The sequence below is a fragment of the Lineus longissimus genome, chromosome 15, assembly GCF_910592395.1.
Source record: "Lineus longissimus chromosome 15, tnLinLong1.2, whole genome shotgun sequence".
Classification (NCBI taxonomy): domain Eukaryota; kingdom Metazoa; phylum Nemertea; class Pilidiophora; order Heteronemertea; family Lineidae; genus Lineus; species Lineus longissimus.
The window spans coordinates 7,101,957-7,246,135 of NC_088322.1; the positions used below are offsets into that span (position 1 = coordinate 7,101,957).

Sequence of the window (144,179 nt, forward strand, 5' to 3'; positions counted from 1 at the left end):
TTTACAAGAGGAAATCCGCGTCGGTAGTGAGGTCAAGAGCATATATCCCATCAGAGATAAAAATGACCTTTTCGATGTCATGGCATACACCAGCAGTTCAGCACCGGAACCCTTAAACATAAACAGACAAGCTTCGAGTATTGTTTACACGGATGCCAAGGAATAACTTAAGTTGATGTACATGTACGATGACTGTGTCGGTAGTGTTGACAGACTCGCATGCATACGAATTCTTCAGAAAGTGATTTTGGCATAGATGCCCTAAATTTGCCTTTTTCAAAAGTTGCACGTGACCGGAACGAACCCCAAATGTAGAGTACTGCCATCGGATTGTCTGGTTGCAAATGAGCACGCTGGAGAGGCAGACACGACGAAATCTTTGATTGCACAATCCATCGGAATTTCCCTGAATGAAAGCCGGATGGCTCAGTGAGGCGCACAGGAAACAAACATGTAGCGGTACATGGCAAGGCATGCATTCAGATGGAGCCCTCCAGGAAGGCAAATAGACTGAACTGGAAGACACAATCACAATAATGGCAACTATCCTGATCAGTTGTAAAATATATTTTACAACAGTCGAGTACAAATGTTTGAATATTGCTTCCATTGCTATATTAAAAGTACATCGATAAATTTCGTTGATGAGATGAAATGCAATATATATATATCCTATAAAATGCATATCGTTTAGAATCACAGGGCTCTGAGATCGCCATGTCAATTGATCAACGATGCATGTAAGGTGGTATTTTGTACTTGATGTCGCAAGATACGGTACCTGGAATGAGGGTAAATCACCGGCCTCCTACAAAAGCTGTGTTGGTCTCCCTTTCTGTAGCTTTACGGACAGAAGACAAGTTGGCACGGGCAGATTTCGTCGATGAAAGCAACAGTTGTGTAACACTTTCAAAATTTGCTTTGACAACTAAACGAATGTGGCATTCTGAAACAACACTTCAGTCTTCTTCATCTTCTCCGTTCTAATGTGGACAGTCCTATTGTCTATTGGTGCAGATCTCTGTCCTCCTCTGTCTTCTGAATAACTATGTTTTATCGGTACGCATCTTCATCATTTTCTGCCTGCTTTGTTGGTTTGTAATTTCAGGTTTGCTTAAAAGCAATCGATTTTTATCAATGTTCGATCATCGATCGATGCTTTTTTGGCTCTGTATACTGTGAAATAATCAATAACTCTAACATTACATACTTTGTTAATGAGCGTTCGATTGTGACACAATGGTGATACGACTACCATTGTGTGCCATCTGAATTGCCTTCCCGGTGGTAAGTTGATGTAAACTAACTTCATGTAGTCCTATGTTTTATTCCGGGCGCCTCCTCTTCTACATAAGTAGTTTCCATCAACATAGTTCACAAAAAGAGGAAAAATTATAAATCTGGCTGAATTATCACTCTTTTCTGATGTTGACTCTGATTTGACCAAAGTTAGCTCTCCATGGGTCGATTCTTTCTATGTGGAACGATGCACTGTTAAGGCGCTTCCTGGGGCCATGGATCTACCCTGTGACGGCTTGGTGTATAATGTAGATATCGATTTTTCCTATATCTCGACGGACATAATCATATGGACCTCAATATATACACCAGTCTACTTTTAGTTTTAAAATACAATTTAATTTTTACTAAATGTACGAAGCATACACCTTAATAAAGGCTACATTGGAATTTGATCGGCAACTCTAAATTCAGCAAACCCTACGATTAGCACTACAAATACATCGATAGTCAGTGGAATATACCAAATCCTAGAAACCTACACTGAAGCCTGTATTGAAATCTTTAAAACACACCCTAAGAATCCTGAACCCTGGATCAACGCCTACATCTTATTGACACCATTATTTTAAATGTTTTAATCTAAATGGACACATTTAGTAATGCAGAATATTGTACATGTAGGTTGATCTATATAATATTACTGGAAGGGGGACGAATAAACTCACACTTGCCGATGTTGTTTTGCCTCGAAATTCGGCATGGTTGTTTGGAATATACTCTCCTGATGCAACGTATAGTTCAAATCGCTAATCATACATGAAAAGTATTAAAATTTAAAGATTTTATATAGATTTTTTCCCGTCTCAGTCTTCTTTTTAAGCCCTCGATTCGACTTCCTCGGCACCATTTGTCAAAGTCAGCGGCCAATTTATTCTTGCATTTGTCAGGAAAACGCAAGAACTCACTTGCTAAAGCACTCATTTGCGATTTCGCTGGAAGTTTCTCTACGCGTTGCTAATGACGTCATCACAGAGAGAATCACACCGTTCGTGCGAATTTGCGAGATTGTCCACGTTGAATTTGTCGACTGCATGTTGAGCAATTTTGTCGTTCTAAAAAGGAAATTTCCCACAAATAATGACTGCATGCCGGAATATCTGATCGACCCACCGCCGCGCCGACAAGTTGAGTCGCGACGGCGCGGTGTAGGCCTAGCATACCGCCTGGCCCAATAGATCGCGCGCCCTACACCACCAATGCCAACGGCCAAGCACCAATCCATCAGCAATGATCAGCGTGTCATTGTCAACCAACGCCAGTCGCCCAGCAACTTACATGTACAAAGGTTGCACTCATTTACGTTCGTATGTTCGTTCAGTGATATTGTCCGGAAATAGGTAGGCCTAGCCGAGGGTGGTGGTAGGCTGGGTCCTATCATAATCATATTCATAGGCCTAGCCGAGGGTGGTGGTAGCCGGCTGGGTCCTATCATGCAAAAGACAAAAGTCAATAAAGAAATAAATGCGTGTCCGGCAACGCCCCCACACCTGGCCTTTTGGGTGACTCCAGAAACTACCGGGCCGATTTCTTCAAAGTTTGGTTTTTATATTTCAGTAACCATGGTTACGATATAGGGGCCATTTTGCGTACTCTAATACATTAATTTGCTGTACATTACTTTGTATCACCTATGCGTACACGGGGGGGGGGGTATCTAACAAATTGGAAAAATGTGTGTACATACTGAGCGGATGACAAACAAAACACGGTCAGTGGCACAACCTATGATAATATAGGCCTGCCTTTCAACTCTAGCTACCACCCGCATTATGCCCACTACACGGGTTATGCTAGTTAGTCATAATCTGACAATGAGGAACCTGCAGAACTAAAAATCCAGATGGCAGCACCAGTACTAAAAGGTACACTTCCAGTGCATATTCCATTAAAATTAAGTTTTATTGATTTTCTCCTCCCTAAAACTCATTGAAATAGAATTAAGGACCAATAAAACAACATTTTTGGTGCCATTTCCCCATGTAAAGTAATTAAGGGATGAAATATTCAATAATCATTGACCCGGGAAATGGCTTTCTCATTACAACCATGGTCCACTTGCCCGCGGGGCCCCCTATTGGCAGGTTTTGTTGCGCAGGTTCCTCATTATAGTGATAAGGACCAATATACGTTTCATCTTCTTTATATTATGGCTTGATTGGAAAGAACAAAGTCAAAACCTGATCAAGTATCATCATAATGTTTTAATCAAACTTGGTAAGGACATGATCAGGCCATCATATTCAACCTAGTGAGAAAAATAGTCACAATCTGATGGTGATAAAGACTGCTAAATGTTGTTTTCTTCGTACGATTTGATATGAGAAAGAGATATAGTCACAGACTTCATTTTCTGGGGCCAATATCAGATTGTCTTCATTTTATGGCTATGTCACAACCTGAGATCACGATCAAGGATCATATGATACTGTCACAACTCACAAATAGAAAATACTTAGAGCCTGATGATTGTGATAATAGGGACCAAAGCATGACAGGATACTAGATTCATTCGTATCACTGTGTTATACTGACGAATATAAAGCAATTATTATTAGAAATTACATGCGGTAGTATAACACATGATACATCACGTTATCGTGCCATGCAATAGGATAGAATCTTGAAGAATGCTGCGTCAGTATTTCATAGAAAATGTAAGTATATCCTCCCCCTTTTAATGTGCATTCTGGGATTGAGTTTCAATCTGTTATTTTCAGTTTTACCCCAGGATATGCTGCTTAAGTTGTTGTTGGATGAGAGCATACGCGATATACATGTACTGTAAAACTGCTGTCTAAGTGTTACAAAGGGAACTTTCTCACCGTGTTTAAGTACCTTGATGGTATGCTATTATGTTAGACGGACATACAAAACTCGAAAATGCCAGTGCGATCGCCAAGAGCGTGAAAACGAGACAGTCGCTCACAAAGGCGCAACCTGTCCTCAGTTGTGGACGTACTAAAATGCTGAGGCGGATGGGTCAAGGGCTAACTACAAACAATATGGCTATGCCAAAACTGTTGGCTCGTGATTGAGGACTTATATATAAAACCCCAAATCTGAGGGAATAAAATTGTTTGGTGTCCCTCTAAAGAGATAGTCCCAAGACTCAGCAAAGCAAAGAAGGACGCTTTATTGCCCGAAAGATTATTGAAAATATTAATTCTATTCTTCAAATTTGCCTAATTTTGGTCAACTTTTAAAATTATGTTTGCCCAAACCCAATGACAAGGTTGATAACACGTTAATACTGGTAAAGGTGGATTCATAATATTACAAGATGAAACAATTGCAATAGTTTCATGCATTCATTTCCGCTGTAAATATTATGTGCTGCAAATCTTTACACATGATTAAATGCCTTCAGTTAACCTGATCTGCAAGTCGCTCGGTTTCCGCCATATCGCAGACGCTAGTTCCTTGCAGCATTCGGTTGAAGACGAACAATCTTCAAAACGTCCACGGCAACTTTTGCTCCTGGAAGCAGAAAATGTTTCGATAACATTTGTATGCTAACTTTAGTTAGGCCTGGTCTTGTTGATTACCGCAGTATACAGTGTTGGTAAATCGTCCAGATCGTCACGTTGCATCCGCAAGATGTCGGCCAGTTATTGAACAGCTTATATGCAAAACGCACCATATGGCAATTTTGGCAAAATAAAGTTGCAAGTCCCGACGTTCAGCCGAGAAAGGTATTATAAGTACCGTAAGTCCGACATCTCATGAGTCCGACAATAAGGCACTATCCTTGGGATTTATTTGAAATCAATGTTCTCAGCAAACACCACCAAATACATCATCAAATCTCATAAAAATAAAAGGCGGGAAAATGGCAATGCAGTGTGTGGCTGCCCTTCAATTGACTTAAAAAGAAATGGAAAGTTGTTCGTGATTACCAGTGATGTTGAGATGGAGAAGAATAAAAAGTGTTATCTTGATTCATGGATACAATCTAATGTTAACTTAGCTCCTTTGGTAGTTGCCATTATCTTTGCTTTTAGAGCACATTTTAATTGCCTCGTCAGAGCCGTGATATTTGAACAGATAACTGCCAAGTTTTGTGATAACACCCACACATAGAACCTTCCGACAGGGACGTATGGAACCCGGAGCACATAAAACCCGGGATACAAAGGGTAAAAAAACCATGCCCGAATTATGGAGCATGATTTCTTCAACTTGGCGACGATTACACCAGACAATGCAAACCTGTCATCCTGTTGACGAAATGTCAAGATAAAGCAATTCTTGCAAAAACTCCTCAGATAGCTGGTACCAAACTAAACTAAATGTGTTCCTTAAGCATGATAACTTTACTCGGTCTTCAATACCTTGTTCGACCAATCATATGCCAATTGGAGAACTAGAAATATCAGCCTTTATTTTTTAAACTTAAAAAAAAATGTGTTCATACAATACATATCTTTCTGACTTGTGGTACTTCGGACTTATGGGACGTCGGACTTGCGGGACGTCGGACTTGTGGGATGTCGTACTTGTGAGAGGAGGGGGGATCTTCTTATCATCGGTATACGAAGACTTGGAACACGGACGGAATGATGAAATATGTTCAAAATGGCATATTCCTATATGTACGCAAAATTGTCGAGGTAAGGAAATTCTCAGTGTTAAACTTGATGTCGAACTAAACTCGCAAGAACAGCCAATGAATAATATCACAACGATTTAGAGTTCCTACACTGATGGGAAAACCTTTATTAAATGAATATACTACCAGTACATTAAGAATTTCAAAAGTTACTGCTTCGTCGAGAAAAATAGAATAATAAATATATAGCAATGATCTAAACCATGTAAAGTGCTACCAAATATAATTGCAGTTACCGAAACTATCACCTCAGGGACAATCATGTAGAATTAGGACACAAAGCGATTTTAATACAGCTGCCTGCTCACGGAGTTACATGTAGTTGACATTTGTGTAATACAACATTCATCAGGATGTTCAGGCAATTCAGTCTGCCAACTACTTCATTCAATGAATGATGTGTCTCATACCTATTTCTTCTTTTATTACAAGCAAAACTTGGCAATGTATGAAAAATATCATGAAAATATCACAATATCAAAATATTATGAAAAGTCTGTCTTTTTAAGTCCTGCAGTCCTCAATATTCAGAACGAAAAGAATCATTATCTGGTCCATTCTTCGACTTCCTGTAAAGAAATTCGAAAAAAATCCTGTCTATTATGATAATGATAATTCTACGGCAACTCTAAAATTGAAAATATTATATAAGCTTGATATTTTGCAATAACAAGGAAGCGGACAGATTTTTGTTTCGATCTTTCTTCATAGAAAGTCGGAGAATAGACCAGAGTATGACTCCGTTCTATTTCAATATTTATAATTAACTGCAGGATTTGAAAAGATAGGTATTTCGTGATATTTTGACATTGATATTTTGCACGCAATTCAATTTTTTGCATATATTCATAGAAAGAATAGATAAGGCATGCAACGTTTATTAAATTATTACTTTTGGTAAGAAATAGACTTTATTCAAAACATTTTAAGTGTATTTAAACCTTCAGCCACGAAGGGCGTCCCTATCAGAAACATAGTTCAAGCAACAGTACAAAGAAACATGATCTAGTGAAAATTAGTTCCTTCTTGTTGACTCCCTACCGTCACTATCAATAGTCTCATTTGACATGCTTGGCGTGTTGCGGCTAACGACTAACACTACATAAAATGTTGCCAACAGTAAGATAGTGGTTAATTTTGGCTAATGATTATGATAATGATTATGATCTATTGAATCCTCCAAATCGAGGAATACAACTACACACACTAACACATGTTAAAATGAGTCGCATACCGTAAAAGAATATATAGATATAATATATATACAACATACAGTCTTGAATAATTTTGCTATTATAAAGGTCATGAACTGAAACAAAATCGTATGAACATTTTGACATGCTTGGCGTGTTGCGGCTGACGACTAACACTACATAAAATGCTGCCAACAGTAAGATAGTGGTTAATTTTTGCTAATGATAATGATTATGATCTATTGAAATTTCCAAATCGAGGAATACAACTACACACACTAATACATGTTAAAATGAGTCACATACTGTAAAAGGGGTATACGGTAAAAAAGGTACAGGAAAAAAATGTACAGGAAAAAGGTACGGAAATAAAGGTACAGGAAATAAAAGTACAGGAAATAAAAGTACTGGAAATAAAGGTACCGGAAAAAAAGGTACCGGAAAAAAAGGTACAAAAATTGGCATAAATAGGTAAAAAGGTACACAATTTTTTTTAGAATATTATTCTCTTCAACTGGTTCAGACTCGGCCTATGTCTTAATCTTTTCTTGCCCATTTTCTTCTTCTGTGACTAAGGTGGTGCCTTAAAATAGTTTAATACATTGCGGACAATTTTGTTACGGAATGAATTTGAGGAAAATTCTTTGAAGAAATTGCCCAACAGGGAGGCTGACTTTTTTTTGGTAATAACTACATTCATGTTCTTTTAAATTTAAAAATACTCGAGTCGTATTCTTATTAGGGACAGATCTAGGATCTTGGGAAGGGGAGGCGCACCTGGCATCCTACCTGGCATTTCACATTAAGATTCTCGCCAATTTCCCTAAATAGCTTGTGTTTGGTCTTAAAATCTAGTAATTTGTCTGTTAAGACCTAATTGGCCAGGCACATTGTTAATTTGATCCAGCTCTATGAAGAGTGTTATTGATTAATTGCAATTTAACTTGAACATTGATACATTTATCAGTTAACGCTTTTGCAGAGGGAATTGTCCTAGAATCTTTACAATCATCATGATCTTGATAGCCTTGTTTTCACTATTGAAAACCATAACGGTATACTGGAAATTTGATATACCTATTTCTAAGGCCTATGCAATGCCTATGCAACAAATAAAGTTAAAGTTATGAATAGAAAAAGAGAGAATTCAAATTATATTTTTTTAAAATATTGTGTACCTTTTTTACCTATTCATGCCATTTTGTGTACCTATTTTTCCAGTACCTTTTTTCCGGTACCTTTATTTCCGGTACTTTTATTTCCTGTACCTTTATTTACTGTACCTTTTTTCCTGTACCTTTATAACCTAGATTCTGTAAAAGGATATAAAGATATAATATATTGTATACTACTACACGCAGGCTTAAATAAAGTTACAATACATAGGATATCAGGAAGGGAATACCAGTCATCACAACAAGCTTACTTTAGTGCCTATTTTGTTAAAATACAGTATATTAAACATCGAATAAATTGGACCTGTAGTTTTTGCACAGCAGCCTAAAAGGACAGCGACAGTTTACTTAATGAGATACCTAATATTGCCTTTGAAGCAATGTGTTTTTTATTACTCACGTCAAGAATTCTTGCTTACATGTATAGAATAAGTTACGGTAGACGTAGATTTTGGACGGATGCATTTCGTAATATGACTACATGTGCATCAATTAAAAGTATATGCGTGCAGTGCTCGCTTGTAAAAAGCAGACCACATGCTGTAGAAATGGCTGTATCACAGTTACAGGTTCCATGCTGCCTTACTGCATTATATATCCAGGTGAGTTTACACACAAATTTCGTCAATTTATCTTGGCTTTAACTGCCACTTTAAAAAGTTTCGGTCGATCAACGAAATTTGTTTTTACTGGCAATAGCCACTTACTACATGAAATCAAAACCTTGTAAAAAAAAACAGCATATTTTCCAGCTTAATTTTCAATTGTGTTATCGTGACATTGGTCTCACATGACAATGAAATATACAAATAAAAGTTCTGAAAGATAACAATGAAAACAGATAAGTATATGATGTATATCTATACTATAATGCGCGTTGTGGCCGCTAAATAGGAGGCGATTTTTGTTTCAAAATTGGGCCTCGGAAATGCGTCGAATTCTTGCAACCTTTGGCTTCGTAGGTCTGGATCATACGTAAGAGTGTCACTGAGGGTGTCATACGTCGAATATCTTCGTGGTTTTAGAATAAATAACAACTTTTCAGAGAGCACGTCGACTGGAGAGCTCCGCTCATTCTCAAAAGCATACACAAACTTCACGCATATTCTCCCTGCCACATCAGTATTAGCTTCCAGCACGTATGTAGTGCTATACAACCTGGTCCATGGTGCAGGGTATTAGCAGGGAGATTAATGATTAGCCTATTCTATTTTAGTTCTATTCGAGAAACACTGACCTGAGTGATGAGGCAAATTCTGCAGAGTGGCCTACCGGAACATGCAGTCAGGGTATCAATAAACAGTTATGCCAGGATGGACAAAATATGTACAGTGGCCAGCGCTTGCTCTTTGTTTTATTCTTTACTGACTGATGTTGTCAGTTTGAATTGCGTTCTGCATCTCTCCATGCGCCTGGCTTTGGTCCGACAGTGGCATTGGGTACGGGAGTGGGTAGGTAATATGCCTGACATGTGAGGGCCTTATTTGGAACAGGACCTACTGTCACTTGTCTCAATGCATTGTGCAAAATAGCATACTCCAATCAATCTATTGGGGGTTGCATGTAGATAGCAGCAATAAGTCCCTAAATGCAGTTCATTTCGTGTTTAACCTTTAATAAAACTTCAGTAACGTTAGAAATTTAATGTAGCTCAATCATCGTGCCCATTTAACTAATGTATATTACATTTCAACTTTGCCCGCTCCATGGGTATATGCTAGTATACATAATGCGAACCGTAAAACCCATTAGATAACAGGATGCGAATTGAAACCGAATTCCGTAGAGCGCTCTCCGGAATACGAATTGGTTAATCCAGTTTCAGAACGGTCGCGTCACACTGGCCCGAATACGCATTCAAATCGGTTTAAAACGCGCCACACTCAATGCATACTAACGACGCGCCATCTATTATTATTATTATTATTATTTATTAACCTCCCTTAAGGGAGAATAAAATTTACAAGTACAAAACATATAAGTATAATATCACAGTATCACACAGTCATTATTAACAAGTTAAAATCGCGTAAGGTGCTTGACCATTTCCATCTCCTGGCCATGCCTATTGCCAAAGTTCGGGTCAAAGAGGAGTGTCCTCAGCGAGTCAACACCACCGTCGCTAAATGCGGAGAATCCCGGCCTCGCCCTCGAAAACGAGGCCAAAACCGGGGAAAACCCCGCCGCGACAATGTTGCTGACCAGCGTACCTTTGACCAACGAACCGGCGGCAACATACCTTGCCAGGAAATGGCAATGCAAGTCACGTGCAAGGGAGTTGATATTTCCCTATTCTATGGCATAACGAAAAACGATTTGAGTTAATGAGATCATTTAAATACATCAGTTAAATAGTTCGGATCACTAGTTCCCGCGGTCAAAGGTCACTTTCCATGCGCCGGGCGCATGCGCAGTGCGATCGAAAACCTTAATTCGTATCAAGCGCGTCACACTTGAAATCTCAATACGGTTTCGTTGATTCGGATTAACTGATTCGCATTCAATTCGGTTTGAGAACCGTGTTGGTTAAAGCGGATTGAGATCGGTATGAACCGAATTGAGTGTGACGCCCCAATACGTATCAACGTTTTAATTCGAATTCAATTCGTGTTAAAACCCCAGTGTGACCACGGCATTAAAGGTACAATACATAGGCTACATTGTAAAATTGTAGTAAAAAATCCACAAGTTCAATTTAACATTAGTCCGCTGGCCTAGTGTACTGTGTCTACTAAGAGCGACATGTCTAGCGAAGTGTTAAAGGAGGGCTATAGGCAGCAGCTAGGTTGGAAAGAAAAAGTTACGCTGTGTTGCCAATAGGGGTCTATCGCATCTCACAACACGTCGAAACTATCCGCGCTTGTACCAGGAACAAATTTAGTGCTGAATCTAACATGACCAAAATGCCCTTTCTGTGTGTATCAGTCACCTGAAAATGGCCAATTTAACCCCCTGCTCCTGCCTATAGTACCCCTTTAATGGGCTCTGTACACGGTCAAACCAGCCGTACATTTACTATACAACGACTGTACATAGATTTTCATAAACTTTTTTAGGAGAATCTCAGACAACCCAAGCTTTAAGTAGGCTAGCTGTCGTACCTTTTAACATTAACATAGCAAATTTTCATCCAATTCCAATGGTTCTAATTACTCGTTTTGTAGTTAATCAATTCAACTATGGTCAAATATGACGAAGAATGGATACCGGTTTACTCAATCATAACAAATATACTTACACCCCTACCAAGAACAGAAAATGGGGCATAAATCAAATCCTGGTATGAGATATGTTAGACATATCTAACCTGAATCAAAATCACCAGATTGCAAACCTCCAGCTGAAATAATTATTAAACACGCCATCACGGAATGTATGCACTACCAGTTTCTTCCATGACATCACCAAACAGTTAATCCTACACAGAGCCCTATTATTCATCCTCTCAATGCAAGTTAAACATATCTTTATCTCGGAAGCGAAGAATGCACAAATGCATTATAGGTTTAGGTCTCACTCCACAGTTTCATCAAATTCATCTATCAGAATGTAACGTCCAACCCGCGCCGAGCCCCGAGGAAGATTTCTAAGGCTATTTCATTGCATTTTGTTAGTTTCAGTGACGCTAGGTGGCGCCACATTTGATACCACTCGGATCTAGTCGAAAATTTGGCAAAAATAGCCTCAAATGGATAGAATTCCGTCTCTTTTTCCTCCGATTCACTGCTGTGCCTGTGTCGGGAAAAAAATATAGTTGATAAGTGCATAACAAATAAATTCCGTAATCGTTTTATTGTTTTCGTTACCTTGTATTCAAACAAAGACACTGCACTGGATAATGCTTTCAAAGGGAGTGAAGTCACGTTTGTTGAGTGTGATGCAACATATGCACACTGGTTGATCAAGCTGAATACATACACAGGTTCTGGGCAACAGTAATCATATGGCTCAATACATGCATGGACATTTCTATTTGGTTTTGATATTTTCAGATCAATCTTTCGTGAAGATCGATTATTGACATCGTGTTCATTCTGAGATTTGCGGTAACGTCAATCATTTCCCCAAGCAAAAATACAAAATTGATGTTTTTCGTGATATTTTGACATCAATCCCTGAAAACTAAAGGTTGCATCATACCCGTTTCCCTCAAAGCAGGACTCTGACATGGAGGAAGCGTGGGTAAGACGAGGTACGGACAATCCGCTTCAAATGAGAATGCATTGAAATAACTGGTATAAATAACTAATGCACTGTACTGGAGGCAATATTGTAAAACTATTTTTCAAATATCCGTCTGAAAAAGATATCAAACTTGTAACAGAAACATGAATACATCGTGCGCCGACCGCCAGTTCCCGGGATCACCGCTTTTCAAATGTGCTGACTTGGTCAGACTTTTAATTTCAATGTAAGTGTAAGTAAGTGTAATCGGAGCGGTTTCAACATGTTAACGGTGTAATCAGCAAAATAATGATATGAAAAGGCATTGCGCAACCAACGTGTGTGCTATATATCCACTGTGTTTTGGGGGATGGGTGAGCACTGTAATCGAAAACGGCCTAGTCTGCTTACCTGCTGCTGGTGGTGGTGGTGTTGGCGGTCAACATCTAACTCTGTGATGCTGTTATGGTACTGGCTGATATCAACGAGGCATATCAATGGGTGGTTGTTTTTGCTCCGCCGTATTTGAAATTGTATAGCATGTGCCGATGTAGGTAATGCTCGCAGAACACTTGCTGGGATAGTCTAAACAGGACGAAAATGTGTTCTTAATCAGTATAATAACCTGTCAAATGCAATATCTTATTATATCTGAACGGTTTATTCGAGGTAATAATGTATGGCTTGAATGCATGAATAAAAGATTCTTTTAAAGAACTTATTCCGGATATTCTTACCGAGGAATGAGTGCCAGTTTTATAATTTCTGTTAAATCTGGAGCAGAAGCGTATCTTTTTACACCGTGACAAAATGCTCATGTGATTAATTTTTCGCTAACGGTATTTCTGGTTGTATAAAAATGTCAAAGGAGTCTTATTGATCGAACGAACTTGAAGAATGTTCAAGATGAACCTCATAGTCTCTGGTGGTTAATACTGCTGGCTGCCACAAAAAGGGCCCGGGGAGAATCCAGGATTGTATTTCTTGATGAACCGGCGTGGCTTCTAAGGAACTAAAAGTCCTGGCGATTCACAACGCGTACAACGTATATATAGATAATCGAGAGTCTGTCAGATGGGACGAAAAGCCGTGGTTCCTTGTCCCTTAGTGTCTATGCCAGGGCAAGTAAAATGTCCCACATCTGTGGTCATGGGCTCCATATCCCGGCAAACACCCAATTGGGTTTACGACGCCGGTAGCGAAATTTTTTTCTGCAGGATACTTCTGCCATAGTGTACATCTGACAGCCAATCAGAATTCAAGGCAAGCACGTGTCTTTGTTGACATCATCTTTCCACATGGCGCAATAATGTCAACAATGCCACGTGTTCTGATAATCTTGGAAAGAACAAGTTAGCAAATGGTTAGAGGAGTATATTAGCTAAAATATATTCATTTGCAGTATCTTAACATGTATTTTCATTGTCGAGTGGACTGTATTTATTGGACTTGTCTGTTAAAGGCGCACTGTGCTCGGCAAAATAGCCGAGGTTGAATGTTTATCTGTCAACCGTGTAACTAGTTCTGCTGTATATGCATAGGAGGCGCCACCATTCAATTTATTTTGTTTGCTTGTCAAAATGTGTTTTATACAATGGCCCTTCAACAATGTTCAAACTACCAAAATAGGCCTGATACCTTCAACAGCAGACATCGGATACACTGTCCCTTTAATAATTATCAACATTGGCAACACTGTCAGTGTCACTGCCCCTTAAAATTTCACAAATCGCGAGACATCGGATACACTGTCCCTTTAATAATTATCAACATTGGCAACACTGTCAGTGTCACTGCCCCTTAAAATTTCACAAATCAATGCATGCACTGCAATGTAGCGATCAGATCAGCTGATGCCTCTTTTGTACGCATAATATCATCAATTTTAAAATGAATCTGTGCAATTCATTCCTAAACACTACGACACAAACCTTGAGTTGAGCATAATTGGGGTCAGACAATGAACTATTGTCACATTCACAGTTGAAGTGGCACTCGGCATGCGACTCGGTATCGTCCATTGTATTTGCATTATCATGCATAAATAAACAGTGTGACGTCAAAGATCGCGCCAATTGTGATTGGCTGTCAGATGTACACTGTGGCAGAAGTATCCTGCAGAAAAAAATTTCGCACGCCGGTAATACTACGATGTGATATGATTGATGATTGTGATGATTGAGTAAGTGGTCCATACCAACTGTTGAGTGACGCCATTCACCACGTAGGCCTTTCCGATTATCGTTGAGATAAGCGTCTGGTCTTGAATATTTGACAATCGTTCCCATCTCTCTGTATCAAGCTCGAATACTTCGACACTCCTCGAACTCAGACTTGAACGCACTTCAAAGAGGAATTGCTTGTGTTCAAAAGAAGTAAAAGGTTTCTCTGATTATATAATGAATTCATAGATATATTCATGTATGTTGCTTAAATCTACACTTTGACTAGAATTCAAGGACTTGGACGAACTCTTACAGAGGGTGGCCAAGCTCTTCAAGCATTGAAGCCAGTCCCAGTCAGATATATAGGTTATCACTTTCACGATCAATATTGGACATGGGGACACAGATCTGACTAATAATCAGTCATTTCAAGTTTGGTCAATGTTCAATTTACATTTGGGCGGGCGGATGGGGATGGCGTTGGAAGCAAGCGAATGAGTTCGGGCATACGTACATGCATCTGGTTGCGATTGGAGCTCGCAAAGAAAATGTGGAGATTCAACTTGTTCTCTTCGTTACCATGTCTTGTAGTGATGGCGGTGGAGACCAATATGTCTCTTCTTGGCAGGTCCACTTGCCGACCTTCCCGGGCTCCTATGGTGAATTCACTGAAATGGTTCGTCGTCAAAATCGCCCATTCACCTTCTACCCGAAAGCTACCAGCTGCATCCTTTTCCCACTCTAGTTGAGACTTGCTCCGAGTGAAAATATCCAGCCCGTTCATCTTGTCGGGCTCATCTGCGGAGATGTGGTGCTTGACTCTAAGGGTTACATCCTTGTCGAATTTGGTACCGTGTGGGCCACAGGTGATGCTTGGAGCGTAGCTAACAAATCTATCGTTACTCTCTTTTCCCCCTGTTTCTGTACGTGGCCGGCAGCAGTGTATGACTTCTGGTTCCCTAAGGGCCCCCTGCGGGATATCCATTGTGACAGAACCATCCAAGAATGCAAGACAGCCTCCTTAAATGATAACATTGACTATAGGCGGCTATCGGGTTATTCAGAGAGAGAAAAAACGTCTTCTTTAATGTTGCATATGGCTTAGACGTATTTATGCCCAGGAAGTATTCCTAGTTCGTGTGCCTCTCGAAGATACAGTGACATACGTCATATATATTTCTGCACAGTGACAATGTAACTTTATATGACACAGTGTAAACTTTTGCAGTGCGCGTCATTATGTCAGTATGAATCTGACTCTATACGTCTCCAATAAACGCAAAGCAAGGGAAATAGTCATTTAGCCTGACCAAAAGCTACACGTCCTACACGTCCTACACGTCCTACACCCCCCCCCCCCCCCCCGGGTCGAGGGATTTATTTCTGCGGAGACTTCTTGCAAACAAGCATACCTTTTGGTCCTATCACTGATACTGAATAGTTGCTCCCTTTCAGCACTTTTCCAAGTAACTCATTTGGGCCGTCACGCCGAAGCAGGCTCTTCGTTACTCCAAGGCTTACGTCTATATCAAATAGACTCGTATCATGAGGCTTAAGTAACAATTAATACTATGATGTATTATCGGAGGATCATCATGTAAGTCACACGTTTCGGTTGCCGAAGTCATGAAATATAGCAGCCGCCACAAGAATAAGGCCTCCACTAGCGTATAGCTGTCCAGGCATTAGAGTTAATATTCTGTTGCGTGACATGCTACAAAGACTGACATATTATATCGCAGCATAGTACAGACTTTTCCCCCATGAGATATCCGAGGACGAAAACCAATAAGGATTAGTTTTAAACTGGTTAAAGAGCTAATTGCCCTTCTGATGAATATTCCACGAATTCTCCAGTAAAAAAATGTATGAAGTAGGCCTAGTGATCGTAAAGCCCAATCTTACAAAATTATGTGCTGAATAAGATCTGAAACCTGATTAGCAAACAATAGCGTGATTTTTGTCTTCGGGTTTCACGAGACTACCTACCTGTACTTGCATGACGGGGAGAGTACTTGTGAGATAATTGATCAACTGCTCGATGGGCCCTACTAATGGTGCCGGTAGCCTGTTGAAATCGGGTAGAACCATGGCACAACCTGCATCAACGACACACCGACCTTTATCCTCTGCGTCCCTTGACATCTCTGTACGACGGGCAAGTGTGAAGTCGCTGAAGTGCTTCGTTTTCAGAACCACCCACTCTCCATCTGTTTCGAAGCTTGCATCGGTGTCTTCTCTCCACTTTGGGTTGATACCATCGCGCGTAAAGACATTAAGCATTTCCGTTTTTTGGCGGTCCATCTCGGTTATGCAGTGCTTAGTCTTCAAGGTGATAAACTTCGAAAACGTTGTGCCATCGGGACCGCAGTCGATGGTAGGAGCGAAAAAGGCCAGATCGGCTTCCGGCCTTTTTCTGTCCGCGTTTGTTATCGGCCAGAAACAATAGATGATAGTCGCCTCTTCTAGTGCGCCTGGTGGTATTTCCATGGTGACATCTTTATCAACGAACGAGAGTATCCCACCTAGAATGATTAGACATATAAAAACACAACCAAATAAACTCTTTATTTTGGTTTGGAATTTTCTTCTTTGTTTAAGCATATTCAATAATTTTATGTCCGAGTCGCGTTTCCTCACGAGCCTTTGGGTCTTCTTTAGTAATATGTTACTTTATAACAGTCACAAACAAGCACGTTACAACAGTGAGCTGATAAGGTTGTCAATCGAACAAGTGATATTTGTTTAACAGATCTGTTATAACACGAACTTGATAGGAAAATTTTGGCAGACCGTATTTTGCAGCAAATTATTTCTTAACATGATTTGCTGCAAAATACGGTTTGATCAGACGACTTGTGTCAGGTACTATACAAGTGGCTGAGAGACTGTTAACCCTTACCATCTTTTCCTATCACACCCATCGCCAGGTTCTTCCTCACCACGGTCTTCCCCACAGCGTTCGGTCCATCTCGTTTCAAAATTTCTTCAAGAGATCTTTCAATAATTTCCCTCTCTGCTTTGGTATGAAAAGTAGGTTGCGGTTCGCAGATGCTAGGTTCAACTGCTGGTGTCTGTGGAAAAATGGCAATCTACGTAATTCATAAAAACATAAAGTACTTTAGGCCAACTTGATTAAAAGTATACTGCAGGTTATTGATATTTTGCCTCCAAGAACTATCGAGCTGTCGACTTTAGTGTGAATACAAATTGAATTCTCCGTTTCGGCTCATTGTCCATGAAAGTTGTCAGTGAAGTCGAAAAGATGATTTTACGGCGCACAGCATATAATGGGGAAAAAAGGGTGGTGCTCCTGAATATATAATTTTACAAGATTCTAAAAAATTTAACCAGGAACTTGTAAAAAATGTAAAGATTGCAAATGTATAAATGCACCTGAAGCATAAAATCTTAAAGGAATGGGCGGTTTTTTACTGCATTATGTTTGTTCCCGCCACATAAGTGCACACCGAGATCAGAGTTCACATCAGCCCGCTATTACGATGCAACGCCATTTCCATTATCGTCGCAGTAGCGGGGTATTTAATGACCAATTCATGGCTCCAGGAAGCGCCTTACTAGTGCATCGTTTCACATGGAAAGGATCGACGCATGGAGAGCTAACTCGGGTCAAATTGAAGTCAACATCGGAAAAGCGTGATAATTCAAACAGGTTTTGATTTTTTTCCCCTTTTTTGTGCAATTTGTTGATGGAACCTGGGTCGAAAAATGGTATATTTGGGTACATTCGCTTCCTTACCGGTGCATCAGACATGTCAGATAAGAAGCCATCGTCACCAATCTCACCAATCTCATCATCTTTGAAAAGCTTTTGTAGGAACTGTAGCAGGGTTTGATGCATGCTCTCGTCCGTACATGTATAGGTAGTTATTCGTTTTCCAACAATTAGCTGTAATTTGGTTGGTGGCATAGTTGCCATTTTGAACGTTGAACATATGTCCTCTACATATACCTAGAAAAGAAACCAGTCAGAGAAGCTTTAACTACTGGATCCACTCACTAATAAGATCACAAGCCCGACAATACCCGAGTTTTCCCACCGCCTCGATGGGTAGAATCATTGTTTTTTTAGAAACTTATAGCAATGAGTGCATCGTAATATTTCTTCCAGAACAGTCACACTTCAACTTAATGACGCGCGGCACTAATGATTAAAACGATAATGAGACAAGACCACCATTGAATATTTATAGGTTAGACCTATCAATTATAGACGCGTGTGTTTTTAACTGTCAAGTGCATATTTGGAGAGGTATTGAAAATACTAGCATTGTACCCGTGGCGCAGGCAGGTTCAAATGGGCTATACCTTGAATAGATTGAATTGCAATAAACATCTAATGCAATATCAAAGGAGCCATATCGAAGAGACAAATTAAACCAACCATTTGTCCACAGACTCGAACCTAGCTGTGGCGTGCTGTATGCGTGCATATAAAAGTATATCAGTTGGTCCGATAGAGATGATGAGGCAATGCCTCGTTCCTTAGTCAGCAATATGCGCCTTTTTATACGGAGAAGAAGGAGTACCCAGATAGGCCTTCACATGTCGGCCTATAACTTTAAAATGCGTGCTCCTCCTACATGTAGCCAGGTCTCGGGCAAGGCACTTACTGGACAGGCAAGCTAGAAGTTCAGCACCGTGAGCAGCTCCCTGATAAGGCCATTTCAGGTTCAGCGCGCCTCTTCAGATCAAGTATTGAGAGCTGTGGTGAGCACATAAACATACCATGGTAACCTTCATTATCACGGGTTAGCTCTGGCTAACACAGCACCCATAAACAATAGACCACCAATTTGACCCCAGCTCCTTACTGCGGGAAAACCCAAGTCCAGCAACCGAAAGTACCAAAAATACATTTTTGTTTACATTTGAACTGCACACATACGTTTGTTTACAATTTCTTTCCCCGCGAAATCTCGAAGATCAGGTGACCTACAATCGTGGATTTAAAATAACATTAACCTTGGTTCAGCAGGTCAACGCGTGTACAGGCTGTTCCAATCACCCCCCTACAGCCAGCCGTTCAACAGGTAGTGTTAGTCACCCCACAGGGAGTGCAGGTGATTCATTAATCCCCTGCATAACTAAACAGCAATGACTTGGCTTCCGCGAGTGGTAAGGAGAATTGACTGTGTCCGATTAAAAATCCCTCATTACTGCTCCGCTGAAGTAAATTTCCGAAAATAAACATGACGTTGCATCAGGATAACATATCACCTGCAAACGTGCAAAATTTCGAGACGAAACACGACCCCCAAATGGCACTTTAGCGAGCCGCCTTATAGTATTATGATATAGATACTCTGTTTCCTCACGTTTTCCGTCTTTGGGCGCCATATTTAGGAGGCCCGAAGGGATGAATACCTCGCATACCTAATACAAAGGTTCGGCCTAGTGGAGTGGACTGATTGGCTCAGATCGTTGGCGGAGACCTATGGCCAGATACATCCACTACTTGCAGTCCACTACCATTAGCCGATGGGATTAATTGAATGCGTTGTATGAGCGGGCAATCGTGTTTGGGCTTTATTCATGGCGTGACCGGAGCGGAACAAATGGACAACAGAGTATTTGGTGTGGCAAGTCTACAGATATGAAGAAATTATTTGATGAACAATTAATTGTGATTTTTGCTAATTTGGCAAAAAGGGGCGTTTTTTGAGATTTTTCTGCCTGTTGGCTGAAAAGAGTGGAAATATCAACGTCTCTCCAATTTGTCCGATTATCAAAAAATACCGTGGTCAACTACCACTTTACATTTCACCATTTACTTGCCCGACTGTCCGGAATATCATATCAAAATTTCAGATTCACAACCCCACGCAGTATTTGATCCATCCGACGCGGTCAAACATTGACAATTTTACTGCTAAAAGGCTTAAAAAATCAATGGTGGTCTTATATGGCATGATATATGTTGCAATATTCAATAATCAAAAAATCAAAATAGCCATGTTTTGTATTACGTAATGTTCTAATAATACTGAAAAAACGGAGTCTTTCAATTTTTTTCGCTGAATCAAAATGGTGCCTCTGAGTGAGATAAGCACGTTTTTATTTGTTTTTAAGTGGCAGTGTGGTTGGAAATGGCTGGGCTTCATCATGGCTTCTCGTTAATTGCCCAAGAGAGCAGTGGGATCAAAGGAAACTTGCCTTGACCTGACTCTTTATTTGAAAGACTCTGAAAAAAACTACCATTGGCAAATTATAACTTTGCGAACAATCTAGATTGGCAAAAATGACAAATGTGAAATAATATTTTTGAATAATTTTTGCGATTCGCAAAAACTACAATGCCGAAAAGATGTCAATTTACAGTATTCTGGTAGGGGAGTAGAAGAATTATTAGTGTAAGGTCTTACCTGCTCCTGAATCCTGTTGAAATAGGACAGTATATTTTGACTGGGTATCAGTATCCTTCAAGTTGCTGCTACGAAATGGCGAAGTGTCGCACGTAATACCGATTTAAACATGACCCGTTGGGGGAAATTGCAGAATTTTTATTGTGTTATGAATAATGAATTTCGACGATATACGCATTCGTTCGAAAAGTCATTACTTGTGTTTTTGGAAATTGACTTCTAATATGGCGCAACTCAATGGATGTTATTTGAACCAGAATTGAGTGAATCGAGCTATTACCTGACTCAAGCCATGAAAACCATGCCTGATTGATTAACGATGATAATATGGTCTGCACGTTATGAATAAAGAATTAAGCTCCAGTGGCAACCGCAGGATGTAAATATTTAACAACATTGGGGGACTAATGGGTATTCGTAGTCAATCCTTTTAAGCTTAGGATTGACTATCATGAAACAATTGTCTCATTTAATCATGTCCAGTCATCCAGTCTGAAAAGAGCCCACATGACTACGCAAACTAAATCAATTGTATGTGCCCAGGTGTCTGTGATGGTTTAATTTGAAGTCATTATATATTCAATTTACTGGATTCACTGACCAATAAGATCCCAAGCCCGATTTCTACTACCGCCTCGATGGGTAGGGCCTAAACAGCCGGGCATAATAGTAGGCAAAGGGGGTGAGATACTGTAGTTTCATGAAAATAACACCACTTCGGGATATTCAAGGCCCGGCCTCTTCTCTCGAGTCTATTCACCAGAGGTAACCAATGAGTGACTTCGCTGGCCCTTGTGATGGCTCAGCCGAGCTGTCACGGTTACGCTAAACCACTTATTACCGCAGCCCTATTGATTCGAAGTGTTGTGGGCCTACTGGTCGATGAGTGCGCATGTGGTAAGGCCACTCGCCGACCGTTTATACAGGTTGTCTCATAAAACTGAAGCACCTTTTAGATTGATCCAAATCCCCCAAAACAAAAAAGTCCTTATTGAAACTCTGAAGAAAAATCTACGAATGCTTGCATTAGTAAAGCAAAGTAAGATTCAGGCAATGATAGTAGTCACGAAATTCCGAAGAAAAACGAGGAGCTCATCCTCTGTTTTTCTACAACCCTCTGTTTTGATTTAGACTCCCTAGGCCTACGTGGGAGAAAAAAGAATCGAAGTTTCTAGGATTTGTGGTTTTCTTGAGTAATTCTAGGGCCTCTTAGGCCTATAAATGAAGCCCCACTGAGGGTACCCACATTGCAGACAACCTGTGCGACAATGGATGCTGTAGAGCTGCTGAGAAAACGACGCCGGCGCTACACCGTGACAGAAAAACTTGCCTACCTGAGAGACCAGACGGAGGCACTGGTGAACGGTACGGTGCGCAGTATGAGAGAGTTCGCCGCCCACTATAACATCCCCTGGGAGACGATAAGAAGGTGGAATCTCGAGGACCTCGAGCAGAAGCAAGAACAAGGGCATGGCCGGAAGAAGACGGTGATGGAGCCCCGTGATCCGTTATGACCACAGGTTGAGGACCAGCTTTACCAATGGCTGCAGCAGATGAGAGAGCGTCGCCTCGCAGTCTCCGTTTTCGACATTCAAGATAAGGCGTTGGTAGTGTGGCAAAGCTGGTGGAATGAGTTAGCCCAAGATGTCAGAGAAGGGATTCAGCATTGTCGCCCTCAGCTATGGGATTTCAACGCATCCATAGGCTGGGTGGAGTGCTTGATGAAGAGACGCCACGTGTCCCTACGGAAGGTGACTAAGAATACAACGACCGTCCCCGCTGATGCTGCTGCAAGGATCCAGACCTTCCGAGATGTGGTTACTGGGAGCATCGATCGTCTTGATATACAGATGCGGTTCTTCTTTAACATGGACCAAACCTTTGTCCTGTTTAATATGAGAACCATGTACACGGCCAACACCACGGGGGAGAAGGACATAGACGTCCGATCATCCAGGTCTACCAAGCTTGGATACACCGTCACCCTCTGCATCGCAGCCTCTGGAGCAAAGTTGCCGGCGCACATCGTTCTTTTTTATTCCTTCACTGATCACTTCGGACAAGACTGTACATTCAGAGGGATGTTCGGTTTTGTCTCCAGATATGTGACGGACAACTTCTCATTCTTACCAATTTCGCACTGCAAAGTATCTTTGAAAGCCCGAAGGGATGATAAGACCCGAAGACTTGCTCCATTACCTCCCTGAGCAGTGCCTCACTTTGAAAGGGCAGGTCAGTCCCTAAAACCAGCAGAAGCCAATATGTCAGTTGGACTTTTTTCATGGACACCCTGGACACTATCAGCCATTAGCACTGAAACACCCTTTACACTACCAATGACGATTAGTTGAAAATGTTCTGGGACACTCAGTACAATGGCCGAAGGCCCGATCCCATTATCCCATTCATAGGAGACCTACGAATCGGTTTCAACAACCCAAACAATAAGGATTGGACTCGAAACTGAAGTATATTGGATATGAGGCCTGGACAACCCTCTCTGGAATCCCAGCCAATGATCGGCCTTCTCAACAGCTCTGTTCGCCACCCTATGAGTCAGGGGCGGCGACACCGGCTGTTAATGAAGTGGTGTTATTTTCATGAAACTACAGTATCTTGTCTTCGTTTCATCCAATTGGTCTTTAATTGTAATATGAAAAATTCCGCTATAGAGAGTAATGGACTATTCATGACGATTACGTTGTTAACTCTTGAATAGATATTCAACCCCTTTTATGGCTGCGAAAGGCCTACTATTGTGTTCAGCTGTTTAGACTCTACCCATCGAGGCGGTGGTACAAATCGGGTATTGTCGGGCTTAAAATCTTATTGGTGAGTGGATCCAGTATGTTTTACATGTATTGATTTCATACAATCTCTTTTTTGTGTAAAATTTATAACAACTGAAGCGCTTATGGCAAGCGGAGTGTCCAGTGAATAAAAAAAACCTAGATTTATTAAAAAAACCTGGTTTTTTACCTAATAAACTAAGTTTATTTGGAAAAAAGATAGGTTTTTTTAAAACAACCTTGTTTTTTTCCTAAAAAAACGAGTTTCTTTAATAAAACCAAGTTTTTTTTACCTAATAAACCTTGTTTCTATCCACAAATGTCAAGTTTAACAAATAAACTTGGTTTTATTCCCTAAAATATAAGTTTTTCATCCAGTGGTAATAAACTTAGTTTTATAGAAAAGAATCTTGGTTTATTAACAATAACTGGACAAATGGCTAATAAACCTACCTTTTTACGTAAAAAACTTAGTATTATACAAAACAACTTAGTTTTTTGCAATAAAACATGGTTTTATTGTAAAAATGTAGGTTGTTTTGAATAACTGGACAAACGGCGTGCAAAAACCTACTTTCTATCGAGAAACTTGTATTTTCTACCTCGCCCCATGTACACAAATCCGCGACGTTATCGGGACGAGGATGGGCAACCTCGGCACCACGTGGTACTAATGCTGCACTGCACTGCACTCTGTAAACTAGTTAGTGAGACCCTAATCTCATCCCAGATAACTCAATGTAGGTAGGATCGAGGTTTAAAAATGTAAGTTTTCTGATAAACCAGGTTTTTAAAAAAAAAGGTTTATTAGTTATAAACTTAGTTTTTTTAAATAAACTAGGTTGTTTTGGTAATAAACCTTGTTTTATTGAATAAATGGACATTTCTGTACAGAAACTTATATTTCATACGATTATGTGGTAAAAAACCAAGTTTTTTAGGTAAAAAAACAGGTTTTTTAGCATAAAATGTTAGTTTCTGTTAAAAAACCTACTTTATTAGGAAAGAAAGTAAAAAAACTTGGTTTTATTAAAGAAACTCGGTTTATTAGCAAATAAACAAGGTTGTTTTAAAAAACCTATATTTTTTCCAAATAAACTTAGTTTATTAATAAAAAACCCAGGTTTTTGAATAAATCTAAGATTTTTTAATTACTGGACACTCCGCTTGCCATAAGCGCTGACCTCATTAGATATCAAGATTCTCAAGTACCGTGCTGTTGCTTCTATAGATTGGAGTAATGACATGAGTAATGTTGTGGTTGGTGATATGAATGTATAGCTAGAACTACCCACTCTATCGCCGAAGTCTAGTCGAGTCGAATTCACTGCCCACCGAGCTAATATTATGAATGATTAGAACACATCGAATATCGGATATTACATGTATTTACAATTCTGAACCTGGCGCAAATGTCATTAAGATTTTTTTAAGGGTCCATTATGGTGCGTGATGGAGCGATTTAAGTATAATGGTAAGCTCTATTTATTGTGTCCTTCCTTCAAATTAAAAGCTTGGAAAATTATGAATTCAATATGCCACAGAAATGTGTTGTAAAATGTGAGGTGGGGCTTTGTTGTACCGCAATTAGCGCGTCTGGATGAAGGAAAACGAAATTAACTATTGTTGGTAACATGCCAGAGCTTGATACCAGAAGAATGATTACCCGATATTAAAACGAGTGGTAGTGGTATGAGGCCGTTCCTAAAATTAAAACTTGAACCTTTCTCTGGCTAAATCAGCATGTAAACAATAGAGGGGCGGTGGGGGGGGGGGCAGAGGTGTTCTCGCAGAAAGTTCCTCTAATTACGCATCATGAAAATGTATCCGCCAATCTGTTTGTACTTTCACTTGCAAACGTATCATATAAGTCGTTTCACTTTCCCATACCTCTACCTATATCAACCGACCATATTTCACAACATCACTGCTGCGTCATTAACATCACCATCCATCAACTCATAAAAGAAAATGTTGACATGAATAGAATTTCCACTATTTGTCTCAACAGTTTTCACGTTCCACAACGATAACCATTTCAACCTAACTCATGGCGATAGTGTTCACTATTATCGCTGGTATTTCTTTCACCATGTCAGAGTGTGCAATACATTTGGACTCGGTCCATAAAATGGATTCAACCACCGTTCCGTTGAAAGTTTATTGAACGCACGTATCAATATAGGGTTTACTCTAGCGGTACGAGATGGCAGCATAAAGCGTGACGGAGTAAAATATTGATACTGCGTCAAAACATGGTGATTTATGTTTTACGGAATATGAACAAGAGGAAGCACAAAGCATACCTGAAACGCCTTAAAGACAACAGCGAGCTAAACCAGCGCCTGCACAACAAACTCAACGTCACCAGGGTGACAGCACCATACGCCTGTGCCACAATAAAGATAGGCTACACAAGAACCCAATCAAAGCCAGACTACTCGCATGTAGCAAAGGAAGTGTCCACTACAACACAGCCCAACGTCGCTGGCAGTGTCTAAAACCACCTACCCACCTACCCACCACCCCACCTACCACTTTTTTCCAGGTGGGGACTCAACCGATGTAGACCAATACTTCGTCCCCAAAAGGCACGAAGTGTGAGGTGCCTATTGCGAAAATAATTGGTTAACTAAACAATGGCCTGATCGGTTGGCTACTGCAATAAAAAGCCGCCTATTCCTTTAAAAACCAAGAAACTGGGCTTCAAAATAATTTATTAAATAACAGTGACATTAAATCAGAAATATTTTAATAAAACAAAAATGAGATTTCTAAACATGTGAACGTTTGGCCACAAAAGTCGAGACATTTAGCACTTGTTCATACTTTTTTCGTTTTTTACCTCGAACGCGAAATTATACCTGCTGTAAAACTCGTTGTTGTCGGTAAAATTTTTAAGCACCGACAACATACTTAACAGCTGACCACAAAAATGTATGATTATGTGGTGTAGAAAAAACACATTTCGAAAATTATTCTCGTCGAAAATTAAAAGACGATACATAAATCACTTTTCATGCCAATGTTATCTTTGACACTTTAATATCTAAATAGTTTTATAGAAATCAGTGAATTTGAAGCTGGCGTTTGCTTTAAGACGGAGCATTTGTAATAGCTAAGTTCAGCTGATCGAAGAATTATTCAAGTTCCAGTTGTGCGGAATTGACTTGGGTCAACCCGAGACCCGAGAGAGCTCTGTCCTAACGCGCGTCTTTCAGAACGGGCGCTGGCTCTGTTGTTGAAACCACACGTTCCCTACATATAGGGAACGTGTTGCCTGACTCCTTGAAAGACCCTGGTTACATGAACAATGATATGCTGACACATAACATTGACAAATTAGCCATCACAGGGACTAGGATGAGCCAAGCTTACGTCCTGCCGCTGTGCCTGTCTCGATCTGCCTGGATGACCGGATTCATTCCGTACCACTGATCTCCAACGATGTCATAGATTTTAGCAGCCGGTCGGACTTCCGTTAAACCATACGATTCAAAAACATGGGCTGCAGAACTACATGACAGGAAAGTGGAATCTGAGATTCTGCAACTGGGCCTACACGCCAAGTTTTGGCGGGTTCGATTCATTCGTTGACTATATACTACGTTTGGTATTGAGCAAAATTTCAGTCACATGCTTCAGTTCCGGGCGAGACTTCAAGTAACGGTCTTGATTTTCGTTATAATGAAAGGCCGTACCTTAAGAAAAAGGTGACTACTCGACACATGTATTCGGAAACAGAGCTGTCAGTACAGGTAGTGAAAGAGCATGTGTCAGAACCGTTGTTTCTTTATCTTTCGTTCCAAGCAGTGCATTGGCCGCCTGAAGTTCCTGAGAAGTATGAAAACATTTTTAAACATGTGTCCAATATTCCAGTGTCCAATGTAGCGGTCTTGATGGAGAGAGGGGGATGCTAGACGAGACACTTATTTTCTTTACAACTGCTAACAGGGGTTAGCCAGTTTACGCTGGTAACAAAATGGCCCTTGAGGTGCGCGAAAACACCTCTCTATGGGAAGGAGAAACTCGCGGTCTAGCTTTCGTGAACGGACCGGGTGTCAAGAAGGGCGGTACGTACCTGAGATTCTTTCACGCTGTGGATTGTTATCCGACAATTCTTGGAGCGCTCGGTGCAACGGCTGGCTGGTATCGACGGAATTAACCAATGGGACAACATCAGGAACAACTCAGGCTCATACCTGAGACAGGACGTAGTCTATTAGGTCGATAGGATGTCTCGACACGGGGCATACCGCTTCGCAGCTTATTAATTTAAAATCTTGGGTTCCCCAGGGAAACTAAACGATTGATATCCTCTCACAACTCTCGAACACGGGACTGGATTCGCATAATATATATCACTGAGCTCTTTCTGGTATCGCAGATGGAAACTGAAGCCAACAACTCGCATATGATCCCGGATCGATTGTTTGATATTCGTAAGGACCCGCAGGAACGCGTGGCTCTGTCTACTGTCTGTCCAGATATTCTCCGGCCGGCGGAGAGTTGCTCGCCAGGTAGGAGAGGTACTCCGCCACCGAAGTATACCAGCAAGCTTTCCCTCGAACGAGGAAAGAGCGGGTCTCAAATATTTTGGTGGAGTGTGGAGCCCAGGGTGTTGTTAGGGAAAAGCTTTTTATTGATAGCTCTTTGATGTTCTGTGAAACTCTGCATAGCAACCGTGCCAATATTTTTGATAGGGCCTATAGTGCCCGATCGAGTCGCTCATCGTGTGTTTGCGGCAACGTTCGAGAGGATTAATGGTAATGGGCCACACAATACTTGGTTCTCCTGGGGATTTACCCTGGCCCTATTTATACAGTTCCAGCCTCCAGTGGTGAAGAAGGACCAATATAACATTGTCTTCATCGTATGAATTCAATTGCAACAGATAGCCCGGCTTAGATCATGATCAAGGATCATCATATTCAAATACTTCTGGGAACATTGTCACAACCTGAGATCATGATCAAGAACCATCATATTCAAATACTTCAGGGAACATTGTCACAACCTGAGATCATGATCAAGAACCATCATATTCAAATACTTCAAGGAACATTGTCACAACCTGAGATCATGATCAAGAACCATCATATTCAAATAATTCAGGAACATTGTCAAAACCTGAGATCATGATCAAGGATCATCATATTCAAATGCTTCAGGGACATCGTCACAACCTGAGATCATGATCAAGAACCATCATATTCAAATACTTCAGGGACATTGTCACAACCTGAGATCATGATCAAGAACCATCATATTCAAATACTTCAGGAACATCGTCACAACCTAAGATCATGATCAAGGATCATCATATTCAAATACTTCAGGAACATCGTCACAACCTAAGATCATGATCAAGAATCATCATATTCAAATGCTTCACTGAGGGACATCGTCACAACCTGAGATCATGATCAAGAACCATCATATTCAAATACTTCAGGGAACATTGTCACAACCTGAGATCATGATCAAGAACCATCATATTCAAATACTTCAGGGAACATTGTCACAACATGAGATGATTATCAAGAACCATCATATTCAAATACTTCAGGGAACATCGTCACAACCTGAGATCATGATCAAGAACCATCATATTCAAATACTTCAGGGAACATTGTCACAACATGAGATGATTATCAAGAACCATATCATTCAAATACTTCAGGAACATTGTCACAACCTGAGATCATGATCAAGAACCATCATATTCAAATACTTCAGGGAACATTGTCACAACCTGAGATCATGATCAAGAACCATCATATCCAAATACTTCAAGGAACATTGTCACAACCTGAGATCATGATCAAGAACCATCATATTCAAATAATTCAGGAACATTGTCAAAACCTGAGATCATGATCAAGGATCATCATATTCAAATGCTTCAGGGACATCGTCACAACCTGCGATCATGATCAAGAACCATCATATTCAAATACTTCAGGGACATTGTCACAACCTGAGATCATGATCAAGAACCATCATATTCAAATACTTCAGGAACATCGTCACAACCTAAGATCATGATCAAGGATCATCATATTCAAATACTTCAGGAACATCGTCACAACCTAAGATCATGATCAAGAATCATCATATTCAAATGCTTCACTGAGGGACATCGTCACAACCTGAGATCATGATCAAGAACCATCATATTCAAATACTTCAGGGAACATTGTCACAACCTGAGATCATGATCAAGAACCATCATATTCAAATACTTCAGGGAACATTGTCACAACATGAGATGATTATCAAGAACCATCATATTCAAATACTTCAGGGAACATCGTCACAACCTGAGATCATGATCAAGAACCATCATATTCAAATACTTCAGGGAACATTGTCACAACATGAGATGATTATCAAGAACCATATCATTCAAATACTTCAGGAACATTGTCACAACCTGAGATCATGATCAAGAACCATCATATTCAAATACTTCAGGGAACATTGTCACAACCTGAGATCATGATCAAGAACCATCATATCCAAATACTTCAAGGAACATTGTCACAACCTGAGATCATGATCAAGAACCATCATATTCAAATAATTCAGGAACATTGTCAAAACCTGAGATCATGATCAAGGATCATCATATTCAAATACTTCAGGGACATCGTCACAACCTGAGATCATGATCAAGAACCATCATATTCAAATACTTCAGGGACATTGTCACAACCTGAGATCATGATCAAGAACCATCATATTCAAATACTTCAGGAACATCGTCACAACCTAAGATCATGATCAAGGATCATCATATTCAAATACTTCAGGAACATCGTCACAACCTACGATCATGATCAAGAATCATCATTTTCAAATGCTTCACTGAGGGACATCGTCACAACCTGAGATCATGATCAAGAACCATCATATTCAAATACTTCAGGGAACATTGTCACAATCTGAGATCATGATCAAGAACCATCATATTCAAATACTTCAGGGAACATTGTCACAACATGAGATGATTATCAAGAACCATCATATTCAAATACTTCAGGGAACATCGTCACAACCTGAGATCATGATCAAGAACCATCATATTCAAATACTTCAGGGAACATTGTCACAACATGAGATGATTATCAAGAACCATATCATTCAAATACTTCAGGAACATTGTCACAACCTGAGATCATGATCAAGAACCATCATATTCAAATACTTCAGGAACATCGTCACAACATGAGACCATGATCAAGAACCATCCTATCCTCTTTCTGACAAGCGTGCGACCGAAAACGCGAATGTGATCTGGATAATGCTTGGCCAGTGAGCACTGGGTATGTTGTTGGGGTTTTCGAGGGACATACCCCCCCCCTCCCCCGACACCATGTTTAGGTTGGCCATTTGTATTTTGTGCGTCGGGACCAGGGACCTTTTTTGAGGGTCAAAAACATTAGCCCATTATATAGCCTCGATCCACTACACTGTACATCGTCCTTTTGGGGACGAAGTATTGGTCTTCGACCCCCCCAAGTGTCGCCTACACGGGTTAGCCACGGCCGCCATGTAACTGATGTGTGATGGTTTACAAAGAAAAAGCATTTCCGGTCAAAGCTATGAATTTTCGCTTATTTGTGGCCTCCAAAAGAAACATTTTGAAGTCCAACTTCAGATTTTTATGCGCTGATTTAACTTTATAAATAAAGTTAGATCTTTTTAATATGTTTTGATATAGCTTTATGACTGATTTCAGCCGGTAAATCGTAAAGCAATTTGTGCAAGATTTTCCGATTTTTCTTTGCATATGGCATGGCATGATATATGATATTGAATAGACGTGCATGCCTGCATACATTGTCACGTGTATAGGCCTACTTTGTGTATACCTGAGATTCAATCAATGGGTGCGAATCTATGCCACATGTTTAAAAGCATATTTAAAGTCATCACAATAAAATCTAATTTCCAAATTTCCAGAACGCTTCATTCATGACATTTGTGTTGAACTTGAAGATAGGCGAGTTGTCTAAAATTTACCAGCGTCCAACACCCAGTCGGTGGCAATGGTGGATTCGACGGCTTGTGGTATTCGACGCGATGGCTCGATGACGCGATCGTTGCTATGGATTTTGCTAAAATACGGAATCCCATGATCCTGGACTCCGGGCTCCTGCTTCAATAGCAGAGGTTTTAGCTCGGCCTTCCCATACCCAGCTACGGTATGTGGAAGGATGTGCCCCCCCCCCCCCCAGCCATGGCCACTGAAGATTGGTCCCCGCAGTTGATTTTGATATTTATAGGATTCGCGGAAGTTTCAAAGCATGCAAAATGACCGGAGATTTAATTGACACACAAGCTTCTACATCCTGAGCTTCAGGTTTTTGATACTCCTACGTCCCATACAAAACCCTGAGAAAATCCATTAGAATCGACAGCGAAGGGTGGCTGTTCTGATAACCTGATACACTGTGCGTAATGTATGTATATATAGTGTTTTATATGACAATAAAATGTATATGAATAAAGTTTAAGATAATCCTATTGTTAAATCGTTTTATACCTTATCGATTCTATGCTGTTAAACATTGTGTAGACGTGTAATTGTGTTTTAATTAAGTAATGAAATAAATTTGCAGCGGGGTGCGCGCAATACGAAGGAACAGCACTGAAAAATTCAGAATTTTCATAAATACCCGGATGTTCTAAAAATAGCAGCTAATGAAAATACGCGTTTCTCGGCGCCGATTGAAATTTAACTAACCTACCTCGGACCCGAGCCCTATGGCGCAAAAGACTATACAATTGATAGTGCATCTGAGAGCATTAATTCCTGGGTCCGTGGTTTACGAATTTCCGAGACTCAAATACAACCGACGCTCTGATTGGGCGCTTTTTTTTCTGCCGCTACAATCCGTCTGAAGGGCATGGATTTCCCCAGGGGTTTGTAATAGCGAGAGCTGGAGCATATGGAAAACCACTGGGTGCCGAGGATGAAGCTTCTAGTGGCCAATGTCAGATGTCATGTGGTAGTCTGTCAACAATCGGAATTTTGCACATGTGCAGTTTTTTAGACTCAGTCACTCAGTCCCTTTTCCGTCCCTTGACATCTCCCCCCCCCCCCCAGACATCAGCCCCTATAGGACATTTAATATTGCCCCCTATGGCATATCCCCAGATATGGACATGTCCTGGTTGGAGATGCCCTAGGGGAAAGATGTCATACGAGGATTTATAATTCCCAAATTAAACATTTTCCAGGAGATGTGCCCGTTCAATACATCTAGACCCAGCTAATTTTTCTTCAACCTTACCTTCAATATTTTGTTCGTTAACGAGGAATAAAAATTTGATGTCACTCGCACATGTCGAACATGTTGTGTTTTCTCATTTGGTGATGCCGGTTTGGACATTTCCACTTCTGCCGTGCTGAACGGATATTCAGAGCCAACCTTGTCTCCAGGAACCAGCTATATTTAGGTGTATTTAGCTGTATTCACGGTAAGACACCAGTGGCTTGCATAGCAACATGGCGCATGGTTTTATCAAAAATGCGAACTTGTGGGAAACGAAAAATGGTCGGATTTGATACGGTGAAAACAGCTGGAAAGGGGTTGGTAATGATCGGTTCTTTTTTATTTTCCTCCACTTATGATTCTATGTATAAATTACAGTCCAAGCAGTGATATACTTTAAAAAAATTCCAACTTGATCGCGTCATCGAGTCATCGCGTCGTCGAGTCATCGAGTCGAATACCACAAGCGGGATTCGACCAGGAGGAAATGAAAGGGCTTCCCAATATCACAGAAGCCTTGTGATTTTAGACAACATCTCCCTTATCTTAGACACACTCACCCAGTGTCCTGAAATTTTCAGGAAATGTGTCTGTGTACTTTTTTCGTTTATGGCTACCTAATTCTATTTTGATGACTTTATACCTGGAATTAAACTTGGTGGACGCTGCGCTGGTGGAAGCTGTTTAGGATGACCGATCTGTTGCAACCTAAAAACTCGTTACACTAGAATAAGTTTCCCTGTATTATTACTATCGGTGTATTGAGGTATTTTAAAAGGCATTTTTTGTCATTTCAGAATGCACAATTTAGGCTAGGGTGACTTTGACTCGTCTGTATTTTGGCATCGAAATTGATTTACAATTTTGTTTATTGTCATTGCAGGTTGACTGTGTTGTTATTAGCGGGAAGTCGTTGGTGTGCACTACAACTCCATCATGCCAGCGACGTGAATACATAATCGACTGGGTGCCGTATGGCAGGTGACTTGCAATGGATGACAACAACAAAAATGTTGGGAACGACCCGATCGAAATGGAACACGATGTAGGACTAAGAATGGAGTGTTCCGAAGAGACGGATGATCGAACATTTGTCCAGGTTAAGCGTGAACCCATCGAGAATGAAGAAGAGGGTTCCGCTGATGAGGTCGGGTTGGATTCAGGGTATCATATCAAAGCTAAACCGCCTCAAGATGACAATTTCACTGTGATACGACATCATGGCCTTGTAAAACCCACTACTTATGATGAGGGGTGTGAGGAACGGTGTGTTCGTGTTAAGAATGAGCGGTATGAGTCGATAGAATCTCGTGATGATCAGATCAAGTTTGAAGCAAGTGGGCCTGATAACATGGTGACATTTCAATATGAAACGTTTTCCACCAGTTCTCCAGATCAAATAATGACATATCCTGATGGTAACATTCCATTTGTAGCGGATAGACAAACAGAATCGCATGATTTCAAGTCAAAACGAGTTTGTTTCAAAACAGAAGAGTCGGTTGAAGATGCAGAGAATGTCAAATATGAAGAGTATTCTGGTAGTACTGGTGGCACTGAAGCTTCATCAAATGTCTATGACTTCCCTCAAGCTGCTGCTGAGAAAGACTCGACGCATTTACAACATGACTGGCAGGGTCTGGCTGGTCCAGAGGATGCTGGTGACGAGGAGAGTGCAGGGTCTCCGTCTTATTGCCAACCAAACTTTTCTGCTGCTCGGCCAGGACAGCTTCCGATTCATGTTGTTGATCCGTTACACGGTGATGAGATGAAAATGGAGGAGGAGGAGGAAGAGGAGGCCAGTTTAAGTGTGACAGGAGTTATACCTAATTTGCATACACAGGTTAGTATTCAACTCTAATTTGCGAGGGCATGCGTGTCTGTTTTTAACAGAAAATGTCAAAACTTGTCTTGTTTTAGATCTATTGAAAAGTTTGGGCGATTTTATGCCCTGGTAATATGTAATGATAAAGTAGGAAATATATAGGAAACTGGGGAGCCTTGAAGGCTTGATTGATGAGTCTTGTAGCATCATAGCCTTGTGGTAAATGCTGCTGGCTATCATGCAACACGAACAAACATGATCGTTCCATTATCATGCTTTATCCTGATTGCTTATATCACATTAAAGTGTGATATTAGAAGTCACACAAAAACATGATTGTGGAGTTAAATAAAAGCATGGTTACGTTGCAATCACTGTTTAGCCTGAATAAACCAAATCACAGAAAAGTCTGATTGTATTGCAATCATAAAAAAATGTGATGATACCAATCACTGTTTAATAGCCATATCTAAGAGGAATCACGCTTTCACTGGAATTTGGCTTTTTGGCTCATGACTCCCTACGACGACATCATATAACCTCGGACACAGAATGAATTTCGATCTGATCTGATTCTCGACTTGGCCACCAGGAGGCCAAAACTAAAAAAGGTAAAAAGTGCAATATTTCGCTCATTAGTGACTTGTTTTCGATGATATTTTTATGGTACATGTAGGTACTCCAATCACCAATACATCACATGCCATACCGACTTTGGTTTGACCGATATACTTTACATGTAGCATGTTTCTTAACCAGGATGAATTCCTAATCACCAAATATCTATAGGGTGAGTACAAATGGCCCCTGGCCGTTTCATTTAGTTGACCAAGGAGTGGTAGTTATCCTCACACTTTGAGAGGTAGGCCTATTATTTATCCTTGAGATAGAATAAATGGTTGGGGAACGGGATCATCTTAAGAAATCTATGTCATGTCAAAAGGACATGTACGGCACTCTTGGGGAGGGTTTAGACACTTTGATTCAGCTATAGTCTAATAATAAAACTATCGGGACAGCGTGGTCATTTTAGGCCATTTGACAGAAAATATATTTGATGCATGTGCATTTATCTTAGTATGTATTTTGAGATTATCCCTTATGTTAAACAGATGGTTGATGTAACAAAGTTTAAAATTTATACAATGTGGTTTTATTTGCAATGATGTAAAAAAAATTAAACATACATTGTACATGAGCAAGAAATAGAAAATACACCATATATACACCAAACACACCACAAGCAGCAAGATGCCTCAGTGTAAAGGAAGCCATCTGCAAAACATGGAATTGAAACTGAATTTCTTTTTAAACATGTTAACAATTTTTTTTGTATTTTCAGATGTCTGATTCTCTCGTCAGTGAAGATAAAATTTCAGGGTCAGGGTCATCCGACCCTGCGCATGGGCAGGAGCAGGCGGTACAAGCTGCTTTGCCTTACAACACGCAACATGTCCAACAGAAAAAAACATATAAAAAGTCCAAGGAGGAATTAGCCAGGCATGCTGCTTTCAACTCGAAAAAGCAAACGTACAAAAGGTATTTGCAAGAAGGTGTGTCAGCTGATCAATTCTGATTGGCTAATTTCACAGGATTCGTGGTTCTTTACGATATCGACATGAACAAGTACACAGTTCATGGGAGCGAGGAGTTTATGACGAACTTTAACCCTTAAAAGGCCAAGATAATAATACGGCCGTCTCCCCCACCGCCAAATTAATAATAGTAATTTTCTCTGAGACAATCAGAAATTTCGATCTCAAAACACACCAAAAAGTTCTGCACCATTGTATAGCAAATACGCTGTGTAATTGCGGCCCCACACGCAAACAACACGCTGAGATCGTCAGTTTGTGATAGTGTTGCAGTATGGTGTTAGAATATTGAACTAAACTGGGCATGGTGAAAATTCGATGATCGTCGAAGTTGGTGTCTTTGCCAAGAGTCGACGATCGTCGCAGTTGGCCCTTTAAGGGTTAAGAACAACTCAGCGCTGGTCAAATATGATGCTGCTAGGACGTACTCGTATAGTCTTAAACAGCTCGACATAAAACCCAAGACTGCAGTGGCGCCCTCGCCAACTAAAATGCGAAAACAGATGGCTTCATTTACACCAAGGAAGAGAAGACTCCACAACGCTGCACGTGAAATGCTCGGAAAAAGTAAGGGGCCGGGTAGGAAGACATGCCATGCAACTGCTGAGGAGACCATTAACCCTGACAAAGGTCCTGCCCGCCCTAAAAGGAAATGCATCATGAGAGCATCACCAGCAAGCAACGACTGTAAGCACATGTGATATCCTTTTCTGTTTCGTTGAAGAGATTCATCCATCATGTAGGAATCAAGTCAGAATAGAGATTCTTCAGTCAATGAATTCAATCAATCAAAATTCGTTCCCCGAACAAGACTAGGTCACTCCGTGATCAAGAAGGGATGGAAAATGAAGTTGTTCCATTAGGTCCGTTGAGTAAAATGGTGTGGTCATTGTGTAGTGATTAAAAACTGTTGCAGATTGAAACAGTGTGTATTATTGTAATATTTTCAGAGGCAGGATCACAAAATTCCTATGAAGTGGGTTGCCGTAAATTATAATGCAGACTTCTGGCTAGGAGAGGTGGAGAGCTTCACAGAAGGAAAGTAAACGAATAGGTTTTTAAGCCAGTGGCGAGTTCAACCAATAAGTATATTGAAAAAGATGACAGAGCAGTGCTGTCATACGGTGAAATTCTGTGCAAACTTCCAAATGCACTAGAGCCAATCAGCAGCAGACACTGGCCTCTGCCACTGGCTGACTATATCATGACAAATACTTTGATGATGGATGTTCATGGTACAAAAATTTTAATTCTATTACCAATAACTTCCATCATCAAAGTTTACACCTTCAAAGTTTTCTATTTGTTCATTTCACTTAGGCCTACTTGTTCATTATTTTCAAATTCATCAACTTCTTCCCAAATTGATTTGAGAGTTCCTCAAGAAGGCTGGAAAGCTCAAAATAAAGAGACAGAAGTTTTACCTTTGTCTTTGCAGCTTTTAAAGGCCTACGTCGTTCGTTACAAATTTGAATTTGTAAATTGAATCAAAAATTTCCAGTTGCGAAAATACATACGAAATACAAATTTCAACATTGCCGTTGTGTTGACTGATACACAAATACCTTGAATACCAAGTTCAAGCAAATTTCAACATTGCCGTTGTGAAGACTGATACACAAATACCTTGAATACCAAGTTTAAACAAATTTCAACATTGCCGTTGTGTAGACTGATACACAAATACCTTGAATACCAAGTTCAAGCAAATTTCAACATTGCCGTTGTGTAGACTGATACACAAATACCTTGAATACCAAGTTCAAGCAAATTTCAACATTGCCGTTGTGTAGACTGATATACAAATACTATGAATACCAAGTTTAAACAAATTTCAACATTGGCGTTGTGTAGGCTGATATACAAATACTATGAATACCAAGTTTGAACAAATTTCAACATTGCCGTTGTGTAGACTGATATACAAATACAGTAGAACCTCTCTATTAAGGACACCAATGGGACTGACTAGTGCTATCCTTAATAGAGAGGTGTCCAGATTAGAGAGGTCAAATCGAATGGAAACAACCAACTTGGGACCAAAGCTAGTGCCCTAATAGAGAGGTTGTCCTTAATAGGGAGGTGTCCGCTAAGGGAGGTTCTGCTGTACTATGAATACCACGTGTGAGTCTACAAACCAGGACTCATTCCCCACAAATTCCTTTCAAGAAGGACAGAGTAAAACTGTCCATATATGACACGTAACGTTCCAAATTTAATCCGGAGAGGTAGTCAATGTCCTTTTAGAGTAACTGAACATCCTTGCCTGCAGAATAAATAGTCTGGCTCTGAGACATTCCGAGCCCTAAAGCCAAATCTGTCTGGTCAGAATTATCAAGGGAACCAGGAAGAGAGATGAAAAAATCTTTCCTCTCTTCCTCACTGAGGGATGCAACACAATTTGCAACAAAGTCAACAGGACGTGCCTTCTTTGTGATGGGAGCCTCCAAGTCATCCAATGTCTCCACTACCACGCCCTTGTTCTCCTTTCCTTCCCTTTGGCTTTCTGCCAGGGCTGGGTGTTGATAGTTTTGCACAGATTGTACAGCTGTCCTGGCATTCTACAAAATCAACAAAAGCAGTACCTGTGGTATTAAAGCCAATTTTTTCCCTTTTTTTCTCGGTGCAGATTGAACATTCGGCAAAGATTATCACAAACAGATGGCGGATGCATATTCAGTGAATCGTTGCCAATGTCCACTTCATAGACGTCCAAAAATTCGGCTTGAAATTTGTCCTTTGGCTGCAACCTGCAACATATGTAGCTCTCTCTCCACACACACACGACATAACGTTTGTAGAATTGTCTGATGTTGCCATTCTTGACTGCAGAATAATAAAAAAAGTTACGAAGTGGCCATGTACATAGGAGACTGCTGTGTACGCAGGAACAAGTTGGTTGCATGCACAGCAGAGGCGAATTAACATAACCGTGTCATCAATGACCTCAGTTGGAGAAAAGACTTTGTGGAATTCTCAGACTGGTCAAGAAGTAAAAATCCTGTGCTATTCTATTCAACATTTGGAGCGTAAAGACCTACTAAATTGTTGTTTGCTGAATCTATCTCCTTGATTCTTGAAACCTTGGGTGACAATGGTCCCGTTGTGATTTTACTGACCCCATTCTACATCTGGCTATGACCCCAAGTAAATCTTATGACGTATGGTGCCCCGGTTTTTGGATGGCATGTGTGCCATATGACCAAAACAGTTTTCTCCAGCCAGCGATGTCTGCTGTGTAGGCTACTCTAGACAATGCGTGTGCCTGTACATTGTATACACAGCATGTTGTGTATTCAAGAGAAAATGTTCCTGGGATTCACAGCAGGTAGCATAAAATCGGAGACGTGGCTTTATAATGAGCCTAATGAATATTAATATAAAATGCTGTGAACATAACACTACTGTCTGTTGCATACACAGCATGCTGTACACATATCCTCTTCCAAAAAGTTACAAGAAACTAGACATTACAGTTATCATGACTGCACCAGTATCACTACATTTAGGGGTAGTCCTGAATGTTAAAGTTCTCTGAATGCAAGTGAAAAGTGCAGAAGGAATAGTCCTACTACAACCACACGATGGAGCTATGATAAAACACTAATTTAATAATTGTTTGCCAGAAGGTATATAAACTTCAAAGATTGGTAAACAATCGATTTCCAGTTACCAGACTAGAGTGCCAGCTTCAAACTACTGGTAATATTCTTGATAAGGCAGCTATTCCTCATAGGGCGTGGCCCCATTCACTTATTCACACCATAAAGTTCTCTGAACCATTCATCCTCAATTTCAGCGACCAGCCACCCAACTCGGGCTGACAAGACCTGGAACTGAAGCTTTGGATCTCAGACAGGCTGTTGGCCAGTCCACTGGTGGTGAGTATTTCATACTTTTCGAACCTCTCATCCTATGGTGTCAGCAGTACCCTCTTCGCGAATCTCCCACTTCTCCGGGTCACTGCCATTGTTGCTGTCTACCTACTCCAAGGAAATCCTGCCTCGTACTAATGGCTACCTCTGCACCAAGGCCCTTGTATGGATCCTACATCCAGCTGTCCAGACTCATATATTACATTTGTGAGTCTGCCTCAAGATTGGCCAATTGTGGCTACACACTGGCCTCCTTTTGGGACCTTATACGCAGGGACAATGTATATGACATATGTATAGTCGTCGATTTTTTAACATGAAATTGAAATTTTTTATTGAATCAAATCTGCTAGTGCATAATAACAATCAAATTTGTGTAGTAATAGTACCCCGGTATATGATACGCACAGGAGTTACATGTAGCAATTATTTCGTGTCGTAGGCTATACATGTAGAACATTTCAACCCTTTCAGTGCGTAGGTACGACGGTGGTGGTACCAATATCGTGTCATTAAAATGCGCGGGTACCCATGTCAATTCCAGCAAAATGGCACGTCCGATAAAACGCTTCTCACTGGATCGGGTTATTAAACCTTGTATTGCCAAAGATGATAGTGACGATGATAATTTTGATTTGGGTGATGAATGTAGAGACTCTGAAGGTGAGAGAGAGGCAGATTCTGACTGGGAATATGACTGTCCACTGCGTGTTGATGCGGGTTCGAGTCCGCAGGTCGGGGATGATCCGGTAGCAAGTACAAGTTTTGTACGGCCTGCAGGTAGGAAACGTCCACGACCTACATCTACATCTAGCTCAGAAAGTGATTTTATGTCGTTCATACTCTACCCAGGTCAGACTTTTGCATATGTACTCATATCGGATCTACCCGAGGAATTATTTAACTAATTACATTAGAAAAATAACCAGCCAGTTCACAAGGCTACGTCCAGGCGGCGCCCCTGTACAGCCCATCAACCGTGCAAGCCGCCATATTGCCAGTACTTTTTCCTTGGCGCCTTGTATCACAAGCCCCGAGTTTCTGTTGCTGTTTGCGTTGATTCCCCCGCGACAGTATTGAGAAGGATCCTCCCCCGGACGTCCGTTTGGAGCTGCCGATTTCAGGAAGCGGGTGAGACCATTCCTTTACCCATCTTTCCCTGATTTCGTCACTTAGAACGCTTTTTCTTCGCCGTTCTCCCAAAAAATTTTCTCGCTCCAGGCTCCGGTCACGTGACCAAATAAATCCAAGTTTTTCTTATCGCTCACTTTCTTTGTGTGGCCTCTCAAGATGCTGGCTCTGCCGCTCTTGTTAGCGTCCTTCTTGTCATTATTGGGCTTTCCAGCCCTCTTATTGGGCCTGTTACCCTTCTGGGTATTCAGGTGCCCGGGTGCCGGTGTATCGGGGATTATTAGTCCCCGTCCCGGTTCGTCCCCGGCTCGCCAGTCCGCCCCGTCGGACTCTGCGACTGCGGTTTCGTCCGCTGCCGGGACGCTGCCTTCTGCTTCTCCGGCCCCTCGGCCGTCGAAGAAGCAGAAGCCGACCCGGAGAGGCCCCAGAAAGTCTGGTGTGGCCTCTTCTAAGTCCCCCTCCGCTGTTTCTTCTCAGCGGGGGCGAGGCCCCCGGAGCTCTGGCGCTGTTTCGGCGCCCGACTCCGGGGCTCGGGCCGGGCACCCTCCATTCGGAGGTGTGCTCCCCGAGTTCTCTCCTAGGTTGAGCGCCGGTGACCCCCTCATCGGGGCGCCCCCTAGGGAGATTGGCTCCTCCCCCCTTTCACAGGGGGTCGAAGTGAGCGGGACTCTGGACGCTTTGCGTCCCGATCCCCTGGGCGTTGAGCATACCCCGCTGGAGGCAGACCTCCTGATTCAGGAACTCCTCCGGCTACCGGCCGTGGAGTCCTTAGTTACGTCTAAGCCCCCACCTGGCCGGGTTTCCTCCGCCCTCCCCCGTCGGGACCCCCCTGCTGCGGCATTGGGTCGTCCCCCGTCCTCCTCCGGGTTGGATGTGCCTCCGGCAGTGTCTTCGGTTGTGACTATCTCTTCAGATTACACCGTCACATCTGACCGCTCTGAGGCGACGGGGCGTATCCCATCGGGTTATGAGGCCTGGCAGGCGGCTCACCCCAATTTCCGTCCCCTTCTGAGGACGTCGACCGCCTCCCCGTGGGTTACTGCAGACTCGGGCGTCACCCCCCCTGTTCTGCCGCCCCCTCTTGTCTCGCACGGAGGTGACCTACCCCCCTGGGGTAGGGGTGCGACAATGGGGCATTACTTCCGGTCTAGAGACCCTAGGGTCCATCCGGACGTCGGGAGGGTTCGCCCCACGATTTCGCCGGTGCGACCCCGTCCCTCCCTGTCTGGCTCTGCGGGTCTGAGCTCCACCCCCTTTGTGGTGAGTAGCCCCCCGCCATCCCTGCCTGCCCCAGGTATGTCCAGACAGGATCCCCGGCCTATCGCACCGGGCCTTACGGCCCAGCAGCGTCAGGTCCTGCAGAGTTTGGCTGCCCATCTGGAGACCAAAAATCTCTCAGATAGGGCCCCTCAGCAGCAGGCCGGGAGACCAGTGGCCTTTGAGCTGCCCCAAGTCCCCATGGAGGTCGACTATCAATTCGATGAGTCGCAATCTTCCATCGGGCAGGCCCCTCAGGCTGACTGCCCCTCTGGAACAGAGGACCCCACCATTGTGGCTGGGATGCGCGATCTTCGCGCGCTCGTCCGGCAGTTCGTGCCGACCGAGCATTGTCCTCTCCCGCCGGTCAACCCCGCGCTCGGCCGTGCTCCCTTCGATCTTTTCGGGGATGCCGACGAGCCGGACTTGGCTGCCGTGCCGGACCGGGCACTCGATGAGTTGCCCCCCTCCCCTGCCTTGATCAGAGCCTCTCATTGGCTCGATTCAACGCTTAGGGACACGGCGCCGTCCTGCGGGGGCCACCAGCGCTCCCTGGTCTCGACTTTGCCGTCGACTGGACCGGGAGCCTGGACGAAGGCGGGGAAGCGCTTCACGGCCACTTCCCCTCACAGTCCTTCGTATAGGCCAGAATACTATAGAGTATCGCCGTCGGGGACTGACCCGGTCTCACTCATCCCCTTGAGGGATGATGTGCAGCTCGCCGGGTTGGTCGTTCCGAAAGTCCTCACGTCTGCTCCTATGAGGGATGCCAAGAACGATGAGGCCCTGGCCAAGGAGACGCAGTCGGTGTTATCGTACGCCGACTTGACGCTCTGTGCCCTGTCCAGGTCGTTGGCTGCGGACGCCACGGATGAGCAACGCATCCTGGCTATGTCCTTACAGCAGTCACTGCAACATGCCAGTGACTTAGCTGCCAAACAAGCAGCCAACGCGGTGCTGAAGCGCCGGGACCTCCTCATCGAGGGGCTGAGTGTGGTCCGCGCCCAGTTTCTGCGCGGGGCCTTGCGGACCGCCCCTTTGGGCGGTCCCTTCTTATTCCACGATTCGCTGCCTGATACCTTAGGGGCTCAGCGCGAGTCGGATAAGAGTCGTGAGGGGGACCCTCCTCCCCCCAGACAGGCCCCCCGCCCGCGTTCCTCTTCATGGTCCGCGGGCCGGGGACGTCAGCCGGAGTTTAGACGCCCCCGGGGTGCGTCGGCCTCTCGTGGGCCCTCGGCCTCGCAGGGCTCCTCCGGGTCTTTTCGTCCCCGAGGGCAGACAGAAGCTGCGGCTCCAGCCCGCCCCTCCAATAAGCGCCACCGCTCCTCAGGTCAGGGCGGAGGTGGCGGGCAGCCCAAGCGCCCCTTCCGGCCACAACAGCGGAAGGGTCGCGGGGGCAGGCGTCGGTGACTTGTCACCTTCTCCTCGGGCGCTAATAGGCGACACTCCCTCGGACTCTGTCGTTGGGGGCCGACTGCGCCATTTCGCAGCCTTTTGGGTCGGATGGTGTCAAAAAGGCTCCCCAGTCCCGGACATGCTCCGGCACGGGGTTCGCCTCGATTTTGCCCATTCTCCCCCAACGACATCGACTCCCCACCCGGTAATACCCCCCGTGGACCTGGCCAGGGCCGAAGCCCTTCGGTCCGAGGTCAACTCCCTCCTCCAGAAGGAGGCTGTCACGGTGGTGGAAGACCACTCCTCCCCGGGCTTTTACAGCCACATCTTCTTGGTTCCGGAGAAGTCGGGAAAATGGAGATTGGTCATAGACCTGTCCAGCCTGAACCGGTTCCTCAGGGTACCCAGTTTCAGGATGGAAACAACAAGGTCAGTGGCAACAGCGGTGCAGCCCGACGATTGGGCCGTCTCCATGGACTTGCAGGATGCGTATTTTCACATCCCAGTCCATCCAGACTTTCAACATTTCCTTCGCTTTTACTTCGAAGGCAAAATTTATCAGTTTCAGGCCTTGCCTTTCGGCCTGGCTTCCGCCCCGCTTATTTTCACAACCGTCGTCAGGGCGTTCGCCGCCCCGTTTCACGCTTTGGGCTTCAAGCTCCATTGCTACTTAGACGACTGGCTGCTACGTTGCCAATCCCGTCCCCGTCTTCTCAAGCAGACTCGGTTCTTGCTCAAGACGGCGACCCAGGCCGGGTGGATAACAAACTTAGAAAAATCCGAGCTAGACCCGTCTCAGGATTTTGTCTTCGTGGGAGTACGTTTCCGTACCAGAGAGGGCCTCATGTCCCCACCTCAGGACCGGGTCACCAAGATCCGGTCTCTGATTCGGGCTTTCCGTCGTCGAGACAGCGCCACAGCCAGACAGTTCCTGTCCCTGCTGGGCCTGCTCAATTCGGCGGCGGACCAGGTTCCTCTCGGTCGCCTGTATATGCGCCCCCTCCAGCTCCTCCTACTCTCGAGTTGGCGCCCCTTCTCGGACCCACTCGATCGAGCAGTAGCACTCCCTTCCATGCTACTGGAGGACGTTTGGAGGTTCTGGGGGACGGGGACGGAGCTCCTCCGCGGGGTGCAGCTCCGTCCGTTACCCCCCCAGATGTTCCTCTTCACGGACGCCTCCCTCTTCGGATGGGGGGCTCACCTGAACGAGGGCGACCTGACCACCAAGGGCACGTGGTCAGGGGAGGAGTCTCGCCTTTCGATCAATATTCTCGAAATGCAGGCTGTCATCCTAGCCGTGAAGGCCTTTTCGTCCCGGTTACGGGGTCACAGGGTATCTCTGTTCTCCGACAACTCGACTGTCGTCGCCTATATTCGGAGACAAGGGGGAACGAGGTCCGACACTCTGTGTCGTCTGACATGGGACCTCCTACAATTTTGTCGTCGGCTGGACATCCAGCTCTTCCCCCGTCACATCCCCGGCAAGAGGAACATCCTGGCGGATGCTCTCTCCAGAGCCGATCGCTTAGTCCAGACCGAGTGGACCCTCCATCAGGAGATTGTGTCCCGGCTGGCCGGGATGTGGGATGCGCCGATTGTGGACCTTTTCGCCACTCGCCTCAACAAGAGATTCACCCTGTATTACTCCCCTCTCCCGGACGACGAGGCCTTGGGAGTAGACAGCCTGTCGGCCTCCTGGGACGGCCTCAAGGCTTATGCATTCCCGCCAACCCCTCTGTTGCTGCCGGTTCTGAACAAAGTGGCCTCATCGCGCGTCAGGCTTTGCCTGATCGCCCCTTGTTGGCCGAACCAAGCTTGGTTCCCGGTGTTGCTGGAGCTCCTGACGGACCACCCCCGCAGATTGCCGGAGTGGGACCGCCTGCTATATCACCCGATAGGCCGGGTCTACCATCAGGACCCTTCTTTCTACAGGCTTCACGCCTGGAGACTATCGGGCATTTCCTCCGAGAGAGAGGCTTTTCGGAGGACGTTATCCGAAAAGTCGCTCAGCCTCAAAGACAGTCTACCCTTACATCATACGACAGTAAGTGGCTCGTCTTTCGAGACTGGTGCGGGGAGCACGGAGTTTCTCCGATCGCTCCCACTCTTCCCAACTTCCTCGATTTCCTAAACTTTTTGTTTACGGTTCGGAAGTTTTCGGTCCAGGGGGTTAAGGGCTATCGCTCTGCCATTGCCGTCACCCTTAGACTGACAGGCTCCTGGCAACCGGCTTGGGATGACGCCTTGTCATCGTTGCTTCGCAACATGTCTCTGGAGCGTCCCCGCTCCTTACATTGCGTCCCCAAGTGGGATCTCTCGGTGGTGTTACGGGCTCTTATGAGATTTCCATTCGAGCCCTTGCACCTAGCAGATAGGAAGCATCTTACCTTTAAGACCGTCTTCTTGGTGGCCTTAGCTACGGCCCAGAGACGGTCCGAGCTCCATGCCCTAGCTTTTGACAAGCTAGCCTTCAATGAGAGGGGCGCGGTCCTAGAATTTGTCCCAGGCTTTATTGCGAAGAACCAGGCGCCTTCCACCTCCAGGCGCCCGGTTCTTATTCCATCCCTTTCCAGGGTGGTCTCTCGAGACCTCCCGGATAGAACTCTCTGCCCCGTCCGGGCCTTGAGGTTCTATGTCGATAAGACCAAAGACCCTGCCGTCCGTCTCGGCAGAAAGCGTCTTTTTCTGTCTTATCGCGAGGGATTCACACGGGAGATTGCGCCCGCCACGGTCGCCGGATGGTTGGTGGCCACCATCCGGCAGGCCTACTCCATGACTCTTCAGTCTCCGGAGCTTCGCCGCCTGGGTTCCGTGACGGCCCACGAGATTCGTGCCATCTCGACTTCATGGGCCGAATATAGGGGAGTCGCCTTGAACGAGGTCTTGGAGGCGGCGACGTGGAGTTCTCACTCCACTTTCTCCCAACATTATATGCGCGATTGTTCCGTGATGACTGACGGTATGCTGTCTCTCGGTCCAATCGTCGCTGCTCAGCACGTAGTCTAGGTTCTCCCTGCCTAGCCTACCCGCCGGACTCCTCACTCCGGATTCTCCGTCCTTCCCTCTAAAGATGGGGGGGAGGTGCGGACATTCATGCCGGGACGTGGTTCCCCTGTGCATGTGCCCCGTCCGGATGTCTTAGGTTGAGCCGCCTAGACTTTGTGGGTTGTCCCCGCACGCAGAGGGTGGTTACCCTCTTAAGTCCACACATTCTTTTGGCGAGGTGTGTGCTGAGCAAGTACCATGCGATGTGCTACCTTACTCTAGGGGGTAGTTGATAACCTTAAGGCCCTTTCCATTATTCTTTTATATGGTGGCCTGACCGTTGAGCCATGAGCATCCCCATTTCTCTTTGGTCTGGTTATCCCGGTCTCACCCGTTGGGTTCTGCTATGCGGCTTGGAGACAGTTCACGTCGCTACATGGTAAGTCACGTTTACCCACCTTCCTTAGGTTGTTGGTATTCGATGCAAAAGTCTGACCTGGGTAGAGTATGAACGACATAAAATTCCCATTTCCTGTGGAAATGTGATTTTATTAGTTCATACCTACCCAGGTCAGACTGCCCACCCGTCCGTCCCCACAGCAACGGGACTTACTTGAGTTGCTTGAGTAAAAAGTACTGGCAATATGGCGGCTTGCACGGTTGATGGGCTGTACAGGGGCGCCGCCTGGACGTAGCCTTGTGAACTGGCTGGTTATTTTTCTAATGTAATTAGTTAAATAATTCCTCGGGTAGATCCGATATGAGTACATATGCAAAAATCTGACCTGGGTAGGTATGAACTAATAAAATCACATTTCCACAGGAAATGGGAATGTCGAACTACACAATAGTGATACTGATGATTATCAGGCTCCTATTTTGTCAGACTATGTCGGCAGTGGAGACGATTCTGATGTCGGGGAAAGTGGCAATGCTGCTCCCGCCCCTGCCTGGGTGTGGAAAAAGTGTAATGGAGATGACTTTGACCCAGTTGACATTCCTTATACGGTCAGGAGGGCCTAAAAATATGCATGGGGGGCAATCTGGATCCAATTGACTTTTTGGCTCACCGTAAGGGGAGTCTATATGATAGCGCTGTGTCCGTCGTCGTCGTCGTCGTCGTCGTCGTCGTCGTCGTCGTATCCTAACAGTGGCACGTTTCTTAACTGCTAGGGCTATGAACTTGAAACTTTGTACACAGAATGCCCTAGGTCAGCTGACCTCTGACACTGATTTTCGGTCCGATCTGATTCTCTGTTTGGCCACCAGGGGGCCAAATGTCGATATCTAAAAAGTGTGATATCTCGCTTATTAGTGACTTGTTTTCGATAAAACTTTTGTTGTAGGTACTCATAGCAAATATACATTTTATATTATACGGGTTTTTAATTTGACCTTGTTTTCAAGGTCGCAGAGGTCATATGGCGTAAATTGGCCATTAGAGTGTAAACTATGGCACGTTTCTTAACCACTAAAGCTATGAACTTGAAACTTGGTACATATAACCCCCTATATCACATAGCCTCTGGTGCTGAATTGTGGTTCGATCTGATTCCTAACTTTGCCACCAGGGGGCCAAAAGTGGAAATCTAAAAAGTGTGATATCTCGCTTATAAGTGACTTGTTTTCGATAAAACTTTTGTTGTAGGTACTCATAGCAAATATACATTTTATATTATACGGGTTTTCAATTTGACCTACTTTTCAAGGTCACAGAGGTCATATGGCGTAAATTGGCCATTAGAGTGTAAACTATGGCACGTTTCTTAACCACTAAAGCTATGAACTTGAAACTTGGTACATATAACCCCCTATATCACATAGCCTCTGGCGTTGAATTTTGGTTCGATCTGATTCCTAACTTTGCCACCAGGGGGCCAAAAGTGGAAATCTAAAAAGTGTGATATCTCGCTTATAAGTGACTTGTTTTCGATAAAATTCTTATGGTAGGTACTGTTTTGAAGAATACATCACATATTATACGGGTTTTCAATTTGACCTACTTTTCAAGGTCACAGAAGTCATATGGCGTAAATTGGCTGTTAGAGTGTAAACTATTGCACGTTTCTTAACCAGTAAAGCTATGAACTTGAAACTTGGTGCATATAACCCCCTACATCAGATAACGTCTGATGTCGAATTTTGGCCTGATCTGATTCTTTATTCGGCCACCAGGGGGCCATAACGGAAAAAGGAAGAAGTGCAATATCTTGCCTATTTGAGTGAATTGTTTTCGATAAAATTTTATGGCAGGGACTCCTAGCAAGGATACATCACATTTCTTATGATTTTTGGATTTGACCTCCTTTTCTAGGTCACAGAGGTCAAATGGCGTAAATTGACCGTTCGAGTGTAACTATGGCACGTTTCTTAACTGCTAAAGCTATGAACTTGAAAGTTGGTACATGTAACCCCCTACATCAGATAATCTCTGACACCGAATTTTGGCCTGATCTGATTCTTGATTTGGCCACCAGGGGGTCAAAACTGAAAAAGTAGGACGTGCAATATCTCGCTTATAAATGACTTTTTTTCGATGAATTTTTTATTGCAGGGACTCTTAGCAATCACACGATATTGATCTTGTTGATGTCATAGACAATTATTGGTTGGATCATAAACTTATATATACTGCCCTGTCTTATTACTTGACATCAATACACATCTAAAAAAAGTCTTCATGCCTGATTGTGTTCACCATATTCTCCTCTAAACTAAGCATGATCCTGCCTAATAAAAGATGTATACGGTGAGCACAATGGCCCCTGGCCGTTTCATTCAATCTCTATATCACGGATGAACTGGTTACACACATTGTTACTGAGGCTAATAGATTTGCACAACAGTATACATGGCGGCTAAAGGTGATCAACTCAAGGATAACTCACGTGCAGAAGTATGGAAACCGGCTAACCCTGAAGAAATGATGACTTTTCTAGGGTTGATTCTTCTCATAGGCGTCGTTTTCAAACCACGTATCCACATGTATTGGGCCACTGACGAACTGTTGTCCACCCCAATATTCGTCCAAGTAATGACGAGGGACAGATTTCAGTTGATTATGAATTTTTTCCACTTTGTTCCATGTTGTATACTTCCACAGGGCTCTCATTGAGAACGCTGGAAAAAAGGATAGGAATGGTACTGATATCAGGAAACCATCTTGCATCCTGTCGTACAATAAACAGATGGGGGGAGTTGATATGGTTGATCAACAGCTGCATGAAATTCACACCTTACCCAAGATGTACAAATGGTACAGAAGGCTGGTTCTTCGCCTTGTTATGCAATGTACACTGAATGCACACTGAATGCACACAGGGTCTATCAGTTTCATACTGGGAATGAAATGTAGATTTTTTGGTTTTTGCACCTTGTCATTGGCTCCCTTCTCACATCAAGTCCTCGCCTAAATCAGGAGTTAGTAGCTCATGGGGCAGTAGCAAGGCTTTCTGGTAGGCACTGGCCGGCAAAGAAGAAGGCAGGGGAAGGAGCAGCTCAGACGAGGCCATGCAAGATGTGCAGAGTTTGTTACGCAAAGGGCCTGTAGTGGCTTAATCTTGTGAGGACTCTTCTTGCAATGAACTTCAACACGTGCTTTACAAAACTTCTCTTTAATGGTCAAACACGGTAAACTGAAATACACAAATTGAACCCAAACTAAATATTATGACATGTATGAAAGGCTCAGACTGGGTTCCCGAGACGGGGAACCAAAGAGGGAATAATATTATACAAGTGAGTGAAAAAAGGCCTATAAAAACTTACATAACATTTTCCACTTTGTCCTCTATAAACACTACGATATGATTTAAGGATTATGCGTAAGAGAGAGAGAGAGGGAGAGTGCATCCGTGCGGAAACGACAACAATCATCACCGGAGAATCCCGTGACGTCACCCAACACTCCCTGTGGCATTGCAACGTAGCCGAGGAGGGTGACGTCACAGGAAATGTAAAGAAGAAAAAACCCGCGAAAAACCCACATGGTGAAGCGCCGACAGGGCCTGAGGACCGAAACAGGTGGGAAACTAAAAACCATCTGGGTTTGCAAAACCTGCCCATCAGGACCAGGTCTGCATTAAAAGAAAGTTGTTTTGAAGCCTTCCACACAAAACTTGACTATTCAAAATAAATAAGGCCAGCATAAGATGACATAATATCTTCAAGATGACCCACATAATTACAAACATTCTGACATTTCACGCCAATGTGATTATAAACTTTTTATAATGAGTAAGACATTCATGGTAATTGACATTATCAAGCTGAGGAGTATAAAATCAAAACTGTGTTCATTTCAGGTACTTCATAGTGAATTGGAGTTTTTCAAATAAAATCACTTTTCAAAAACAAAAATTGAAATTTCTCAAATTTTTTCAGGGTTGTGGAGGAGACATACCAGTCAATTAAAATATAAAAAACAGAAAGAAAAACTAACAAGAAATACAATTTCAGTAATGTTTTATTGAACAATTTCAAATAAAAGTGAAATTCAAGATGTGGGTGTCTGCAATAAAGTGATTCCATTTAGTACGTTTTGTGAATAGAAATTAAATGGTTAGAAAAAAAAGGTGGATAAATCCCAACATGTTTTGTGTCGTTTCTCAAAATTATAAACAAATTCTACATTTTTGTACGTGTTGTGTTTTTAATTTTTGATGCACAGGGGATTCATTGGTTCTCTTTTTTCATTGCAGAACCAACCCCAACCCATCTTGAATTTGGAGTCCAAACCAAACTTCACCAAATATGCGCTAAACTACATGTAGGAAAAGCCGAAAACCCATCATCATTTGGAAATTTGCCAGTTGGAGTGCCATCATATCAAGACACACACGGTGAAAAATTGTTCCAAGTCTCTCCAGTAGAATTTGCAGACGATTTTCATGTTGATCTGTATAAGCCCTGTCTTTGTAAACAATGTGGAAAGGCGTTCTCTGGGAAATCTGCTCTGGAAATTCATGAGCGTTTCTGTGTCGATAAAAAATCCGTGCTCTTCCAGTGCCAGTTGTGTGACAAAGTATTCGAGCGGAAATGTAACTACACGCGGCATAAATGTTCCCTTGTCGAGGAACGGCCACATAAGTGTAAACTCTGTGAGAAGACCTTTGTGCGACCGAGTCACCTCGCTTGTCATGAGTTAATCCACACGGGGAAAAAGCCATTCAAGTGTAAATATTGTGAGAAAGGTTTCACCGAGAAGCCAAACCTTGCACGACATGAACTCATCCACACTGGAGAGAAACCTTTTGAGTGCAAATCGTGTTGCAAGGTGTTCACACAGAAGTGTCACCTGATCAGACACGAGCGTATTCACACCATGGAGCGGCCGTTTGAGTGTACGCACTGCGGGAAAGCGTTCATCCAGGAGAGTCATCTGGTACGTCACGAATTGATTCACACAGGCGAGAAGCGGTACCAATGTAAATACTGCCAGAAAAGATTTACGCAGAACAGTAGCCTCACGAGACATGAGCAGATTCATTTACCGAACACTGAAACAAGCCCAGCTAATGTCAATACCAGACAGACGGAAATCGATTCTAAAAATGTTTGTGGTCCAGTGGGACCAGTAGATCTTCAGAAAAGTCAGGCGGGGCCAGTCAATCTTCAAGGTAGTCTGAAAGTACCAACTGATTTAACAAATAGTTCAGGAGGACCTGCTGGCTTTCAGAAAAGTCTGCTGTGACTGGTGGATTTTTACAATAGTCGAGCTTGACCCTGTTGATCTTCAAAGTAGTTTTAAAATTGATTTTACAGACAGTTCAGGAACACATGTTGTTTTTCTGTAGAAGTCCGATGGGACCAGTGGATTGAATAAAAAGTTGAGCTTGACCAGTCAATTCTCAGAAAAGTTCGCAAGAATGAGCTGATTTAACCAGACCAGACAGTGAAATAGCAATTAAAAACAGTCCAGCAGGAGTTGACCAGTTGATTTTGCAAGTCGTGTTTTTAAATGATCAAAATACATTTTTGTAATCCAACATGACTTACGAATTTGACCAAACCTGACATAGTCCAGCTGGACAGCTTGATTTTACAGCCCTTCGAGGAAGTCCATTTGTATGTGACATTGTATGATGAATATTACTTGTAAAGATCTTTTTATCAATATTAACGTATGCAAATAGTGTGAACTGAGGTTTCCTCGAAAGAGTATACTTACACAACGTGAACATATTTACACACACCGGAGAAAAGCTCTGAATACGAATGGTCTGAGATGAGGTTCACTCCAACAAGTGGTCTTTAATACAAAACTTAAACAGGTAACATCCGTTCCATGGGAACGAGTGAATGGGTACTGCCCAAAAGGAGATCACCTGTACATGTAGTACTAATGCAATGCACTACATGCACTACTAGTACTCCCCTGTCTGGCCAATGGTTTTGCCTGTCTGATGTTACACCTTTAAGCTGTGTATTCATATTGGTGAGAAAAAAAATTGATGCGAGCATTTTTCAAAATCTAATGGATAAAATGATTGAAGTGCATTTCATATCATTGGTACGGTTCATGACCATTCATGAATGTCATCCGGTGTCCCATCCTGACTTGCACGCGTTTGCGTCACCACTATCGGGCGAGTGATTTAGCGATCTCAAAACATTGCGGGTCAAGATGCCGTCGTCCATTCTCCAAAGCAGACATAATATTGATTCAGGCATATCCTAAAGGGTTAAAAAGGGTAATTTTCTGATTGGTGTTTGTGCTCAGAAGCTCACACGTAGCTACACTTGTAGTATACGTGTTTGTGGAATGGTTTAAAGATACCTAATGGATGCGCAAAAAACGTGTAGAATGACTACATATGTGTATAAATTAAATAAAATGGATGGATTTTTGTTTTAGCGATAAAGCACAAGCAGTCTTTCTATTCAAAATGTGTTGTTCACTTAATTTCATTGTTGGTCATGTAAAAACATACTGGGGTGTATAAGTTGGTTCTTTCTCTCATTGCAGAACCTTTCCTAGTATGTTTCATGGCCAGCAGCATTCAGCGTGATTGTAAACCAGCAGCCATGACCATTAGCAGAGTGCCAGTACAATGTTCCCTGGTAAGTTCAGCAGCACAGCAACGTCTGTTGACCCAGAGGGGAGATGGCGAGGAACTAGTAAAGGAGCAACTTGGAAAAAATAAACAATTATGTATTCAGCTCAAGCTTAAGCCATTCATCTGCGAATTTTGTGAAATGCAGTTTAAAAGGAAGAGCCATCTTACAGAACATGGACGCATTCACACTGGTGAAAAGCCATTCAGATGTCAACAATGTGATATGACATTTACACGTAAAAGTAATCTTGTACAACATGAATATCTTCACACTGGGGAAAAACTATTCAAGTGTGAATATTGTGAGAAGAGATTCACGAGAAAACGAGATGTTACACAACATGGATATATTCATACTGGTGAAAAGCCGTTCAAGTGTAAACATTGTGATAAAAAGTTTCCTAGAAAACAGCATCTTGCTCAACATGAGCGTCTGCACACTGGCGAAAGGCCCTTCAGCTGTGAACACTGTGAGAAGAGGTTTCATCAAAAGACCGCTTTAAAACATCACATACTTCTTCACGCTGGAGAAAAGCTGTACGCGTGTTTACATTGCGACATGAAGTTCACGCAGAAGTCTGCTCTGACAGTGCATGAGCGTATTCACACTGGAGAACGACCATTTAAGTGTTGCCACTGCGAGCTGAAGTTTGCGCGTAAAAGTGATCTTAAACAACATGGACGTATTCACACGGGAGAAAAGCCGTTCGGGTGTGAATGTTGTGGAAGGAGGTTTGCTCGAAAACCGTCACTTACACGTCATGAATATACACATTCTGGACAAAAACCATTCAGATGTGACACATGTGAGATGAGGTTCACTCAAAAGTATTTTCTCACAGAACACGTACGAATTCACACTGGAGAAAAACCGTTTAAGTGTGGTCATTGTGAGATGAGGTTTACTCAGAAAGCTCAACTCAAACGGCATCAGCATGTTCACACTGGTGAAAATCTTTTCATGTGCCAGCATTGTGAGATGATGTTTACCAAAAAATCTCATCTTACACAGCATGAGCGTACGCATAGTAGGGAAAATCGAGTTCAGTCGTGATGAAGTTCACTGGAAAAGGTGATGTCACACAACATTGGGATATTTTTACCGGTGACAATTATTCAAGTGTGGGAAGGACGAAAATCTTTATACACAGCATGAAAAACACTGGTGAAATATTCACGTATGAAAAATGTGAGATCACACGGCGAATATGTTTTTTTGTTCTTCATTTAGGACCTTGAAATGTGTTTACCATCATTCAGAATGCCCTTTATTTACATATGTTGCTAAAAGGGGACAGTTTTCTTGGCTGCTTTCTGTTAGCTTACAGGGGTACGCCATTCATCCTCTAAAACCTCGAATACAGGGAATGAGTCTCTGCCCCCAATCATTGCAATGGTTTTGAATGGGGATGGGCCAATAAGTCCGGTATTATTCTTTTTATCAATGGCATAGGCCAATGGAGTCGCATGTGTTATAATCTTGCTCTGATCTTGGCTGACATTGACAGTGAAACGAAATCAACATCACTGGTTATAGTAGGCCCATTTCTTCTGATAAAAGAGACCCATTGTGTGGTTTCTTTAAAATTGATATTGAGATTTTAGAATCCCTCCTCCATTGTAATGATTGGGGGCGGAGCCTCATTCCTTGTATTCAAGGTTTTAGAGTATTTACTGGTGGATCAGGAAAACACAGTTATACACAATGCCAATGCAATTATCATGTATGCAAATTTGCTGAAACTTGGCATGGGTACATGTGTCTACACAGTGACACTTTTGAAATTTGTATTTAGTTTCAAATTCGATTACAGATGTACTTTGTTTATAGAAGGGTGTACATGTATGCCTTTAATCAATTTGTATTTTAGTTTCATATCTTTATCTGCATTTTAGCTTTCGGTTGAAACTTGTTGGTTTTTCTTTTAGCGTTCATACTTGTATTGAAATGGGATGCCACAATTTCAAGGAAGTAGAGTCTGCAATCTAAACTTGAAAAAATATCTACTGGGGTAATCATACTACAGGTCCCTTCTCTCATTGCAGAACCTTTCCCAGTGAATTTCATCACCAGCGACATTCATGACACTCATAGTAAATCAGGCACAACAACTCCTCTCGCTACAGCTTTGCCTGATTGTGAGGCAAATTCATTTGTTGGACTACAGTCTTCAAATTTCCCTAGTCACAATAGTGGAATTATGACATTTTCTATGATGGCCAAAGAGGGTGTTAAATGTAAGTGCGGTGTGTGTGATATGTCTTTTACTAGTGTGGCTGCCCTTAAATGCCATGAGCGTCTCCACGTAAGTGGAGGAAATGTCTTCAGTTGCGAATATTGTGGAATGATATTTATGCGGAAAAGTCATCTTACCCAACATGAGCGTATTCACACTGGAGAAAGACCATTCAAGTGTAGTCATTGTGCGATGAGTTTTGCACAAAAAGGTAATCTTCGACAACATGAACTGATTCACACTGGAGAAAAACCGCATGTCTGTGAGCACTGTGGCAAGAAATTCACGCAGAAATCTGCTCATGCTCGGCACGAACGCATTCACACTGGAGAGAAACCATTCAGATGTGAGGTATGCGAAATGAAGTTTGCACAAAAAGGGAATCTCAGGCAACATGAACAAATTCACACGGGAGAAAAGCGATTCAAGTGTGAGCATTGTGGGAAAGGGTTCATTCAAAAGAGTTTTCTTGAAGCGCATGAAAGTGTGCACAGAGGATTAAAACCTTTCAAATGTGAGCATTGTGAGAAGAGTTTCACTTCTAAAAGTAATGTTACACAACACAAACGCATTCACACTGGTGAGAAGCGGTTCAAGTGTGGACATTGCGAGATGAGGTTTACGCGCAGAAGTATTCTTACACAACATGAGCGAATTCACACTGGTGAAAAACCGTTCAGATGTGATCATTGTGAGATGAGTTTCCCTCAGAAGAGCGGTTTAAATCAACATGAACTTGTTCACACTGGCGAAAAACCGTTTCGGTGTAAACATTGTGATATGAGGTTTAGTCGAAAGGAGCATTGCGCAAAACATGAACGCATTCACACTGGAGAAAAATTCCAGTGTGTACACTGCGAGATGGCGTTTACGCAAAAAGGCAACCTGAACCAACATATCCATCGTATTCACTCTGGAGTAAGACCATTCAAGTGTAAATATTGCCATAAGGGATTTGCTTCTCAGGCGGATCTTAAACGTCATGGGTTTGTTCACCTTGATGTAAAACCATTGAAATCTTAGCATTCTTAGATGAGATTGCCAAATAAAAGGTTGTCTTACCAAACGCCGCAATGGTGGAGCTCAAATGTTGGCCAAAACCGAGGTGGCAGGCGGGGTTTTGGGCAAAATAACAATTCCACCCTCGCGGTTTTTGGTGCAACAACCTGTACCGACTGTGATGTATCAATTTCTATTCTAAAACATCTGAAACTAAACGATGAAGTGTGATTTTGACTGGTTTTTTAGTGCTTCCATATTCTGCATCAACCCAAGCTGTTAAAGTTGCCTTACTGTAATTGTTATGGTTACCTAATTGTAACGACTGCCATCGAAATGAGGCAAAGTTGGCAAATATTGCAAAATACATTTACCATTGTTTACACTCTAAAAATCAAGGTTTTGTAGAATTACACATACTCGTAAAAGTATACTTGCATGTCACGAACGCATTCACACTTGTAGTCTGACGCAATCCAAGGGTCCAAGACCATCATTATTGTATCAAGCACTTATTATTGCAAAAACATGTACACGCATGTGTCACAAAAAGAAGACTTTTTTCTTGGCTTGTTGTTGTTATGGTCTCAATAGCATTTAAGATGCTTGATGGACCAAAAACTGGCCAGGATTTTGGGATATAAACCCATATTTCAGTAGGATTTGGGAAGATTGCATCGGGATTTGCCAAAATTGCCTGTTGGGATGGGGATGGGGCATAGCCACAGGCACTTGGGTGCAGGATGCAAATTACCTCCCATTTCAGGGTGGTTTCTGTTTTAGAATATAAATTGATACCTTTAGCAAGGGCGGAGCGAAGACTTAGAGAAAAGTGGCAAGTCAGCTCACACTTTTCCGAATTTCATTGTTGAATTCAAAGGGTTGCCCACCCTTGGATTTCATCTGTGCCTAGTAAGTGTTGGCATTGGTTGTCATACCAAACACTGCTTCAGGTGGAGAGCTGTCATTTTGTCCAAAACCTCTGCAAAGCACCGTGGATTTGCTTTACATTTTAGCTCCATCTCTCACGATTGATGGGTATCATTACCATACTGCTACACAGCAGCATTTGATCACCTTGTATCTACCAGTCATTATAACCATTGTTTCAACCTTGTTACTGTTTTGAATTTCTCTAATAATAAATAAAAGTTGAGAAACTTGTCTTCTCTTGTTCCTTCTCCCTTACATTGCCCCTGTACTCTTCTCCTGGACATTGATATGTGGTCTTTGGCTTTCATTACCATGGAATTGCCGTTCTCCTGTGACGACTTTGACCAAGTCGCATGAATGATCCTGCTTGTTGCATCTTGACCAGTCGAGGGCTGTAATCACTACTCCTTACAGGTCCATTCATTAATAGGAATAAGACCAAGAGGTGAATGGGAGTGGACACCTTGATAAATATGATAATACGAAATGGCTGGTCTTGACCTCATGAGGACCCCACAGGGCCAGGCTCATAACTATGACACTTGAGTTGCAAGGCATCGATTTTCCTGTTTCTCCAGGGAAAAGTTTATGCTGAAGAAGATTGACTCTGGATATAAACAGATTGATGTCCGAAACGACCCATCCATGAATCAAATAAGAACACCACACGAGTCCATTACTTCGTTGAAATATATCACAAGTAGTTGTGTCTTGGCCCGAAAACCCACGAGACCCAAGGTCGAAAAGGTTAACAGGGGCAAAGATATTGTGATATTTTCTATTCAAAACAGACGCCCTTATTATAAGTTCCTTCACATGGGGCGACTTTGAACAGTGGGGTCACGTTGAACACCATCCTCTAGGCGTTTCTTCTGGAGGGTTTTCAATGTGATGATGGCCTAATTTTTTAACGCGAATCGTTGTCAATTTCATTCCAAACTCCATGACGAAAGTGGGCCTTGCATTTAAATATTGAGTTGAGAGCTGAGCCTCAACAAGGACATCATTAGCTCTATAAACGATATTGGACGATTGTAATGTTTATAGGAGGAAATGCTGTCGAAGAGAGTCGCTTGCTCTATCACATGAGTTTACCGGGACTGCCAGGAATCAAACCCGGGACCTCGGAGGCAACAGTCGCTGGTGTTACCACTGCGTGGGCCTTGCATCATGATGACGTGACGCAAGGACACCACGATACAACAAGGGCTAAGACATCAATCAATCCAGCAGCTATTGTGAAAGAAATGGCCTTAACATCACAGAGAGGTTCCACAACAGGAGCGACGAATGCAGGCAATACAACAATTTGATACGGAAAAAGTACTGCCTTACTAGAATGCAGCTTGACAATGGCAAAAATCAGATAGAACTGTTCTAAAGAAGTTGTTTTGCTGTGAGTCTGAAATCCATTTTAATGATGTTTATCTGATAGATCAACAAATATTGTGATTTGGATATGGTTGTTTGCTAAACCTGGCAGTCTTACTCTTTTACATCATTGTCCGAACAGTGGGATTTTTTAGTAAAACCGAAATGAAAAACATGACAATCAAGTAAAAAATAATTAAAAATATTTATTGCATATGATAGGAATATTTACATACATCGTGAGAAAAATTCATTTACAATTATGGTCAATGCCCTATATAAAAATTCATTGTGATCAAATGTAGAGCGTAACTGTACACGCATAAAATCATTGCTGATAAATCTGTACAGCGGATGAGGCGAAGCCTTGCCTACTGACATTTAAAGCGTCACTGCATCGAACATCTTAAACCCATATTCTGCATCGGCACTGAATTGGCAAAATTATCCAAAGACAAAATCTTACAATTACCGGTGAACCCTCAATTCCAAATAACCAGTGAAATCAATTTTGATAAAAATTCGCCACATTCAAGGTGTCAACTTAACAGCCTTTTGTACAAAAACGTCATCTTGTCATTATTCTTAAAATTTCATGCATGAAGAATTGACAATTATTCATTTCCACTGGCAAGCGGAATGCATGTAGGTGTTCATGAGTGGCCTTGAAAATTCTCTGGCAGCAGGCAAATCAAGGCAAGTGACAAGAAGACTAATTTCTGACCGTTACAGACCCGCCTAAATGTCCGATGTAGGTTATTAAGATGACATCTGAATTGCCGAGATATCATAAATGCCTGATGTAAATTATCAAGCTCATGTACATGTAATACAGTATAATATAAACATTGTGAAAGTGTCCCAAATATATACCTGTAGAAAGAATGCCCAGAGCCATGATATGTAATAAAACACTTGAACTCAAGGTCTGGAATTGATAGCAAACTTGAGGTACAGGTTGTCTCACAAAACACTGCAAGAGTGGAGCTACATGTAAAATGTAGGCCAAAACCGAGGTGTTGGACAAAGTGACAGCTTCACCCAAGTGATGCATGGCGAGATAACCAATATCGGCAGTGTTTGATCAGTTAAACACCTCAAACTAAATATCACAATGTGACTTGGTCTGATTTCATATTTTGCACCCACCGAAGCAATGCTTGCCTTACAATACATGTATTACTGCTGCCGCAATACATAGGCATGCACATCATATACATGTATGGTAAACAGTGCAGTGGTGCACTGTATAAACCAAGCTGTTTAGACAGTACATTGTACACCCAAGACCGTACACAGTAGTACATTAGAAAACGTTCCCCCTTCTGGAATGAATAAAATATCCTAACATCCACCCTTCTAAAAGTAAAATGAGCTTATGACCTTCATTTGATATCAAACTGAAGGAAAAAGCACCCTCTAATCTAGCAACTTAGCTTGTTTCAAACAACCAGGGCCCCATCTAGAAGTTAAATGAGCTTATGACCTTCATTTGATATCAAACTGAAGGAAAAAGCACCCTCTATTCTAGCAACTTAGCTTGTTTCAAACAACCAGGGCCCCATCTAGAAGTAAAATGAGCTTATGACCTTCATTTGATATCAAACTGAAGGAAAAAGCACCCTCTAATCTAGCAACTTAGCTTGTTTCAAACAACCAGGGCCCCATCTAGAAGTAAAATGAGCTTATGACATCATTTGATATCAAACTGAAGGAAAAAGCACCCTCTATTCTAGCAACTTAACTTGTTTCAAACAACCAGGGCCCCATCTAGAAGTAAAATGAGCTTATGACCTTCATTTGATATCAAACTGAAGGAAAAAGCACCCTCTAATCTAGCAACTTAACTTGTTTCAAACAACCAGGCCCTGCGTTATACAAGGAGGTAATCTTATTCATTTCCTCTACAAACGTCGCCAGTAACTTTCACCACTGTCACCCTGTGGAAACAGCTGCAACCTCTTCGAGCATCGCCCACTACCTCGCAATGGCCAGCCACCTCTTTGAGAAAATGTGAACAAAGTCCTTGTATGGACCATTCATCCAACTTTTAGCTTCCTCACTGTGGCAAGGCCATGCCAGGATACCCACTGATTCCACAGGGTGATTGGAGCATGTTTATCTAGTATGACAGTTTCTTCAGCAAGGGCATGGAAGAATACGGCCCTATAATAATACAAGTCTTAGTTCTTTATGCAACCACATTAATCTCTTTACAGCTTTACCCTCTTTAGATGTATCATGTAGGAGCCAGTTTTCGCGGGTCTTATCACTAAGTGCAGATTTACTAGCTTCCAGCGATTCCATACACGCAAAAGCTTATTTATTACGAAATTTGAGATCAATAACGAAATATCTGGGGTGCTGCGTGGATGTTTTAAGCGTGAATTAATCTTGAAATCGCTCACTGAAAGATCGATGCAGACCAAAACAAATCCGAAGCGGCTCCCCCATTTTCGCGGGTATTGCGCATGCGCGACTGATTGTTGTGTTTCTGTGTCGTGTGCATGATCCTAGGTATTGACCCAGTGTTTTGAACGTAATTAGAGAATTGCTTGCCTGTTTAGGACGCATTTTGGGCGCTTTCTTTGCGGAACGAAATGAAAATCAAAAATCAGAAAATTTCTTCTCTGGAAACGAAGTGACGCGCGAGAAAACGGGAAAAAACGGGTTTTCGCGAAATTGGGGATGACTCGAAATTGGGGAGCAGCACCATACAATGTTTTTGGCAGAAATTACAAGTCCAGAATAATATGGCTTGGACCTGATTCTTTAGACTGTTCCATAGTAAAATGACATCTGTCAGCGAGTCCATGATTTGCCAAGTTTTGCTTGAGAAACAGTTTTAAAACATCTCGAGACCAAGCATTCAACACCATTTCATCACATAGATACATGCCCGCTGCCATAAATTACAATAAATTACTGTACAAAAATTCATCATTTAAATGAAATGGCCAGGGCCATTGTGCTCACCTCATGTGGAGGAAAGATGGATAAAGAGCATGGTATTGTGTCATGTAGTGTTAGGTTTGATGTAGGTCCAAGCAATTACAATTTCCCCAAAATGGCCAATTTACAGTACATTCGACCTATGTGACCTTGAAAAGTAGGTCAAATCAAAGAAGACCCGGGTGACACATTGAATGGTTGTTAGAATTAGATGTACCTATGATATAAAATTGGTGCCAATCGGGCAAGTCATTACTAGAAATAATGGCATTTTGAAGAATTTAGGATTTGGCCCCCTCCCTGGAGGCCAAACGGCAAATCAGATCGCACCAAACTTCGGTACCTGAGATCACCTGACCAAGGGGTACATGTGTACTTAATTTGTGATCAATGGTCATTGCAGTTAAGAAACGTGTTATAGTTACGGCATGACGGCGAATTTACTCCATTTGACCTCTGTGACCTTGACAAGAAGGTCAAATTAAAAACCTGTGTGACATATACTGTATGGTGGTTAGATGTACCCATGATATCAAATTGGTGGCAATCGGGCAAGAAGTTAAGGAATAATCACATTTTTAAGGTTTTTGGATTTTGCCACCTGGTGGTCAAGTGGTGAATCATATTGGACCAAACTTCGGTCCCTGAGATCACCTGACTAAGGGGTAAATGTGTACCAAATTTGGTATCAATAGTCATTGCAGTTTAGAAACGTGCCATCGTTACATCCTATTGGCCAATTTATACCATTTGACCTCTGTGACCTTGAAAAGGAGGTCAAATCAAAAACCCGGAGGATATATGATGCACCTTTGCTAGAAGTACCTACCATATTTGTTTCAAAATTTCCCGACTACTATTAAGGGAGATATTGCATATTTTCACTTTTAACGTTTGGCCCCCTGGTGGCCAAACCATGAAACGAATCGGACCGAAACTTACATTGTACACCCAAGACCGTACACAGTAGTACATTAGAAAACGTTCCCCCTTCTGGAATGAATAAAATATCCTAACATCCACCCTTCTAAAAGTAAAATGAGCTGATGACCTTCATTTGATATCAAACTGAAGGAAAAAGCACCCTCTATTCTAGCAACTTAACTTGTTTCAAACAACCAGGGCCCCATCTAGAAGTAAAATGAGCTTATGACCTTCATTTTATATTAAACTGAAGGAAAAAGCACCCTCTATTCTAGCAACTTAACTTGTTTCAAACAACCAGGCCCTGCGTTATACAAGGAGGTAATCTTATTCATTTCCTCTACAAACGTCGCCAGTAACTTTCACCACTGTCACCCTGTGGAAACAGCTGCAACCTCTTCGAGCATCGTCCACTACCTCACAATGGCCAGCCACCTCTTTGAGAAAATGTGAACAAAGTCCTTGTATGGACCATTCATCCAAACTTTAGCTTCCTCACTGTGGCAAGGCCATGCCAGGATACCCACTGATTCCACAGGGTGACTGGACCATGTTTATCTAGTATGACAGTTTCTTCAGCAAGGGCATGGAAGAATACGGCCCTATAATAATACAAGTCTTAGTTTTTTATGCAACCACATTAATCTCTTTACAGCTTTACCATCTTTAGATGTACAATGTTTTTGGTAGAAATTACAAGTCCAGAATAATATGGCTTGGGCCTGATTCTTTAGACTGTTCCATAGTAAAATGACATTTGTCAGCGAGTCCATGATTTGCCAAGTTTTGCATGAGAAACAGTTTTAAAACATCACGAGACCAAGCATTCAACACCATTTCATCACATAAATACATGCCTGCTACCATAAATTACAATAAATTACTGTGCAAAAATTCATCATTTAAAAAATGAAGTGGCCATGTACACAGGAGACTGCTGTGTACGCAGGAACAAGTTGGTTGCATGCACAGCAGAGGTGAATTAACATAACCGTGTCATCAGTGACGTCAGCTGGAGAAAAAATGGTCCTGTTGTGATTTTACTGACCCCATTCTACATCTGGCTATGACCCCCCAAGTAAATCTAAGGCGTATGGAGCCCCAGTTTTTGTATGGCATGTGTGCCATATGACCAAAACAGTTTTCTCCAGCCAGCGATGTCTGCTGTGTTCTCTAGACAATGCACGTGCCTGTACATTGTATACACATCATGTTGTGTATTCAAGTGAAAATGTTGCTAGGATTCACAGCAGGTAGCATAAAATCGAAGGCGGGGCTTTATAATGAACCTAATGAATATTAATATAAAACGCTGTGAACATAAAACTACTGTCTGTTACATACACAGCATGCTGTGTATGCAACAATAATTTTTCTGTTGCATACACAGCATGCTGTGTACATATCCTCTTCCATTTTTTAACAAACCTTTAAAGGTCTTTGTCTCCTTGTCACATATCACAGAAAAACTTTTGGGCGGAATGTACAATCTACCTTACATTGCAACCCTCCTACAACTTTGCTGTTGCTCCCTTTAACCTGTTAACTGCGTGAGACGCCATATGACATCCCGGCCTAAAGGACGTGCATTGCGTTAGACGTTTTATGGAGTCCTATGTTTGTGACTCATCTTAGCCCAGGCAACACTCAGAAACTCGATGGGAATCCCCTTAGATCGTCAGCACAGTGCAGTTTAGTGCCACTGGCACCAGTTTTTGATCTGAATCGTGGCTACAGCATGCAAGACGAAGCGGCCAAAATGCCACTTTACTAAAAGCAAAGATATAATGTATCACTCACCTAATATATTTTGGTGTCAGACAGGCATGATTCATATCGTTAAGTGTTTTTAACATTGATTCATTGTCTCTTTTTAAAAGATATTTTGAATACAGAATATGGACAGTATTTACAAAAGCCTACAATCTATTGCGATTCATCACATCAAATCAGGCATTAAGCCGCAAGGCCTTTTAATGAATAATCACTGACAGAAAATTCTGTAATTTTTGGTCCGCTTCCAGATTCTCTTAACACCTTACCTAAGGTTTTATAATTCCTTACTTTTGGAACCGCCGTCTCAGTGTCAAGCGCCCAGTTACTGAAACAGCGCTAGACTGAGCGAGGCACCAATTAGGACATAGTGCCATACAATGAAACAGCGTTTGCTTTGCACCGCTTTGGGAACTGGCCAAGGTTGATAGCAACTATAAAAATTAATAATCCTCAAATTTTTTTCGTCAAGCAAAGGAAATTTCATCATGAATTGTCTTATAAAACGCCATTTTGGTTTACGTTTTCAACGTTTTTCCTTTTAGATTTCTCCAAATCACCACCATGAACACAAATGAGAGTATCAAACAATAAAATTTAGCAACAACACTAAATCAAACGTGTTGCCGCGCAACCTTAAATGAAAAAATACCACTGTTTGGCCTGAACGAACTATGGCACTTGCAGGCGGACAAAAATCCTAAACGCATTTTTTCAAAGTCCTTCACCTGTTTTATCACAGGAAGAAGTCGTTCCATATTTCTGCTGGACCATCCCGACTCAGTTCTGCTTTTGATGCTGGACATTCAAAGTGGACGATATGCAGATACTGAAGTGGAAAAAGAATGAAATTTGGATGACATGTTCATATGCTGCGGATATGGACTAACAGGATAAGTGAGGTGCAGCAGGAGCCCAAGTGAAACATAATTCCACTTAACTCTTTACATACGCTAGACCCGCGTGCGTCATAGCGTCAAAGTCCTGAATACACAGCGTCATTATTCTGATATAGTTTCCCGGGAGCGCGTCACTGAAGCGGCCGTATTTCAGGTAGTGTTTACATAAGTGATATTATCTCCGTTGCTGTTCATAGTACAGGACTAAAATTTTGGGGAGTAACTAAGAATTAAATTCCGCATAAACTCATGTAATTTATTTTGAATTCTAACGAAAAGTAACCGAGAACAAGGCCTGCAAACTTGGAGAGAAAAACATTTCTACAAATCGCCGTAAACACAAAATGTTTATAATAAAAATCTAAGTCCCAGTCACTATCATCACTTCCTACCGAAACATTGATATCTGAATCTGCAAAACCTTCAAATTCTGATCCGGAGCTCGAATCAAATAAATCTATCATAAATAAACCCAGCTGGTCCCGAACAATGCGGCACGTCAATCAAAAAAAAGATTAAAGAAACGTTTAAAAATGGCCGACGAGGTCAACTTCCTGGGGAATCCCGCCAATACATCGTTATTATTCATGCCTCATGAATACTAAATTAGAACGGAGTGACCTGAATAGAAAATAGAAGCTTATCTCTTATTGGCCATTCAAATAGGGTCACCATGGAGCCAGCCAATAAGAAATTACGATACATTAAAGTTGGAGTAGCTTGTAGTCGGCTTGCCGGAGTTTTGCACTGTTTGAATGGAGCCGAGTAATGGCGGCTCCTGGGAGAACAGCGTAAGTTCTTTGCGCCGACCAGCGGCGGCTAGCGTATGTAAAGAGTTAAGTCGGACAACATTACATTTACAGGGCCCTTAGAACCAAATTCGAACAATTCAGTTCCTCCGAGATTGGGCCTATTGTTCTGTGAGCCTATCTAATCCCTGAACAGATAGTTGAGCACTACAATGGGGTATCAGTTGAACTTTTGTTTCATCCTTAAAGTTGGAATAAGTGCCCCGCTACATGTACATGTATTAGTGTGCGATTCTGTCCATTGCGTGCATGGTGCTGTATCCTTACCCCATCAAGGCTGCTGCGGGTCCCAGTGATCCTGATAAATGTCACTGGCTGCTCACGGAATCGGATCACCTGTAGTGACCTGAAAGGAGAACACAGAGTTGATCACATAATTAAAGGGGTAGGCCATTCGTAATTACTTGTGGTCCAGTTAGATAGAAACCCACCAATACACAATGCCGTAGTGTAGTTATTGTGAATACAAATTTGTTTAAATTTGGTATTCATAGTATTTGTATATCAGCCTACACAACGGCAATGTTGAAATTTGTTTAAACTTGGTATTCATAGTATTTGTATATCAGCCTACACAACGGCAATGTTGAAATTTGTTTAAACTTGGTATTCATAGTACGTATTTGTATATCAGCCTACACAACGGCAATGTTGAAATTTGTTTAAACCTGGTATTCATAGTATTTGTATATCAGCCTACACAACGGCAATGTTGAAATTTGTTTAAACTTGGTATTCATAGTATTTGTATATCAGCCTACACAACGGCAATGTTGAAATTTATATTTGGTGCGTATTTCTGCAATTGAACATTTTAAAATTCAATTACAAATTCAACACTTTTAACGAACGGCGGCTCAAGTAGAACGATGTTTTGATTCAGCACTTTCACGGCAGCTGTCATCCATGGGCCTTTGGAGGGCTCGAGGGTTAATAAACTTACTTCATCATTCTGTCGCCAGTATCCGCAACAAGCTCCCAGTCCTTTAAATTTTTGGACACCTCGACCTTGTACGCGTACGTTCGGTTAAGGGTATCAAGAAGCAAGAAACTCATTGAGTCGACCATGTATGGCTGGGACAGCTGGATTTTGATGCTGTGGTCAATCTTTGCAGTCGTGCAGTATTCGGGGCCGTTGTAGCCCTCGTACTCGGGACTCAAAAGCTTGTCCATGTTCTTTCCAGATATCACCCATGCACCTTTTTCAACTATAGCTACGTTTTCAGTTGGCACTGAAATAAAGAGTCATTAGAAGACAAAGTTGTCACCGAGGGCCGGGGAAAAAAAGGAAAACGGGAAGGAATCGTAATTTCTTTGGAAACGTTGCTCCCAATTGAAGATATGGGTCTACACTGCTAGTGCAGGGCGGTCACTGAAAGACAAAGTTACTTTAGGCTTCAGTAAATTAGCTTGGAAAATGACCCAGAGAATCACCCAAAAGCTGGACACACTCCAAACAAAGTGTCTGAGAAGAATTAGAGGCATCTACTGGCAAAGGATCATCAGTAACCAACACCTACTACTTATATGCAAAACTGAAACCAATCTCACAAAGTTGTAAGGGAAAGAACAGCATTGACATGGCCTCCGCAAGGAAGGTGAAAGAGGGACAGACCGAAGGAAAGTTGGAGATGATCCATCGAGAAGGAACTCTGAGAGAACGGCCACACATGGGAGTCAGCCAGGCAGAAAGCTGCCAACCGACTTGAGTGGAACACCCTGATGGAAGCCCCAAGTGCCACCTAAGGCACTAAGGGTCCTAGGTAGTCAGTAAATAACCTACCAATAAAGTTCAGCTTCATCTTTGAGGGGGGCGGATTGGCATGCATGAAATAGCACTCAAATTTGGATAGGCGGAGCTCGGTGCCAACCGATGCTCTTGAACCATGAACATTGATGATGCTGAAATATTAAAACGTTAAGAAATTATTTCATGTTTGAACTGAATTATCTGGCAGTTGGTGCAATACAATTATGGTAAAACCTGTATACTCAAATCAGAAAAATTCTTTTTAAAACCACATATAAATACATGTAATACAATGTTCGGGTTAATTGGTAGCACTCCAAGTCGACGGTTCTAAAATTTGCTGGTATATGGCGCTTGATGGCCGTCAGAAATCTTAAGATATCTTCTGAGTCCAAACGTCGAGCTAGAGAGTAGGGGACAATATCAGATCAATGCGGGGAAAAATATTTGGTATGAAAAAGTTTTTATTTTGGCATGGCAAGTGTCATTTTATGAAAAAATCCCAACACAGCCATGTGTGATCAATATCAAACCCATAATTATCGGTTTTACAAGCAGATGAGATCTTTTATTGCACATTCAGCGATTATAATTGCACGACACAGCGACAAAAATTGCTTGCCTGTGTGGTGCTGAAGTGTCAAGCGCTACCTACCCTGTGAACACCGGTGTGAAATGTAACGTCTGCCATGACCGACACGTCTCGCTGATGTAGCTGACAAGGTTGACATAGCCGCGTCTCTCAAAGTCATACGCTTCCACTCGGTATGAAAAGAACCTGAAAATAGACATTTGTGTACAGAGTATGAAACAGTTGAGCTTCTTATTCAGTTCGATATCCTCACCCCGGAGAATGAATTCCCCAGATTGTCGAGCATCTTATCAGGCCTTATGCAAGCAAACCAAATCAGGTCACAGCTGAACATTCAAAAATTTCCCCCAGAGAAAAAGGTTTGAGCACTAACCTTCCATCATCATCATACAGCTTAATGCGAATCGTGTTGATGATTGCAGCTCTGACCAGGCACACTGCGATCCCTCCGCGGCCCTGCACCCCGTTGCCTGGGATGGGCACGCACACGTAACCAGGAGGGTCCGGGCAGCCGTGAAGCAATGGAAGATGCTCCTGCTTGAATGGCTCAGCCTCCAGCTTTACGTCGGCGAGGTTCACGTCGGGAACTAAAATAGACGGTCACGAAAAAGTTAGTTGTAGTCATTTTGTTTGTGATGTGGTCTTAATACTGTGTCTTCATCGACAGTTTTGAACATTTCAAGTCGTCACATTTTAATGAAAAGGCCATGTACCATCAAGTTCAGTCTTCTCATTTGAAGAATTATTTTGTAATCTAAGATCACTTATATAAATTGGATATGCTAACGTTTATTCAATTGTTTAATGGAACATTTTTCTGACAAATTGTCAAGAAACTGTGACTTTTTCTCCTGGACTGAGCCCCAAATGACTTTCTGAAATCTTTTTGGTTCAAAACAAAGACCCCCCCCCGGTATCTTCTCACTCGACTTACCCACAAATCCACGATAGAACGGCTTACACCAACCGGTATGAAGTATATCGCCGGCTCCCCGGTTCTTGACTTTGAACAACCGGATCGCTTGGTCGATAGCATTTTTCGCCTCCACACGAATCCGCATCGCCTCGACGATCATATCCGAATTGACACCCAACTTCCGACAGTTGTTGAGAAGGTGCTCATCGCTGACAAGGTGCAGGCGCAGATTGTTCCGGACTTTTGTGTCCTTCCGCTTTTCGAGGTCGACATTCACCCAGCTGTTAATGGCCGCGATAAGGCGAATTTCTGGCACTTCTAACGTTTTACTGCCAATAATTTCGTTGAGGATTTCCTATTGGGACAAATTATTTTCTTAAAATATTGTCTGAAAGTTTTGGAACTCTTGTTACAGAAGCCTTCATGACAAATTACCAACAAGGGTGATGGCATGCTATCAACTTGATTGAAGGAAACCTTTAGCAAAACGCTTATAAAAATGGGGAGTTTTGAACGGCTGGTTAAAAAAGCTTCCATTGATTAATATTAGCAGTTTTGAGTTCCCCCAGGTAGTTGATTATGTGAGCTGGGCATCTGGGTTGCATTGCTTAACGTCGTTGCATAACATTACTGACTCCGGTCAATGAACTGCATAAGAGATAATCACCAATTTATTTATTTTTACTATGTTCAGCTGGTCTAAATAAAGACTGGCGTCACGACAGCCATTTTATTTTGTGGTTTTGTGAAATTGCAACTGTTGGATACTTTCCATTTAGCGCTTTTGACTATAACCCTATATTAGTAATTTTAATCAGATTTTCTTCTTCGCGACCACATATTTTAGCAATTATCTGTCAAATAGCGGAAAATGCTAACATTTTCTGGTTTACAGTAGTTAAAGTAAAAACATACCTCCGGAAGGCTTTCAAATTGCTCCACAATACGCGGAGTCCGTGGAAAGTTGTTGATAATCTCACAGAAGTGCGTGTCGACGTACTTCAAGCAGTGCTGGCACATCGACTGCAGGCCATTAGCCTTGGAGAACTCGTAGACTGGAAACACATTATCGTTCGTGATGGCGTCGGTGATGTGGTTTTCGAGTTCTTGTCGCAGTTCGACGAAGCCATAGAGGTCGGCGAGTAAGAGGATACTCTGGATGGTCTCCGCCTGAAATTTGAATGAACTCCAAAACTTGGCAAAAGCAATTTTCTTCTTCTTCAGCATTCGCTCTGCACTTGGAGGGGTCATTCTCCTAGGAGTAATCCTCCTCCAAGGCGGGATGAGCGTATCCTGCGTGCCACTACGGTTAGGCGCTAATTGGGTTTATTGGCCTAGTGGTCCGACTTCGGCGAGAGAGATAGAGTCCATGCAAGCTACTCACTTGGTGGAGTCTTAGCTTGCCCTGGCATAGACACCAGGTACAAGGAACCTCGGTTTTGAGTCTCATTCGAAGGACTGTGAAGAGCCAGGAATTTTAGTTCCTTGAAAGCCACGCCGGTTCATCCAGACATACGATCCTGGGTTCTCCCCGGGCCCTATTGCGTGGTGGCCAGCAGTGTAAACCACTCGGCCATGAGGCTCCTTGGCAAAAGCAATGAATGTACACATGTACAGTAGAACCTCTCTATTAAGGATACCCTCGGGACTGACAAGTGCTGCCATTGATACAGAGGTGCCCTGATTAGAGAGGTCAAACTGAATGGAAACAATCAATTTGGGACCAAAACTTGTGTCCCTAATAGAGAGGTTGTCCTTAATAGAGCGGTGTCCGCTAAGGGAGGTTTCACTGTATTTGCATGAATATTCCACACGTTTCTTAATTAACCGTACGGAATTGTCCAAATTTTCCCAGTATGGCATTAGTTGACTTAGTCGATGACTGACCAGAACACATAATACACAGTGCATCTTCATATAATTTTAGACTTGAAAAATTGATAACAAGTATTGGCTAATGCCCAGGTCATTCAATGTTCAACTATAAATAATCCAGTCTTAGATGAGTCGTATATGTACGGTCTTGGGAAGCTTGTCCAACCTACCTCCACAACGGTCATATCAAACTTGCCACAATATATGTAACCCAACAAATGTTTGAATGCCATGGCCGCAGCATCATCTGGTAAGCAAGTGTGTAGAACCACTTCATTGTTCTGTGGGTTGGACTCACGGAAGTTTCCACCAAACATTGCCCTGAAACAAAGAGGGAAAGAGTTTATTTCAATCATTTAACTTTTTAAGCAGCATGCACCATCAGGAGCCTTGTGATTTTAGACAACATCTCTCATATCTTACACCCAAATGTCATGAAATTTTCAGGAAATGTGTTTCATGGTGTACTATTTTGTTTATGGCTACTAAATTTTACTTTGATGACTTTATACCCGACTTAAAACCTGGTGGACGCTGTTTAGGATGACCAGAAACCAACAAACCTGAAGTACTCCGATCTTGTCATGAGAACAAGACGATGAGCGAAAAACTTGTGTCCGCCAACGACCAGATTAATGTCGCTGAACTCATTACTCTCGAACAGCATCTTGTAACTGTTGGACAAGCCGTTGGCATGGTTGATCACGGGTGGCGGTTCCTCATGCTCTTCTTCGACTTCATGTTCGTCTTCAAGCTGCATGCCGACGCTGCCGTCCACTTGCTGAGGGTCTCCATCTGCCATTCTACGTTGGGGAGATTTTATATTTGTGAACCGTATGTGAAGTCGATTTTCTGGAATGAAAGAAAAATCTAAACAATCGAGTGATTAAAATTTTAATGATAGGCCTCACCTGGAAACAAAAGTCTGTCCTGTCCAAGACAGCCATGTCAACAGGCACACTCCTTGTCTGAAGTCCGTTGAGGCCTTCTTACGTGTTCTGAGTGTATGCATTTGATTTGGTTTGACGCTGATTCATCTTTTTCGAAAAGGCCTATATGGTGATGGCAAATGGTATAAGGACTACGTCGTTCATCCCCAAATATCGTCCCCAGTAGACCATCTTGAGTCTACTGATAAAATGCCAAGTTCTATGCCTAATGCCTAAGACGGGTAGAGGACAACAGTCAAACAGACGAGAACTTCAACACTTTCTAACTTTTCGTCTTTTTCGATTTTACAGACACCCTGCGAAAATACATTTCGCCAATTTTACCGTGAAGATCTATAGTAAGGGTGATTTGTTGGTCCAACCCTAGGTGGTACCGGCGTATCTGGCAAAGGGCCTATTGATTTTCGTCAATATCATTATAATCAATAATCGACAACAATCTTACTTTCATTTACCAACGTTTTCTATACTTTATTGACTTGTAAACTATCATGTTAGATTTCCACGTATAGGGGGCCTATTTCCTATTAGGCCCTACTTAACAGAAACTTACAAATTGCAAATATTGGTCATTTAGATGTAGAAATCGGGGAAAAACAGATATTTATTCGTCGCATAAACAAAATTTGTTGACGGAAGTTGTGGCCAGCTCTGCGAAGTTGTGGATTTACCTCGATGCGCATCGTAAATAAATTAAACAAAATTGACTCAAGCTCTAAAGAAGACATTAAAATACATGAAATCATTAAATTCTTCATACTGCATCGTCGTTTTATTTTTTAATGATATGCAGAAGCCACATTTATGGAGAAAAAAAATCGAATCGTTGGCCATGGAGGGTAAACAAGGAAATGAAAATCACATGAATTTGACAGCTAGAGAAACTCGACTAAAGTCATGTTTTCTGTGTTTTTTGTGCATGGATCGATTAGATTCATATCCCTGGTCAATCTTTAGATATTGCTGGTAGGTTTCCACCATAATTTTTGTATTTTCTGTTGCTGACATGCTTTATAGGTCATATCAAGCACTGTACATTAAAAAAAAAAATTGGATCATCATGAATGGATGTTGACCTGACCTGGGTACAAGAATTTGATTATCAACAAGGGTATGGCTTGAACTTGGGGATTGAGCACAACGCAGTGTTTTCCTTGAAGGAGATACTAGGTCATATCCGGTACGCGCTTGACTATATTCGAAACGTACCAACGCACCTTCCGGGCCAACTTCTTAAGTGTTGCATAGATAGATGAATCGAAGAAGTTTGTTTTTGCGCTGACCAGTCATACGTTTCACCTGTCCTTGAACAAAGGATCACTGTGTCTCTAGGTATTCTCCGAAGTCCGCTCGGGCCTTCTGATGTGTTCCGAGTGTGCGCATTTGATTAGTTTGGGCGCTGGCTCGTCTTCTTCGAAAAGGCCTCTTGTGCACACTCGGAACTCGTCAGAAGGCCTAAAGCTTTTAAGTAAGGAATATTCGGACAATGCCGGCGTATTTAGTACATGATAAGCCACACATGTGAACAATTTGTTCCAGGTGAAACGCATGACTGGTTGTCGCCAAAATAAACTTCTGCAAAAAGGTCAATTGCAACGCCCGTAGAGTCGTAATCAGGGCGCCCAGTCCCAATCGGGCCCAATGGTTGATTTCTATTTTGGTTGGGCGCTGACCAGTCCTATTGTTAGGCCTACACATATTCAGTCCTGAAAGGGTTAAGCCTTGTTTTGTCTTTGTCGTAAAGGTCCATTAGACTCTAGTGGACCTTTACGACAAAGACAAAATTTAGAATTTAGAGCAGTGGGTCACAAGCAGATCTGATTGTGGTAATTTCCATCAACCAACAACCACTGAAAGTGCGTGTTTGCATAATGTTGTTACAAGATTATCCAAACTTTTTTGTGTAACTGTGTAAATTTATAGGTTCTAAATTCTACAGGCCTATAAAATACGAATCCAAAGCGTTAAAAAGTTGTAAAATATATTGTCTATAATAATGAACTTATTTCAAATCTTTTTTCAAAGTACCATTCAACACATTAGGGGTGTGCCAAATACATGTAATCAAAACAGCCGTTCTTCACACTCACAGTGGACATTGAGGATTTTATTTTTAGTGCTTTTTCTCAGGATTTTGTTTGACCCACTGTCATTGACTGTGTGATGTTGGAGTGAAAAAAAGATACTCTCAGGATGAGGAAATCCTGCGATCAATTGGCATGTCATGACATGATTATCATGGTATTGGTAGCCCTAGGCCTTCATATAGTCAGCAGGTATTATGTCATGTTGTCAGTGTGGGTGATCTCATGTGCTCTGTCAGTCTGTGACTGTTCCAGTTGATGGTACAGCGTGATTGACCAATCTAAAAATTGTCATGACTGACATAGACACTAGACAGAACAAGACATAAGGCCTATGCACATGATCATGACAGAAGAAAACTTCAAAAACATGACTTCGCCAAGATATGAGTAGGCCTACTTGCCCAGCCAAGCAATCTCCAGTAAACAGTTGGTTGTGGAGGCAGTTATTTTGGTCTCATCACAATTACACTTACAGTCACTCGTAACAAACTACCATACCACTGCACTTGGTTTCCCAGCTTAGTAAGTCAAATTACTCATTTTTTACTTGATGATATTTGAGGAGTGTTGGTGAAAGTCCTCTTTTTGCAAATATTTCACATATTGCCATAGTGAGAAAAGTTTTCTGCCGGATTAGTGAAAGTGTTGAACTGCTATAAAGAATGGGAGGTAGGATTTTCTTCAGACATAGAATATTTCAGAAGGAGCATTACCGACCAAGGCCACAGAAGCCAATTGTGGCTTCTGTCCCGACGACCGAACCGAGGCCGACACAGAGAAAGCATAGTGCAGTTAATATTGCATGTTACGATGTATGTCTTTGACTCTGAGAAATCACCAGACTTGGAGACGGAGAGAGAACATCTTACATGCACATACGTAGGCCAGCACTGACATCCTTGGACTGTGACATGGAGTGTGACATCATTCACGCTCATCTCGCCTATGACTGTGACGTCTAAGTAAGAGATGCTGGTAATGCATGCACTGTAGCTTGTTACATGAATACTTTCAGATTTTCTGCCTTGCGGCCCACTTCAAATCCTAAATGTCTGAAGGACTGGCGAGAAGTCCGAGCAAGGCCAAGCATGAGAATGATCAGCAACGACTCACTGAGTTTCAACCCCTGAGTTCTGAGGTTAAGCCATCCGGGGGATTCCTCTCTCGCCTATTGAAGAGAAGCAAAGGTATCAGCCTTATTCTAACACTTTTATCGCTAGAGTTTCAGCCCCCATTCCCTGCCACCCTAAAAAATACTCCTGAGGTCAGAATCGCTATACAACTGGTTTCAAAGCAGAAAATGATTCAGTTCCTTCATTACCCTGAAGATGGCATTCATGTTTTGTTATTAGGAGACCTAATAAGCGACTGGAAGGCGGATATTTTCAGCTGAAAAGAAAGATCTTCGTCAGATGGTGCTGAGACTATAAATGCTGGTACTTACCTCTCTGGGCAAAAGGTGGCTTGGACAGTCTTGCCTGATCACTTCATCGTGGATGTCTGTGTGTTTCCCAAACAAACCCCTTTCTAGGCTATCGAAGAGAAGAGAGGTGGTGTAGCACCTGGTCTTGATGAAGACTGTTCAGGTGGAAGCTGTCAGTGACAGGAGACAATGCCAATGGCGACGATTGCTCACGTTTTTGATGGCTTTTAAAAAATTATCATCATTTAAAAAAATCATCATCTTGCACTTTTAAAGGGGGACTATAGGCAGGACCAGGGGAGCTAATTCGGCCATCTTCTGGTGACTAATATACACAGTACCCGGCTGGGTCTTGTCAGATTCAGCACTAAATATATTCCTCGTACAAGCATGATTCATTTTGAACGTACTGTGAGATGTGAGAGACCCCTATTGGCGACTTTGTGTAACTTGATCTTGCCTGCCTAACTGCTGCCTATATTGTCCCTTTAAGTAAGCTACAATATAATGTAGTCTTGTCTTGGTCATGAAGTCCTTCCCACATGACACAATTATGCTGTTGTTTTATACAGATGAGAGAAAGAGTCCAAAAAGCTCACCGTCGAAGGCATCACCGAAAAGAAGCCCAAGTCCAGGCGTCACTTTCCGAGTCGAATACAAGGATGTGGACACAGACGTGTTTGAGGCTGATGACTCGCCCAGCAGGACACCAAAGAGTGAGGGTGAGTCGTTAGGGTAGAATTTCCATTTTCAAAAAGTCTATAAAATGCAACTCGATTTTTCCCAGTGAAAACGAGCAAGAGGCCTTTGAGTTTGAGAGAGTCGTTATTTTCAAAGAAGGTCACTTCCATAATTTTTTGTTTGAATTTTGAGCTATTGTATCTTACATATCTTAACCGTTAATAAAGTTTTATACTCTCAACTTTTTTTCATGCAATATCCTGATGATCCTCCATACTTACTAGCTGAACATTTGGACTAAGCAGATTTCTGGTCGATCACATTTTATCTCCAAGCTAAAGCACTCTTAGGTCTACAAATTAACCACAACCTTGTCCAAATCTTTATTTTTCAGATTCTGGAAGTGATGTCTCCAAGGATTCTACCCCATCAGTGGAGAGTGCGGGGTCGACTGTGCCTCAGATTAGAACCCTTTCAAATGTCCTCAGGAGGTTAGGCAGTATTCTCGACCGGAAAGGACAGGTATGTGGCTTCAAACTTTCAAAAATAATGAACCGTAGAAGATTTTTCCATGAAATATTTTGATTGAGATTTTGATCACCAATACTTTATTAAAAAAATAACTCCAAGGCACAAAAAATTTACCGTGGGAATGCTGATCCACTGTGATTATAATTTCGTTACCTTGAATTTTTCAGACTTTGCAAGCGTACCGCGACAGTGACTTCAAACAGTATTGGATGCCGGACGACACCTGCAAAGACTGCTACGAATGCGGAGATAAATTTACGACGTTTCGACGTCGACATCACTGTCGGATATGCGGCCAGATTTTTTGCAGCCGGTGCTGCAACCAGGAGGTCCCCGGCAGGATATTCGGGTACACGGGTAAGTTGGTGATAGGAGGAAACTGAGCCGTGGTGGTGTAGTGGATCAGATCTCCTACTAGCGGTGAAGAGGTCCCTGGTTCGATCCCCACTGAGACTTGTGTGAGAATCTAGGCAGGTCTCTTTGCCTCACATGCCTTACTCCACCCAGGTCTTTAAATGGGTACCAGTCCGAAATGCTCAGGTTGTAATGCTGATTGAGCAGCTCATCTGGGTTCTACTGAAAGGTGGGAAAAGGTAGAAAGTGCTTTGAGAATGTTGTACATGATATTTGATAAAGCGCTGCATAAGAACTTGGTTTTATTTTATTTTTTTATTTTTAATTCATCAAACCTTAAGCCTGGTCTACACTTGCAAACTTCTCTGAACATACACAGCATTTTTTATTGTATTGTTTATTGTTATGGTATCAAATTACAAAACGTTGAAAATGTCTGTTCATCTTTAACTCCGAATCCTCATTTTTCCAGGTGACCTGCGCGTCTGTACTTATTGTTGCAAAGTCGTACTAAATTACGCCCAGCAGACGGACTCGTCTGGTGACCTTCGAGCATTAAGGGAAGATCTCAAATCCCTAGCGAACATCGAGAGTGAAGGTGGGGCTTACCAGGAATTCGGACGATGGACGCCAAGTAGAAAAAGAAACACGGGACCAGATGAGGAGTGTTTAGGACCAACAAGGTATGTTCCTCTTAATACAGTAGAGCCTATCTATTGGGGACACTCTCGGGACTGACAAGTGCTGTCCTTGATAGAAAGTTGTCCTGATTAGGGTGGTCAAATTGAAAGGACACAACCAATTTGGGGACAAAGCCAGTGTCCTTTTGAGAAGGGTGTACTTCAAAATAGAGAGGTGTCCGCTAACATAGATTCCACCATCTATTCTGTTCCAGTAATTTTAAAAATGTTGGAAATTTCCTAAGACGATGCGAAATGGCCATTTGGTCAGAGTCGGACGCAGCACGGGAACTTTGTAAAGCAAACAATGCATTGCATGCATTGAGGGTTGTGCGAGGATTTTTGCAATGCGATTGGCATAAATCGGGTTGACTGTGTTCACTGGTTCGTGGTGTTAATATCGAAGGGCGTATTCTATCTGTCCAGGTCTGGTAGCCTCAGCGAGCCCCTGACAAGACAGGTGACTCCGTTTGACATCACCCCCCAGTCTGAGTACAGGTCGATGGAAACCATGAATATAGAGAGGAGAATACTCACTAAGGTAGGTCAACTATTCATACTAGCGTTACATTTATTGTTTGCTCCAAGATCAGCGTTTTCTCAAGGGACATGTAGGGTGGTACCCTTGGTATTCAGGGTAGGGTGGCTGCCTTCAAGGGACATGTAGGGTGGGGCACCCTTGGTATTCAAGGTAGGGTGGCTGCCTTCAAGGGACATGTAGGATGGGGCACCCTTGGTATTCAGGGTAGGGTGGCTGCCTTCAAGGGACATGTAGGATGGGGCACCCTTGGTATTCAAGGTAGGGTGGCTGCCTTCAAGGGACATGTAGGATGGGCACCCTTGATATTCAAGGTAGGGTGGCTGCCTTCAAGGGACATGTAGGATGGGGCACCCTTGGTATTCAAGGTAGGGTGGCTGCCTTCAAGGGACATGTAGGATGGGGCACCCTTGGTATTCAAGGTAGGGTGGCTGCCTTCAAGGGACATGTAGGATGGGGCACCCTTGGTATTCAAGGTAGGGTGGCTGCCTTCAAGGGACACATAGGATGGGGCACCCTTGGTATTCAAGGTAGGGTGGCTGCCTTCAGGGGACATGTAGGATGGGCACCCTTGATATTCAAGGTAGGGTGGCTGCCTTCAAGGGACATGTAGGATGGGGCACCCTTGGTATTCAAGGTAGGGTGGCTGCCTTCAAGGGACATGTAGGATGGGGCACCCTTGGTATTCAAGGTAGGGTGGCTGCCTTCAAGGGACATGTAGGGTGGTATTAAACTCAATTAATGCTGCAAAGTGAGGGTGGAGCAGGAACTTACCTTTAAGGAAAGGATACCACAATTGTGTAAGGACATTTTTTTTATCTAAGTTAATTTTTTCCAGGATTCGGCCCAGTTGCGAGAACTTTGGAACCAGATGCAGCAGTTGGAAGAGGGTATCCAGTTTCAGAGCCACCGTCTCCGCTTGCGCACGTACCACAATTGTTTCTCCGGGAAGGAGCTCGTTGATTGGCTAATTCAAAGAGACAAGGTCACAACACCGTAAGTAGATGTCTTATCAGGAAATCGGTTCTTTTGGAAGAGGGTTTTTTGAAGTTTTTGAAATACTGTTGAGACAGCCATTATGATAATAAATCATTTCCTCTGTAGGGTGCAAGCGATAGCTATTGGCCAAGCTCTGCTGGACGCCAGGCTGATAACAGGTGTTAATGTTGGAGACCAATTATTCCGGGATGAATACGTGTTGTATAAAGTAAGTATAGTCATTCTTCACAAAAATATTTCCTTCAGGTGTTTGAAAAACCGGGAATTGATAAGAAAAGCGTTCGATGATGGAGTAACAAAAATGTGGAGGACAGATCCGTCATAAAATGGGCAATGTCATGAACTTCAAAACTGGCGCGTATTGCATTTTGTCAATAATTTGTCATGTTCGTTGATTTCTTGCTTCAGGCTGCCCAACGAGAGAGTCCAACACAATCGGCCACCCTGATTGAAACAATCATCGTTGAAGATGAGTTTGAGCCTAACTGGACGAAGGATATAAAACAGGAGGGAGACGACCATGGTAAGCATATCATGTTCGCCGAAATTATTTAAAAAACGAGAGAAAGTGTGTCATAAAAAATTGGGGCATTACTGCGGAGACAGTGATAATGCATGATTGTGTGTTGGGCTATGAGTAAGACTCTCTCACCCTGCCATGCATGCAGTCTGTATGGCTGAAGTGGGCCTCGGATTGGGGGGGGGGAGTGCGCTGACTCAGTGAATATTGGTGCCAAAAAAGTGCATGCTGCTATAAAAATGAAATTGAGTTGAATTGTTTTCAGTGTAAAATACTTTTCGTAATATTTGGGAGAAAGTTAAATAGATAAAATGATATGAGAAATGTACTTGTTGCCAACCTCATTATGAAAGAAGAAGTTTTGCTCTTGTCTCATTTGAAAATGCGTCATTTTTGCTGCAGACTACTTCCGGCGAGCCAGTGGGTATTTTGAAATGACGTTGTGCATGTGTTTATCATTTCGTTCCTTTCCAATTAGTGCCACCTAGTAACTAGCCTATGACCAACTCATTGAAGAAAAGTGACCAAAGTTTTAAACATCATTTAAGGGATTTAGGCGTTCAACAGCCTACAAATGCATATAAGAATTCATCAAAGAGTAACTGTTACATGTAGGTGCTACCAACTGGAAATGTACAAACTGATCCAGGTGTTTTGTGTATGCCCCCGACCAGAAATTGATGGCATGATGTCGTGGCCGTTGGTGTTTTATCGGTGTCTGTTAACTTTAATTTCCGTCAATTACCAGACAAATGCATCCATTTAAGAATTCCATTTTGATTGGCTAATCGAGGAAGACACGAGGAAAGTTCCTTTCATTGAAAAATTGATGCGATCAGACATTCAGTCGCCAGGGCAGCCATCTTGAATTTGGTTTGCATCCATTTCGGGGAGATAACATTGTGTCTGATCTCGCCAATTTCTCCTGTCCAAATTCTTCCGTCAGAAATTTACCATGACAAAACACAGACTGTTCGTCATGCCCACAGATAACACCCAGTCGGGGGCACATGCCACGTGTTGTGTTGCTCTTGTTTCACTATTCTTGCTTACATGTATTACGGTTTAATATCCTTTGTTGCTGAATGCTGGCCTCTTTGAATGAAAGTATTCTGTTCAAAATGCTGGATGTCGGTCCAAGCTTGCTCTTGGCCAAGTTGTTCGAAACCAAGTCAGTGTAACAAAGTCGTTAGGTCTAAACGGTCACAAAAGTTTGTTGGGATTTTCTGAGGTAACAATGTTATCTGAGATAACAATCGTTATGCCTAAAGATGTCATCTTTAGGCATAACGATGAATACATGTAATATCACCAGGGATAACTTGATGGGGTTTTCAACAACTCAGCCCTGGTCTGTCAGCGATGCCTCTTTAAGGGTTGACCATAGGTACCACCATTTTGGCTAGACCTCCAAATCCTAAAGCCATTTAAAATCTTTCCAGATGCTCATTTAAATCATGGGAGGCTGTTCTCTGGACAACAAGGAACAGACTCCACACTAGAAATTATCATTCACTAAGATAGAGTTCTAATTGCTTTAGGATTTCAAGTTCTAGCCAAAATGGTGGTACATGAACCTATGGTCAAACCTTAATGTCTGTCCCAAATGTAAATCTATATGGTCAACTCTTAGGGCCGAATTTACAAAGGGTGTTTAGCTTAAAACAGCGTTTAATGTCTGAATAGACAGAGTCAGGGCCTTGCAGGGTTTCTTCATGAAAACCGCATTAGGCCCTGAAACTGATTATGTAGAATTTACACGCGTCTAACTCTTAAACACCATTCGTAAATTCGGCCCTTAATGTCTGTCCAGAATTTAAATCTAGATCTGGTTGCATGGTTAAAGGTGTGGTTTTATTTCTGTGCATTGTACATGTAGAATCATTCATTCATTGTTAAAATCCATCCCATGTGTAATCTATATAATAATACTGGAAGGGGGACGAATAAAGTCACACTTAGAGGCGTTGGATTGCCTTGAAATTTTGCATGAATTGTGGTGACACCTTACCCTGATGCAACGTCTTGGTTTTGTTCAAAAATATACTTCAGCGGAGCAGTAATGAGGGATTTTTAATCGGACACTGTCAATTCTCCTTACCACTTACAGTTGCTGTTAAATTATGCAGGGGCTTAATCAATTATCTGCACTCCCTCTGGGGTGAATAACATTACCTTTTGAACAGCTGGCTGTAGGGGGATGATTGGAACAGCCGGTATACCTGCTGACCTGCTGCACTCCCTCTGGGGTGAATAACATTACCTTTTGAACAGCTGGCTGTAGGGGGATGATTGGAACAGCCGGTATACCTGCTGACCTGCTGAACCCAGGTTAATGTTATTTTCAATCCACGATTTCGCGGGAAATGAAATTGTAAACAAACGCATGTGTGCAGTTCAAATGTAAACAAAAATGTAATTTTGGTACTTTGGTTGCTGGACTTGGGTTTTCCCCGCAGTTAGGAGCTGGGGTCAAATTGATGGTCTATTGTTTATGGGTGCTGTTTTAATTGGAGCTAGCCCTTGATTATGAAGGAATTTTCAAATGAAGGTGACCATGGTCTGTTTATGCGCTCACCACAGCTTTCAATACTTGATGTATCTGAAGAGGCACTCTGAACTTGGCATGGCCTTATCAAGGAGCTGCTCACGATGCTGAACTTCTAGCTTGCCTTTCGACTAAGTGCCTTGCCCGAGACATTTGGAAGCCGACACATGTGAAGGCCTATCTGAGTTCTCCTTCTTCTCCGTATAAAAAGGGGCATATTGCTGACTGAGGAACGAGGCATATTGACATTGCCTCATCTATCGGACCAATTGATACACTTTTTATGCACACATACAGCACGCCACAGCTAGGTCCGAGTCTGTGGACAAATGGTTGGTTTAATTTGCCTCTTCAATATTGCTCCTTTGATATTGCATTAGATTTTCATTGCAATTCAATCTAATCAAGATATAGCCCATTTGAACCTGCCTGCGCCACGGGTATAATGCTAGTTAAAAATAAACACAATGCAGTCATTATGCATGCAAATGCAATGAAAATTGGCATGCTGAAGTAAATATACACTTTGTTTATGTACCAGTCTTTACTGGCTATTTGTTGATTCAAATGTTATTTTCATAATTAAAAGTTTTCAAATTCAAGTTGAAATTTCACATTTTCACACTGAAAGAAGCCGGCCATATAATGGTCTGTATCATTGCCAAGCTTTGGCTTTATAATCAGCTGCAAAGATATGTTATTTGTGTTGTTACCTTTACTTGGTTAGTCTATGCCATAGATCACAGGACTTCTATGACTGTTGCTGACTGTTCAAATCTAGCTTGACATTATGAACATTGTCCATTAACCATGTACAATTTGGATAGACAACGAGCTGTCTGATGATCTTGACGTTATGTATTAAAGGGGTTTTCCTTTATTTCGATTTCGGTCTAAGATTGGTGAAACTCAAGTATATATAGTCACTCTCATTTGTGCCAGCCCTACAATAAATCCCACTACTCTTCCTTTAACTTCCTTATAGCATGTTTTATGCCATCCATGGTTAAAGACTTTTTTTACCTCTTTTAAATGATGGCTTGATTATCTCCCCTGAACTTTAAATTCAGCAAAAAAGAATGTTTGTTTTCTAAGACGGCCAACCATAGTCATTGGTAAGTGGGTTGTTGTGGTGTTAGGTATTAAAGGAGCACACAGAGAACTAAATCATGAGCAATGGTCAGACCAACAGAATATTGGCTTAATACCGTAAACTGCCAAGATTTTGTTGGCGTTTTATTTTCACAGATGAATATTAAACTGTGCTTTGTGAAAATAAAATTCTTGTAAAATATTTTGTATTGGAAAAAAACCAAAAGAGATTTCTTGGTCTGCCCGAATAAAAATAATCAATCAACGGTAAAAATACATAGTAGGCATGAACATTTGTCAGTTTACCGTGGTATTCAAACAAGAAAACTGACTGCATGTATGAGACATTTCTAGTTTTTGACGAAAGAAATTCTGCCTCACTTCCGACTGTTGCTCCTCATTGGGCCATCTGTGTGCATTGTAGATCAGGCTAGATTGTCCTGCTGTTTGTTTGTAGGTGAAAATAAACATTTCTAGATGCACAGTGTTCTCTGCCAACCATTTTTCTGGGACACACACATGATTTCTAAACCGCTAGTAACCCCACTCCTCCTTAAAGATTGACTTCCACTAAAACTACACTTACCATTGTTGCATTAGAATAGATGCACACATTAATTAGAAGAAAAATTAATCAACTTGTTTTTAAGCTAGTGTGTTTATTTTACGTGTTTGAATGTAATGTGGAATGAACCTTGCTTTCTCTGCCCGGGTCATTCCACATTACCATGTCAAAAATTGCCCATCAAAGGAGGAGCTAAATTGTAGATGGATACTGAGGCGGTAACTAGGGTTTTTGATGAAATGACCCGTCCACCCATGTGGTATTTGGTGAGACAACCAATACCGAATGTGAGGTGTCAATTTCTATTCTAAAACACCTCTAACCTGACATATTCAAGCATTGTAGACATTTCATACCAACTCAATCGGTATGGTCATATCTCTGGAAAATATCTGTGGTCAAAACAATGCCAATGCGTAATCCACCATAAAATGCGACATTGTATCCAAAGTGTTTCAGAATATGATTTGAAAAAAAAAACTGGAAGTCTAGTCCCTAAAAATGCTTCTTCAGGAACCCCCAATGTTATTTCTCTTCTGATTTCAGACAGTTCACTTGAAGATGATAAGATCACCACCGAGATTGAACCGGCGGAGGTTGTCAGCGCACGCGCCGAGGAACAATCGACCTTGGCTTTCTACGACACCTTCGGCTCCACGCCACCCTCCGGTAACAGCTTCATAGAACGTCCGAAAACACTCCGGAACGTTTCTATTTCTTCTGAAAAAAGTGAGTAGCGGTCAAACGTATGTCTGGAATTGAACGTCGTAATAGACGAATTCGAAGGAGATGAATCAGCGCCAACACAAATCAAATACGCGCATCGATAATCGATTGACTTACTGTGTTTGCAGGTCTCAAGGAAGGTATGGATCCAAATATGTTGGTTCATCAGGATTCCACCGTGAGTCGTGGCATCAACGAGGACCTTCTACAAGGTATTCCACTTCTTCTTCATCGTTCGCTATGCACCCGAAGGTGATTTTCTCCAGGGAGTATTCCTCTGGCCTCCAAGGCGGCATGAGCGTTTTTGTGTGCCACTACGGTTTAGGTGCCAGATGGGTTTATTGGCCTAGTGACTTCGACTTTTGCCAGAGATAGAGTCTGTGCATGCTACTGTTCCATGTAACTTGGGGTACAGTACATTATCTCCACCTGTGGACAAAGATGACTTGTCCTCGGGTCACTATTAAAGGGACACTTAATGCATCATCGCGTGGGAAGGTCTGCCAGTTGTATCATACGCGCCAGTCCTATGAGCTCCAGCGCTTGGGCTCACGCCCCAACCAGTAGTCAATAAAAGAATTCCTGCATGGTAAGTCGTGCCATATGACTCGGGGTACAGTACAATAAGACCATTTTTATGGACAAGTTGTGAAGCTTGGTTTGTGCATAATGCTAGCCAGACTTGTCGACTTTGCTTTGACGAGTGTGTTTCATGTTTGTAGGCGCGTTGGCAAGCAAGCGTGGTTTAGCTGCTGAGGATTACCCCGACTGGTGGCAGACAATCAACGCAAAGCAGGAACATGGTAACAGTGTTGATTCCCTAGCGTATGAAAGATTAAGGTATGTGTTGGTAACTTAGTCTGTAAATGAAATGAAATGTACTGTAAAGCAAGACATTAGTTAGCCCAATCTGCTTCTAAACCCTTCATTTTATTTTGCAGATTTCACGGATTACCTCAGTTTATAACAAAAAAACACTTTTTCGATCGTAAAAATTTTAAGAAATTTTGTTATCAAATCAAAACGAAATTGTGACAGTGAGTTTTTTCAGAGATTTTCGCGAATAACAAGAACAGGATTTTACAGCTTCCAGTACAGTATGTTACATTTTTTTATCTTTGCAGAAAAGCCCAATATGAACACATGAGCATGTTAACAAGTCAACTGCTAAGCAACGAAGGACTGTCGCTGTCCTGGGCCGAGCTTATCCTGCAGATATCGCGGCGGATAGCAGAGATGGTCTCGCCCGATGTTAAGATGGATGAAGATGACATGGATATAAGACAGTATGTGCAGATAAAAAAGGTATTATGTCAATTTAGGCAGACACTTCGACCTTTGGAAGCAGCGTGTGTTAATACTATTGTGACCCTGCCGATGTAAATGTATAAAGTATTTGGGTACAAGGGACACCGGTTTTTAGCCCTCGAGTATATCATACACTAATGTACGTGTTGCGAAGAGCCAGGAATTTTAGTTTCTTGAAAGCCACGCCGGTTCATCTAGAAATGCAATCCTGGGTTCTCCCCGGGCCCTACTACGTGGTAGCCAGCAGTGTTAACCACTAGGCTATGATGCTCCTCATATGATCACAAATTCCTATTTTTTTATTTCAGATTCCTGGAGGACAAAAAATCCAGACGAATATTGTTCAAGGTGCCGTCTGCTCTAAACATGTCGCCCACAAAAAGATGCAGCAAAACATCACGTCGCCACGAATACTTCTTCTTAAAGCTGCCATCGAGTATCAGAGAATTGAGAATAAATTCTCATCATTGGAGCCACAGATTCTACAGGTAAAGAAAAAAGGGTTTGAAACCCTTTCCCTGCGGCTGATTGGCCCTACACGGTTTCTGAGACGAAAGCATCAAATGTTCAAAACTTGACTTCTTTTGTTGAAAATAACCCCGTTAAAGGCCTCCGCCGTTGGTTAAAAATTGTGTATTGTAATTGAATTTCAAAATGTCTAATTGCGGAAATACGTACTAAATGTAAATTTGAACATTGCCGTTGTGTAGACGATATACAAATACTATGAATACCATGTTTAAATAAATTTCAATATTGCCGTTGTGTAGGCTGATATACAAATACTATGAATACCAAGTTTAAACAAATTTCAACATTGCCGTTGTGTAGGCTGATATACAAATACCATGAATACCATGTTTAAACAAATTTCAACATTGCCGTTGTGTAGGCTGATATACAAATACTATGAATACCTAGTTTAAACAAATTTGTATTCACAATAACTGTACTACGGCATTGTGTATTAGTGGATTTCTGGATCACAAGTAATTACGAACGGCGTACCCCTTTAAGTCTTTGTTTTGCACTTCAAAAAGCCAAATGCTGCAGTTAAGCGTGCATCTGTGATGTTTTTCGGGATTTTTCTCTCCATTTTTCCCGAATTTTTGAAGGTCACTGATCTCATCTGTTCAGCCACAAGGCCAATAACCACTTTGAGCCTACATATAGAATCACATCTCTGAGTTTCAACATTTTCTCTGGGATAGGACCCATGCATATGTTTGCTGCCTAATTTTAATTTTCTTTCGTCATTCAGGAGAAGGAATTCTTAAGGAATTGCATTGCAAAGATTGCCTCACTGCGGCCAGATATCTTAATGGTGGAGAGGACAGTATCCAGGATCGCTCAGGATTTCATTCTCGAGTCTGGAATCACATTGGTGCTAAATGTCAAGCCGGTAGGTTGATTTAAAGGCATACGCCAATCGTGTATATTTTTTGGTCAGGAAAATAGAAATTTGTTTACACAATGCCATAGTGCAGTTATCCTGCAAGCATCTTTGCCGAAAGGTGTTATGTATAGTACATCTGCAGGTAAAGCCAGATGAGTATTTTCTCTAACATACTGCTACTATAAGCTATATTTGCCCTGATAATATTGCCGCCAATGTCTAATGGCTCTTACTCTTGCAGTCTGTGATGGAGCGAGTGGCCAGGTTCACCCAGGCCGAGGTGGTCCACTCGATCGATGGTCTCGTCAGCAAGCCCCGGCTTGGCCTCTGCCATAACTTTAGGATCAACTCCTTTGAGCTTCCTAATGGTATGACGAAGACGTTGATGTATTTTGATGGGTGTGCAACACACCTTGGATGCACCGTCACACTCCGGGGCGGATCATCTGCCGAACTCAAGCGAGTATGTGATTCTTTTTTTCTTCCCTAAAACACGTCTTCATCCGTGGCAAATATCATATAATTGATGGGGGTTACATTTCAGTCAAAAACAGCGTTATTGTCACTGAGATTTCAGGCCTTGAAAAAACTATGGGAATGAATATGTCTAAGAATGTTTATGTTATCTTATGTTATATTGAGTCAGGGGAGTCAGTCCTCATTGGGTAGAAGTTTCAGTTAGATTTTTCACAAATATGGCTGGGATAGGGATTACATACCAAATACTGGCGACATGTTTAGAGAAATTGATAGGGTTAATAATAGACATAGACAAAACAGGACTATGCGAGAGAAGGGACATTTTGGTGTTTTAAGCTGTCAGTGAGCCTGGTCCTTCAATTTTGGCGTTGCAGAAGCAATAAATATTTGTAAAATAAAAGTCTTTTTTTCTTGTCTTTCTTGCAGGTAAAAAAGATCCTCCAGTTCGTGATCTACATTGCCTACCATTTCAAACTGGAGACGTCGTTCGTAATGGACGCATCGGGTATGCCGCCAGCCCATCCCAGCGAGGCCAGCCTCAACATGGAGTGCTTTGAAAACTCCTCTGAAGACTCTCTTTCCAGCCCTGAGAAACCGGTGATCGAGACGTTTGAGACGTATAATGATCGACTCAAGCAGGGATCGTTCATTGCCAAACTTGTTAATAAACCAACGACGTTGAGGGACTCCTCACGTGAAACTGCCAAGTTGGCACCTCAGGCAGAGAATTCTGGTGCTGATGACATTCATGAAAATGCCGTTGTCAAGGAGATTACCATGGAAAATGATGTTGATAAGCAACCAGAAATTGTTGCTAAGCAACCAGAAGTTGTTGCCAAGCAACCAGACAGTGTTGCTGAGAATGAGATTGGAAAAGTAGGCCCAGGTTTTATGAAAGCAGGAAATGGACAATCAGAAAAAGTCAGTAGTAATACGAATGGAAATCGTCTTTCAGTCATTGATGAAAAGCCAGATTCAGCACATTCTGAGAAAAAGGATTCCTCGTTGAAACAAATCGGCCAGGTGACTGATTTCTCCGACCCCCTACACCACTACCAACAAAACCAAGACGAATCTGTGTTCAAAACAAGTGAAAATTCCCTGAAAGAGGAGGTCAAAAATGACTGCTTTAAATTCAAAAAGGCTTTAGACGACGCCATCCTAAGTGGCTCCCCCTATTTGAGGTATTCTGTGCCGTATTTATTGACGGAAGCCGGCTGTAAGTGTATTTTGCGCAGTTTCTTCCCGCGTGAGATTTACTGGTCTGCGACAGTTAATGGAGAAAGGATGAGGAGTAAGAATTTTGATTTAGAACCGGAGGAAAAGAATAATAACACGAGGACGCGGATATCCATTGAGTGGGTTAACCCCCATCCATTCGTTCAGTGCACTCTGACGGGGCCGATATTTGACAGTAAGAACCAGGTGAGTCTGCTTCCTGCTTGTTAGGAGCTGTTATGTTTCCGAGTCTGGGGAGTGAGCACAAATTGAGAATTCCCAAACTGGTGCGTAAATATTGGATCAAGCACACGCTCAAAAACAGAACACAAAACTACCCATAAATGAATACGAAAGCCCCAAATGTCAATCTTCTTTCACACTCACGTGAGGAAAGAATCCAAGAATGCACCGAAAGATGCTTCACAAAGACACACGATCTTTACCGCTCAATACACATCTGCAAAGAGATTGCAGAAAATAGCCAGTGTAAATGCATTCAAAATGTTAAAGGGGTATGCTGTTTGTAATTACTTGTGGTCCAGTTTACTAGAAATCCACCAAACACAATGCCGTAGTGCAGTTATTGTGAATACGAATTTGTTTAAACTTGGTATTCATAGTATTTGTATATCAGTCTACACAACGGCAATGTTGAAATTTGTTTAAACTTGGTATTCATGGTATTTGTATATCAGTCTACACAACGGCAATGTTTAAATTTGTTTAAACTTGGTATTCATAGTATTTGTACATCAGACTACACAACGGCAATGTCGAAATTTGTTTAAACTTGGTATTCATAGTATTTGTACATCAGACTACACAACGGCCATAATGAAATTTGTTTAAACTCGGTATTCATAGTATTTGTATATCAGACTACACAACGGCAATGTTGAAATTTGTTTAAACTTGGTATTCATAGTATTTGTATATCGGACTACACAACGGCAATGTTGAAATTTATAATTAGTATGTATTTCTGCAGTTGGACATTTCAAAATTCAATAAAAATAAAAAAAATTTAACGAATGGCGTAGGCCTTTAGCAGTGTACCGAAAACACCACACTTTGTTATCTATACAAGAAATGCATATTTCGTAACTCATTAACATCAAATTTCTTCAGGCACTGCTAGCTGATTTCCGTGCCAGAGGTGGTCAGATCCGATTACTGAACCGCGTGGAGATTCGTGAGAAGATGAAGAGAGGCAACCAGCAGATGAGCCTCGAGACTCCGAACGATCAGCCTGTGCCGCTGCCTGCCAATGGGGTCCGCCTCTGCTGGGAAAGAAAGGTACTGCACTTTTTCACGAAATCAAGCCAGCTGTACGTAAAAAGGTTGTGTCTTTTTAATGGGGAAATCAGAAAGAATATAAAAAGCCACTGTGTTGAGATCAGTTCCAGTCGAAGTCGAATTTGACGTCCTTTCTGCTTAATGTTGTTACGCATAATATATCCCCCTATGTTTTTGCAGGGTTGTGCGTATCTTATATTATGGTAGCGCGCCACTGACGCGATTTAAAGGATGTCGTATGTGATTTGGACTGTACATTTGAGGGGAAAATATTTTGCACTTGCATTAGCAAACCATCTCTTGTCCGATATTTTCTTATTATGAAAAAAATTTAATATTCTGTTTATTCTAGATTGACTGTCTTGACCCCTACCAGCACCAGAGGATCGCTGTTCTATTCAGCAGTTACTCTTACATCTCAGCCAATGCCCCAAATGCCTGCATAAATCCATGGTAAGTTTGGCTCTGCAGACAGGCAAATTTTATTGCAGAGACTAGCAAAAAGGATCATTTTTCTGCGACTAAAATCAGTCACTTCTGCGATGATATAAAGTGTTATCAACTGGGGTTAGGTATTTATCGGAGGCTGTAAAAATATGTCAGTATTTCACTTCAAATGGCGCTTTCTTTGTCAGGTTATGTTGGTATGTGTACTTTTAGATTCTTTGGACTTTGAAGTTTAAGACGAAATATGTAACATTTTGTTTAAATGCTGAATTATCTGTGCAAGATCACTAAAAACTGTGCTCTTTTCTAGCGAATTGGACTATAGGCTATTACATAGGCCTACTGTTGTATTTTTTTCAGGGTTGTGACGATGGACTTCTACGGCCGCAACGACATTACGCTCGGGAACTTCCTGGAGCGCTTCTGCTTTAGAGATTCCTACCTGTGTCCCAGCGAGGTGTGCGGCACACCCATGACCGACCACATCCGCCGATTCGTTCACGGCACGGGCTGCGTTCACATCGTACTGAAGAAACTGTCATCTGCTGCGCTGGGTTATAGCAACAATATCGTCATGTGGAACTGGTGTCGGAAATGTAAAAAGGTGAATTGTAAATTTTTAGAGCTTTTGGCCCCCCTAGGAGTGAAATGATGAACTAATATTACTGCTCTTGGCATTGGATATTCTCCTGATTAAAGTCATGATATCTTGTAACTTCCAACTATATTTGTGGGAACTTTATATATAATCGTGTGATTTTTCACCTAATTCATCATAATGAAAGCATTTTTACTCTGCCCCCCCCCCCAAAAGTTGTCTCGCAGGACACTGGCTATTTGGATTTGTATCATTGCCTGCAAGAAGAATGGTTTCTTTGCAGGAAGCTGACCTGCGACCTTCTAAGATTTAGGAACATCATAGCCTTAGTGTTCGTTTATGATATACATGTATATGTGGTCATTTATTCATCATTTAGATCACCCAACCAGTTCCAATGTCAAATGAAACCTGGTCGATGTCGTTCGCGAAATACCTTGAGATACGTTTCCACGGCAATGTTTACACGCGGCGAGGCGAAGCCGAGACGTGCGTGCACTCGCTGCACCACGACCACTATCAATATTTCGGATTCAAGCAGACGGTCGCCGCCTTCAAATACAGCAACATCACGTTGAAGGAGATCGTTCTCCCGCCGCTCAAGGTCGACGTTGTCGAGGAAACAGTTTTACCGGATACTGCGTTCGATGAAGTGAGGAGGTTGAAGATCCGCGTGAATGAGATTTACAGCACGGTTATTGAGCATTTGTGCCGCCTCGACCTGCCGGATATCCCGGCTAAAATGATCGCTGATTACAAGACCCAACTACATGTAAGTTTGGCACCAACCTTTCCAAGGCTTCTAGCTACTTCTCACCTTGCCTTGTTTATACTTATGGTCTCCGATTCAGATGATGCAACGAAGAGAATGAAATGGCCATGAATTTCGGTGAACCAAACGCCACTAGTGCCTGCCTCATTCGGGAGGACGCCCACCCTTTCCTGATCTCCTGGATCTGTGCACCTGTTCAAATACTTTAATCAAACATTTATTAGGGTATTACTACTGCCCTTTGTCATGGTGCCATTTCCTTGACCTCAAAGGAAGTAATATGCTTTTTTGCCCTCAGTTTTGGACAAAAAAGGGACTTAAACTATGGAAGTGGCTATCTTAACTCTTTACATACGCTAGACCCGCGTGCGTCATAGCGTCAAAGTCCTGAATACACAGCGTCATTATTCTGATATAGTTTCCCGGGAGCGCGTCACTGATGCGGCCGTATTTCAGGTAGTGTTTACATAAGTGATATTATCTCCGTTGCTGTTCATAGTACAGGACTAAAATTTTGGGGAGTAACTAAGAATTAAATTCCGCATAAACTCATGTAATTTATTTTGAATTCTAACGAAAAGTAACCGAGAACAAGGCCTGCAAACTTGGAGAGAAAAAAATTTCTACAAATCGCCGTAAACACAAAATGTTTATAATAAAAATCTAAGTCCCAGTCACTATCATCACTTCCTACCGAAACATTGATATCTGAATCTGCAAAACCTTCAAATTCTGATCCGGAGCTCGAATCAAATAAATCTATCATAAATAAACCCAGCTGGTCCCGAACAATGCGGCACGTCAATCAAAAAAAAGATTAAAGAAACGTTTAAAAATGGCCGACGAGGTCAACTTCCTGGGGAATCCCGCCAATACATCGTTATTATTCATGCCTCATGAATACTAAATTAGAACGGAGTGACCTGAATAGAAAATAGAAGCTTATCTCTTATTGGCCATTCAAATAGGGTCACCATGGAGCCAGCCAATAAGAAATTACGATACATTAAAGTTGGAGTAGCTTGTAGTCGGCTTGCCGGAGTTTCGCACTGTTTGAATGGAGCCGAGTAATGGCGGCTCCTGGGAGAACAGCGTAAGTTCTTTGCGCCGACCAGCGGCGGCTAGCGTATGTAAAGAGTTAAATGATTCCATAATCTCCAAAAGGTGGTGCTGCCCCTCAATCTGATTTTGTCAAAAGTGCCTTTATCCGTAGAAGGCTGGAAAATGCATGAACACGTTTCCATTCTCTTCTGTTCAGAGTAGTTAGAATGAATTTTACTTTGACTGATATCTACCGTAAATTTTTATCAAACTAGCCCCAGACTTTGAAGGGTTAACATTACAATGTCCATTCTTCAGGATGAACAAAAAATAATGCGAGAGCACGTGGAGGCTTTACAGAGTAAATGTGTTGTCCCAAAGCCCCTAAAGGAGGAGCTACAAGGCGATGATGAAGCCTCATCGGAGATGGAGGAGGCGATTACAGAGGTCCATGAGAAACTATTTGCCATCGAAGACTCAATAGTCCTGCTGAAGAAAATGATGGCAGAGGCCGTTACTTCTTGGAACTTAAAGTAAGAGAATATTTTTATCAATTTAGATAACAATACAGCATTAAACACATGTTACAGAAACCATGGGTTAGGGTGACTCTTGCACTGATAAATCTAACATATAAGTACAGCTCTGAAAACAGAAATGTGTTGACTTTGAGAACAATGTTAAAAAAGGTTACTTTAAGACCTTTTTTTTTAAGAAATTCATTCGTTCCATTGATGCAGAATTCAGAATTTGTCAGCAGACTGTCATGACATTTTCACGAATAGAGACCCAACCTCAAAACAAGGCAGGGTCAAGGGTGATTGTCTCGACAGTATCCCAGCGTCTTAACTCTGTCCATGTATTCAATTAATAGTTTATTTGTTTAAAAGAATTCATTCACAAAACATATTGACTCATACACAATGCCTACAAAGAAAGGACACCAACCTACACAAAACACAATCGACACCGACTTTGAATGTAATGTACTCTTTCTGATGACCTATATGCCAGCGTACGCAGAGGTGGGTCTACTGTCGTGTGAGGCTAGGGGGTCCTGTAAATCGGAAGAGTGTATACATGTACGTCCTTCAAGTATGGTCCCTTATATCATAATGCTGTTATTTCAGAATCCAAGATCTTCTCACCTACCAAAAAAAACAGGAAAGAAGTTCAAAGTCAAGTTCGAAATTCCGCGACTCTGGGACGACGCCAGACTCGATTCATCAGCGCGATTGCGGTACGCCAGACAGCGTCGATGCCATGGTAGTTGGCGCCACACCACCGAAATTCATTATCGGGGAGAATGAAGGGCTGGATGCGGATAACGTTAGCCGGGAGACTGGGTCAATGATGGATGCTGATGCTGAGGTGTCAGAGAGGAGCAGCCTGGATGGCGATGTCCTCCAAACTCCTGCTGCAGATTGTCAAGACAGCCAAGAAGGTATATCAGGATTGTTCTGAATAACCCCAATATTATGTCTTTATATTTTTTGCAAATGTATATTAAAGATGATGGCATATAATATACCCAATGGCCTATTAGTTGAAGACAGCCTCTTGGTGAGCTACCAGCTAGTTGGTTTACTGCCAGCTCCCTGCTTGCCAGGCACCTGGCATTACTGATAAGAGTTTGGGAGGAAAGAGTCTCTCATTTGCAAACCTCACTTAATAATTATGTAACCATGCCTCGACTCAACAAATTTTGTCATTGCAGATGTTGATTTGCCTTTGTTTTTGTACTTTCAGGTGTTGATTTCCCTAATTTTGTCATTGCAGATGTTGATTTGCCTTTGTTTTTGTACTTTCAGGTGTTAATTTCCCTAATTTTGTCATTGCAGGTGTTGATTTGCCTTTGTTTTTGTACTTTCAGGTGTTGATTTCCCTAATTTTGTCATTGCAGGTGTTGATTTGCCTTTGTTTTTGTACTTTCAGGTGTTAATTTCCCTAATGTTGTCATTGCAGGTGTTGATTGGCCTTTGTTTTTGTACTTTCAGGTGTTAATTTCCCTAATTTTGTCATTGCAGATGTTGATTCGTCTTGTTCATATAACAAGAGTAAGATGGAGAAGGAAATAGAAGAAGCGATGATGGAAAATACCTCCCACGCGCTAACAGGTACGGCTCAAGCTTGTCACATCTTGCCCCTCCAGTGCAAAACATAAGCAAGACTCTGGTACTAATGCCCGGTGGCCGTGCCTACTTTGTCTAAAGCCCTTCGTGTTCAGCAAGGCTACTTCTGCTCTGTTGGCCTCAAAGTGGGTGAGCCACAAATTGTTATATCAATCTGCCCAACTTGTTTAAGAAATCTCGTGTTTTGCCTTTGTTCATACTGTACCGCTTACAGTTGACATACCTTTTGCTTTGCGCATATTGTGTGCAGGCTTTGTTACTGTCTTGCATTTTTATCATGTTCACAAAGCGGGACAACAGTATTTGTTCTTGCAGAAATCTGTTTGATCACACAACTGATAACAGTCTATATACAGTAGAACCTCTCTATAAGGGACACCCTCGGGACTGTCGAATGCTGTCCTTAATAGAGAGGCCTCCTGATTAGAGAGGTCGAATTGAATGGAAACGACCAATTTGGGACCAAAAGTAGTGTCCTTAATAGAGAGGGTGTCTGTAATAGACAGGTGTCCTAAGGGAGGTTCTATTGTACTAGTTTTTTCTCCTTACCAGTTCGTGATATAAAAAACAATTTTTTTCCATAGTGCCTGGTTCGCACGATAGTTCCACTTCAAAAGAGGAGAGTTACACCTACATGGGTGTGAGCCCTGGTATGAATGCAGGTATTTGGTCTCACACGGGATCCTCCGAGGGGTACCTACTCCCCCCGATCAAGCTACGGGCGTTCACTGATTCAAGTAATGATTATGTATTAGGTGCGTCATCTTGTACCTTATGTAGGCACTAGGTGGAAGCACACTGTAATTGTGACAGCCTTTGGTCCTTGGAACTTGGGCAGTTTCGACGGAGAGCACTTTTGAAGATGTGACTACACATCGCAAATGTAGGGGTCTTTCCAAGGAATGTCCAGTACGTTTCGGCAGTTTTTCTCTTTCGGGCGCAGTGCGTGTTGCAGTCCAGCAAATACGTGGAAAAGGCACGCCATGACAACACGCTCTTCTAAAAGAAATTGTCGACATATTTTGGGGGATTTAAACATTTCTTAGGACCAACGGCCATCATGATGATCAGCATATCTTGGGACTCTGTATTGTCTCGAACGCTTTAGCTCTTGCACCAGCTTTAGAATCCCATAGGTATCCTAAGCCAGACCTATGTACATAACGAACTTGGCTGCTTAAATAATCTTCCCGGCTGACTCCCACACCTGGCCTTTTTCTTTAACCCTTTCAGGACTGAATATTTTTTTCCGAAACCTCCGCTCTGGACTGGATATTTTTCAAGTTTTTTCGTCCAAAATCGAAAGTTTTTGGAAGCAATATATCGGCTTTGCAGGAATCGCTATAAAGTTGGCATGAATAGAAAAGGTATTCCCCAGGATGTTGGGAATCTCCTCCAAGCAGTTAAAAAAATGCGGATTGGCATTAGAAATGACTGGAAAACCGATGTAGTGAAAAGATCATCGATCTCGCATTTCTGTGAGACTCGTCCAGAACGGAGGTAAAGCGGTGCTTGCAATTTTGCGAGACTCGTCCTGAAAGGGTTAAGTTCTTTTTACATGGATACATGGATTTTCTCCAGGTTTTCTTTTAGTCTCCCCCCCCCCCCACCTTCCTTTTAGTGGGTCTGAATCAGATTAATATTTTTTTTGAGAATGACATTGATACTGACATGCGGAATGTGGATAAGCTTCATGATACAGGCAAGATGCCTGTGATTGAGTCATGGTCAAAAGTTATGTAAGATATGTATCGCAGATTGCATCTCTGGTAGCATTCACTTGAAGTGAACTCTTTTGTACTATTTGTCATGGTGCTTGCTGAGAATGGCCTCACTTTCAGTTTTGCCCTGGGAGTAATGGGTGAAATTGGCGTCATGAAGATACGAGTGTTCATTGCTTGGTTTTGGCCTTAATACTCACAAGGTTATATATTTGACCTGTTAGCTTTAAAGGCCTACGCCTTTCGTTAAAAATTTGAAATTTGTAATTGAATTTGAAGATTTTCATTTGCCTAAATGTGTACTCATTAAGAATTTCAGCGCTGCCATCTGTAGACAGGTATTCACGTACAAATACAAAAGTACCAAGTTTTAGCAAATCCGTATGCATAACAATTTACCACACGACGGCATTGTGTACATGCATAACTGACTACATTTCGATTTTCCTGGATCACCAGATACTTCAAACAGCATACCCCTTTATGAAGTTGACACAGTAGCCACAGTTCAACCTATCCAGAATCCCCGGGTTTTTCGACACCCATGTCTTCGCCGTGTGTAAGAAAAACCCGGCAAGCACTTCCACCTATAAAATCAGGATGATATATTATTAGTCGATCCGGTGACAGGTGCCGCTGCAGTTAGTACCTCTCCTGTGTTTTGTCAATGTTGGAGGTTGGAAAGTGTGTACCACGCATGCGTGGTAGGGACAGCAATTACAGAAATCGAACGCGCCATCTGTCGCCGTGCTAAGGAACTACAGAATCCCGTGCTTCTTGCGCTTCCACCTATTAGAAAACCCCGAGTCAAACCCGTGTTTAAATTAGTCCCATCGAGCTCGATGGGGCTGATAGACACGGGTCTATTTAAGCATGGCAATTCAAAGCTTGAAACGCAAAAAACATGGGGCTTTACGTGGAAGCACAACTAGTGTTTTGATGGGGAGCTGTCCTTGTTTTGATTAAAGAAATGTGGTATGCTGCAGTGCATTAGAATTTTCTGGCTGCTCTCTGCTCATAGTCATTGCATGGCATATGAAAAGTTGTCTGATAAACCGAGGAATGTTGCTTATTGCTTGAATTTGAATTTGTATGACTGATATGAGGGGTTGCTATACATTGACAGTACAAATATATTCTCTTAAAAACAAAGCATACACACACAGTGTTCTTAAGTGCAATGAGCTTGAGCATGTTGATTGTGAAATTTTCCTGTTAGAATTATTGAAATTTGAGTGTACATCCATGACTCTGGTGTTGAGTTGTAGAATAGCTTCAAACTTATGTAGTCCTAGTGCAGCGGGCCACAATTAAACAATGTTAGCATAGTGAGGCTGCATTGCCACATTACGTTTGAGCCCTGGGTTAGAAGAATCTGGAATAAGTTTCTTCTGTGGGGCACGGACTTACTTGTAAAATTCCCGGCAAAATCAGAATAGAGGCCAGGGAAGAAGTAGTAAGTGATTGATGTCTAGAAGAGTGTGCAGTATTTTTGAGTGAACATTTATTGGCCAATTGAATCATTCCATGGCTCTTTATCGAGCCCCCTTTGACATTTACAGTTTGCAGTATTTTATTGGCTAATTGAATCACTCCATGACTCTTTATCGAGCCCCCTTCGACATTTACAGTTTGCAGTATTTTATTGGCTAATTGAATCACTCCATGACTCTTTATCGAGCCCCTTTGACATTTACAGTTTGCAGTATTTTATTGGCTAATTGAATCACTCCATGACTCTTTATCGAGCCCCCTTCGACATTTACAGTTTGCAGTATTTTATTGGCTAATTGAATCACTCCATGACTCTTTATCGAGCCCCATTTGACATTTACAGTTTGCAGTATTTTATTGGCTAATTGAATCACTCCATGACTCTTTATCGAGTCCCCTTTGACATTTACAGTTCGCCCTCGCGATGACCCGCTCGAGACATCAGGTGACCATTTGGATGGAAACGCTTCCTCCAGCCTTGCCTCCGACTCCAAGGAGTTTTCCAGCATTTCCGATAGCCAGGATCAATTAAACCCGAGGAGGAGTCAGTCTGTACTGATTCTGGAAAGGCATAAGCCAATGCTCAGGCAACCAGCTACATGTAAGTTAGTGACATGAGACGGGCAAGACCCTAAGCGGACAAGAAGCTGTAGCTGCTATTGACTACCTGTGAACTGCCAGATTTTTTTCACCTATTTATTTTTGCAATTCGCTATTCTGAAATAAAATAAAATTTTCACTAGTTTTAGGTGATTGTTTTAAATTTCTTTCAAGTTTCAGTTTTTCCGATTAAAGAATTATTTTTCACAATTTCTAAAAAAAATAAAGTAAAAATCGCGAATCTAGGTTATTTTGTTTGGTGATGTTAAAGATGTTGTTGGAAAACATCTTCATGTTAAAACCTGCTGAGCAGATTCATGTTCCAAAATATGTTTTTCTTGAATCACGTGAACCCAAGCATGGTCACAACATGAGGTCGAGTGCAAGAGTGATGTGCTCTTTGTTTAGCTTTTTCTTGTACAAGATGGTCTCATATTGAAAGTTTCTGTGAAGCAGTTCAAGAGCCTGGTCAACTGAAAAGTCCCTCGTAAACCGTATCATTATAACGACCTATCTTCAGAAGGCCTCGTTATCATGCATATCTGAGGCACTGTTACCAGTACCGCCCTCTATCTCCAGATGCCCAAGGCCTCGATGAGAAAACCGAGAAGAAGTCTGTGAAGAAAATGTTGACTGATCTACTGACAGGCTCCATCAATAAACTCCTTCAGATGCCTTTGTAAGTTGTCGCTATGTCATGAAGCAGGACCCAGAATGTCCTTGGTGTGACCCTATGAAGTTGTGTACATGTTGATTATTTCGCGTTGTCTAAGTCACTTTTCCCAAGGACACAATCATTGCTTCAAATGATGGGCAATTTAAGAGTTACTTTATTGGCCGCACTGTTTTCGGGGGTCACCCTCACCACCAACCACTACCATCGGGCAGCTCAAAGGGAAGAGTGAAGCACTTTAAAGAGTGTCCAAGCAATTAGATTGCGGTCAACCAAGTGGTGAAATCACGGTATGAAAAAGAAACATTAGTAAATTCTAAATTTCAAGATATTTGAATCATTTGATACTATCAATGATGTTTTACCTGTAGTTGATAAAGTGCAAGTTCCAAATTTGTGAGCTGATCTTTTCAGCCCCGACGATGAACATCACCTCCTGCCAGCCTGCAGGAAAGTGCCCATCGTCATTTACGACGAAGAACCAAGCTCTATCATTGCATACTCTCTCAGCTCGCAGGACTATGAGATCCAGAGGCAAGAGTTACTGCTGATGATGCAGAGGGAGAAGTCAGTGAACTCGGCAGCATCAAGGTAAGGGTGTTATCAACGGAAAGAGGGGTCCAACTTGCTGCATCGTTACATGCGCTCTCAGTGGGGAGGGGGGGGGGGGGGGGCTATACTACACCAAGATTACATCCCTTACTAATTCTACAATATTTACTTAAAACAGTTACAAATAAATCTGACTATAGGTCAGGAATTAGTAGCTGTTGTATGCTCAGCTGACTTTCACCAAGCTGATCATAAATTTCATTGATAAGTGGCAATTTTGTCATTATTTGTCCAAGTCTTTAAGTGAAGTGCATGTACATGTATGCATGCTATCGACATCTCAATATGTTAACAAAATCGACTTTGAAAAGACCTACAAGGTACTTTCCATATTGTGTACATTGACCCATGTATTTCAGCTGAGCCTCAAGCCCTTGGGCCTCTTAGTGACCCCCTGAGGTACCTGTCAGGGTCCTGAAATAATTGCTCAATTTCTTTATCCTTGCAGCCCTGCGACGAAAAGAAAAACCAACGGAACCAATGACTCAGATTCAGATACAGGTAGGCTTTGGATAGAAATTCTTCATCGCCACATTTTGTCATCCCGAATTGTCGGCAACTGTGCGAGTCGGACCATCCCTATACAACTTTAGTCCTCCCTTAGATTCGGGGATAACCTAATCTTGTCTTCAAGTAATCATCCTGTTAATTCAAGGAAGCGCTTTGGTTTTAGTAGTTAAGGTTGGCCTGCTGACTGAAAGGTGGTGGCTTCGAAATGTAATCTTAACCTGGTCCAGTGTTCTTTCCACATTAAACAGTTGTCTGTCGTAATATTTGTATTTGTGAAGGGCAGATCCAGGTTTTTGTTAAAAGAGACCAGCAAAAATTGAAAAAAGAAATCCAAATTGGATCGAAATTTAGAATCGCTGTGAAAAACAAGGAAAAAATGAATAATTTTTTTCAAAATATTTTTGGCAGGTTCCTGGTGGATGCCCATTGCTTACAAGTAGCTCCACACCTGATAGTGATAGTTTTGTTAAAGACTCCCAGTTCTGTGGTGGAGGAACATGTTGTAATCGAGTTATTATCACCTGTGAGACATGTCTTAGTACAACGTCCTTTCATTTCTTGCGCTTTATTCGACATACAAAAAAGGATGAATGAAACTCCCAAATGGATGCGTCAGTCATTTGTATGAAATTCCACAGTGGTTAGTATGTGTTCAGTAGACTGAATCGAGCTACCTTGGCCTACTTCTCCACCAGTGGGCGGAGCTTTGAAAACTTATCTGTGAACATGAAATGGAATGGTACATTTTTAGGCGGTGAATATGATCAAGTCGCCTAAAACGCTTGCTGCCGGTGATAACACAGCTCTGAGTAGTGTACCTGCTGTTATAATAATTGCCAGGTCATTACTTACAGGCTCAAAGAACAAGAGTAACGCCGTTCTGTCGTTCTTCCGGAGCGCTTCTAATAAGGAGCGCGAGCGAAGTCCGGGTCGGCCCGTCAAGGCGTCCGAGGTGGAGACGGTCAAATATACGCGCAAACTAGACAGTGATAATGTTGAACTGGACCAAGACATTGGTAGGGGTTCATATCTGTTGCTGTCCATAGAGCTTGTAACTATGCAAAATTGGGTTTGGGTCCCAATCCCCTGCCCTTCAAATGTCCATAGAGCTTGTATATATGCAAAATTGAGATTTGGATCCCAATCCCCATGCCTTCAAATGTCCATAGAGTTTGTATATATGCAAAATTGAGATTTGGATCCCAATCCCCATGCCTTCAAATGTCCATAGAGTTTGTATATATGCAAAATTGAGATTTGGATCCCAATCCCCTTGCCTTCAAATGTCTAGTTTGTATGCAAAATTGATATTTGGATCCCAATCCCCTGCCCTCAAATGTCCATAGAGCTTGTATATATGCAAAATTGAGATGTGGATCCCAATCCCCATGCCTTCAAATGTCCATAGAGTTTGTATATGCAAAATTGAGATTTGGATCCCAATCCCCTTGCCTTCAAATGTCTAGTTTGGATGCAAAATTGAGATTTGGATCCCAATCCCCTGCCCTCAAATGTCCATAGAGTTTGTATATATGCAAAATTGAGATTTGGATCCCAATCCCCATGCCTTCAAATGTCTAGTTTGTATGCAAAATTGAGATTTGGATCCCAATCCCCCTCCCTTCAAATGTCCATACAGTTTGTATGCAAAATTGAGATTTGGGTCCCAATCCCTTTGGCCATGAGATTTGTATGCAAAATTGAGATTTAGGTCCCAATCCCCCTCCCTTCAAACGTCCATACAGTTTGTCTGCAAAATTGAGATTTGGGTCCCAATCCCTTTGGTCATGAGATTTGTATGCGAAATTGAGATTTGGGTCCCAATTCTCTTCCCTTCAAACGTCCATAGAGTTTGTATGCAAAATTGAGATTTAGGTCCCAATCCCCTTGCCTTCAATCGTCCATACAGTTTGTATGCAAAATTGGGTTTCCCCTTGCCTTCAAACGTCCATTGAGTTTGTATGCAAAATTGAGATTTGGGTCCCAATTCTCTTCCCTTCAAACGTCCATACAGTTTGTATTCAAAATTAGGGTTTTGGGTCCCAATCCCTTTGGCCATGAGATTTGGATCCCAAACCCCTTGCCTTCAAATGATGGTGTTATGTACAAATCTATTATTTTCTCAGAAAGATATAGATTTGAAGGCTGGGTGTTAATAGCTAAGACATTAGACAAGTTTTTAAGTAGTAGGAGGAAACCAACAACATCAGAAATATTCATCCTCTGCAAGAGTGAGAAGTTTTACTGGGAATTAAAACCACCTTACGTACCTGAATTTGGGACATACAATGTAATGATAATTAACATATTCTTTGTGCATTGTTTGTGTACCAATGATAGCCGATATGCCAAATTATCTGACCCCTTCCCCTCCATTGCATACATGCTTTATTGATAGTGCTTATGTTGTGGTGTCCTTGTCCTAAATGTCAGCATCCTTGCAGATAACTGCAATCTTAGGCAACTAAATATGCACAGGCTTTGATTTTGCATGTTTTTGTTGTGGTTGCCGTAAAGGTTGTCTTCATGGATATAACAAAGCACATGCCATTGTACAGTTCAAAAACACAAATGGTCATTCCCAAGTTTTGTAGACTTCTTTTTTAAATTCACCTACATTCCTTTCCTCTTTTCCTTCTTTCTTAGTTCATCTAAAACGTATGCTCGCAACATAAACTTCTGTCCATCTGTTAGTTGCTTATATCACCGTTAATAAGCACTGAAAGCCCTAAAATGACATTTGATGACAAATTCGTGAGTCAATATTTCAATGCTAGAAATGAGTTGGAAGCCTACACCATTCGTAAAAAAGGAGAAATTTGTAATTGAACTTGAAACTTTCCAATTGTGTAAATACGATAAGAAAACCGACTGAATGACCGGTCCGAGTCACCGGATCAGCACGAGATGATTTTCTACAGCATGAAAGCTTTCAGGTCGTAGAAAATCATGACCACACAAAATCCTCGACGCGAGGAATAACCTATGACGTCAGAAATAGCAACAATGAAAATGTTGCAAAAGAGAAACGTATTTCAACAATGTAGGGCTCGAGCGAACGAGAAAATCTCTCGTGCAGTCTTGATATCATTACTGCATGGGCGGACTGCACTCTCAGCCGCGTGATATTTCTTTCGTGCATCTTGCGCAAATCTATCTCAAAATACACTCTGCAGTGATATCAGGTGAGGCGAGTACTGTGTTATCTTATAAAAGTCTGTCTTTCGTACACTGTCCTTGATTTTGGTGAAGTTTAAATGAGTTTTTCCGATGTCTTGTCTGCCAGATCAGTGCACATAGGGTTCATGTATATGATAAATATATCTTCTGTATATTAAACTTTAACTTTGCTGTTGTGTATTCATATTGTGCAAATACTATACTTACCAGATTACAGCAAAGTTGCATGCATGATAACTGTGCCACAACATTGTGTACAACTGCCTTTCTATTTTCCTGAATAACGGTTAAATACAAACAATGTACCCGTTGGGCAATCAGTTGACCCATTTGGTGATGTAGCTATGACTGCTTGGGCCCAGAAGTTGATATCATTAGATTTAACCCCAGGTTAAAAAAATAAAGATAACTTCAAGTAAGTGGTTTAATAACAGGGCCGGCAATCAACATTTTGCTGTATTCTTTACAGTGTTTTTTTTCAACATTTCAGATGAGCCAGACTTTGCATTCTACAGCACTAATGATGCCGAGAAAACTAAGGGACCTAATCCTCACGTTGAACTACGTAAGTTCCAGGCATTTTATCAGAGGGAAAAACATCTCGTGCGATCTGGTGTAGAATGTGCATTACACTAATAATCACACTATATACTATGCACAATAGACACAGGTGCTGAATTTCATGATTAATTTTCTTCTGTTCCAGAATTTTCCGACACCAATGCCAAGTTCTACTGCCGTGTCTACTTTGCTGAGCAGTTTCGTCAGCTGAGAAAGCTGATCTTCCCTGCAGGAGAGGAGAGGTACATTATGAAATATCTCTATTGAGCGTCATGTTCATGAGTGATTTGAGTTGCTGCAACAAAACTCGCTCATTTGTGGTCATATCGCAGGTGCCTGTGGGAAGAATCAGTGATAGCAGTGACCTGTCATCAATATCAAACCCTGTGATTACTGTGTGTGTGTATGCATGCAAAACCTGGTGAGAAAAAAATTCAACACCCGCCGAAAGCAGTATTGATTCAAAGGCCTCAATGGAGTATTCTCAGGACCTTGCTCATTGAGTCTTGCTGGTTTTACTTGCAGGTATATCCGGTCCCTGTCGCGGTGCATCCACTGGATGGCTAGAGGTGGCAAGTCCGGCTCCGCATTCTGCAAAACCCGCGATGACCGGTTCGTCCTGAAGCAGATGTCTCGCTTGGAAGTGCAGTCGTTTGTTGATTTTGCGCCAAAGTATTTCCAGTACATGACCATGACACACAATGAAGAGGTTTGTATTGTTGTTTAATGTAGAAGCTTCTCCGAGTTGTCTGTCTGTTCTGATGCGCTTTAAAAACATGTTAACATGTTCGCTGCCGAGCCACAAATATACTCGAAAGCCGGTTCCTGCTCCATTGCCAAGGCACGAGTTTTCGTCACCATTGCCAAGGCACGAGTAAATTCGCAGCAGTCTATGCATTATTCCATGTTTTTCAAATGACTGTCAAGGGTGAATACGCTTCTGTTCTGTAAAGCATTATGGGATATATGTTTATTTTAGTGTGGGGGTGCTCTAGGCTCACGGCCTACACTCGTGGTATGGCAATGGAGCAAAATGCGAAACCTGGCAAACGTGGCAAAAAATTGCTGAAAAAATTTGGGCAGCAGTTAACGTGTTAAACTGGGTGTGCAAACCTGCTTGGCAGTTCCACAATGTCTTTTTACAGTTTCTCATCCTGGCACCGAGAATCAGCCTCGTTAAAGTTTTCTCTCTGCATATCAGTTATCACCTTCAATGGTTTTCCTCACAGAAACCAACCGCCCTGGCGAAAATCTTTGGCGTCTACCGAGTCGTGTTCCGTAACTCGCAGACCAACACGGCCTCGAAACAAGACTTGCTCGTCATCGAGAATCTCTTCTATGGTCGCCGAATCTCTCAGGTGTTCGACTTGAAGGGGTCGGTGCGGAATAGGCTCGTCAACACTCAGGGGAAGAGGGAGGAAGACCTGGTCTTGTTGGATGAAAACTTGCTCAAGTGTAAGTGGCAAATTATAAGATATATGTTATCAACTATACTTTCCATTTTGGTCAAGGGGGCCGGTAAGCTCTCTGGCAGGGCAGAACACCGTGTTTTGTCTGAAAAGCGGCCAGATCTGCATGGAAAACATCTTTTTTGGAGACGTCTGGGGGCATCTTTGGGATTAGCTGACATTTGCTTCTGCAAGTGCAACAATCCTGATCGAAATCCTAGTCCAAAATCAGTGGACTTAACAATGGACTAACTTTGGAATTTCTACTTTCAGTGATTGTCGATTCTCCACTGTACATCCGGCCACATTCGAAGACAGTATTGACCCTTGCAATCACCAACGACACACAGTTCCTCTCCAGCCATCTTGTCATGGACTATTCACTCCTTGTTGGGCTGGACAGCGCAAAGAAGGAACTGGTCATCGGGATCATAGGTAGGTCACTCACACTGGTCTGATTTGGGGAGCCTCATAGCCTAGTGGTAATAAGACTGCTGGCTTCCATGCATTAGGGCCTGGGTTCTGTCTGAGTGAGGATCCAGGATTGTATTTCTGGATGAACCGGTGTGGCTTTAAACTGAAATACCGGTACCCGGGTGTTTTACAGTCCTTTGAATGAGACATAAAACAGAGGTTTCTTGTATCTGGTGTCTTAACTCCTGTCTCTAGCGCCAGGCGCCTAGCAAGAAAACAATTTGTACCCTATGTTTAACTACCTGTAGTTGGTAGACTGGCTGCATCAGAAAGATCCACCAATGGGTCTCGAACCTTCCTTCACGAGGCGGATGCCTTGACCATTAGGCCATCAGGATCGGTGTCGTAGGGTGAAGATAGCACACACAGTGTAAATTTGTCCTTAGTTGTGGCCTCAAATTTCAAAAATAGAATTACTCGAAGTATGAGTCGCTGGGTCATAAAAGCATTTTGCTAAAAGTGACACTAATATGAGTACATTCTACTGCCTTTTTGGGCAAAAATGGATGTAAAAGATCACGAGTATGTGTACAGCTCTTAACTCTCCCAATTAGCTCTCACTTAAGAAACTTTCTATTCTTCTCCGACAGATTATATACGAACGTTCACCTGGGACAAGAAGCTAGAAATGGTCGTGAAATCGACTGGACTCCTCGGTGGGCAGGGCAAAATGCCAACCGTCGTCTCACCAGAGCTGTACCGCACACGCTTCCTCGAAGCAATGGATAGATACTTTCTCTTGGTGCCGGATCAGTGGTCGGGTTTGGGCAGGAATGTGGACTGTTAACCCAAGGACTGGGTCGAAAATTGGATGATGTAATATTAACCTGATAATGTGCAATCTATCATGAATTAAAAGGTCACATTGTGCTTTGCAACGATTTGTCATGTCAATTCATTTGGATTATTCGAAGTCAATTTCTGTGCAACAACCTTCAATCCTCGAACATCATTCAGTTGGGATGTTATAATAAGCAAGTGTTGTTGTATCAGAAATTGAAAGAAATCAACCCAATCGTCTCTGCACAGAACTCAAATAGGGTTTAGATATTTATCTCGGTCAGTGGCTATGGCTCCTTTCTGTGCCTTTGACCCTTGTTTTGGACTGACCATCATTTTATTCAATCTATCAGCGGAGGAGGAAGGATGGCCGAACCAGGTCTGCACATAAAGCAACAAACGTAACTCATGATACTCAAGTTCAACGCAATCACCACTGTTTGATAATAAATCGCTTGGCAGATCTGACAAATACAGGTTAAAAAGAGTTGGACTCCACGAACAACCCTGCCGGACACCTCTTGCCGTTCCAATTTTTGGAAGGAGACCTTCTGCCAGTTTGATTTTGTTCAAGCTATTTGTACCAGAGACTGAATAACCCTGTACATGTAAACATTGTAATTCAGACAGGGCAGGTCACTAGCAAAACAAAGTATGAACTGGGATTTATGTGGTACATGTACCAGTAATCAGTTCGAGATTGTATTTATTGTACATGTACAGCGAGAAAAAAATCCTGCTTTGTACAGATATTTTACATGTATGATATACAAAAATGAAGAAAAAATAAAGACAGACAATAGATGCCAAAGAAACTGTGTTCCGTCAATCAAATATTTGGGGTCTTGTGTTTCGATTAAATGACTGTGGCGTTGTGATCTGCCTTGCTATATACAGGATGTCTCAAATATCGATCGCAACGGCATGTTTAACCCTTTGCCTACGTAATGCGTACCCCATACGCAGTAGTTTGCTATCCCAGGACACGTCATGCATATTGGGTACACCTCAAAAAAAATTGTGTTTTATAAAGTGAATGCATAGTACTGCCATCTACTTGGTGATAGAGAGATAGGCTGTGACTATGTCCTTATGTCGACCTTGGTCAGCATGGCTTAAGAGATCCTTTTCTGAGACATCCTGTAGAGCAGGGTAGATTGTATGTCTTCTTGGGGAGAGAGAGAAAGGCTGTGACTATATCCTTATGTCGACCTAGGTCAGCATAGCTTTAGAGATCCTTTTCTGGGACATCCTGTAGAGCAGGGTAAATTGTATGACAATGTCTACTTGGTGCGAGAGATATAGGCTGTGACATTGTCTCCATGACATACTATGCAGCTGGTGCTACAAGAGAAATGGGCTGTGAAAATATCCTTATGTCACCCTGGTCAGAATAGAGATCCTTTTGAGAGATGTTCTATTTCAGGTGCGAGAGATCTGAGATACGTTTTGACTATGTTCTTATGTTGACCTTGGTCAGCATGACTTTAGAGATCCTTTTCTGAGACGTCCTATTGCAGGGTAGATTGTATGTCTTCTTGGTGAGAGAGAGATAGTCTGTAACTATGTCTTTATGTCGACCTTGGTCAGCATGGCTATAGAGATCCTTTTCTGAAACATTCTGTAGAGCAGGATAAATTGTTTATCTTCTTGGGGAGAGAGAGAAAGGCTGTGACTATATCCTTATGTCGACCTTGGTCAGCATGGCTTTAGAGATCCTTTTCTGACACATCCTGTAGAGCAGGGTACAATGTATGTCTACTTGGTGAGAGAGATAGGCTGTGACTATATCTTTATGTCGACCTTGGTCAGCATGGCTTTAGAGATCCTTTTCTGACACATCCTGTAGAGCAGGATAGATTGTATGTCTACTTGGTGAGAGAGTGATAGGCTGTGACTATGTCCTTGTGTCGACCTTGGTCAGCATGGCTTTAAAGATTCTTTTCTGGGACATCCTGTCGAGCAGGGTACAATGTATGTCTACTTGGTGAGAGAGAGATAGGCTGTGACTATGTCCCTTTGTTGACCTTGGTCAGCATGGCTTTAGAGATCCTTTTCTGATACATCCTGTCGAGCAGGGTACAATGTATGTCTACTTGGTGAGAGAGAGATAGGCTGTGTGTGACTTTGTCCTTATGTCGACCTTGGTCAGCATGGCTTTAGCGATTCTTTTCTGAGACATCCTGTCGAGCAGGGTACAATGTATGTCTACTTGGTGAGAGAGAGATAGGCTGTGACTATGTCCTTATGTCGACCTTGGTCAGAATGGCTTTAGAGATCCTTTCCTGAGACATCCTGTAGAGCAGGGTAGATTGTATGTCTACTTGGTGAGAGAGATATAGGCTGTGACTATGTTTTTATGTCAACCTTGGTCAGCATGGCTTTAGGGATCCTTTCCTGAGACATTGTGTAGAGCAGGATAGATTGTGTGTCTACTTGGTGAGAGAGATAGGCTGTGACTATATCTTTATGTCGACCTTGGTCAGCATGGCTTTAGGGATCCTTTCCTGAGACATCCTGTAGAGCAGGATAGATTGTGTGTCTACTTGGTGAGAGAGATATAGGCTGTGACTATGTCTACTTGGTGCGAGAGATATAGGTTGTGACGTTTTCTCAGGCAGTTGGTCAGGAAGGCTTTTTATATCCATTTCTGTGACGTCCTGTACATTATATAGCATGGCAAATGGCAGGAAAGTGTTTAACTGTCTATACAGAGATAGTTTGTGACGATGTCTTTATGTCGCCCCCTACCTTAAAGAAGCTTAACAGATCGATTTCTGATACATCCTTCTGTGGAGAGATAGGCTGTGACGATGAAAAAGATCGATCAAGAATGCCTTCTGAACCAGTGCCCCACATCAAGATATCGTCACATGCCATCGGCTAGCCAGTGAGACATACAATCTGCTTTTCTGTACTGGATGTCACAGAGATGGATCTTTGCACTTACTCGTGTACGGCCACGCTGGACTGTTCTCAGTACATCACTCCTTAACCTACTGGCATCACGAGCCACTACGTCCAACTATCCCGTCCTGCACCTTCATGACTTTTAATGTCTCAGAAATTGATCTATAAAGCCTTCTCAACGAAGGACGATCACAGAGACATTGTCGCAACGTATTTCTCCTGCACAAGTAAGACATACTTCTTCAATCTTCCTTGCTACATACAGGACGTTTGCAACGTATTCCAAACCAAAGGCGCGATATGAAGACACTGTCACATCCTATCTTTCCTCATACAGTAAGTGAGACATACAATCTGTTTTTCTATACATGATGTCTCGGAGATTTACACTTACTCACACTCGGCGACAACGTTACGTTTCTACGTCAACTGTGCAAGCTGGACACTCCTCCGTCCTCATCTTTCTCGGGCAGCTGTACAGTGCTCAGTATATCACCCCCTTTATCTACTGGCATCTCGAGACACTACGTCCTACTATTTCGTCCTCAAGTGCATCTTCATGGACTTTTATTGCCTTCTAAACCAAGGGGCCGGCATGAAGACATCATCACAACCTATCTCTCTCTATCGCTTCATGTATGTACGGTTGCTATCGGCAGTTTTACTATTACAAGCTGTCCATAAATTGATAAATCCCTCTGCCGGAGACCTATCGCACTAGTTAGACAAAGGAAGTTTTATAAACACACTACTGCCAGCCGCCTGGCTATATACATCATGTCTCTGTCGGGGCCGTCGATACGCTGCTATACATGATGTCCATTGCCATTGAGCGAAAGCTTTTCCGTCGCAGAGATATCATCACAACCTCTCTCGGCAGGGTTAGACACTTAATGCATCTCTGCACAGGCTGTAATCTGCCTAATATAAATTGCTCTGTGAAGCCTGCTTGAGACATCGTCCCAATGTGACCTTTCTCACCAGTCAGACTTTCGACTGCTTTTATTTTCCTTACTATTTGCAGGATGTCTAGGTAGTGAATCTGTGAATAAAAGCCTTCTAAGCCCGGCCCGACATAAAGACATTGTCACAACCTGTCTCTCTTGCACCAGTCAGACATAATGCTGTAATCTCCATTGCTTTATACAGGAAGTCTCAGAGAAATGAGTTTGTAACTGCAAACTTGCCACTCGACTATTCCCTATCTTGGCTGCCACTTTTCCAATTGAAGCTCCATCTTGCTCTGTTCAGCCGGCATCGTCATTGACCATACGGACGAGAAAATGACCGATAATGCCTTGGCGAGGAGACATAGTCAAAACTTCGAGGAGGACATGATGAGCGCCACAACCTATCTCTGTCAAGGCCAGTTCAATATACTGATACGATCTGTCTGGCTAATACAGGATGTGCGAGCAAAGGTCGTCTCAGATTTTCTGCTAGCGAAGCAATCAATATCTGGGAGGTACCTCAGCTGGATGCTATGTACCTTGGTGCTACTCTCCATTGTCATTTTTCTCTTTGTCAGGTTTGTGAGATCTGATTGTGGAATGGTCAGGTAGAACAATGTCTCGGGTGTTCTGGTAGCGAAACACTATTTGGGAGGTACCTCAGTTGGATGGCACCTGAGGGCTACTTCATTGTCCTCGTTCTCTTTTTGAGATCTGATCCGATAGGTTTGAATGGTCAATTAGGGAAATGGCGGACTGCTGTGTTCTGCTAGTGCAGGACTATCTGGGAGATACCGCAGCTTGTTCCTACCTGGGCGCTATTTTTATTGTCCTTATTCTCTCTGTGAGTTCTGACACTTTTTGAACGGTCAGACAGGGAAATAGCTGTCGAAGGTGTTCTGGCTGTGAAGTGCAACTTGGTTGCTACCTGGGCAGCACTACTTCACATTATCCTTTCAATTACCCTACAATTACCTTAGAGTACCTTAGTCAAGGGGGTTTTTTTAGTAGGGCAAGTGCACAGTGCGACGGAACAGCCTATGGCAGAATATTCCTGATATCGTCCCAAGTACATGTACCATACTTGAGCTAACCTACTTCATGAACAGGAGTTGTCTGAATGGCCAGCTTGGGGCCTGTCTTCAAGAGAACAGCGAGGTGTAATCTCTACCATCAGCAGTAGGGTCCAGTTGCCCAAGTACTGTACATGAGATGACCTATTTGAGGCAAAGAGTGGTCTAGATGGCCCAGTCTTATATAGTACAGTGAGACGGAACTTCTACCAGAAGGCAGAAGAGTCCAGATGTTGTCGAGAGAACTGAACTTGGTATGACCTACTGGAGGGGCATGAGTTGTCTGAATGGACAGGTTGGGCCAGTCTTCAAGAGCACAGTGAGATGGAATCTCTACCAAAGGTAGAAGAGCCCAGAATGTTGTCCCGAGTGCTGTGCTCAGGAATACCTACTTGAGGCACACAAGTTGTCAGTATGACCATGTTTGGCCAGTCTTGAGGAGTACAGTGAGATGGAACTTCTACCAAAATGCAGAAGAGTCCAGCATGTTGTCGAGAGAACTGTACCTGAGATGACCTACTTGAGGCACAAGAGTGGTCTCGATGGCGCAGTCTTATATAGTACAGTGAGATGGAACTTCTACCAAAAGGCAGAAGAGCCCAGATGTTGTCAAGAGAACTGTACTTGATATGACCTATTCGGGGGGGGGGGGGGGGGGGGGGAGTTGTCTGAATGGATAGGTTGGGCCAGTCTTCAAGAGCACAGTGAGATGGAATCTCTACCAAAGAGAGAAGACCCCAAAATGTTGTCCCGAGTGTTGTACTGAAGATTACCTACTTGAGGCACACAAGTTGTCAGTATGGCCATGTTGGGCCAGTCTTGAGGAGTACAGTGAGATGGAACTTCTACCAAAATGCAGACGAGTCCAGCATGTTGTCGAGAAAACTGTACCTGAGATGACCTACTTGAGGCACAAGAGTGATCTCGATGGCTCAGTCTTATATAGTACAGTGAGATGGAACTTCTACCAAAAGGCAGAAGAGTCCAGATGTTGTCGAGAGAACTGTACTTGATATGACCTACTCGAGGGGGTGAGTTGTCTGAATGGATAGGTTGGGCCAGTCTTCAAGAGCACAGTGAGATGGAATCTCTACCAAAGACAGAAGAGCCCAGAATGTTTTCCCGAGTGTTGTGCTGAAGATTACCTACTTGAGGCACACAAGTTGTCAGTATGGCCATGTTGGGCCAGTCTTGAGGAGTACAGTGAGATGGAACTTCTACCGAAAGGCAGACGAGTCCAGGTGTTGTCGAGAAAACTGTACCTGAGGTGACCTACTTGAGGCACACAAGCTGTAAGTATGGCCATGTTGGTCTTGATATGCTGTACTTTAGGCACAAGATAGGTCTCGATGGCCAGGGTGGGCCGATCTTATTGAGTACAGCGAGATGAAACTTCTACCAAAAGGCAGAAGGGTTCAGATGTTGTCGCGAGAACTGTACTTGATATGACCTACTCGAGGGGCATGAGTTGTTGGAATGGACAGGTTGGGCCAGTCTTCAAGAGCACAGTGAGATGGAAGTTAAGGCAGAAGAGTGCAGAGGTTGTCGAGAGAACTGAACTTTGTATGACCTACTGGAGGGGCATGAGTTGTTGGAATGGACAGGTTGGGCCAGTCTTCAAGAGCACAGTGAGATGGAATCTCTACCAAAGGCAGAAGTGCCCAGAATGTTGTCGAGAGAACTGTACTTGATACAACCTACTCGAGAGGGGTGAGTTGTCTGAATGGACAGGTCGGGCCAGTCTTCAAGAGCGCACTGCGATGGAATCTCTTCCAAAGGCAGAAGAGCCCAGAATGTTGTCCCGAGTGTTGTGCTCAAGATTACCTACTTGAGGCACACAAGTTGTCAGTATGACCCTGGTGGGCCAGTCTTAAGGAGTACAGTGAGATAGAACTTCTACCAAAAGGCAGAAGAGTGCAGATGTTGTCGAGAGAACTGAACTTGGTATGTCCTGCTGGAGGGGCATAAGTTGTCTGAATGGACAGGTTTGGCCGGTTTTCAAGAGAACAGTGAGATGGAACTAAAGGCAGAAGTGTCCAGATGTTGTTGAGAGAACTGAACTTGGTATGACCTACTGGAGGGGCATAAGTTGTCTGAATGGACAGGTTTGGCCAGTCTTCAAGAGCACAGTGAGATGGAACTTCAGGCAGAAGAGTCCAGATGTTGTCGAGAGAACTGAACTTGGTATGTCCTACTGGAGGGGCAGAAGTTGTCTGAATGGACAGGTTTGGCCGGTTTTCAAGAGCACGGTGAGATAGAACGTAAGGCAGAAGAGTCCAGATGGTGTCGAGAGAACTGAACTTGGTATGACCTACTGGAGAGGAATGAGTTGTTTGAATGGACAGGTTGGGCCAGTCTTCAAGAGCACGGTGAGATAGAACGTAAGGCAGAAGAGTCCAGATGGTGTCGAGAGAACTGAACTTGGTATGACCTACTGGAGGGGAATGAGTTGTTTGAATGGACAGGTTGGGCCGGTCTTCAAGAACACAGTGTGGAACTTAAGGCAGAAAAGTGCAGATGTTGTCAAGAGAACTGAACTTGGTATGACCTACTGGAGGGGAATGAGTTGTTTGAATGGACAGGTTGGGCCAGTCTTCAAGAGCACAGTGACATGGAACTAAAGGCAGAAGTGTCCAGATATTGTTGAGAGAACTGAACTTGGTATGACCTACTTGAGGGGCATAAGTTGTCTGAATGGACAGGTTTGGCCAGTCTTCAAGAGCACAGTGAGATGGAACTTCAGGCAGAAGAGTCCAGATGTTGTCGAGAGAACTGAACTTGGTATGTCCTACTGGAGGGGCATAAATTGTCTGAATGGACAGGTTTGGCCGGTTTTCAAGAGAACAGTGAGATGGAACTTCAGGCAGAAGAGTCCAGATGGTGTAGAGAGAACTGAACTTGGTATGACCTACTGGAGGGGAATGAGTTGTTTGAATGGACAGGTTGGGCCAGTCTTCAAGAGCACGGCGAGATAGAACGTAAGGCAGAAGAGTCCAGATGGTGTCGAGAGAACTGAACTTGGTATGACCTACTGGAGGGGAATGAGTTGTTTGAATGGACAGGTTGGGCCAGTCTTCAAGAGCACAGTGTGGAACTTAAGGCAGAAAAGTGCAGATGTTGTCAAGAGAACTGAACTTGGTATGACCTACTGGAGGGGAATGAGTTGTTTGAATGGACAGGTTGGGCCAGTCTTCAAGAGCACAGTGACATGGAACTAAAGGCAGAAGTGTCCAGATGTTGTTGAGAGAACTGAACTTGGTATGACCTACTGGAGGGGCATAAGTTGTCTGAATGGACAGGTTTGGCCAGTCTTCAAGAGCACAGAGAGATGGAACTTCAGGCAGAAGAGTCCAGATGTTGTCGAGAGAACTGAACTTGGTATGACCTACTTGTTTGAATGGACAGGCTGGGCCAGTCTCCAAGAGCACAGTGAGATGGTACTTCTACCAAAATGCAGAAGAGTCCAGCATGTTGACGAGAGAACTGTACCTGAGATGACCAACTTGAGGCACAAGAGTGATCTCGATGGCTCAGTCTTATAGAGTACAGTGAGATGGAACTTCTACCAAAAGGCAGAAGATTCCAGATGTTGTCGAGAGAACTGTACTTGATACAACCTACTTTAGGCACAAGAGTGGTGTCGATAGCCAGGGTGGGCTGGTCTTATAGAGTACAGTGAGAAGGAACCTTCACCAAAGTTGGCCTGTCTTTTAGAGGACAGTGAGATAGAATCTCTACCAAAGGCAGAGGAGTCCTGACATTGTCCCAGGGCCCTGACAGATGCACTTTTCAGGCATCCTGTTTGATATTACACCAACATTGCCAACTGCTGATTTCTCACAAATTTTCATTTCAAAATGCACATTTGAAAATATTGCCACTTGATAAGATATAATTTGCGCTATACAGGGTGGCTAAGAATTATTTTCCCTTGCACAATAGAATGTATAATCAGAGTCTTTCTATACTTTCTTGTATAGAAAGACTCTGGTATAATGAATCTTACAATCACTTCATTTTAGAATCGGCTTTAAAATGGGATTGCCTTGAGACAATTGTATCTATGCGTATTCAGGCGCACTGCGCTCACATTGAGGGTGCGCTTATCTCCCGAATATTAACATAACATGTGCATAACAATACGCAAAAAGAATCAAAGATTACATAATGAACTAATAGTGTTGTTAATCGCTCTAAATACACGTATGCGGTTATATTCTTTAACATACAGGATGTCCTCGTGAATACCGGTATCGGGTGCCATTTTGAAGAGGCCTCTTGGGGTGCCATATATTGCATGTATTATAATTGGCTATTTATACTACATGAACAGTCTTATTTAAATGTTATCGTATGCATAGGTCGTCGCAGTCATTGGCTAAAGATCTGTAAGCCACATCTGCGGGTATTTCTAATGTTTTGTTAGTCAATGTTCCAGGGCAGTATGGGAAGCAGCGCTTTGCAGATTGTGCATGACCAGTCGCAATAAAGGCGGGACCAGGGCCTACTTAGTCCTACTGGCACCCTTTTGCGGACCTCCGAAATGTATGGTCCTACTTTTATAGTACAGAAAGGATAGGCTACCGGTATTCACGAGGACATCCCGTCTATTTAAAGGTACATGCGCCTAAGAACAGCAAATTTTACCAGGTAAAAGTATAGTGAAGGCAAGCAGTTTTCATTTATAAGCGCATGCACCTGAATACGCATTACGGTACAGTCATCCAGTGATCTTTGATCTCACTGACTTTAAGGGCATTTTCGAAACCGTGAACCTGACCTTTATCCACAAGAATTTCAAAATCCTCAAACCTGTGCATAAGGGGATATACATGTAGAAAAGTTGTATTGCAAGGTGCCAACTGAGTAAAGATGATTCATTGATATGAAAATTTGATTATGTCTCTAGTAAGGAATACGTGTTCCATGCCAAAAACTGGTCTTTCTGCCCATACTGATGTGATGAGTCTCACCGATCTTTTATTTCTCATCAGAAGTGGGTAAGAATATGAGCTTTAAACAGTTTCCCATCTGTGAAGACTTTCCCGCATTCCTTGCACTGAGCTTCCACGTTTTTCTTCACATGCCCGTTTTCTGTCACTTTGTCCTTCTGCTGCCTCAAATCGTCACTATCTCTTTTCCTGTTCTTACCCCCACTGCTGCTGTCCCTTTTCCCATCCTTGCCCCCACTGCTTCTGTCTCTTTTCCCATCCTTACCCCCACTGCTGCTGTCCCTTCTCCAATCCTTATCCCCACTGCTTCTGTCTCTTTTTCCATCCTTACCCCCACTGCTGCTGTCTCTTTTTCCATCCTTACCCCCACTGCTATACTCTTTCCTTGCATCCTTCCCACTGCTGCTCTTCTTAACAAAATGCTTGGCATTTGTAGAAGCCTTTCCTTTTTTACTCGACCCCATCCCGCTGTCATCCTTTCTGTCTCTCTCCCAGCATTCCTCCCTTGTCTCCTTTTTCATCTCCTTGTGGCTGCAAAAAATTGAATGTTATATATTTTAACATCAAGAAAACAACATGAAGATGCATGTAGATTAGAATACCAGTGAGTCTGTGATAAACCGTTCACCTCGAACTCTGGTTTCTGCTCCAGAAGGCTTCATATCCATAGACTCTGCGCCTGTGACCTGGCAACGCACCACGCACAAAATGAACATTTGTTTTGCTTATTGGACATTCCCACCGGTTGAACCAGGGCCAAGGATACGGAGGGACAATGAAAACAACGCAACAAGTCAGCAAGTTCACAGGGGAACAGCGTATCAATAGATAACCCAAGTGTCATCAGGGAGTCTTGCCTCCACTGGTTCTCCTTCAGAAACAATACAGAATAGTGTCGTTACCAAGCTGTGACGTCATGAAAAGTGTTGAATCATCGAAGATGTCGGCTGCTACATGTGGCACAAAAGTAATAATGTTGAGTCTTGCTGCATTCCCGACATGATTTTCTAACTCACCGTTCCTTAACCATCCTCTTGTCCGTGTCATCGCTATCGTCATCACTGTCAACTTTTCGCTTCCTCTCCTTTTTCCTCTCCTTCCCATCCGTTGACTCTGACGCAACCTTCCCGGCTTTTCGATCTTCATTCTTGCAAAACGTCTCGAAATCGTCGCCATGGAACTCCCCGTTATAAATGTACTTGAGTAGGTGAGTGTGTTCGGGAGTGTCTTGGATGTCCTGGTGTTTTTTGCCCAAGTGCGTCATGAGGACGTTAGGCGAATGATAGACCAGGCTTATAAGGCAATATTTGCAGCGGTACATCTTCTTGCCGTTCTCTGAAAGATGTTGAGAAAGTGGAATCAGTTGTGAACAAATCATTACGGTTTTTAGTCGTGACCTCTACAAACCACAGTTTCAAAATAACTGTCTTAATTCTTTCACTGCCGAAATTGAAAGTTAACTCGCCATATGCCTCAAATCCCAGTGCTTTTGACAGTAGATGAATCGCTTTGCTTAATCAACCAGTTGACCACCTGCTGAAATAACGTGTGGGTAGGGTGGATCCAACACACACAGAATGACAGACTGATAATATTATTGGCAGTCAAGTTAGTTACCCCACACTTAAGGGCCCAGACAAGAATCTACTTACTTCCTATTTCTATAACCGGCTTTGCCTGAATCGGTTTCTTTATTGGGGCTGCCAGCTGGAAAAAACAAGACGAAAGCGATAAATTTGTTGGCTTATACCATAAATATAAATTGCTTTGCTGTGTAAAATCAGGGCAGAATATATATGCAATTGGAAATTTTCAAATTCAATTACAGAGTTCAAATTTTTAACGAATGGCGTAGGCCTTTAAAGCTGAAATGTCACTCATGGTGTCGAAAGCACAAAACCACCAAATTCTGTGAAACACTCACCAGAGGTGTCCTTTCCTCTCTCTTGATATTCACTCTCGTACACAACAGTCCCATCTCGAGATTCGGATTATCGTACAGGTCCTTCTTCACCAGGGCCATCGTGGCCTTATTCTGGACGATGTTTTTGTGCTTGGCCTGGATGTGGCTCATGAGGCTGTTTGCTTGCTTATACTTGATTTGGATTGGGCAGAACTGGCATTGGAACTCGTAGACACCATCGCCTGAAAGAAAAGATAGTATTAAAGGGGGACTTTAGGCAGGAGCAGAGGGGCTAATTTGGACATCTTCAAGGTGACTAATATACACAGTAAGGGCCCTGGGTCTTGTCAGATTCAGCACTAAATATATTCCTCGTACAAGCATGAATCAATTCGACATACTGTGAGATGTGAGAGACCCCTATTGGCAACTTCGTGTAACTGTATCTTACCTGCCTAGCCGCTGCCTTTATTGTCCCTTTAAGACCTACATGTACCTTTTTACCGGGGCTTTTAACAATCTTTATATTAATACCAGAATACACTACAAGTATCAACCAATTGCGTGGTCGTAATGCCAATGGCAGAGGCGTGAATGGTAAAGCTAGTTAGAAATGGATAAGCGACTCATGTCAATGATGGTCCTGCAAGGGTTATTAAGGAGACATACCGTTTCTTATGAGTGTCTCCCTCTTAGCGCCCGGTAATAGGTTGACCTGAAACGAAGCAATCTCACGGGTCTTTTACAGTGAACAAAACATTTGAATAATTCCCGTGGTATTTTGTCCCAGTCATCAGGGGCAATCAGGTCAACAGTAAAGTTTTTATGAAGAGGAACTTCTTAAGGGATATTTATATCAATTCCGAAACTTGAAACAACATTGGAAACTTCGAACCAGAAGGGCTATTGTGTTATGCAATGAAACTTTTCACTTCAACCACGAAATGTTGATGTACAGATGCCGACACTGACTCAAATATATACAATGTACTTGATAGAAACAATTACAGCATAATGTACCGATTCTGATGATTCTCCCTTCTCCTTCTTTTTATGTTTTGATTTAGATCCGGTTGACCTTGCCCCGCTTGTTGACACAGGAGAAGGAGCTGACATGACAGCATCCGGTACCGGCGGAGTCTGGACGGCTTGGCTCTGCGGTACATCAAACAGCATGTCGGATATCTGTCGCTTAAGGTAGGGTGTTAACTCTTTGTGCATCTTGTGCAGATGTGTCATAAGCGTGTTGAGAGAATGGTAGGGAACCGTATATTTGCAGAATTTGCAGGTGTACTGCTTATCACCTTGGTCTGAAAATAAATGGAGATTTTTGTTTTAAATGGATATTTTTTGTGTTTAAATGCTCAAGATTTTATCAATCTTTGGCCTGGTGATGAAACATCTTTAACTAGATAAACCGTTACAGCTTTATAGATTATGGTCCGGTGGTATGTTTTTCATGGTCAGGTGGTAAATGTAAATGTTTGATTTTGGCCTGGTGGCACACTGGACCAAGAGGGCAGTGGAGAACACTGGATATGAATGTGTTGCGCATGCCACAACGGGTTTTAATGCAGTCATTTCAAAAAGGCTTGTACGAACCATTTAACTGTGTAAAGTCACTTGTTTTAAGGTCCTCAATCCTTACTTGCTCCTTTTTAACATTCTAAAAAATAGAACAACAATAAAACGGTGAAAACAATTCCTACATATCCCTACATAGTTATACGGTGCTTTTTCAACACTCACAATTGGAAAAAATAGGTCTTTGCAGAAGCAGAAATCGTAAAGGGGGACTATAGGCAGGAGCTGAGTGAGGGGCCCATCTTCAGGTGACTAATATACACAGTAAGAGCCCAGGGTCATGTCAGATTCAGCACTAAATATATTCCTTGCACAGGCTTGAATCATTTCGACATACAGAGAGATTCGAGAGACCCCTATTGGCGACTTCATCTTGCCTGCCTAGCTGCTGCCTATATAGTCCCTTTAAAAAAGTCCAACAAACAATTTTAATTTCTGCGACCTGTGAATGAAATCGCAATGCGGTGGTCATCCCAGCGCAGGTCACAGAGACCTGCAAGTCAATATAAAACAAAACGTATCGATTACATTTTACCCACAGACGAGAAACCCTGTTGCCAGTACTACTCCTTGCTTTGACACATACCTGGCGATCGGCTGCCTGACCGCGGCCATTTTTGTTGTTCAATGGGAAAAGTATGGCGAGTAACTTGTCTCTCTTCTCTTTGTATTCAGAGTTTATTTCGATATGTTTGGTGTCGACGTGAGACATGAAATTGTTGGCAGTCCGGTAGGGGAGATTCAGCACGCAGAATGGGCAGTTATAGGTCTTGCTGCCGTCAACTGAATAAGATACAATATATCACTACGTTAGCCTCATAGCATAATTGCCTGAGTCATATTTCATATATCAACAGTTCTGTTAAGTTGTGCTTTGCCATAACTCCAGCCTTGTACATACGGGCCGCTATCCTCTTGCAAACAGGGCCTACAACACGGCTTCTCCACACGCATGTATTGAGGGAGTCACTATGTATCGTATAAAATGCCCCAATATTGTCAGGATGTCAGGCCATTTGATTAAAGCTCAACTCCCCTAGGAATATCACATGTCATCGCCGCAGGACGAGCACTTAAACTTTGCAGTCTCTGCCAGGCACGTAATCATTTACTCCTGGGTAGAGAGAAACAAGTAGGGTGCCTTGCTCAAGGGCATAAAGACAGAACAGTGGTGATCCTTCCGCGAGTCGTACCCAAGACCTCCTGAATATGAGCTCAATACTTTAACCACTGTGCGACAGTTATCCCCTCACGAGGTCAGCCTAGGCACAACCTGTAGACTGCACCATTATAAGAAACGTACCGTTTGCTGTGACGATTTCCTCCTCCACAATTTCTACCGTGGCCATGTCCTTCCTAATTTTCTTGGTCAGAGGCTGATGCTGAAAAGATAAATTTGCAAAAAATCTCAACGTCACAAGTGGATTTTGAAATTCGAAAAAATCTTAAGGAAACATGCCATTTTTTCCCTGGCATCTCTTATCCAGGAAGAGGGCTAGATTACATTTTTTTGTTCAATAACAGTAGACCCTCCCTACAAAAACAGTCTTCGGACTGACAAGTACTGCCCTTAACAGAGAGGTGTTTGGATTAGAGAGGTCAAATTGAATGGAAACAACCAATTTAGGACTAAAATAGATAGTGTCCTAAGTAGAGAGGGTGTCCTTATTAGAAAGGAGTCTGCCAAGGGAGGTTCTAGTGTATTTTTGTATATCATTTACCTTCTTTCCCCTATTGACTCTCTTAATCCTACATGTAGTTCGCTTAGTGCTGCTAAGTTCATTTCCCCACCAGGCGTCGTCTTCTGATTCGTCGTCAGAACTACCGGTACTATCTTCGCTTGTTTGAGGGCGCTCTTGCTTGATAAGCCTATCACTCCTGATTGGTTTCATCACAGCCACAGGGTCCAGCACAGGCACAGAATCATTTTTCAGATCTGGACAACCAAGATCGCTATCTTCACTGCTCGAGTTCGTAGCTTGGAAATCAGAATCTTGGAAATAATCTTCCACTTTGAGGTCGCGTTTTGTATTATCTTCGATTTCCTCGATCTCGGAATCAGACTCGGGCAACGTCAGATCACTCATGCGAACATCTGCGTCATTGTCGTCCGACAGGTCATTGAAACCCCCCTCCTCTCTATTGACTAGATATCTCGGTTTCTCAACAGCTTTGTCTTTCCGAAGTCTCTCTTCCTGAACAACTTCAGCATCAGATGTACACTCCTTTTGCCCAGGCTTTGACCCCCTCCCTCCCACACTTCTCTCATCCCCCACACCCTTGCCTGCTCTCCTGGTCTCCTCAACGGATTCACTCATACCCCCAGGAACCTTTGCACTGTTTGCGACCTCCCTACGACTCCTCAAAGACTTTTGTCGGCTGTCTGCTTGACTAGATCCCATGTTATCTCCAGAATCACTATTGTTTGCCAATTGGGTTCTCTCCGCATCTTTCTTTTTTTTCAAATAAGCTTCACCCAACGCTTTTTGTAGTTTCTCCACAGAAGGTTTTATGTCCTTCACTGTAGTCTCCTGGGGCACCAAGAGTGTCCTATCAGAACTATTCTCAAATTGCGGCAAACATTCTAGCTTAACACCAATCTCCTGCGTTTTCAAAGATGGAAAGTCCTCCACCAGCATGTAATGGGTGCCATTAATTTCACTAACCATACCGGCCTGAAGTTGGGCCACAGCTTCAGGCATGGTCTCTGTTTTAATCATAATGTCTCCGGATTCATTTTTAATTGCTGGTATATAAGAGACATCAGCACCACTGGCACTAAGACTAATCCCTACTCCATCACAGATGCCTATTCCGTTCACAGTTGACACACTGCTGGTCTGAAAGACAAATGATTTGATTCAGACATTCAACAGACGGCAAAATAAGTCTCACGCCAACTGCATGCAGACGAGAATACAATCTTAATGTACCTAAAATTCACACTCACCAATGCTGTGCTCTGATTTTGCTGTTAACATATTCCAATTAAAGAGTGAGTAAATTAGAGCTGCATTGCTCTTCATCACTGTAATCACAGTGAGCATCAAAAAACGACCAAGAAACTTCTGAGCGGAGTTCAGGTCAGACTACCATGGGCCTATTTATGTTTTGGTGGCCCTTCTGGCCAAAGAGCCACGAGAGCATTGGCACCCGTCCGTTGCAAATTCCTATTTCAAACTCTCAGTCCCAGCAAAGATATTGTTACTTAAGACAAAAATGCAAGCCTATGTATACGGGTGAGATGACTTCTTCACAAAATTTCAAACTCTGTCTAAAATTGTGTGCCACTTTTCCAAGAAGTGCACCCCCAGGCTCGGGCAACCATTTGCCCCTGCTACCACTACCTACCTCTGGCAAAATCACTGTTGGTTTCTGATCCACAGGTTCCGGCTTGACCATTGTCATGGACTCGACATCTGCTACACCTGAACAGCCTGGCTGGTCGTCCTGGTCACACCCCATTGGTCTGCCATTCGCAGTCTCAAGCAAATTGTTCAGTTCGGCTTCGAGCTTCGACCACACGTCACCGCCGCTACCAAGGATCTGGGAAAAAGAAGTAACGTGCAAGAAGTGAATAAAGTTAAAGTGGTTGTTCATTTAGTACGTACTGGGGTCAACAATTTTCCGATTTTTAGCACCACCTATATAGAGCATGCATGTACATGTATGTATGTGCTAAAGCCAAGTTATACCCACTCCTTACTGGGTGTATTGTTGGCCGATACTAGTGAAATGCTGTTGAGACAGCTCCTCAGTTGAGGACGCACGAGACATAGACACTGGAGCTGCCAACCCTATGTGAAGGCTATCAAGAACTATTCCAAAACTCAAAAGAGTTCACTTTCTTCAGTTTTTTTGTTATCAAAATGTTATTGTTAGATCTTTTCAGTATTTTTAACATTGACCTTCAATTAATCAATACCCCAAATGGATCGTTGAAGAAAAATTTTGCCACATGAAATTCTGACAAATGTGGAAAAATTTCAGGACCTAACACTGAAAGAGTGAAAGAACTTGGGTTGGCAGCCCTGAAGAGGACAGATGCTTTCAAATCTTTTCTTTTAATCCCCTACCTCTTGTTTTGCAACTCGGACTGTTTCTGGGTTGGGCTTGCCTGTCTCGACCTTGCTGTTCGCATCCTCCTCTATCATGGCGGTCATCGACACAATTTCCGTCCATATCTTCGACACTTCTTCTTCTTTCGTTTTTACGGACATTTCCGTTCCACCAACTTTACCGACTCATCTGAAATAATTGCTCAAATCTTATTGCAGTGCCAGCGTGATACATTCAAAACAGTTGAGGAAGAACACTGAAATGAAAAAAATGGGTAACAAGTTGTGAACTTACTAGGACTAGGAGTAGGATAGCCAAGAATGAAAGATATAGATAGGCTAGGCCTAATTAAATAGACCTTTTCAGGGGTAGTGAAAGTATAGTAGTCCTTCGAGAGTGAAGGGGGATAGGCCTTGTCAACTCGCTCCTCATGATGATATGATGTTGATGTCTTTGAATATGATGATAAAAATAACAAAATGAATTGCAATGACCATCATCCTGTGCATTTGCACGTCCATGCAGTGGCCATGACGCACATTGATATTCGTCCCAAAATTTTGATCACATAAAATGCTCAATGCTCAAAGTGCATTGATATTCGTCACAAAATTTTGATCACATAAAATGCTCAATGCTCAAAGTGCATTGATATTCGTCCCCAAATTTTGATCACATTATGCTCAATGCTCAAAGCGCATTGATTTTCGTCCCAAAATTTTGATCACATAAAATGCTCAATGCAGACATATTTCAACGCTAATTCAAAAATCACTGGCAGTGATTTTCTAAATATTACATACTTATTCCGTTCTGTACATTACAAAAGTTGGATCAAGGGTGATAAGTGAGTTATTGGTAATTATTTACCCTAAATGATAACAGAATTACCGATGGTAGTTTTTGGGTAGTCGCAGGTAAATTCTCTTGCCAGATTCCTCTAGTACCGGAAAAACAACAACTTGTCGCCGCAAACGTGTCTCTGTACCGGGGGCGCGTTTATATTGTGATTGGCAGGTGCGACTTGATTCCAGAAATGGAAAATTTCGCGCCAAGTATTTCAGGCTTAGTTGGAGGTGAGCACTACTTGATTAAAGCACTACTTGAAAGAATCAACCCAGAGAAAGCCAGTGGACCAGATCAACTGCCCAACCGAGTGTTAAAAGAAGTAGCAACCGAGATTGCACCAATGCTGACAACGATCTTTCGCACTTCCGCCAAGACAGGAGTCCTCCCAGATGACTGGAAAAAGGCCCATGTCACACCTGTGTTTAAGAAAGGGGACCGTCATGCAGCGTCGAATTACAGACCAGTCTCACTCACATGCGTGTGTAGTAAGCTTATGGAACATGTTATCAGCAGACACATAAGGGAACACCTAGACACCCACAATGTGCTGTCACCGGTACAGCACGGGTTCAGGAGATCACATTCATGTGAAACGCAGCTTTTGGCCACAACACACGACCTTTTAGGCTTTAAGGACAAAAAGACTCAAGTCGACATAGCGGTGCTGGACTTCAGTAAGGCCTTTGACACTGTCCCCCACAAGCACTTGTTGAAGAAACTCAGCCACTATGGAGTAGACGGCACAATCCTTAAATGGATTGAGGAGTTCCTTATGGGTAGAACGCAGAAGGTAGTGGTAGAGGGAGAGAAATCCGACATAGCAACGGTGGATTCTGGGGTTCCCCAAGGGTCAGTTTTGGGACCTTTACTCTTTTTGCTACATATAAACGATCTACCAGATGTGGTACTATCAATAATTCGACTCCTCGCGGACGATTGTCTCCTATACAGGCCAATCAGGACTATAGAAGACCAACACGCTATGCAGCATGACCTGGCTGAACTAGAGAAGTGGGCCACCAAGTGGGGGATGTCGTTTAATGCTAGTAAATGCTACATCATCCGAACAAACCCTTCCAAGCGCTCCAGTCTACAATACCTATACGAACTGAATGGTCATGTTCTGCAAGAAGTCGGCTCCTCCCCATACCTAGCTAGGCCTCACCCTCTCGAGCTCTCTTACATGGGACGACCACATCAGTAAAACCTGTGCAAAAGCCAGCAGCACCCTTGGGTTTGTCAAAAGGACACTTAAATTCGCACCAAAAGAACTTAAGGCAATTGCATACCAGACACTAGTAAGATCACGACTGGAATACGGCAGCATCATATGGGACCCGCACAAGGCAAAACTCATAAAAGATCTAGAAAGAATCCAGCGACGAGCAGCCAGGTTTGTATGCAGTGACTACAGCAGGCACAGCAGTGTAAATGATATGATCACAAATCTTGGCTGGGATACCCTCGAAAAGCGCAGGAGAGAAAATCGAATTAAAATGCTGCATAAAATCGTAAACGACGAAACTGGTCTTAACAAGGAAGACTACATAACACCAGGACCCCAAAGAACTAGAGCAAAAAACGCTAACCAACTTTTTGTGATCCGTACCGCAACGGAAGACTTCAAAAACTCCTTTTTTCCACGAACCGTGGTTGACTGGAACAAAGTGAGCCAAGCCGAGATCGATACCACCTGTATCTCGGCTAGCCAGCGCCACCAGTAATATCTACCTACCCCTGTGCCATCAATACGCGAAACGCGGTCAGGCACAGTACCATTCAAGAAGATTCAAGAAGAAGATTCAAGGTGGTAGTGGTATTGGTTGTGGTGGGGGGGGGGGGGGGGGGGTGCAGGGGAACTGGCTCACAATTTGACTTACTTCCATTCAGTTTAATCATTGATTCCATAACGAGGCCGTATTTAACTTTTTGATCCGGGAGAGGGGGGAGCAGTAGGTCCTCTGCCTCTGGCTGGGGTGGGGGACAGAACACTACGGATATGAGCCCATCTGTATCAAAACACATCATATTTCGGAGACTTCTGGGGGGAGAGGGGCGGGGCTCTGTATAGAAGAAATTATAGAGAATAGAGCCAACCTCGCGTTTACGATACTGTGTCAACTCGGCCAAGCGTCATTTTCACTTTCCATGCAGATTGTCATCTCTGCCTTCGAGAATATAAGGCACTTGACTATTATGTCTGCTTTGGAGAATACAATATAGGGCCTACTTGAATACTTTACTTTCGGCTGTCTATGGTCCCTTCCGGATATTCATGGTAGAGTTTATGCCTTGCCTCCAGGAATAACTACACAAAGAAAGATTCTATTCAATAAAATTGACTAATAGGCTGTGTTGCAATCTGTTTGCACTGGTACTCACGATGAAGGCCTGAGTTCACACAGCCCCACATTGTCAATTTCATTGTGGACCATTCAAGAATTACCGCCGTAAAATGGCATGGTTTATACAGGGTGTACCAGAAAAAAAGCATCTTGCTATCATTCGACAAAAACACTGTGGGCCGATTTCACAAATGGTGTTTAAGACTTAGACGCGTGTAACTTCGTATATCAATCAATCAATCATTTTAGATTTAGGGTGCCTATATCCACTGCCAGTGATCAGAGACACCGTAGCTCCAATTCGGTACGGTACATTTCACAACATTTTCGTGCTCTTGAAGGCAGGGACACTATCGATGGCGCGAAGTTTTTGTGGTAAGTTGTTCCACACTCGTGGTGCAGCACACTGAAAGGCCCCTTTCTCTCAGCAACAACTCCCCTGATGAACGCAGAGATCTGGATGACACACACCTAGTGAGGAGCTCCACAAGGTATCCTGGCGCAAGACCATGCAAACATTTGAAAGTCAGTAGGAGGATTTTAAATTCTATCCGTCTCGCGACTGGCAACCGGTGAAGTTCACGCAGAATGCACGGTGGAAGTGCATTTAAAGTGAAGTCACACGCGTCTAAGTCTACTTTGATGAAATCGGCCCTGGAAGTTTATGTGGTTTGTACGACGGAATTTTTCGGCCGTTCCTGTATATGAATATTCGGTGCAGTATCTGCGGATATTGGTCTGAGCTGATTGGTGAAATTAACACACTGAAGTGTGATTCACAACTTTTGTGGCATGCGATATAAAATGACGACACGGCACTTTGTCATGAAGTTGTCAATTTCTCTCTGGTCGAGTCTTCGTGGCCATTCTAGGCCTATAAAAATGAGGTCGATGGCCATTTCCATCTCAGTTTGTCCGTCAAATATGGATCAGCAAGAACCCCTACGAAAACGGCGAAGGAGCTACTCGGTTCGTGAGAAAATTGCTTATCTGCGGGATCTAGAGGCAGCTCTCCTCAATGGCACAGTCGACAGCATGAGCGAGTTTGCGCATCACTACAAGATCCCAGTGTCGACCCTGAAGAAGTGGGACCTTCAAGACCTGGAGCGAAAGGCAGGTGAAGGTCGCGGCGACGACAGAACCTCTAAAGAGCGACAAGTTGGTCTTTGGCCCGAGGTAGAGGACGACTTGTATCAATAGTTACAGCAGCAACGGGAGATGAGGCTACCAGTCGCAGTCCAAGACATTCAAGAACGAGCCCTGACCATTTTTGAAGACTGGTGGAATGCGTTTCCACACGAGCTGAGACAAGACGTTATCCAGGCCAGACCGACACTCCACCAATTCAACGCATCCGCTGGCTGGGTAGAGGGATTCATGACAAGAAAGAAGATAGCCCTCCGAAAGGCGAATAAAAACACCACCACTCTCCCAGCTGATGCCGCCCATCAGGTCCAGGTATTTCGCGACAATGTGATGCAAACTATCCAGCATTTGGAGATTGCCATGAGGTTGCTGCTAAACATGGACCAGACGTTCGCACTATTTGAGTATCGACCAATGTATACTGTCAATGACAAGGGAGCGAAGTCAGTGGATGTACGTACATCGAGATCAAACACAAAACTGGGCTGCACCGTTAGTCTAACCATCAGTGCGACGGGATGGAAGGCACCGGCACACGTCACCTTTCCAAGAAGAGGGTTCGTACGACAGCTCGATCACCTGCAGGAGGATGACGCCTTGCCAGCAAATATCATTGTGACGTCCTCTGCTACCGGTTGGATGAGATGGGAGACAGCCCGTCATTGGTCAGACCAAGTATTGGAGCCATACGTCACCCCAGAGAACGATGAGCGATTCCTTCTAATAGTAGATAGATATCGTGTGCACCGCACAGAGGAATTCGGCCAGCGAATTACGGAACTGGGAGGGATACTCGATTTTATTCCAGCCGGCTGCACATCCTTGGCCCAACCCCTCGATCTGACTGTTATGAAGTCGTTCAAAAGCAACATGAAAAAGAAGTGGAAGGCCTGGAAACAAGAAAACACGGACGATGCAGGACGCTGTGAACGCATTGGGTTACGTAACGTGGTCAACATCATCAGTCAAGCCTGGGAATCTGTACCTGTACAAGTGGTAGAAAACGGATTTGAAACGGCTTTCAGAGCAGCAGCGGTAGACGCAGGACCAATTCAAGAGCTGGACGATGAGGAGGACGAACCAGGACTCGAATTCTTAAACATCCAGGGGGATGAAATAGAAATAGAATAAATAGTATTTTACTTGGTGGTAAAAAATCTGGGATGATCTTTTGAACTACCCTGTATAACGCTCTTTCATTTCAACGAAATCAGTCTGTAGGCCTATCGCTCATCAAACCGATCAGTTTCAAAATGATCACAGTCGGTGACTCGGATCACTGCTCTCAGTTGTACCATTCGGACAATCGGTTAAACAACTTCATTATTCCCCACCTTTCAGAGAACCAGCCAGTCGTATTGAAAGGCCTTCAACTTGGCCAGTGCATACGTAATGAATTGGTATTTAATGAAGGGACCATAGACAGCCGAAAGTAAAGTATTGTACAAGTAGGTCCAGTACAGTATTGTACAGTATTGTTCGAGAATGTTGTACATTGTATACTGTATACATGTTGTAGTGGCAAGCTCCCTGTCAATAGTGCTGGTAAAGACCCTTCACTGTACAGGTGGCATGATTGCCTCGCTCTCTACATACATTACGAATATCATAGTGGAAATACAGAGGGAGCACCAGAGTCGTCAAAATAAGTTATTTGAAAGACTCTGGCAGCACTCCCTCGGGCGACAGAACGAGGCTGGTCCACTTCGTCAGGAGTGCAGCCACCCAAAGTCTGGTCATCAAATTTCAATATCATGTTACTCTCAAATTCTTCTCTATGATTAGGCTATGAACTTTAGATAATTTTGGGATTCCACAAAAGCTCTTGGAAGACTTTGCAATCTTGTCTATCCTATGTAAATATCTATCGAAATCCATGCACACGGCCGCCACTGCTGTCCAAGAAGGTCCGCTTCCCAATTCATTGCTTTTTTCACCTATAAGACAACGAGGCAGTCTTTGATTCTTATACCCAGATGGCATCAATGAATATAGTGCCATCGGATTTAAAAAAGTTCTATGCGATGGTCCCACAGATCAGATGCAGGTTCATTCATCAAATTTCACGCAACAGATCATGATGGACACCCATAAGGTTCTTAAATGACGTGGCAATGTACGTATACTTACCTTGGGAACATGAAATCCACAGGGGCTGGGTGCACTGATGAAAGCTTCATGGAGCTGAAGTCCATTGATAATGCACTCTGAAGTGAGTGCGGGGCCCTAGGCCCAAATGATTGCGACAAAAATCGACCACTTACGAAGATGGGAGAGTGAGACTTCCTCATCACAGGCACTACAGATGTGCAGTGCCAAAGCCAGAGCGCACTGGGGTGTTCCCAGACAGTGAACACCAAGGAAATAATAACAAATGATGTTGACGTGGCAAATTGGTGTCCACTGCGCCTGCATGACCGCAACTGAATGAAGAGATCATTCAGGGACTGTCTGACAGCTGTGATTGTTGACCCGTCGTCATGACATCATGATGACGTCATGACATCCTTGTGACGTCATCAGTGACATCGTAGCCTGAGCCTGCATGCTCTGTTGCTCATGGCAACAAGAGAGGACCAAAATGAAAGATTTTGTCTACTGGGCACCGTGCACTGATGGTATGAAGCAACCATGTGTGCCTGATAGGTCATGAAGGTACAGGAAATGCGGTTTCGTCTAGATAGACTCATCAGATGCGTGTGGCGACAAAGAAATACGGTTGGATATACAGAGGTATCCTGATAGCGGGACCACAAGGAGTCAATTTCTCCCCTTGATTGACCTAGAGTAGATCTTGGTCAGTCCATCCAGGCAGTATGGCCGCTGAAGGGCGGTCTGAGCCAAGCAGCTGGCAAAAAGTGGGTCTAGATGGTTAAAAGTTTAACCTGTGTGCCTAAAGAAGAAACGTGAAACCGGAGAGGTTGAAACAGCTGGACAGTAAAGGAAATAAGTATGCGGAGGGAAATAGTATTTAAATGACGTGGCAATGTTCGTATACTTACCTTGGGAACATGAAATCCACAGGGGCTGGGTGCACTGGTGAAAGCTTCATGGAGCTGAAGCCCATTAATAATGCACTCTGAAGTGAGTGCGGGGCCCTAGGCCCAAATGGTTGCGACAAAAATCGACCACTTACGAAGATGGGAGAGTGTGAGACTTCCTCATCACAGGCACTACAGATGTGCAGTGCCAAAGCCAGAGCGCCCTGGGGTGTTCCCAGACAGTGGACACCAAGGAAATAATAACAAATTATGTTGACGTGGCAATTTGGTGTCCACTGCGCCTGCATGACCGCAACTGAATGAAGAGATCATTCAGGGACTGTCTGACAGCTGTGATTGTTGACCCGTCGTCATGACATCATGATAACGTCATGGCATCCTTGTGACGTCATCAGTGACATCGTAGCCTGAGCCTGCATGCTCTGTTGCTCTTGGCAACAAGAAAGGACCAAAATGAAAGATTTTGGCTACTGGGCACCGTGCACTGATGGTATGAAGCAACCATGTGTGGTGTGCCTGATAGGTCATGAAGGTGCAGGAAATGCGGTTTCGTCAAGAGAGACTCATCAGATGCGTGTGGCGACAAAGAAATACGGTTGGATATACAGAGGTATCCTGATAGCAGAACCGCATAAGGTTCTTAGGATCAAAAAGCCCTCCGGCCGTTGATACGTACATGTTTAGCATTGTACGCGTAAAAGACTAAAAAACACTTCACACCAATTTGTAAAAACAATTTTTTATTTTCATTATCTTACTAATGTTTACATCTCGTGGACCCGTAGTGAACAGTCTCATGCTCACTGCCAACACTATTACATCATTAGGTGAGTTGCACTTCAAATAGCAGAGAGACTGAGAAATAAAACGTGTAGGCCTACTTAAGGGAACATCCGGTGCAAATTATGTTATTGGCTTTTCTCACGTTAAGAGCGGTGTGACTGATGTCCTTATCGTATTGAAAACTCTTTCATGTCCGTAAGCCCATATTTTCATCATTACTGATCCGGCCATTGGAGCACGGACGCACAGGTCGTCGGTCCGTGATTGGAGGAATTCATCCAGAGCTACGTGTACTGGCGCGTGAAAACGTCGACACAATTCGCTGCGGAGTCTGTCACTAACCAGAAGTTGACCTTTCTCGAATTTCCATAATGTCACTGACACCATTCACATACAGTCCAGTTTTGTGAAAATAACATAGTTGCGTGCCAATTTGCAATAGTTAGAGAGTAAGGATCTTTTAATCACCGCAATCCCAGTTGGTGTCACATGATATAGCGGGGTTGCTCCTGTTGTTGTCGTTGTTGATTAAGTCGGGACCAGATATTAGTGACGGTCACGCACCTGTATTAAACCAACCAGCTCGCGGTTGTACACGAAAATAGTTTGATATGAATGCATGGTCTCACCATACCACGAATGGTAATTTCTATTTAAAATATAGTTCTTCTTGAAGTGTGAATGAGGTGTGTTTAAAATGAAGAAAATGATAAAGCCCCCCCCCCCCCCCCCAACCTCAGACCCCCAAACCATGAAATTATCATGCATAACGTGTAGAATGAGAATTTCATGGTTTGACGGGCTCCTCCCCGATTACGTCTCGGAAAAGTTATGAGCATGTAGAAAATACAATTTTAAAGGGAAAACGGTTTAACACTTGATTAAAGGTGCGTGACCTGACGCTCAGGAAGGGACCGCGTGATTCTTCACCTGAAGCGCAGTGCCATTACTGTTGAGCCAGCTAAGAAAATGGTGTTCAATGCAGTTGGCTCAAAAATGATAGTGAGGTCAGTTTGCAACTGAAGCGTTGAGTTGACCGAAGAAAAAATTGAAATCAGAAAGTGCACATGCTTTTCCCGTCATATTATATGAATTTTGAGAAGATAATTAAAATCAAATGTGTACAGTATATGTTTTGAATCACCTACTACCATCTAACAAAGTAAAAAGTAGGCCTTGACATTTCACTTTTTTTTTTACTTCTTCATTATAAATAGCAGCAATGTTCTTGTAGATGATAATGTCAGGGCTTTCCGAGTTAAAACGCAATCGAATTACGTAATCGAGTTGAATATCGTAAACACTGTTGCCAAAAGTTAGTTTCTCGGCTTGGTTAATAGGTGGCGCAAGCATCAGCTTTCACCAGGCATCACCTAAAAAAGAGACAAATTAACTATAGAGGTGATCAGGAAAAGGATTTGTTCACAACTATAATACTATAAATAAGGCAGTAGGACGAAATACGTTGTCAAAACTTACACGCAATTTAGTTAAACTTAACTACAGTAAATGAAGCAGTATGATTTGGAAGAAATTAGACACACTCAAGTAGTTTTTAGTTAGAACTTACATCAAATACATCAAACTGAAGAAGCAGTTTATATAACTTAAACTGAATGAAGCAGTTTAGTTTAAGCATATTTTTATTCATAGAAGAGAATAGGGATTGGACGTAAGTTTCAAAGAAACTTATAAAATGTCCTTTCCACAGTGCAAAGTAATCTACAAATGGTGTAATAATGAAGCAGTATTTAGTCAAACTTACACTAAATGAAGTGGTATTTAGCATAACTTACACCAAGAATAGATTAGATAGTTTATCAATACTTGCCTAAACTAAAGGGAATCAGTATTTATTTAGTAAATCTTGCAACAAATGAAGCAATATTCTTTAGAACTTACACTAAATGAAGCAGTATACTTAGTAAAACTTACACTAAATGAAGCAGTTTATTTAGTAGAAGCTTCGTTTACTGAGGAAACCCTTCGTTCCGCAGCTTTTCTCGCAGGATAACTGAACATTCGCTGCGTCACCAAAACATTTCCATGTACAGCTATCCATTTCACTGTAAAGAAGAAAGAAGAATATTTTCCAGATCCAAATTGTGTGTTAACTGCTAGTGTAAAAGGAAACTTAACCCCTTAAGATCAAGTCCGGATCAATACATATAAAAAATCTTAGTAGTACTTTACACTAGACTGTTCTATGGTCGGACTTTATCTCCAAGGGTCATGATCCCTTTGACACCTGACGATTGAGGTAAAACCTTGTTATGACGCATTTATTATTGTAGTCTAGTAGTCTAGTATTTTTACCATGATCTGCGGTTGTTGACACTAAAATAACTTGACACTTTCAACAGGCTTATTATCCTATTTCAACTATTTAAAACTAATGTTAGTAGGCGGCAGCACTGACACTAAAATCGCATCAAGTCAAAGATATTTTTTGGTTAAAACCCACAACATGAGGTAAAGTGGGGTAAAGCTAACCCCGCCGGAGAACTAGATCTGACATTGATTCTATTCACTATTCTCGAGTTTGTGCATAGGGAACAATGGTATATGGGCCAGCTCTGACCTTATCGCACGCCCAAAGCAACCCAAATCACTCACCCTTCTTTTATTCCACAGCCCTTTCTGCAGGGATCGTACACGTATGAAGCAGCCCTTTTACACAGCGAAGCACAGTCATATCTTTTTCGTCTTTCTTGTGATCGACTTAAACTCACGCTGAACACTGGAAAGATACAAGGGAGAGGAGCATTAATTTGGGTGGCTAGTAGAAATCACAAAGGAGAGTTGAGGTGCGTCACTTCCGGGTCGTCTGTGTGACTGATCGCTGGAAAAAAAACGAGGAGGCGCACCGATACCAGTCACGGAGATGGGTGGTTGCGAGTTGCTTCCGTTAAAAATCAACTAGTATTAAAATAGCACCTCCCTTGTGGCTTGACACTGGAAATATACAAGGAGGGGAGCACTAATTTGGACAGCAGTTACGAAAGAAAGTTGCTGTGTTGCTTTCACCTCCGGCAAAACTACGTCAACCGCGCCCTGCACTCTTGTGGCTTTACCCTGGAAAGATGGGAGAGAGTATTAATTTGGGTAGCTGTGTTAAAAGGTGGAGAGGGGAAGTGCATCACTTCTGGTATGGACGAGCGCGTTTTTCAATAGCACAGACCTTGTGACTGAAGACTGGAAAATATGAAAGGGAGGAGCATTGACAAAGTCAGTTTTAGTGAGAGTAGTCTAACGTCTAAAAGTTTTTCCTGAGATTTTCGGTGAATAAAACACTCAAATATTATCTTCCAGCTTGATAGAACTCTTATTGTGGCGGAGGGACTGGCTTCCATAGTCTTGTGGTGGGCAACCAGTCCAGGAAAGAAGGACACTTCTGACATAAAACATTGGAACCTAAATGTGCAGTATTATAAAGCAGGCCCCCATTTTTGTCTGGAAACTACCCGACTCTCACCAATCCAAGTCCCAGCCATATGGGGAATATAGTGTGCCCAGGAGGGCAGCATCAGAGCAATTTGACGCGTAACTGGGAAGCTACGCATGATAACAACGGTAGACGCTATATGGATAGCAATAAATGTAATAAAAGTGGCTCTCGCCCTGTGAAGACACGCCTGAGAAGGCAGACGAAAAAGAAGGAACATTATTATTTCACGTTGGGGCTTCTCATCAATTCACGGTAAAATGGGCTGTTATCATCAAGTACTTCATAAGAGATCATAAAGGACTCCGTGAACGATCCTGTTGCAGCACTCCCTCTTAATTGGAGGTTTACGAATCGACTCGCGTCGGAAGTAGCACGGATACCTATGATTACAATGTACCATCGTCTTTTAAACCTCAGCTTAATCACTATAATCAAACCAGGGCTTTCTATAAGCTCGGCTACTTTGTCTATCTGAAGGTCGCGATGGGTTTTTTTCCATTTCTGCTCGTAATGATACACTGCGTGTCCCGTGAAAAGGATATGGGCAGACTCCAGGACAGAAATTCCGACCGGGGAATAACTACTTTTTTGTGAGATTGAATTCCAAGATCACTCGCTTCTATGGCCATGTTGTTTCATGTACCTTATCAATTCGCCATCATTCAGTAGGATGAGCAGCATTCGGCACACATCGGCAGACAGACAGTGTCAATTTGTGATATACTGAATGGAATACCCGATACTCCATTTTTGTCACGGAACGTTTTTTACAAACGCGGCTACCGGGGGAGGGTGAAGAAGATTCGCGCAGGAGTTGTACAAAATGTACTCCCTGGACGCAGTGGCCTTGTCCCTCCCCCAAAGGAAGAGTGATTAGAGGGACCAGTGACTGTCTCGGTAGTGTAAGAAAATGCAGCGAGAGCTTCTGTTTTCGCTACAAGCTTCACAGTCTGCCCGCAAATTATCGGAGGTCGGAGTGATGGCCCCTGCTAAGCCCAGCCAACTGACCAGCCTGGTGAGGGCTTTGTTTAATACACGGGAACAGAACAAGGCGCATGAAGATCAAATCGCCAGCCTAACTGACAACAGTTACCAATCCTATTTTTTTATGACAGTGTTTGTCAGCCTTGCTGGCGTTCTGATCTTCATGTGCCTCTGGACAGACATGGTATTTCACGATAACCCACCGGCATGTACAATCTAATAGATATGGTATCCTTTTTTGAATGCGAAGAGTCACTAAAACCACGGATGTAGAGCATGTAGTTGCTCTACATCCGTGCTAAAACTCTTGTTACTGATAGCAAGGATAAGAATTGGGATGGAATTGATTTTTTTTATACCGATGACGCGAGTATTTGATGAATTGGATGGAGTTCGTACCGTGTAGTCGGTTGTATCCGTAACGGCTCTAACTAATCAAATGCAAAGCCAGACCCACTATGATGAATGGACAGCCGTGCGGCGAGTGGATCGGAAGAGGTGTGTTAAGACTTAGACAGCGCCAGCATCACGATCAGTTGGATAATGCAGATAACCTTTTATATTACCGAAGAGATGTCGAACTGCCGTACAACGCAGTCGCCTGGTGACAACTTTAAAACAACTGCCGCTTGCCACCGCCAAGTTGGGCGAGCTGAAAAGGTCGTCTACTCTCCACCATTATATATGTGCCGTCAAATGTACAGTGTCACACTGATGCTGACAATAATGACTATCGCTAGTTTTGTGAGGCGACTTTGGTCGTTTTGGTCATCGCTTGGCGAAGTTCCGCTTACCTTCCTTACGAATGAAGTGTTCATTGCAGTTTAATGATTAAATATTACAGATCGCGGTCCTGCTAGACGCTATTTCGCATGAAAAACCAATATACCTCTCACCCAACTTGTCCCTTTGAGTAAAAAGCCGGATCCACCATTAGCACCCTCCCGACTAAATGAAAGAAATTCAACTCCAATGAAACTTGCGTTCAAAGGAGACTATTTGTATGAATGTTTAAATTGAATTATAATCATAAAGAATTTTGGTACACATAATTCCGCCGAGGTAAATTAATTAAGACGTATAATGACAGGATAACTAGGTTAAATGTGCCGCGTCTGCCCCCAAACTAGACTCCCGAGGCAGTCTATTCGTCATCCCAATTAAAAAGTCATAAGGGAAGCGACGAGGCCGCTCCACTACGCTCGGAGTGTCGCAAACCAGGCATTTTTATATACGTGTTTGCAGGTATAGATTAACGAAGAATGAACAGCTCAAAACAACCCCATAAGTATGTGTTTTTTGTAATCGCATAGCGCTCAGTTGTAACTGACCTTCTCGCCATTTGCAAGGATTGCTAGTTGCAGACGAGACCACTACTACGAACAAAGTGATACCCTTCTCATCTTTATACTTGATATAATAATTGAGCTGCATGTACCTCAATCATGTCGATTTTTGTGAAAGGAAAAAACTATGCCAATTTGTCATTCTTTGTTTTCTTTATTGATCGCATAGATAGGCACTCGGCATTTTTTTTGATTTTTGGAAAAAGTGAAATTCTTAGTTTAATCCATACTTGATGTTGGCCTATTGTAACATGTGTGCACTCCGAAATTTATTAGTTAGTAGTCAACATGAAAACGGAATGTACAGGTAGGCTTCCCTAATGAATGGTGTGGTCTATGGGGAGAAGGACACCACGGGTGACTAACTAAACACCAACCTCCCAATCAGCGTTGGACATTCGAGTCAGGTGGTGATAACGTTGTCAATCGGTGATTAGTGTAAGATTACATTGGTATAAAGTTCGTCATGAAAGGCATGTCATCCCTGGGCGAATGAATTACAAAGCGTTTTTCTCTGACTCGTCTCATGTAATGAGAGAGATGAATGTCGCAAGAGTCATCCACGCAAGCGCGGTGGTGTGCTGGTGAGGAATATCACCACAGGAGGAAGATCAATAGCTATCGGTAAGTATGGATTAAAGAAAAATGTTTATCTGGCTATTGGTTAGATAATAGACTAACTTTAATTCTGAATAGAGGGGGCTTTTGGTAATTAAATTTTGATACCTCTAATTCATTAACCGTTGAATTTTTAGGATTGCTTCTACCTGAATTTAACTCTTAATATTCACCGCAGACAGAATGTCGTAATCATGCAAATCGATTTCCTTTTTTGAAAAAAAATTAAAAAAGGTCGTTCTCAGTCTACAAAATAGAGTCACGCGATTTTTAAACACAAAGCCTCTCCGTAATGCCACTTGTGCTGGTAGAGAATATCCTTCAATCTGCTTGGTAGATTTAAATTAACGATGTATCTTTGTAACTGCTTTATAAGAAATTTCCCTAATTACTTCCACTTGAAAGAATCATGAAAAAATTGACGACCAAAGCTCAGAAACACCCTTTCCATGCCCGCTGTATCATATAATAGCTTTGATCCGACATTTGAGTTGTATGGTCATGCCCGTGTTCTGGTGAAATACCAGGGCTAACAACCTCTCAATGTTACATTTGAGGGTTCTAATTAGGGAGAAAAAACTTGTAATGAGCGAAATCACGAACCTACAGACTTCCTGTACATGCCGATGCAAAAAAAATCTCCAATTCCAAGGCCAATCGTGATAGATTAAAACTGCCGCTAAAAAAAGAAGAATGAGGTCCCGGATGTGTCACAGGCGCATGACGATATCAGAATCAGATGAATAATTAGGAAGTGACCATTTGGCAAGCCCGGCTTACCAAGCAGCGAGAAAGAATGTTGTTACGCGGCTGCGCAGGAAAATGTACGCCCTCGAATCGCCTCCCTTTGGGCCGATGTTTCCAGGATTTCTTGCGCTTTATCCCGTGACACCTTTAATGAAATTTTATCTCATTCAATCTCGGCTAATCTCATTGGATTGATAATAAACCACGATGCGCCTGGAGGTGAGGTCCCCGGGGAAACCGCTGTGTGTTTCATTAACTACTAATCGACGCTGGCGTTATTTTGATTAAGTGCACAATATCAAGAAATGACAAAGACACCATGACCGTATAAGGGCTGGTGGGCATGAGCAACTCTTTGAGAACTTCACTAATCTAGCACGTCTCGACTACATTTCCGAAAGTAAAATAAAGGTCTCCCCGAAAGATAACATGATTGGCACACGTTAATGTCTACTCCCGGTATACACAAGTTAGCACTTGGCGTTTTACCGGCCTTCAGCTGGCCCTTGGACTTTACGCCAAGTCAAGTAAATGCCAACGTTAGTGACAAGACTTGTTTTCTACACCGGGCCCTGATTGGCAAATTTTAACCGGAAGACGCCTGACACTGACATCAACCGTTAGGTGGCGTACGCTTGTTGTTGTATACCAGTCAAAGCTGTTGTACCCGGGCTGTTGGATCAAAGGTCTGAATTAAGGAGTTTTCGGAAACGACTTGCGGCTTCACCTAGACTTCATCAATCTTGATTCGATAAATTAATCAATTGAATGTTGAAACAATACGCTGGTGTCAACCCGCGAGGCGGGATCATGTCGGCTCCACTCGGAACAGGTAGCCTGGGATAGGCCAGGCTGGGTGATCGGGCAAAGGTTAATTAAAATCTACAATAGCGAAACACGCGGCTGCTCGATTCAGATTTTTAAAAGAACTTCTACTTTGCGAACACGAAAAGGCACCATACCAATGAACAATACTCCTCGGAAGATGAATCGAATCGGCATCTCAATCAGCAGAAAAGGAAAAAAATTCCTAAATTCTGCATCCGGTTGCACATGCGCATGTATTTGATTGTGTGCCGCCGTTGCGAAGCGTGACAGTGATATACATGTGAGACCGTTTCTGATAGTCACTAAGGAAAGCTGATTGTGGGGTTATTTTCGTAAATTTTGTCGATTGTCGATTCGGGGAGTTTCGAGGGGTTGTTGTTCCGACGAAATGCATAAACAGTATAGTTACCTCAATACGCTTAGCGTGTTATATATTCAAGTCATCAATTATAGGCCTATATCATGTATGTATTTGTGTGAAGCACCGTTCTCGTACTGGTTACGTAAAGCACACTGTCAGTTGATACTCTAGTTTCTCACTTCTAACGTCCAGCCAGATCTTTACATAGAGCACATTTCTAGGCCCGTAATAGGGGACATTTTAGGCCTTCTATTCAAGCCACTATTGCCATTGATGCTGCTGGTAAATCAATCAAGAAACTTACTTCCGTCGTGGGCCTACCAAAATGAACACATACACTGGCTTACTGCAGTGGTCGTTAGGCGTGCGAAACCTGAGTAGTTAGAAAACGTCAGTGTTATACACGGCTACAAGCCACCCATATACTAATGCCCATGATGTATTGAACAAGCGATTCTACAAGCGACCCGACCAGAAGCTCTACCGGCCAAGATGGTCAACCTTCGTCAGACTTGACTCCTCCGTTGATGGTGCCACTACCCCCGTATCCGGATTCGAGAGCAGCCTGAAGACGAATCACAGTTGTGCCAATACCTTTGACCTTGGACGGGTGATACTCTAAGCCATCTGGATCAGTTTGTCTGGTAAGAATCGCCATTGGTTAATTGCACTTGTACGCCATCCATATTTGATAGTTTATACAGCCTTCCCCAAAACAGTTGTCGCCCGAATTGGCAACAACTCGCTGTTCGGGGATCCTTGATTGACCGACTGGCTGCATATTGGGCAACCTCGAAACAGGTACAGGCGGTTGAATGGCCGTGACCGACGGCCACTCCCCCTATCGGTGATCATCGCCTGTTCCAACATGAGTCATCTGGGTATAAGCAGTCGTGGTTTTCAGTACAAAATGTATATACTCCACCTCTCGATATGATGAAGGATTGAAAAACCTGAATCTAAGGAAGAACATGGGTATACGTCGAAACTTTCACATTTGCCGTTACCCGTTTAAAAGCCCTCGGCTATTGTTCACTCATTATCGCACATGACTGATAAAGGAGCGGCTCAACCTTCGGAAATATTATCCACCTCCAACATCTAAATTAGCTGGCTAAATTGGTTTCAAATTGGCGGCTCTTGGCTAAGTCACTGTATGGGTTGTAATTTAGCACCACGACTCTGAGTTAGTGAGGAAGAGCAAAGTTAAATGTGGGGACATCTGAACCGACCTTTGACGAGAAGGCGCAACCCGATTGCCGTTAAGGGGAGAACTAATAGTCATGATAGTGGGGTACAGTTCAGGGGGAAATTCAACCAGGGTTGCGTCAACATGCATGCAGCTGTGGGTTTTAGCACAAAAATTATCGATTGTTATGGGTTGCCAAATTTTGGGTCTTCGTATCCGTCCTTGCTCAATGCACTTTGTTTTTATCTTCCCCATTCTTGAATACCAATGGTTAACAATATATTCCACTCCCGATATTTCTTGATTTTTTTTGGTACAAATATGACGTCGGAGTAAAAAAATCTCAGGATGCGTCATCTCGGTCTCCACAGAAATCATGCAGAGGTTGCAAAATGTAGCCCAAAGTGCTTTTGTCAACTCGACCATTGGCAGCCTGGTAAAACCAC

At 42.6% G+C, this 144,179-nt stretch overlaps 7 protein-coding genes across 25 annotated transcripts in view; 3 read left to right on the top strand and 4 right to left on the bottom strand.

The window, feature by feature from the left end:
• The window catches only part of LOC135499858 (uncharacterized), a 5,912-nt gene extending 4,844 nt beyond the window's left edge, over positions 1-1,068 (bottom strand). For 5 of the 8 annotated variants that reach the window (XR_010449353.1, XM_064790842.1, XM_064790846.1 and 2 more), the window contains exons 1-2: positions 305-733; positions 1-111 (exon numbers count right to left, since the gene is read on the bottom strand). The exon at positions 1-111 is cut by the window's left edge and continues 34 nt beyond it. Coding sequence is in view for 5 of the 8 variants with exons in the window: in XM_064790842.1 (XP_064646912.1) it covers positions 1-111; positions 305-685 (492 nt within the window). In the remaining 3 variants the exon portion in view is untranslated. Of the gene's footprint in view, positions 112-304; positions 734-781 lie in introns of those variants that run through there. The other 3 variants (XR_010449354.1, XR_010449355.1, XM_064790847.1) reach the window with 2 other exon arrangements.
• Positions 1,069-6,015: 4,947 nt separating this feature from the next.
• On the bottom strand, positions 6,016-28,035 carry LOC135499559 (uncharacterized). 2 transcript variants are annotated; one of them, XM_064790408.1, is made up of 9 exons: positions 27,865-28,035; positions 18,369-18,581; positions 17,511-17,682; positions 16,598-17,133; positions 16,021-16,159; positions 15,123-15,628; positions 14,641-14,802; positions 12,855-13,028; positions 6,016-12,011 (listed from the first exon to the last, which is right to left on the bottom strand). In XM_064790408.1, exons 1-9 carry the CDS (start codon positions 27,961-27,963, stop codon positions 12,000-12,002), a joined length of 2,013 nt encoding a protein of 670 aa, XP_064646478.1. In that variant the 5' UTR covers positions 27,964-28,035; the 3' UTR covers positions 6,016-11,999. The 2 variants fall into 2 exon arrangements, with proteins under 2 accessions (XP_064646478.1, XP_064646479.1); XM_064790409.1 differs by lacking the exon at positions 27,865-28,035 and adding an exon at positions 20,995-21,190.
• On the top strand, positions 27,512-27,858 carry LOC135499900 (uncharacterized; the record flags this gene model as incomplete). The annotated part of the gene is made up of 2 exons (XM_064790935.1): positions 27,512-27,595; positions 27,778-27,858. Coding segments are annotated over exons 1-2 (165 nt in total), but the record flags the coding sequence as incomplete, so codon positions are not given.
• Positions 28,036-31,390: 3,355 nt separating the features above from the next.
• On the top strand, positions 31,391-58,542 carry LOC135499707 (zinc finger protein 468-like). 4 transcript variants are annotated; one of them, XM_064790640.1, is made up of 5 exons: positions 31,391-31,530; positions 33,951-34,910; positions 40,287-40,368; positions 54,098-54,192; positions 56,235-56,304. In XM_064790640.1, the coding sequence occupies exons 2-5, from the start codon at positions 34,059-34,061 to the stop codon at positions 56,247-56,249; spliced, it is 1,044 nt and encodes a 347-aa protein (XP_064646710.1). In that variant the 5' UTR covers positions 31,391-31,530; positions 33,951-34,058; the 3' UTR covers positions 56,250-56,304. The 4 variants fall into 4 exon arrangements, with proteins under 4 accessions (XP_064646710.1, XP_064646707.1, XP_064646708.1 ...); XM_064790637.1 differs by lacking the exon at positions 54,098-54,192 and having other exon boundaries at positions 56,235-58,542; XM_064790638.1 differs by lacking the exon at positions 56,235-56,304 and having other exon boundaries at positions 54,098-55,546.
• Positions 58,543-63,187: 4,645 nt separating this feature from the next.
• LOC135499540 (BTB/POZ domain-containing protein 9-like) lies at positions 63,188-73,818 on the bottom strand. Its single transcript, XM_064790355.1, has 11 exons — positions 73,722-73,818; positions 72,782-73,070; positions 72,389-72,539; positions 71,259-71,513; positions 70,362-70,698; positions 69,801-70,014; positions 69,491-69,613; positions 68,869-68,987; positions 68,029-68,317; positions 67,353-67,431; positions 63,188-66,206 (listed from the first exon to the last, which is right to left on the bottom strand). Exons 2-11 carry the CDS (start codon positions 73,018-73,020, stop codon positions 66,114-66,116), a joined length of 1,899 nt encoding a protein of 632 aa, XP_064646425.1. The 5' UTR covers positions 73,021-73,070; positions 73,722-73,818; the 3' UTR covers positions 63,188-66,113.
• A 175-nt stretch (positions 73,819-73,993) lies between these two features.
• Positions 73,994-108,754, top strand: LOC135499274 (1-phosphatidylinositol 3-phosphate 5-kinase-like). 7 transcript variants are annotated; one of them, XM_064789948.1, is made up of 38 exons: positions 73,994-74,134; positions 76,271-76,442; positions 77,251-77,400; positions 77,754-77,881; positions 78,058-78,247; positions 78,717-78,927; positions 79,351-79,465; positions 80,301-80,458; positions 80,567-80,669; positions 80,870-80,984; positions 81,384-81,401; positions 85,733-85,915; positions 86,041-86,124; positions 86,635-86,752; positions 87,037-87,217; positions 87,529-87,708; positions 88,482-88,622; positions 88,858-89,079; positions 89,523-90,521; positions 91,446-91,613; positions 91,966-92,066; positions 92,421-92,664; positions 93,038-93,430; positions 94,790-95,004; positions 95,602-95,915; positions 96,499-96,588; positions 97,188-97,358; positions 100,231-100,419; positions 100,998-101,097; positions 101,506-101,682; positions 102,152-102,204; positions 103,068-103,229; positions 105,884-105,958; positions 106,100-106,196; positions 106,480-106,663; positions 107,184-107,409; positions 107,676-107,837; positions 108,467-108,754. In XM_064789948.1, the coding sequence occupies exons 2-38, from the start codon at positions 76,304-76,306 to the stop codon at positions 108,661-108,663; spliced, it is 6,753 nt and encodes a 2,250-aa protein (XP_064646018.1). In that variant the 5' UTR covers positions 73,994-74,134; positions 76,271-76,303; the 3' UTR covers positions 108,664-108,754. The 7 variants fall into 7 exon arrangements, with proteins under 7 accessions (XP_064646018.1, XP_064646016.1, XP_064646017.1 ...); XM_064789946.1 differs by lacking the exon at positions 81,384-81,401 and adding an exon at positions 84,600-84,644; XM_064789947.1 differs by lacking the exon at positions 81,384-81,401 and adding an exon at positions 84,600-84,644 and having other exon boundaries at positions 97,188-97,340.
• An 8,664-nt stretch (positions 108,755-117,418) lies between these two features.
• On the bottom strand, positions 117,419-126,998 carry LOC135499830 (uncharacterized). Of its 2 annotated transcripts, none has more exons than XM_064790795.1 (13): positions 126,958-126,998; positions 126,105-126,276; positions 125,380-125,574; positions 123,750-124,868; positions 123,332-123,410; positions 122,615-122,811; positions 122,047-122,110; positions 121,465-121,754; positions 121,114-121,159; positions 120,466-120,686; positions 120,194-120,248; positions 119,558-119,876; positions 117,419-119,072 (listed from the first exon to the last, which is right to left on the bottom strand). In XM_064790795.1, the coding sequence occupies exons 2-13, from the start codon at positions 126,246-126,248 to the stop codon at positions 118,580-118,582; spliced, it is 3,222 nt and encodes a 1,073-aa protein (XP_064646865.1). In that variant the 5' UTR covers positions 126,249-126,276; positions 126,958-126,998; the 3' UTR covers positions 117,419-118,579. The 2 variants fall into 2 exon arrangements, with proteins under 2 accessions (XP_064646865.1, XP_064646866.1); XM_064790796.1 differs by having other exon boundaries at positions 126,891-126,979.
• Positions 126,999-144,179: the final 17,181 nt, after the last annotated feature.

What these genes read in the sequence shown, in the direction of transcription:
- LOC135499830 (XM_064790795.1), bottom strand. Translation starts at nt 126,248, where the DNA reads ATGTCCGTAAAAACGAAAGAAGAAGAAGTGTCGAAGATATGGACGGAA. An exon ending in TCCGAGTTGCAAAACAAGAG is followed by an intron (nt 125,575 to 126,104) that starts GTAGGGGATTAA and finishes TCTTTTTCCCAG; the next exon opens with ATCCTTGGTAGCGGCGGTGA. An exon ending in GAGTCAATAGGGGAAAGAAG is followed by an intron (nt 123,411 to 123,749) that starts GTAAATGATATA and finishes TTATCTTTTCAG; the next exon opens with CATCAGCCTCTGACCAAGAA.
- LOC135499707 (XM_064790637.1), top strand. Translation starts at nt 34,059, where the DNA reads ATGGATGACAACAACAAAAATGTTGGGAACGACCCGATCGAAATGGAA. An exon ending in TACCTAATTTGCATACACAG is followed by an intron (nt 34,911 to 40,286) that starts GTTAGTATTCAA and finishes CCTCAATTTCAG; the next exon opens with CGACCAGCCACCCAACTCGG. An exon ending in TGTTGGCCAGTCCACTGGTG is followed by an intron (nt 40,369 to 56,234) that starts GTGAGTATTTCA and finishes CTCTCATTGCAG; the next exon opens with AACCTTTCCCAGTGAATTTC.
- LOC135499559 (XM_064790408.1), bottom strand. Translation starts at nt 27,963, where the DNA reads ATGTTGTCCCATTGGTTAATTCCGTCGATACCAGCCAGCCGTTGCACC. An exon ending in CCAATCGCAACCAGATGCAT is followed by an intron (nt 14,803 to 15,122) that starts GTACGTATGCCC and finishes TTTGAACACAAG; the next exon opens with CAATTCCTCTTTGAAGTGCG. An exon ending in ATGGCGTCACTCAACAGTTG is followed by an intron (nt 13,029 to 14,640) that starts GTATGGACCACT and finishes CGTCCTGTTTAG; the next exon opens with ACTATCCCAGCAAGTGTTCT.
- LOC135499274 (XM_064789946.1), top strand. Translation starts at nt 76,304, where the DNA reads ATGTCTGAAGGACTGGCGAGAAGTCCGAGCAAGGCCAAGCATGAGAAT. An exon ending in TTCTCGACCGGAAAGGACAG is followed by an intron (nt 77,882 to 78,057) that starts GTATGTGGCTTC and finishes TGAATTTTTCAG; the next exon opens with ACTTTGCAAGCGTACCGCGA. An exon ending in AAGTAATGATTATGTATTAG is followed by an intron (nt 97,359 to 100,230) that starts GTGCGTCATCTT and finishes TGACATTTACAG; the next exon opens with TTCGCCCTCGCGATGACCCG.
- LOC135499540 (XM_064790355.1), bottom strand. Translation starts at nt 73,020, where the DNA reads ATGGCAGATGGAGACCCTCAGCAAGTGGACGGCAGCGTCGGCATGCAG. An exon ending in TTGATATGACCGTTGTGGAG is followed by an intron (nt 71,514 to 72,388) that starts GTAGGTTGGACA and finishes TTCAAATTTCAG; the next exon opens with GCGGAGACCATCCAGAGTAT. An exon ending in CCCGCAGCAGCCTTGATGGG is followed by an intron (nt 66,207 to 67,352) that starts GTAAGGATACAG and finishes TTTCCACTTCAG; the next exon opens with TATCTGCATATCGTCCACTT.